Source organism: Canis lupus, chromosome 15 (genome assembly GCF_003254725.2).
Source record: "Canis lupus dingo isolate Sandy chromosome 15, ASM325472v2, whole genome shotgun sequence".
Taxonomy (NCBI): Eukaryota; Metazoa; Chordata; class Mammalia; order Carnivora; family Canidae; genus Canis; species Canis lupus.
The window spans coordinates 6619139-6730574 of NC_064257.1; the positions used below are offsets into that span (position 1 = coordinate 6619139).

The 111436-nt window shown below is 47.4% G+C and overlaps 2 protein-coding genes, 1 long non-coding RNA gene and 1 pseudogene across 7 annotated transcripts; 2 read left to right on the forward strand and 2 right to left on the reverse strand.

The window, feature by feature from the left end:
* Positions 1-5262: 5262 nt before the first annotated feature.
* NCDN (neurochondrin) lies at positions 5263-14498 on the reverse strand. 3 transcript variants are annotated; one of them, XM_025419959.3, is made up of 8 exons: positions 14366-14451; positions 13981-14048; positions 12944-13084; positions 10887-11855; positions 9867-10108; positions 9061-9285; positions 8567-8709; positions 5263-6768 (listed from the first exon to the last, which is right to left on the reverse strand). In XM_025419959.3, the coding sequence occupies exons 2-8, from the start codon at positions 14011-14013 to the stop codon at positions 6332-6334; spliced, it is 2190 nt and encodes a 729-aa protein (XP_025275744.1). In that variant the 5' UTR covers positions 14014-14048; positions 14366-14451; the 3' UTR covers positions 5263-6331. The 3 variants fall into 3 exon arrangements, with proteins under 3 accessions (XP_025275744.1, XP_025275746.1, XP_025275747.1); XM_025419961.3 differs by lacking the exon at positions 13981-14048 and having other exon boundaries at positions 14366-14498; XM_025419962.3 differs by lacking the exon at positions 13981-14048 and having other exon boundaries at positions 12944-13114; positions 14366-14480.
* Positions 14499-14837: 339 nt separating this feature from the next.
* Positions 14838-108805, forward strand: KIAA0319L (KIAA0319 like). 3 transcript variants are annotated; one of them, XM_025419958.3, is made up of 21 exons: positions 14838-15062; positions 18095-18264; positions 45082-45611; positions 70245-70491; positions 72498-72599; positions 76196-76293; positions 79657-79744; positions 80938-81030; positions 83768-83900; positions 86913-87141; positions 88681-88804; positions 89382-89514; positions 91505-91653; positions 93026-93177; positions 93519-93657; positions 95336-95495; positions 99199-99341; positions 100076-100198; positions 100637-100727; positions 102537-102628; positions 105554-108805. In XM_025419958.3, the coding sequence occupies exons 2-21, from the start codon at positions 18123-18125 to the stop codon at positions 105739-105741; spliced, it is 3156 nt and encodes a 1051-aa protein (XP_025275743.3). In that variant the 5' UTR covers positions 14838-15062; positions 18095-18122; the 3' UTR covers positions 105742-108805. The 3 variants fall into 3 exon arrangements, with proteins under 3 accessions (XP_025275743.3, XP_048950069.1, XP_048950068.1); XM_049094112.1 differs by lacking the exon at positions 105554-108805 and adding an exon at positions 102877-103083; XM_049094111.1 differs by lacking the exon at positions 14838-15062 and adding an exon at positions 16274-16408.
* On the forward strand, positions 78407-79607 carry LOC118350685 (ubiquitin-40S ribosomal protein S27a-like; annotated as a pseudogene).
* LOC125752526 (uncharacterized) lies at positions 99229-100082 on the reverse strand. The gene is made up of 2 exons (XR_007402268.1): positions 99542-100082; positions 99229-99423 (listed from the first exon to the last, which is right to left on the reverse strand). It is a non-coding gene; the product is annotated as an uncharacterized LOC125752526 (long non-coding RNA).
* Positions 108806-111436: the final 2631 nt, after the last annotated feature.

Here is a 111436-nt window from a genome sequence, read left to right on the forward strand (position 1 = left end):
CCCAGGCTCCCTGAGCCGCCTCCAGAGGGGCCCCTGTCCTCAGCCTCCTGACGGCTGGTAAGTCCCAATGCCAAGCCAGGCTCCGAGGAAGCAGGTTGCACAGAGAGACAGCAGGCCAGATGGAGGCTGGGCAACAGGGAGTGTAGGCCTCTCACACCAAGACACTGTTGAGTGACTATGTGTGCAACTGCCCCACTTGGACGGAGTGCAGTCGTCACACTGACATGCGCAGGCTGTGTGCTCGTGTGTCACTGTGGCAGGCGCTGGCCGGCGCTCAAGCACAATCCAGGCCCCAAAAGGTCCTGCACCTTTCCTTCTCCCCACACCCAGCCCTCTCCTCCCGAGAAGCAGGGGCAAGGATGAAAGAAAGGGAAATGAGAGGAATACTAGAGGAGCAGGAATTTCAAAAGCAGGAGGGGGGGGGCGTCTGGGTGGCTCATTTGTTAAGCATCTGCCTTGGCCTCTGGTCATGGTCCCAGGGTCCTGGGACTGAGCTCCTGTCCTTCGGGCTCCCTGCTCAGCGGGGAGTCGGCCTCTCCCTCAGCCTGTGTACTCTTGCTCTCTCTCTCTCTCAAATAAACACAATCTTTTTTTTTCTCTCTTTAAGATTGCATTTATTTACTCATGAGAGACACACAGAGAGAGGCAGAGACACAGGCAGAGGGAGAAGCAGGCTCCCTGCAGGGACCCCGACTCAGTACTTGATCCCAGAACTCCAAGATCACACTTTTTGAGCCAACGGCAGGCACTAAGCCGCTGAGCCACCCAGGGATCCCACACTTTTTCTTTTCTTTTTTTCCACACTTTTTCTTTAAGATTTTATTTATTTATTCATTAGAGACAGAGAGGAAGAGACACAGGCAGAGGGAGACACAGGCTCCATGCAGGGAGCCCGATGAGGGACTTGATCCCGGGCCCCTGGGGTCACGCCCTGAGCCGAAGGCAGACAGACGCTGAACCACTGAGCCACCTGAGGATCCCAATAAATACAATCTTTAAAACAACTTGAAAAAATAAAAAGCAGGGGCAATCCTGGTGGCTCAGTGGTTTAGCACCGCCTTCAGTCCAGAGCATGATCCTGGAGACCCAGGATCGAGTCCCAGATCGGGCTCCCTGCATGGAGCCTGCTTCTCCCTCTGCCTGTGTCTCTGCCCCCTCCGCCCTCCCGCCCGTGTCTCTCATGAATAAATAAAATCTTAAAAAGAAAAAATAAAAAGCAGAAGGAAGCGAGGAAGCTTCCTTGTTTATTTTTTTTTTTTTTTTTTTTTTTTTATTTATTTATGATAGTTACAGAGAGAGAGAGAGAGGCAGAGACACAGGCAGAGGGAGAAGCAGGCTCCATGCACCGGGAGCCCGATGTGGGATTCGATCCTGGGTCTCCAGGATCGCGCCCTGGGCCAAAGGCAGGCGCCAAACCGCTGCGCCACCCAGGGATCCCAGCTTCCTTGTTTAAAGGAAGAAGATGCTGAGACCAAGGCCTAGAAGAAATCCTCGCAGAAGTACTTAGTACAGGGTGTGCCGTGCTCTGTGCTAAGTACCTGGTGGGACTGGGTCATTTCAGCCGTGTCTCTAGAGGGGAGGACGAGGCACAGAGGACTGAACCCGTTTGCCCAAGGTCGGGTGGCTGGCTGAGGGTTGGTGCTGGGAACTCCTACCCGAGACTGCCTGCCACTCGGGCACTGGGAACGGAGTTCTGACCCCCTCGGCCTGTGCTCCCCCACATCCCTCTTCCTCTCTGACACCAGTTCCTGCAACTCCAAGCAGTGGGACAGCAAAGTAGGGGGGTCACAGAGGCCTGTATGTTTCCGAGGCCCCTTTCCAGGGAAGCGGATGATGCCAAAGGAGAGGTGACAATGTGGCGGTGGATGACAGAAGGGGGGGTTAGCCCCAGAAGGTAAGTGGAGGAGAGGATCCCAGTGAGGTAAGTGAGGGGGGATCCCAGAGACATTTGGCAGGTGCGGAGCTCAGGCCTGGGTCATCCCAGCCTGGGGGGCCGTGGGGCAGGAAGAGGCTAGAAGCAGCATCACTGAGAAGTTTCTGGAGGCTGGAGCCACCAGCTAGGTGGACGAGCCAGTCGGACAGGGCGGACCCGAGGTCTGGTGTATGTCACGCAGGTCTGTGCGTGCGGGGGTGAATCTGTGACGAGACCCCCCCTCCTCGCCTCTTGGATTCAGCGGCGGGACATCAGAAGCGAGGCTGCAGGACAGGAGGGTGCGGGTGGGTGTGTGGCACCCTTTGGGGGAGGCCCAAGGCTGGCGATGCCCATGCCCAGCCCTGGGGACCCCCGGCTGTGTCCGGCAGGCTGCAGGAAGGGCGTAAGGAGTGGACAGGCTGTCCGTCCAGGGGCCTCCAAGGGCTTCCTCTGGCTACTTCCTTGCGGCCTGAGACACCCCTGTGGCCTCCTTGTCCCCCCGCCCCGCGACCACTCCTCAGCCACGTTGCTACTCACTGTCAGGGGCGCAGCCTCGGCCCTTCCTTCCCATCTACGCTTGACGAGGGCGAGTCATTCATCCTCAAAGCCCTGGTGGCTGCGGGCGGGCTGTCACCCGTGGTCTGGTCCGTACCTCTCGCGAGGTGCGCACACCCAACGGGGGCGGCCGCCTGAAGCCCCCCCAGCCCCCGGTAGTCCCCAAAGTGTGTTTCCGGGACCGGCATCCCCTGCCGCCCCTGTCCTGCCAAGGTGCCACCTCCCGGACGTCACCCGGCCTCCTGAAGCGGGGCCTCTGAGCCTGGGGCCTGGAATCTGCGTGTTGTAGACTCGGAAGGGGACGCAGCAGCTCGCTGGGGTTTGCCTACTAGGGACGTGGTGACAGCTCCCTGATGGCTCTCGCGCTCGGCGTCACCCTTCCCACCTGCAGCTGCACGAAGCGGTCGGGGGCCTGGAGTGTGTCACCTTCTTGCCCGGAAGGCTCGGGAGGCTCCCCGCGGCGTCTTCGGGGCACACACAGTGTAGGCACCCTGGGCGCCCCCACCCCCTGGGCTGCGCTGATCGTCCCTTCAGGCTCATGAGCTGCTTCACAAGAGGATGATGGGGGGGTGGGGACCGGGAGGCCCCTCCAATGCACGATGGATGCCGGAGCTGGGGGGGGGGGGGGCGCAGCCGGCTGTCAGGGAGCCTGCATGCCAGCAGGCCCTGGTGGGGGACACACACACAGGGACGCAGGAGACACAGCGGCGCTCGTGCGCAGGTAGCAGGGCACCGTCTCCCCGGCTCATCGCGACCCCCCTCTTCAAAAAGTGAGTTTGTGTCTGGATCGGTTGTTAAGACCGCGGCCGGCTTGCCCTGGTGACACAACCAGGCCGGGCCACGGGACCAGGTGGCACAGGAGATGCTGAGGCGCCACCTGGCGGTGTCACGACGGCAGCTCAGGTCGCCTGTGGCCCTGGCCGCAGAAGCCCCAGGAGTGAGCGGGCCTGGTAACGTGGCCGCGCCCTCGCCGACCGGGGCCCAGGACTTTCCAGACCCCGCACCTGCAACTCCCAACTCCCCGAGCTCCGGGCCACAGAAAGCAGGCGACCCCTGGGTACCCCACAAGCAGCATGAACTCGCCATTTCCCGAAATGAGCTTGTATTTTGCATTAACCTGTTTCCCAGCGTTCCCGGTGATGGTGAATGGCCCCATTATCCACTTAGTGGCCCAGATCGGGTATCCAGGAGGGCTCTGGATCCCTCCTCACTCCCAATCACCAGGCCCTGATAACTAACTCCTTCCTGCATCTTCTCCACCTGCCCTGCCACGGGCTTAGTTCAGACTCGGTACTTCCTCTCTGAGCTCCCTGCCTCAGTTCCCCCTCGCAGCCAGTCATCTTTCAAAAATGCAAACTGGATCACGTTCGGTCTGGCGAAAACAAATCTCAGCGTGGTCCCACAGGTCTGCTTGTGAGCACGGCACACCAGGGCTTGCAAGGTCCGGTCCGTAGCCACTGGCCCAGCCTCCTCTTCACGTGCTACGTGGCAACAACGAGCTACTTGCAGTTCCCAAGCCCGCATGCCTTTACACCGCGGTTCCTCTGCTCGTCTGCCTGGCAAGCCTCTCCTCAGCCCCAGGTCTCAGGGCAAAAACTTCCTGAGCTTTCTCAGACTATTGAGTGTAAGAGCAGAGGGGCTCCTATGCTCCGGCCATACTTTGCTCAGACGCCCATAGAAGCAGCTGATTACACCTGAAGGGGCTGGTGCCTCGACTGTCCCCTCCCTAGATTTTAAGCTGCTTGACGGCAAGGCCCGTCTTTCGTATTTCCTCCAGGGCACCCAATGTAGGAACGGGACTGTCAGGACCTCTAGTAAGTAATGTTCCTCCGCCCATGCACAGCCAACAGCAGAGGCACATGGGAAATGCTCAGTGAGCGCTTGTTGGCTGGAGGGCCTAGGTAGGGAGGTCCGCCAGGTGGGGGCTGGGGCTGGTCTGGCTCCAGTCTGACCACTTCGGCTCAGGCCCGGGGAAGCAGCAGGTGCTTGGCTCCAGTCTCCTGCTGGAGCTCTCAGGACCCTTCTCCTTCCCCCTTGGCATAGAACAGAGCTGAACAGTTGGCTAAGTGTCTGCCTTCAGCTTGGGCCACGATGCTGGGGCCCTGGGATGGAGCCCCACTGCAAGCCCCCCATCCTGGCTCCCTGCTCAGTGGGGAGCCTGCTTCCCCTTCCCCCTCTGCTGCTCTCCCTGCCTGTGCTGTCAAATAAATAAAATCTGCAAAAAAAAAAAAAAAAAAAAAACCATGAAAAACAAGAGGTGAACCGCTGGTTGCCTAAAAGCCACGTTTGGCCTGGAGATGTAGTTGGGGGCAGTAATGATTTCATTTTAAAAAATGGATCAACATTCAAAAATCAGATTTTGCATAAAATTGAGGGTTTCTGACTTGTCTTTGTTTAAAAATTGGAGGGCGTGGCAGTAGTACTGGGTGGCCCTCCTCGTCAGCACTTCACTTGTACAAAAGCCCCGAAGCCCCGCCGGGCCTGGCCGCCTCAGCACGTTTGCCACCCTGCCCTGGGAGGTCCAGGCTACGGGCTGGGCACTCAGCGGCCTGCTGGCTCTTGGCTCCGGCACTCACTAGCACATCATCACCTCGAGCCAACCGCCTCCCCGCGCTGAAGTGCCTTCACCTGCAAAATTGGGATAATGCCTGTGTCGCAGGATTCTTGGGCGGGCTAAAGGCCAGGACACCTGTGAAGTGTGCTTGGCCGGGTGTGTGTCCAGCAAATGGTGGATGTGAGCTGCGGGAGGCGGGAAGGAAGAGAGAAGGTGCAGGACAGACCACGCGTGGGCCACCTTGTCACCAATGAACATTTATTGTGTCTGCATGTGCACAGCTTTGAACGTGGCGATCACAGAACGCACTGGGGGAGGGAAGGGGAATGGAAGCAAGGGGTCAGAGGGGGAGGGTCCCCCGGGTTCCTAAGGAAGGTGGTTCCTGCTGGAGCCGCCAGTCGCGTCTCTCTGCAGAGAGGAAGCCTAAGCAGGGGTGGGAACTGAAGCCAGGCACCATGATGGTAATGGGGTGCAATCACTAGGGAAACATGCGGATTCTGGGGACAGGTCCCTCCTGTTCCTGGCTCCAGCCAAGCCAGATGGCACGAGGGGGACAGGGATTAGATGCTCAGGTGCCCAAGCAGGGATAAGGACAGGCAAAATAAATAACCCCCCAGCCCCCATCGTCACTCTGCTGCAACACGACACAGAAGCTTAGACACCAGGCCCTAAGGAATCCTGGGTCCCCTCAAGGAGGCTCAGGTGGAAGGAGGTGTCCCCACCCCCACACCAGGCCTGCCCACCCCAGAATTCCCTGGGAGGACGGGGCAGCCCAGACCTTGGGTCAGCAAATTTGATGGGAAGAACTGCCATGTCAGCGGTCTGAGCCTGCTCTCTACCCAAGGGGCCAGGGGCGAGAGCCAAGGGGCCAATTTGAAGGACGCGGACCTGGGAGGCCAGAGGGGACACCACAGCCTGGGGGAGCCCACACCCTGGCCGGCAGGGCACATGGGCCGAGGCAGCCAGCTCCTGCCAGCCCCGTCCCACCCTGGGGCCTCCCTCCTGCGGGGGGCCTGCCGTGGGGACCATGACACCCAGGGCCCCCTCCTGGGGGGGCTGCTCCAACCTGCCCCAGCCTGGCAGGGGCGGCCGCGTGGATTTCCAAGCCAGTCCCTGCCCCCGGGGGGCGGACGCAGTTCCTTACACTTGAGGGCTGGGCCCTGCGCCCTCGCCCTCGGGAAAGAAAGCCAGAAAGCTGGGGTGTTGGGGGGAGCTTGGGGAGGGGGTCCAGTCTGGGGGCTTCAGGGCAGATGCCTCCTCCCACCTTCCCTCGCCGCCCACCCCCGGGTCCGTCCCCAGCGGACACCCGCTCAGGGCTCCGACAGGCACTGCTCTAGGGCGGCCATGCGATAGTGGCTGGCCGTCTCCTCACCCGCCTGCAGCCTCATGGCCTCTCGGCACAGCCGGTTGGCCCGGGCCAGCTCCACCAGCACGCCCTGATAGGCTGCGACCATCTCGGGCTTGACGGAGTTGGGGCTGACGCTGGCGAGCAGCTGGAGCAGCTCCTGGGGCCAGCGGGAGCGTAGGGCGGCGGGCGCCAGCCAGGGCAGCAGCGGCACGCAGCCCGTGAAGGCCTGCATGCCCAGGAACCACAGCTCCTGCAGGTCGGCCCACACGCCCTCGTAGTCGGGGGACAGTGCCAGCACGGCCTGCTCCGAGCCGGGGGTGGCCCGTGCCACGTGGGACTGTGACAGGAAGAGGATGGCGGCCGCGAAGAAACCTCGGGAGGCCGGCGTGCCCTGAAGAGCTGGAAGGCAAGGGGGCGAGGGGCCGTGAGGTGGGCGGGCGGGCGCCTCCCCAGGCCCTCTCCTCCACCTCCTCCGCCCTCTCCAGGACTCTCCTCTCTGGCCCTTGGCCTGGGTGCAAGCCCTACCTCGCTTCACTGAGTGACCCTGGGGAATGCACTTTCCTGGCTCCCGTTTCCTTACTTGTTATAACGGAGCCAACAGTGCTAACCTTAGTGATCCATTGTGAGCATTAAATATAATAATCTCGGGACACTCCCCCTCTGGGTGCCCTTCCCACTGCCGGGGTAATGACAGGATTGTGACAGGAGAGCCACGGGCTGGAGAGCCATGGGCCGGAGAGCCATGGGCCCGGGGACCCACGGGCTGGAGAGCTATGGGGCTGGGGAGCCACGGGCCTGGGAAGCCATGGGCCTGGAGAGCCACGGGGCTGGGGAGCCATGGGCCTGGAGAGCCACGGGGCTGGGGAGCCATGGGCCTGGGGAGCCACGGGGCTGGGGAGCCATGGGCCTGGAGAGCCACGGGCCTGGGGACCCATGGGCTGGAGAGCCACAGGGTTGGGGACCCACGGGCCTGGGGACCCACGGGCTGGAGAGCCAGGGGGCTGGGGACCCACGGGCTGGAGAGCCACGGGCTGCGGACCCATGGGCTGGAGAGCGGGTTGGGGAGCCACGGGCCTGGGGACCCACGGGCCAGAGAGCTACGGGCCAGAGAGCCACGGGCTGGGGATCCATGGGCTGGAGAGCCATGGGCTGGGGAGCCACGGGCCGGGGAGCCATGGGCCGGAGAGCCACGGGCTGGGGATCCATGGGCTGGAGAGCGGGCTGGGGAGCCACGGGCCTGGGGAGCCACGGACCTGGAGAGCCACAGGCTGGAGAGCCACGGGCTGGGGAGCCACAGGCTGGGCACTGATTTGACTCTTAGGCCAGAAGAGGGTGCCAGAGGGGGCCCAGGGGGTGGTGATGGGGCTTCCCTCACCCCCATGCAGGGGCCCACCTCGCTCCCGCAGACCCTGTGTGGAAGGGGGTCAGGCCAACCAGTGGCATCTGTGGGGGAGCAGCCCTGGGGCTCCACTCAGGGGCAGAGGGGCCACAAGCTGGAGCATGGGGCTGACCCTGGCCCACTGCCTCACTCCCTTCCCGCTGCCAGGAGACTCTGCTGGGATCCCTGCGCGGGGAACAGAGAGGCAGCTGAGGGGACAGGCTCGTTACGCCCTGTTCCCAGGCATCTGCTCAGCTCCTCCAACCTGACAGATGGGGCACAGGGAACAGGCGGGGACAGAGGGACCCAAGCAGACACCCACGGCCGAAGTGGGAGACAGGGAGGGCTGGCAGGGGCTGGAGGGCCTGGCCCTCCCCCCGCACACAGTCGGGGTGAGGCAGGCTTGCGGAGAAGGTGCGTGCAGAGGAGCAGCAAAGTGCTGAAGCCTGTCACCAGGGAGGTGAGGTGCTGAGCAGAGAAAAACCTCAATGGGAGGAATAAGGTTTCTGACTCAAGGCCTGGGTGGGGGCGGCTCCACCTTGGGCTGCTGGGATTCCAGGTGCCTATGCCTGTGCCTCTGAGCAGGCCTGTACTTACACCCACCAGACCTTGCCTTAAAAGTCTTCAAGAAGGAAGAGAATGTCATCATTTGAGGAAGAAGGGTGGGGTAGAGTGGGGGACGGAGACACAGAGAGATTTCCTCTCCTTTGGAAAATTCTGTAAAAACATCCCCTGAAAACAGGGACTTCTGCCTGGAGGCCCACAGGTGCAGCCAGGTCTTTGGCCCCTACTCCTTAGGGCCGGGGCCCCAGGCCTTACCTGGAGAGGTGCTGAGGAGCCGGGCCATGAGCAGGCCCAGAGTGGCCACGTTGGCAGCCAGCAGGAGCCTGCCACTCTGCTGCACTAGTGCGGGCAGTGACGTCATCAGGGTGTTCATTAGAGACGTGAAGCAGGCATCTCGCCTGGGGAGACAGGGAGGGAAGGGGGACTGTTTGAGGGTTGTTCCTTACACCGAGGCCTGGGGGAACCTGGGGTCCTGGGCTCCCAGTTTCACCAGGCAGGATTAGAGACGAGGCAGCAGGGTTAGGAGCTAGCGGTGGGCCCTGGTGCCATCTGGGAGCGGAGCCTGGGTTACGGTGGGAGCTGCGGGGCTCCGGCCAGGCCCGGTCCTCGTGCGGGGCGCCTCTGCTCTGAGAGCCATCCATTCTAACACTAACGGGAACGCACGGGCGCAGGGAAGCAGCGTTGAGATGCAGATGTGAGACAGTCTGAGCAGCCCCCCTTGCTTCCTCCAACCTCCTCCCCGGCCTCACTTGATTAGCCCTGGTGCGGTGACCACAAGGTTGAGGAAGATGTGGCAGCAAGTCTGCAGGCCGATCTCCACGCTGTCGGGCAGCACTGAGGTATCATGGCCCGGGGATGTGAGTTCCCACTGCTGCAAGAAATACTTGCAGAGAAGTGAGGGGGCTCCCTCTTTGATCAGGATCTCCCGGGGCCCATCTTCGACAGTCAGGTGGCACCAGCCGGGCAGGAGGAGCCTGGGGGTGTGGAAGGAACACATGCGTAAGGGGTGCGGAGACAAAGGCACGAGGATTCCCTTTCTTGGGGGGCATCCCACCTGTGAGAAATGACAGCGGGGGTGAAGGACCCGGCCTCGTGGGCCCCACAGAGACAGCACACGCGGTGGTGCTTCAAGGGCCTGGGCTTGAACCTGGGCTCCGCCACGTGGCGTGCGCGTGGCCCACTTACTTTAACCCTGAGTCTTGGTTTGCTCATCCTGAAGGCGCGGATGAGCCTTAGGCCATAGATCTGCCGTGTGGACCAAATGGGATTTTTTTTTTTTTTTGTCAACGGTAGAGCAGAATGCCTAGTGTGTAGTAAATGCTCGGAAAGCACGAGTTCTCTCTCTACGGACAACTCGGAGGTGGGCAGGGGAGACTCGGCTGACCAGGAGTCCTGCGTGAACAAGCCCCACCCAAGAAACCAGAAATAATCCTAGAGGAAATCTCGTGCCCCAGTTGGGAAGCCTGGCACGGACAATCTAGGGGTGAGGCGGTGTCCCCTTGTTGCACTTTTCTTTAGGACAGTCTGGCTGGACAGACTCTAACTACCAACTCACCGGAGAGCATCCCCTGGCCAGGTGGGCCCTGGGGCGGTGGGGGAGATGGCCAGGGTGGCCACCTGCTGGGAGAGGTCATTCGCCTCCTCGGCCTCCTCGTAGAGGGTCTTGGCATAGCGCACAAGGAAGGGCAGCAGCTGGCAGACCTCCTTGCGCAGGGATGAGGTCTCCTCGGCCAGCCAGGCCCCCAGGATCCGCACCGAAGCAAACACAAAGGGCTCCTTCTGCTTCTCTGGCCCCACCTGTTGCCATGGGACCCCCGTGAGATGGAGCAGGACCAGACCCCCTCCCCGGCCGGGACAGCATGCCAGCCAGCCTAGGAACACCACACCTAGAGGGGAATTCCAGCCCCTGAGCCCTTCGAAGGCCGGCCCTGCACACCCAGCACCTGGCACACAGTGAGCACACACCCGACAGGCGCCTGGCACGGAGCAGGCCCTCGGGGCACGCCGCTGAGCTAAGGGGGCTTCAGACAACATGTCCCCACACTTGCTGCGACTCCACTCGCATCCCCGTCCCCCCTGAAGTAGCTCAAGGCTGGAAGGTCCCTCATGGGTCCCCTGGCGGCCCTGACCTGGAGGAGTTAGCGGGACCTCCCCGGAGGCCAGGAAGCTGCAGGCCTGGCCCTGCAGCCCTGGCCCTGCTCCGGTGCCGGGGTGCGTGTGTTGCATGTGCAGGTGCCGCACTCGGGGCGGGAGGCGGAGCCAAGCAGGCTGCTTCCATCTCGTGTGCGTGTGTACCGGGGGGAGGGCTGTGAGTGGGAGCCACCGTGTTGTGTGTGTGCGTGTGTGTGTACTGTGATGCGAGTGCACATATGGTGTGTGGTATGGTGCTTGTGTGGAGGCTCAGGGAGGGAGGGAGAGAGAGGCTCGGCCACACTACTCCCGGGAGCGCTGCAGGATCGGCCCGAGTGGGCATCTGGGCCTGTCCCTGTCACACCGCATCCCTCTGCCTGGCCCTCTGCCCACCCCACCTCCGGCCCCCACCCCCAGGCTCCCTGTGTGGCCACTATGCCCTCACCTGCTGCAGGTGGTGGATGACAGCCCCGATGGCCTCCTTCATGATGCTCACGAGCTGTACCTTCTGGGGCTCCTTGAGCAGCGACTGCTCGCAGCGGGTGCACTCCTGAATCCCCAGCTCCATGAGGGCATAGCAGGCGGTCACCACATCCTCTTTCACTTCGGTGCCCGTCTCCTCCAGGGCCAGCCGTACCTCCACACACGCCAGATTCACCAGCAGGGCCAGGAACTTGCTCCCGGAGCTGCCCGCTGGGATCCAGTCGGAGCCGCAGGCGTGCGCCAGGCGGGCTGCCAGCTTCAGCGCGGGGTTGCGCTGCCAGGAGCTCAGCTTGCTGCCCAGGATGCGTGCCAGCCCGGCCTGCAGATCCCGGAGGCATTCGGAGGGCACGGTTGTCGGGGGCAGAAAGAGGGGCAGCAGCTGGCACAGCTCAAACTTGCTGGCGTCCTCGGCTTTCTGGAAATCTTCACTGAGGCCCCGCAACACGGCCAGGAGGTCAGGCTCCGCCTCCTTCCAGCACTGGGTCTCAGCGGCAGCCAGCAGCCCCACGAGGAGCGCCAGGGCCTGGTCGAAGCCGTAGCCGTGCCCCAGGTATGCTTGACACAGGGCGGACACGGTGCCGCCAGCAATAAGGTGCCGGGGCCCCCGGGGGGTGCCTGCCACAGCTGTCAGGCACTGGTAGGTATCGTCGATCATGGAACGGCGAGCAGCGTCATCTGGGTCCCCCCGGGCAGTGAGGAAGGTGCTGAGGATGGGGATCTTGTTCAGGACCTGGGGGTGGCCGGCCAGTTCAGGGTCACTGCAGAAGCAGGCCAGGAGGGCCACACCCAGGGCTCGGAGAACGTGGTCGGGGCAGCCATCAGGGGCCTCCTTGGTGGTCAGGAGACGATTGGGGAAGGTGAAGCCTACAGCATCAAAGATCCGCCGCCGAGTTTTGGCATCGATGTCCCCTGCTTTGACTGCCTTGGTCACCTGGGGGGGGGGCGGGGATGTGCTATCAGCAGGACGAAAGGAAGACTGGCCCCTGCCCCCTGGGGAGCTGACCATCAGCAAGATGAGGTTATGGAAGGGGACTCGCTCTGGGGTCAGAAGGCCCCCCAGAGGTCATTTCATCCTGCTCCTTCCTCCCATGGGAGACGGACTGTTGTGACCTCCGGGATCCCTCAGCTGTGATTATTTCCACAGAGGGGAGGTCCAATCCCCAGCTCCTGCCATTCCATCACCTGGTCATTTGGGAAGTTCTTGCCGACGTCTAATCTGGATGCCGACACCCGATTTGGGCTTACAGCTCAGTTTAAAATCCCCCGGGGATTTAGGGTCTCTTCCTTAGCTGCTCCCCCCAAAGCAGCCTCCGATCCATTCCTGCCACCTTCTCAGGGGAAATGGCTCCTGTGTCTCGCCACTCTGCCTGTCAAAACATTTCCCCTTACATTTCACCTCAACACCTCCTCTGCTGCAGTGTGAGCCCTTGACTCTGGAGCCTTCTCCCTGTTGCCATGGCAAACAAGCAGCGACTGTACTCCCTCCTTCCTTCACCCCCCACACACCAACCCCCCCTTCCCAGCACTGCAGCTCCTGCTCTGCTGGCCCCAGCGCGGCTCCTGCAACAGGGCTGAGCCCCACACAGCTCCCTCACCCCCAGCCTAGCTACTGCCATCCCGGCTATCCCTTGGGACCCCTTCCCAGCTACTTCTAGTTCTGCTACTCTCTCCACCCCCAGAGCAATCATCCCCAGCCCTCAAGTACTCTGCACTAGTTACTACCTGCTGCTGTCACCCTATGAGTCAGCTCCCATCTGCTCCGGGACGCCCCAGAGAGCAGACCCAGGCAGCCTCCTCCGAGGCTCCTAGAGCCCCAAGCCTTATTCACTCCCATTCTCCCCTTTGCCCCCATACTCAGGGGGAGCAAAGAAGATGCCAAATGTAGGCATCTGGGGTCTTCTTGGGTGCTTCCAGGAATGCCAGCACAAGCTATGCATCCTTGGGGACTTTCTGACCCCATTCCTAGGGGGCCCAACCACCCAGCCCTTCCCACCTCCCAATCTTTGGTCAGTTCCTTACTAGCAGCAGGGCTGCAAACTGCTCGCTGTCATTCTTGGCCTCACGGAGGGCTCCCAGGTAGCGCTCCAGGGTGGGGTTTCGGCTCTCTGCCTGGTTCAGAGCTGGCTCGCAATCCGAGGCCATGATGCCCGCCTTGCCCAACTGTGAACACAAGAGGGACTGAGCATCCCTCTGCAGAGGAGGGGTGGGGGTGGGAGTGGAGGATGGAGGGAGGGATTAGCACAGAGGGAGGGATCAGAAGGGATGGGTTCCTCAAGACTGACCTCCCTTGTGGCAGCCCCTTAAAGGTACTGGACCCTCAAGTCCTTAGGGACGAAGAAGGGACCCTGGTCCAAGGTCACCTCCAGAAAGCGGGAAGGAAGGACCACACATCCCGCTGCTCAGCTGCACAGCAGTGGGAGGGAGCTGCTGGCCTCCCTGCTCTGCTGCCCCTGGGCACCAGAGGCCGGCTTTCATCTCCCTCCACCCAGGCACACCCGGAGGGAGTGGTGAGGACACACAGAGGAAGGAATGGAGACACACACGGGTGAAGTTCGATTATCCGGACTCAGGCTGACACGAGGGAAAAAGGGCATCCTAGGTTTCCCTTCCTCTCCCTTCTCTAAAACAGGCAGGAGGCAGGCTTCTGCAGGAGTGAGGGTGCAGGGGGCCGACCAGGGACGCCTCGCAGGCCCGCTTGGGGACCCCACCCCTCCAGCCAGGGCTCCGAGTCGCCCCCGCAGGCTCCTTGCCTCCTCTCCTTTCCCTCCCTCGGGCAGAAGCTGCAGCAGCAGCAGCAGCAACAGCAGCAACAACAGCAGCACCAGGGGCAGCAGCAGGAGCAGCAGCAGCAGCAGCAGCAGCAGAATTAACCCTTAGCGCTCCCTCTCCTCGCCCTCCCCGCCCCGCCCCCAGCCCGTGGATGCCGGCCGGGGCTGGAGAAGCAAGCGGGGGTCCCGGGTGGCTCCCAGGACGACGGAGCATCCACAAGCCGGATAATCGGAGCGGGGCGGCTGAGATGGGGAGATGAGAAGGGGAGGGTCCCTGGCGGTCACCACCTGTCCCGCCGCAGCCAGGTCACAACACGACATTGATGAGGTCACGACAGGGCGGCGATGAGATCACACTTCACGATGGCGCGGTGATGTCACGCAGAGATCACGGCAAAATCACGACATGGACAGCCCCCAGAGATGACAGGGAGGATTAAAAAAAATTAAAAATAATAATATATATATAGAGAGAGAGAGAGAAAGAGAGAGAGAGAAAGGTAGATGTTGAAAAGGGCCGTGACAAGATGGAGTCTCGACAGGGCACGATGATGTCGCGATATGGCGCGATGGAGTGGCGATAGGGTCCCCGAGCTGCGGCGGCATCGGTCGGCGCCGGTCGGCGAGGCCCCGGCCGGGGTGCAGGGGAGGGCCTGAGGGGGGCTGAGCTCACCAGGCTGCGGCCCCGAGCGCCCAAACCGCCTCCGAGCGCGCTGCTCCGGGAGCCTGGGGCCGCTGCTCACGCCGCTTTGCCCACTCCCGGCTCCAGGCGGCGGCGGCTCCACCCCCACCCCCGCTGCGCTCCCGACCAATCCGCGGCCGCCTCACTCGCGGCGCCGGCCAATCGCAGGCCTCGGCGCTGAGCCGTCGGGCGTGCCGCCGCCGCCGCCATCTTGCTTGTGGGTATTGCCCGAGCCTGGGGCGCGGGGCCGGCGCGGGGTCGGCGCGGGGCGGGCAGCGCGGCGAGGACTGCCCGTGGAGAGCGGGAGGCGACAGCCTGGGGGCCCAGGTTCCTTCGCTCGTGCGTAGTTGTGTCCCCCAGCGCGGCCCCTCCTCCCCCGCGGGCGCGCGGCTGGCGCTGACTTCCGGGCGGGGGGGTGGGGGCGGGGCGCGTGGAGAGTGTGTTTCCGGGTCGAGCCCGGGGAGGCGGGAGGAGGAGGCGGCGCTTCCGGCCGCGGTCGGCGTCCTGGGAGGCAGAGCGACGGGGAGCTGTCCGGGTGGGGAGCGCGCGCTGCCTTCTTCCTCCTCCTCCTCCTCCTCTCCCTCCTCCTCGGGGTGAGGGGAGCGCAGGCTGGGGCCCCGACCCCATGGACCGGGAGGAGGCGGAGGCCGCCGAGAGCCGGGGCCGCGCTGTGCGGCCCTGAGCCCCGGTAGGTGGCCGGGGGCGGCTGGCGGCCGGGCCGGGGACCCCTGAGCGCGGGGGGCGGGGGGCGGGGGCGGGCGGGACGGGCTGCTCCGGAGGGTGCGCTGGCCGGGTGCTCTGGGGGCCCGGAGGTGGCGCTCCCGGCGCGGCGCGGGGCAGCCCGCCGCTCCTGGCTCCTTGCAGGTGCGGAGCTCGGGTCCCGGCCGGAGGGCCCGGGGCCTGGTCGTGCAGCATCTTCATCCCTAGACACGGCCCGGGCTCGGGGAATGCTGCCCACCCCGCACCCCGACCTCTGCAGCCGCGCCCCGAGCTGCAGGCCCTTGCGTTCCGTCTCCCCTCCAGGATACAAAGTTGCTGCGGAATCAGGGGGGCGGGGCCGCGCACGCCCCGGGCTGCGGTGCTGCACCTGCGGGCTGCGGGCCTCGGGGGAGGAGGCCCCGCGGACGCCAGCACGAAGGGGGCGTGCGGGGTGTGCGGGGCCGGAGACCTCGGGCGACCTCGGGGGAGACCTCGGGCGACCTCGGGCAGGCGCTTGGTCCCGTCGCCTCCTGCTGCTGGCGCCCCAGTCCACCTCCCCGGTGCAGCCAGTGAGCAGCATGAGCTGAGTGTCTTTGCGCTTCGCCTCCGTGATGAACAGGCCGGGGAGCTAGGAGCAAATCGGAAAGACGACCTCCCAGAACAGTCTGTTCACTTTCCCAGCTATTTGGAAAACAGTGTCTGCAAATATAAGCAAAGTTATTCATGGCAGTCTGCTCTGTAACTTTCCCAACTATCTTGAGACTTTGTGTTTTTTTTTTTTTTTTTAAAGAGCTTTATGCTCGATTACTCATACCAGCTGAATAGGCTGTTTCAGACTTTGTCGTTGCTCAAACATATCTTATCGCTGTGTACATAAGTGGAGTTCCACGTATGTAGCTGACAGACTGAACTATGATACATCCCCCCTCTCCCCTCCATCAACTTGAAGCATTAAGTAAACATTACCCCCCTGCTCTGCCGGAACAGCTGTTGCAACCAGAGAGTGCTTTTATTTCGGGTGTGCTTGTAACGCCCTAAATGCCAGAACCATTGCAAGCTTTTCTAGATTTTTCCATTGTCAAGTATCGTGGGGGTGGGGAGGGGGTGTGTGTTCTCCCCCCCCCCCCCCCCCCGTGTTTCTATCCTTTGATTCTATAACAAACCATTTGGATCTTGTCGACTCTTGTTGTTCCAGCCTCCGGTCAGCAAGGCTTTGACGACCCTAGCAGTGATTTGTGCATTTAGGCAATTGTGGATTTATTTAAGAGGCGCGGCTGGTTGGGAGTTCACATGAAAAGAGCTCTCTCCGCCTCTCTCTGAAGCATGGCTCGGCTCGTAAGACCTTGCACTTCTAATCAGCTTGCTAATTCAGTGGTGTTTATTAACTCCCATCTTCAAAAACCTATTCATTTCTTTTATGCTTCTGTCGCCCACCTGTCAGGCTATTGATGACAGGTGTTGAGTCACTTTGAGTTTAAAATCCTTTTGTGGTAGGCAGAAATGTGTTGGGTAAGATCCGTACACACACACATGCACATGCACACTCACTGTTCCATCTTGGGAGGCTAGAGAAGTTGCTGGATATACTTTCTAACTTAGGCTCCATTTCATAATCCCTTGAGCATGTCCCTGGCGCACACATCTTTCAGCTTCCTGCTCCCTAACATACAACTTCAAAACTACTAGAAATCAGAATGGATGGAAATGAATGACAAAGAAGTCCTTCAACGCTTGAGGCTCGGTCAAAGCCTTTTCTTGGGTGGGCTGTACCTCAGTTTTGCAGCTATGTGTGTGTGCGCGTGTCTATTTCCTGGTATTAGTCAATATTGATATCCGGCCCATGTGATGCCAATCTCCCCGTATGTTGGCTTTGGTTGGGGGTTGGGGTCATTTGCCACATGTGGGTGACAGGTACGCAGGACAGAAGAATTTGAATAGCTTCTTCAGAACTCAACCAACTCTCATGATATTGCCAAGATTTATATAATAATTTGTACCATGTAGGGAAGTTGAATAAGACAGACGAAACAGGGCAGCCCAGGTGGCTCAGCAGTTTAGCGCCGCCTTTGGCCCAGGGCATGATCCTGAAGTCCTGGGATCGAGTCCCATGTCAAGGCTCCCTGCGTGGAGCCTGCTTCTCCCTCTGCCTCTGTCTGCCTCCTTCTGCCCTCTGGCTGTGTCTCTGCCCCTCTCTCTCTCTCTCTCTCTCTCTCTCTCTCTCTCTGTGTCTCATGAATAAATACGTTAAAAAAAAAAAAAGAGAGAGAGAGATGAAACAGATGAGAATAATTTTTTCCCTGGAAGGGACCTAATTATCCACCTCCTAGATTCTGGAGTAGCCAGCACAATGTCGAGCATGTGATAAGGGCCGTGCAAATATTTGTTGAGCGTACCTATGAATTCAAGTCAGGAGTTGCAAATGATTCTAGGGATCAGGTAGGTGATAGAATTGTAACTAGGATAGATTTTTAAGATCATAGCAGTGGGGCGGCAGTAAACTGGAGAGTGCGTGTGTTCCCTAAAGACAGTCATGAAAATATTTATTTTTATTTTTTAATTTTTTTTGCCTTGAAAATATTTTTAAAGCACAGCTAGATAAAACTCCTGGGTCACCCATACGTCTGATAGTCCACACTCTTCACAGGTAAAAAAAGGTGTGTTTGGTCAAAGTCACAAAGCTGTTAGGAGCAGCCTTGGGGCTGAAACTCAGACCTTATCTTCAGGCTGGTGCTCCTAACATGCATCCACACAGGTGTCTTACTGTTACCTTAGAAAATAATACGATGTAAAATGTTTCAGTTTCACGATGGATTTATTTCATATCCCTTACTCTGTTTTTATCCTGATAATTATAGGCTTCGTCAAGGCTCAGGTTTAAAATTTACGGGCAGGTATGAGCAGTGAGAGACAAACTTGAAATTTCTCTTCCCCCTAATCTGTCACATTCTCCAGCTCTCTGCATTTCGAGGAATCAATTGTTAATTACTTGGCATATCATTTCTTCTCTTTCTGTCTTTGTAGTGAACTGGTTCCGCCTTTCTGGAAGGCCATGGAGAAGAGGCTGGGAGTCAAGCCAAGCCCTGCTTCCTGGATTTTATTGGGATTTTGTTGGCAGATATCCGTGAAATGGTTGAGAAGCCTGTACCTATTTTATACTTGCTTCTGCTTCAGCGCTCTATGGTTGTCAACAGGTACCGTTTTCTTTATAGATTTAAGACATAAAGGACACTCTGAGTCTTTCAGTTCATAGTAAAGACTAGTAGGAGGCAGAAAAGTAACCTGCTACTTGCCAGAAAGGGTCATCCTTTTGGTGGAATCTTAGTTTGTTGTGTTTATTTGTTTTGGAAACACAATTAAAATAAAGGGGAATCGGCATGATCATGTTAAGATTTGGTGAAGATGTAATGAAAAGAAAGACATTTGAAAGTTGGAAAGACCTGGGTCCTGGCCCTAGATTTTTCTACACAACAACTATGAAACCTTGAGCAAGTTACCTATTGTCTGTAAAGAAGGCTAAGACTTACCTTGTAGCTCCATATGAGAAACACTGTAATTAAAGCATGTAATACAGCGCTGTGAACATGGATGCTTAGTAAATGATACTTCTTTTCCTTTCCTTTTTTTTTCCCCTTTCCTTTCCTAAAGGAACCTTCACTTATAGGAAGAATGTGTTCCTTGCTTTTTCTATAGAAAGAGGTTATGCTGATAGATTTCATAAAGTATGCTTTCCTCCTAGAGGTTATTACTTCACCAGGCTAGAACCTCTTGCCAGGAAAGAGTGTGAAGAAGGTTGAATTTCCAAGAATCTTATTTGTTCCCGTCATTTTTTTTTCTTGCAGTTCTTTGGTTGACATTGTTCTTTTTGGAATATGGAATGTGAGAGAACTGCAGTTTCAGAAAGACTTCTCAGTGTGCTGCCAGTTTGGGCAGTGACAAAAGCCTTGTGTCGTAGAGTCCACTGCCTGTGACAACTCATCAGCTTTTTGCTCCTATAATTCCAAAGATTTCTGCTGCTTTCCTAAAGGGATCAATGGTCATGATCTAGAGAATCAAGTAATTACTGTATTTAGCAATTGCAGTTGTGTCAGCTTTGGGGTTTTCGTTGTCTTGCCATAGTGGCTGATGATTGCATAATTATAGCAGTGGAAATTGGAGTTGACAGAAAGCTGACCTAAATGTTTTTGTACCCAGATGATGCTTTGCTGGGACAGCTAACTATTTCCGGCCAACATTTTATGTAAGATCATTTGAGTTAAATAAGTAACTGATTTAGCATCATCAGAGTAGGAAAACTGCATTTTTTTGAAGAGTGCCTACCAAATACCAGGCCCTTGGTTACAAACATTACATATCTTATCTTGCTTAATTCCCATGATAATCCTAAAACAGATAGTTTTAGTTTCATTTTATACATAAAGAAATTGAGGCCCGGAAAGGCAAGGTCGACTTGATGAGGATCACACAGCAAGAAGACGACAGGGTCAGGAGTCTAAACCCAGGTCTGTTCACTCAAGAGTTCACACTTTTTCTTCTGATGCTCTGCCTTCTGGCCACAGGTAATCTTTTGGAGGATCAAAGACAGTTTTTTTGTTTGTTTGTTTTTATTGAAGTTCGATTTGCCAACATATAGTAAGATGGTTTTGTATGCCGAATCACAATGAGCAGCTTGTTATTTGAGGAATTCTGCGTATGGAGGAGGGAGAAGGGTTTCTGAGTGTTTCTGTATTTGGAGTCTAGCACTTGGTTAAGCAGAGTACTGTGGGCTTACGGGGCTAGTCTTGAGTATCACCTCAGCTGGGTGCTTCAAAACAACAGTGAGCAGATTGGGTATAGAGGTACAAAAGTATTGTTAGGAGTGGTTCAGGTGGGGATTAGATTGTACCAGTCTCTTTTTTAGGGAACTTTGGAGCATTTACCATGTGTTCAGACTCAGAGAACATGAAGGTAGCGCATGACAGATATGTTACATATTTCAATTTATCAGAGCTTCTCCACATCAACTTCTTAAAAGACATTTATCTTAATAGAAAAAAATGAATAAATGACATAGGAAGAAAATAAGATCTTTTTTTTTTTTTTAGAAAATAAGATCTATACAGAGAGTACCGTAAATAAGAAATTAAGATGATTTATAAGCATTTAAAAACGTACATTGTCATTACTCACCAAAGAACTGCAGATTAAATTTTTTTTTTTAATTGAGGAACCTCTGTGTCCAATGTGGGGCTCAAACCCCAAGATCTAAGAGTTACATGCTCCACTGACTGAGCCAGCCAGGTGCCCCAGATAACCACAGATTAAAATGATGTATCCTTTTTTAGCTTATCATATTGACGAAGATCAAAATAAATATATTTAGTGCTGCCTAGGGGTGGTATGGTTGCCCTCATACTGTGCTGGGAAGTTTGAACAGAGAACTTTGGGCATAAATATCAAGATCCTTTAGAGGTTAGTATCTTTTTTTTTTTTTTTTTTAAGAGGTTAGTATCTTTTGACCTGGTAATTCCCCCTTTAGGAATTTATCTCAAGGATATATTTAGATGGTTGTAAATGAGAACATTCATCAACATTCATTTATTCCACATTCCAAAACATTGCTACAACCTGCCCAACAATAGGAGCAAGGTGAGATTATGGCATGTCCACATGTGGAATATTATCCAACGTCAAAATTCAGTTTAGAAAAATAAGCACATGGGAAATACTCCTAATGTCCAGTGATAAAAGCAAGATATACAACTGTGTATTCACGATGATGCTAATTTTGTCAAAAGAGAAAAATCCTTTTATGATAGAAAGTCTGAAACAGGGCAGCCCTGGTGGCTCGGCGGTTTAGCGCCGCCTTCAGTCCAGGATGTGAATTTGGAGACCTGGGATCGAGTTCCGCGTCGGGCTCCTTGCGTGGAGCCTGCTTCTCCCTCTGCCTCTCTCTCTCTCTGTGTCTCTCATGAATAAATAAATAAAATATTAAAAAAAACAAAGTCTGAAACAAGATACATAATTAAATGTTTACTCAGTTTTTTGAGTAGTCTCTGTACAGTTTTTGTGTTTTCCAGATCTTTTTTTCAATGTACATGTATAACTTTTTTTTTTTTTTTTTGATAAGGGAGGAAAAAAACCACCTGAAAAAGCAACAACAAAATAATAGCAGGAAAAATCTGGTGTTGGCAGCCTGAGTCGGTATTTACCTACTTATGAGTTTGTTCAGTTTTTATCGGCGCTCTTACTTTTTCTCTGATAAAACACATCCTTAATTGTTTGCTGTTGTCATTAGCTTACAGATTAGATGGATTATTCCTGAAAAACCAAAATAAGGCAGCTCTCCTTTTCTCCTCATTCCTGTTTACCAGTTGGCAGTTTCCTCCCATCTCTTACAGACCCCTAGACACCCACTGATTTATGTATAGTGGGCTTCTTTTTGATTTCAACTTTGGAGTTCAGCATTGAAGCCCACTGCTGGAAAGCAGTGATTATAGTGTGTCTGACAAAAGATGCTCTGTGTTTTCCTTATGGGCTGTTGAATCACTATTTTTCTGTTTAATGTTTTGTTAAATGGCTTAAAAATAGCATTTCGGACTTAGGGATTATCAGTATCTGCAGACAAAAGTGAGGTGACCCCGAAAGTTTGAAAGTTCCTGCAATAGAGATCAGCTTCAGCTTCTCAAGGGGAGAAGTTTTGCCTGTTTTACTTACACTAGGTATTCTCAGCAAGTACTGAGTGCTTGGCATATAGCAGGTGCATCATAAAAATATTTGTTGACTGAATAAATCAATACATTAGAAACAAGGGAATTGTCCTTTGAGAATTAAACTTTAAAATTAACAATCTATCAGTTGAGAGTTAAAGCTTAAAACACACACACTCAGTGCCTTAAGGAGACCAATGCCTTTGAGAGACAAGATGTGATTAAAATATTCACAAAAGGCAGTCCAGGTGGCTCAGCAGTTTAGCACCTGCCTTCGGCCCAGGGCATGATCCTGGAGACCTGGGATCGAGTCCCACATTGGGCTCCCTGCGTGGAGCCTCCTTCTCCCTCTGCCTGTGTCTCTGCCTCTTTCTCTCTCTCTCATGAATAAATAAATAATATCTTAAAAAAATTTCACAAAAATGTTAACATAGCTAAAAAAAGAATATGTATATCTGAAGAGTTACGCTGTATGTGTGTGGGAGGTGAGGAGGCCTGAGCCAGCACTGGAGACCTAAACCATGGAGAGTCACAGAAGCTCCTGTAGGTCTAAAGCTAACAATTGACTCTGAAAACTTTTACTGACATTCCCTTGCGTCTGGGAAGTAGATCACACAATTAGTTAACAAGGAAGTTCAGAGAAAAAGTACTTAGTTCAGAAGGAATTTTTGAGGACTTACTGGTCCTGGGCTAGGAAGGAGGATAGTAAAGATCAGAACAGGGGTACCTGGGTGGCTCATCAGTGGAGCGTCTGCCTTTGGCTCAGGGCGTGACCCCGGGGTCCTAGGATCAAGTCCCACCTCGGGCTCCTGCTTCTCCCTCTGCCTGTGTTTATGTCTCTCCTTGTGTGTCTCTCATGAATAAATAAATAAAGTCTTAAAAAAAAAAAAAAGATCGGAACAGCGCAGTATGACACTGCCCACCCTGGAAGAACGCCCAGTTTCCTGAGGGAGACGGACCTATGAGACCTGTGCCATGGTCGGTGAAGAGACAGGGATGTGGAGCTCTTCTTTGTCCCCCTTCCAGTGCTTTCTAATTATTCTTCCCTCACTCCCTCGTCAGCTTGATCCTTCAGTGTTTTGTTCTTCAGGGTTCTGTTTCTCCCCTTTCTTGCCTCACCCTTGCGTGCTCCCCCTGGGCAACTGCATTTTTCTCCATAACTGTAACCCGTGTGCTCCCTACTCCCAAATCCATAGCTGGTCATGTACTCCTTTCCAGAGCACACAGCCACCTGTGTGTCCCGCATCTCCAACCGGATGTCCCACAGCTACCTCTCACTTAATGCATCACGACCGAACCCATGGTCCTTGCCCCCTCTTCCTCCTGTACTCCCTAGAGTGCGGAAAAGACCACCTCCACTTGCATTCCGAGGTAGAAATCCCTGAGTCATTCCACACTCCTCTCCTCCACATGCGAGTCACAGTTTGTAGAATCCGGTCTCATGCTTCCATGTGGAGTCTCTGTTCCTCTGCATATGCCCTTACTGTGCTCGCTGAGGGATTCTGATGCAGATAAACAAGCTCTTTTTTTTTTTAAGATTTTATTTATTTATTCATGAGAGACACAGAGAGAGGCAGAGACACGGGCAGAGGGAGAAGTAGGCTCCATGCAGGGAGCCCGATGCGGGACTCGATCCCAGGACCCCGGGATCACGACCAGAGCCAAAGGCAGATGCCCAACCACTGAGCCACCCAGGGGCCCCCCTAAGCTCCCCTCTGATACGGTCCCTGAGGCCCCTGGTTTGAACTTACTCTTCAGTGTTGTCATAGTGTCTGTACACTCCTGTATCACACCATGCTGTCCTGTGTGGTTTGGGGCTGTGCGAAGAGAGGTTCAGAGTAGCTCTTGCTCTAAAGTGTGGTCCTTGGTCCTAAGATGAGGCCTTGCTGGTGTCCGCGGGTCTGTGGTGTTGATGTGATTTCTTCGCCCTGGCCGAGTCAGATCCCAGAGTGCTCTGGTCCTGCCCTCCAGCCCTGCTCCACCTCTAGTGATGCTGTTTCCCGCTCAGCCACGTTGTGTCTGCTACCTAATAAACCTCAGGTCTTGCCCTGTGCCTCTACATCCCAGTCCTCAGCCTGGCCAGGGACCCTCCCAAAGGACTTCTGGGGCTCCCTCTTCTCACAGCTCCTCCCTACTCCCGTCGTAGCCAAATGTAGATCTCGACCTGCTGGGCTCAGGGAGACCCTGGCGTCCTGTTTGGGCTCCAGGTGCTGTGGTTGGGAAGTTGTCTCTTGCAGAGAACTGGGCGATTGTAGGGCTCACTTCAAGGTTCCCCTCTCTGGGGGATTGCAGCCTCGTACTGCCTGTTTGTTGTCTCCTGCCTGAAAAACAGTTGTCTCGTATATTATTTTGTCCAGTTTTATAGTTATTTGCGGTAGGTGGTGAGTCTGGTACCAGGTATGCCAAGCAGTAACCTCGGTTCTAAGTCAGTAATGTCAGTAATCCTAGCCGACGTGGCTGCGAGCAGATGGCTACTGTGATTACTCACTTGCGTGTCTGCTCCACGACACTGTCTTAATCATAGTTACACACATGGCATTTAGCACATAGTAGGTGGTAATAAAGGTTTGTTGGGTGAACCTAAAGATAATGCTAGAAATAGCACCATGCGGGAATATATGTGTTGAGGAGAAACTGTTCTTCCCTACTCTGTTGTTCGGTCTTGGCTCATTTAATGGGCACTTGACTTCCCTCTTCTCACAGCTCCTCCCTCTCCAGTGTCTCCCTAATCCCAAATACTGGAGGGAACAATATTTGGAAGGTAATCTTTGCTCTTTTTTTTCCTGCCTTTTCTCTGGGTCTCCCTGAATGAAAGAGTGGTGTTTTGTTTTGTTTTTTTTTAAAGATTGATTGATTGATTGATGATAGAGAGAGAGAGGCAGAGACACAGGAGGAGGGAGAAGCAGGCTCCATGCCAGGAGCCCGACGCGGGACTCGATCCCGGGACTCCAGGATCGTGCCCCAGGCCAAAGGCAGGCGCTAAACCGCTGAGCCACCCAGGGATCCCCAAAATAGTGTCTTTTTGTTTTGTTTTGTTTTTCTGACTGGTGAGGTTGGAAAAGAATCCTGTTGTATGGAATGGCTGTTGTATGGATCGTCAGTGTCCCCTCCCTGCCATGCTCTAACTGGTCTGCCCATGCCAGCACAGCCTGCATGTGTCCAGCTGCCTTGGCTTGATTAAGTACTAGAAAGCCCATTTGCGACTGTACATCTAAGCTATGTTCTCCAGTCACCTTATCACTTATTATAAAGATGATACATTTTTTTTTCTTAGCACGCATGCGAGCAAGAGTGTCAGGGGGAGGAGCAAAGGGAGAAGAGACTTTTAAGCAGAATGTGTGCTGGGGATGGAGCCCGATGCCGGGCTCAATCCTACCACCCTGAGATCATGACCTGAGCCAAACCGAGTCACTTAACTGACTGTGGCACCTGGGAGCCCTATAAAGATGGTATCTTGATTCCCATTTACCTCTGCCATATTTTTTTATTTTTTATTTTTTAAGTAATCTCTACACCCAACATGGGACTTGAACTCACAACTTTGAGATCAAGAGTCGCATGCTCAACTGAGGCAGCCAGGCACCCCTGCCATATTTTATTTTTTAATTAGTCCCATACTCTGGGTTCCCAACTCCCCATAGAGACTGCAGATGGAACAAAGACAGCTCCTGCCTTAGCAAGAAGCCTTTCCCCACTAGTTACCATTCCCTCTTTGTCCTCATAACTGCCTACATTTGTCCCTGGCAGACAGAAGGCACCTGAGCTCACTTTCCTCCTTTGCCTCTACCCTTTGATTGTACTTTGAGGGCTATCATACTGGACAGACCAAGTTGCATCTTTTACTTTTAAGAGAGTAATATATTTTGACCATGCATTGGTCTTATCTTTAGGAGAAAAGAATTTCCAGAAGACTTTTTAGGTGGCATTATATCTCTGCTCTTTTTGTATCTGCTGGGCACTTAATTTAAGGTGGATGACTAATGGAACATATCTCATAGCGATGAGCCTTCAGCAGGAACTTCTCCTGCCAGACTGTCCTATATTCTTAACTACATTGCAGTACAGGAAGGTGATACATTATTAATCCTAAATCTGTCTCTTCAGATTGTAGGATGATGACTTGAGTACGTGGCAGCTGGGGGAAGGTAGAGTTTTCTGGTTGTTAACACAAACCATGTAAGCTTTTTGATTCTAAAATTCAGCTAGCATTGAGCAACTCTTTGGGATCTTGTTATATCACAATTTAATTGACCTAAGACCAGTGAAAATCCTCTAAAATTAGCCTCTCTCCCAATGAAATGAAGCAATTGTGTCTTGCTTAAACATTCTTCAGTAAAAGATAATCATCTTAAGTCTTGCTCTGTATCTTGGAGTATAATTCTAGTGGGTTCTTTTTGTCCTTCAGAAACATAATGCAGGGGCCCCTGCATGGCTCAGCGTTTGAGCATCTGCCTTCGGCTCAAGGCGTGATCCCGGGCTCCAGGGATCGAGTTCCACATCGGGTTCCCCGCAGGGAGTCTGCTTCTCCCTCTGCCTGTGTCTCTGCCTCTCTCTCTGTCTCTCATGAATAAATAAAGTATTTTTTTTAGAAAAAGAAACATAACGCAAACACAAATATATTTCCTAACCTGTGTGACGAAGTGAAGAGGAATAAGAAAATGGCATAATTGGGCAGTAAATCCAATGTGATTTAAAAGCTGTCTGAAATGGACTTGCCTCAGGAATTCCTCAAGGGAGAGAATGATAAAAGTGGAGGAATTTATAAAAAACAAAATAACAATTGCAGTGCCAAAGCAAACCTTTTTGCTTATTTTGGAGATTGCAGAAAAATCTTACTAATTGGAACAGCTTCCAGTTCATGGTATTGTGTGGAATTGGTAGGAACATGATCAAGAACTGTGTGTGATTAGCGTTTGGACATCTCAGATAAGTAGTATTGAAAAGTTTGGGTCAGGGCAGCCCTGGTGGCACAGCGGTTTGGCGCCGCCTGCAACCTGGGTTGTGATCCTGGTGACCCGGGATCAAGTCCCGCATTGGGCTCCCTGCATAGAGCCTGCTTCTCCCTCTGCCTGTGTCTCTGCCTCTCTCTCTGGTTGTCTGTGAATAAATAAATAAAATCTTTAAAAAAAAAAAAAAGAAAAGAAAAGTTTGGGTCAAATGCATAGCTCTTGGTTTGAGAGCCTGCCTTTTCAACTCTTGTTTCTTATCCTTCATCCAAGACCTTCCTTTTTTTTTTTTAATTGGAGTTCCATTTGCCAACATATCATATATCACCCAGTGCTCATCCCGTCAAGTGCCCCCATCAGTGCCTATCACCCAGTCACCCCAAGAGCTTCCTTAAGAAAAGTCAGCCTCTGTAGTTAATTAGGATCCTTGAACCACTTTTGATTTCAGACAGTAATGGGTAAGTTTTAGGAAGAAGTTGCAAGAATGGGTCTTTTTTTTTTTTTTTTTTAAAGATTTTATTTATTCATGAGAGACAGAGAGAGGCAGAGACACAGGCAGAGGGAGAAGCAGGCTCCATGCAGGGAGCCTGATGCGGGACTCGATCCCGGCACCCCGGGATCACACCCTGGGCTGAAGGCAGATGCTCAACCACTGAGCCACCTAGGGATCCCAGTAATGGGACATCAGTTCATCTGTTCATCAGTTGAGTCCTGGTTCTCTTATATTCTAAGTGGTGTTACTGAAACCCACCTTTCATCAGATTTTTCATCTGTAAAGTGAGAATGACAGCACCTCTCAAGGGATTATTGTAAGGATTAAGTAAAATGTTCATGCAAATACTTAGCTTACTCCCAGTTGCATAAATAACAGTTCAGCAAATGTTAACTCTAGTGCTTATAAAATGATAATGTAAAATCTTATTCGGTTAAACTCTTGTCTAAGGTGACTCTGGGCAGCAGGTTTCAGGTCTCTGCTAGCTTCTTAAGTCTCCACCCAGTGGATCTCAGTTCCCATATTTTTTAGAAGTAGAAGGCAGGCAGGCATTTGGCCTTTCTGTATTTTCAGGACAAGGAAGCCTCCATTGATATGGCTTTATAGGCTTGAGGTTGGTTGAAGCTGTGCCGTGACAGGATGAGCTATATTGTGTGTTTTCTCTACTAACAACCTGCCACTAAGGAGCATAGCTGATTGCATGTTTCCTCTTTTAGCTGGGGATACTTTTCCTTTGGAAGAGGACTCTGTTCTGCTGACTGATACCACCCGGCCTTCAATCTTGATTCACTTTCCCCAAAACTCACTTGGCAAAGCCTCATGCTAGGGCTTGGTTATTGTTTTGATTGACTGGGGTTGAATCAATAGCACTTTTGGATTTTGTGTCAGAAGTAGCTTGCCCAAGTTGTTAGTCCCTTCCTTCAAAACATATTTATTGGGTACTTAAAATCATAGGCATTAGAAATGCAATGAGGAGTAAGACAGACATGGTCTCTGCGCTCCTGGAGCTTGCAGTGTGTTGATTCCTTTGCCGTTCCTAGGGCACAGAAAATCTCTGAAAGGGATGATGTTACTAATATCAAGATTCCCTTCAAAGAGGCTGATGCCTCCCTAGGGTCGCAGGGTAATTCTACAACAGTAAAGACCCAGTCTTCCTTGCAAAATCCTAGAAATATAGGTGACTAGGCAATTTGATGTCTGGCCTCAGTGGAGGAACCTTTTGCTAAGAATTGTGTAGGTGAAGCCCCTGTCTACGATACAGTAGGTTTCCAACTTCCCTTTCAATCCAGCTTACTCTCTCGACTATTTAATAACCCATGCCCCCAAGTAAGCCATGAGGGTGGTTATCTGGAGATTTGGGAAAGTGTGATGGCTGCAGCCTTTGCCCCTGCCTTGGAGATGTTTGTCCTTTGGTGACTTCGTCAGTATTATATATGCCCCGCCAGTCCAACCCTCTTCTGCATCAGTGTTCTCCTGCCTTTTTGGCATCAGGTTGGTTACTCAGGGCCTCTGGTGGATGGTTCCAGCGCTCAGCATCAGGCAAGCGCTGAGTTCTCTAAATTCTGACCTTCTCTGGCTGATCACAAAACGAAACTGTAAAATATCCTAAGATAAGCAGGAGTTAAGGATGTCCCTGAATGGTGCATTAACCATCCTACAGGCACTGTTCTAGGAGAAATGGGAGCATAGAGGAATGCTGGCCAGGGCCTAACTGAAACGCCACCGACTGCAGGCTGCCGCTGCCTAACTGTGAGTGCCCAGTGTAGCTCATTCCGGTTCTCCTTCCCAAACACTCCCAATGAATGATAGGATTTTTAGGAATGCTGTCTTTCTTCCAACTGGCTTAACATTATGCTTTGATTCTAATCCAGCAGCACATTTACGTTTTAAGTAAATGTGTGCTCACGGATTCTCTCACTTTTAGGTAATAAGGAGAATGACTAGTATGATCGGACCTGGAAGATGGGGAGTTTATGTTGATTTGGTTTTACTTCACTACTCTAATTTCAGATTCAGGCTTAAAAAGAAATGGCTCCCGTGTGTGTGTGCACGTGCAAATACAGGTCCGTGTTTATTGTCCTTAACTGGGGGCAACCTGAGTCAGCTGGAGGCTTATGGAAGTGGGCCAGGTAAAACGAGTGAGCCTTAATCAGAATAAATGAAGAGAGAAACTGAAGAGCCTGATTCCATTTCAGAAAGTTGAGTAATCTGCATCCTGCTGGGGCAGTCTGTGGCTTTTAGCCCGCAGCAAAACAGCCCCAAGTGCAGAAGCAGTTGCAGAGCTCTCTTCTACCTGTGTGCTCTACTTCATCAGTCTCTAACTGCTTATTTTCAAAAAATGTTCTCAGCTGTGCTCTCCAGTGTATGCTTATTAGAAGCCGCACCCTGACATTTCTCACCATGCTCTTTTCAGATAACGGGGTGAATTTTCATGTTACCTCTTTGTGAAAGGTTAAAAGGAGGGCTTGGCGTCTAAGCTCAGGTAAGCAGACCCTGAGCAGGGTTATTTGCCCAGGATGGTCAAGGCAGAAGCTGAAGTTGTCTGGCCTTTCCACGGAGACTTTCACTGACAAACATACCCTCCTTTCCTTTCCACGCTGTTTTGATTGAGCTGTTTCGCCTCCACTCCTTCATATTTCACGTGGGGGTTGCTGCCTTGGCAGCATGGCTGCCTCTGTTAGTGGGGAGGAAGAGGTAAAGAGTGAAGGCCCTGTTGATGATGTGTTTTCAAGGGTTTTCCTTTGTGCCTATGAGGAGTGTGTGTGTGTGTGTGTGTGTGTGTGTGTCTGCACGTGTGAAAGAGAGACACAGACACACACATTTGGAGATCCTTATTGCCCTGCCCAGGACTAATGTCACTTTTGAAGCAGCAGAGTAACATTGCTATTTTACAGATGATGATAAGGAAAGGCCAGTCTCTCTGTGGCTAGAGGGAGTCTATACTGGATAATTTGGTAGTGAGATGTATTGACCATTTTGCCCCAACTTTTATTTGTCAGTAGAATGTATATTATTACAATGAATTGAAAATGGAGATATAAGAGAAAGATACTTATAAGTACATGTTCTCAAAATGAAATCTATTAAAAGCCACATAACTACAGTAAATAAACCGAATAGGACAAATTATCTGAATGCTGGTGCTGCATTATGTCAATGACTTTAACTAGATTACGCTTTCCTAATATTTGTGATCCCTAGTTCTTTGTATGCCTTGTTTTATATTCAGTGGCTCAAATGCAGTGTTTACTGTGCTCTTAATACCTTCTCTAAGATGCTTAATTCAAATCACTTACTGATAATTAATATCTAGGTGTTATGTACATACTGTAGGTACCTACAATTCAGGTCAACAGACACTGTCTCCAGCTAAATAAAACCCAGTTCCTGCCATCAGAGAGTTCACACTATGGAGGCAGAGATAGATATAGAAACATAAAGAAGCATGATAAATTCCAAGATGCGCCATGGGAGCACAAAGAATCGGGCAGGGAAGAACTGAACCCTGTTCTATAACAGGCTGGTGAGACAAAGTGATATTCTAATCCCTTTGAACTTCCTTCTCCTAGATTTATTTGAAGTGGTTTTTAACCTGCAGAGCTCTTTTCACTTCTTTATCTCAGAGGGAGAGGTAGAAAGAGGAGTATGTACAGCTCTGTAAAGTCTAGAGAATAAGAGCCCTGAGAAAATTATTTCTGTACAGATACAGATTGGCTTGGATTTAATTTAAATAAACTGGCTCTCAGAAATTCTAAGAATACTAACTACTCACACAGTTTTGCTTTCATTTACACACAGATGAGAAAGCATCTGTAGCTCTGCATTTTATTTGCTATAAGCAAAAAGTGGTTTAAGATATTTAAGTATTTGAAGCTTGGTTGTATTGAGTCCTCACATGTCCCAGTTCAGCCCACTGCAGGGTGTTTTTTTTTTTTTTTTTTTTTTTTTTGACACTTACATAATTCTCCAAAAAGAGATTTTTAATGGATAAATTGACATAAACTTTTCCTCTGTTGGCCATCTCTGCTGAAATAGCACTTCATGGTTTGCTGTTATTTCCTTATTTCCTCCCAAGCTCACTGCCATTTTATTTAATTTACATATCTCTGCCACAGTCCTCCAAATGACCTTCTCTTTAGAAAAAAACCAAATCAGCCAGCAAAAAAAAAATTTTTTTAAACCTTCCCAAAAAACAAAGCAGTGCTCTGATTCAAGGTTCACTGTGTGGGTTTCCAGAGAAGGTTGATATGATTGTGATGAATGCAGATAATTTATCAGCCCTTCAGTCAGAGACAGAGTCAACTGCAGGTTCTTAACAATAACATGTACAAGTGGGCCGTATAGGGAATAGCTGGATTTATGACATCATACCTGGGGGCTTTCTCTATAGAAAAACAATTTCTTTTTAGAACTGCTTTTATGTACAGGCTGAAGTTTATCTATTATCGTTTGATACCTGTGCTTTTTGAAGTACAAAGCCAGAGTTACTTAGAGAGGTGTGGGTTCCTTCATGCTGTGGCTTGGAGGCGTGCTCTTCTTGCTGACAGCATTCTCCAGAGTCTTTTAGTCATAAGGTGGTGGGAGAAAAACCGAAACAGGAGATTCTGAGTATATTATATGAAGCCATATAACCCCCTAGTTACAGGTTTTTGGGGTTTTTGTGTGTTTTAGTACATGGTTTAATCATTTGTCTCCAGTCCGCCTTTAAATATTATAAACTCCTTGATGACTGGATCATTTTTGAGCAGATGACTATATGGCAGGAGAGCTATTTGCAGCTCTACCAGTGTTTTTGATTACTCTCACAGCTTGGTTGTGAAAATGGCTTTGGACTAAACCTTAACAGATAGGTCTTTGGAATTTAATAGCTATGTCCAAGTAATGCAAACTTGATTTTTTTTTTTTTTTTAATAAATGTCAGGTAGAAGTTAGAGGCATTAGAATTGTGATAGACTGGTTTCCATCTTTCCCACCTGGGTGTCCAAAACTTTGAGGAGTTTTTTTCTTTTCCTTCTCATCGTTTCTCGGAAGAAGAAAAATTGAATGGATCTAGTGTCATCCACGATGGATGGCCGTTTGTCTAGGTGGACTGGAAACTATTCTTCATTGGCACAGTGTTCAGAAAGTTCTATGGTGAAAGCCTATCCTTCCTTTGAGTGAAATGGATTGGCCTAAAATAGAGAGCTCAGGGAACTGAAATTTGGTTGGTCCTTTCATGAGGAAAGATTGCTTTGTGATTTGAAAGGACTTTTCAGGTTTAGGTAGGAAAGGCTCTTCTCCATTTGTTCACGTTAGACTCAACAACCTCTTCTTAACCCATTTGGCTTTTCTTCAGTTTCTCTTTCTGCACATCTCGAACCTCCCATTCAGGGCTCTTTCCAATTTAATTCGGAAAGCTATTTCTCATTTCTTAGTGAACTGGGAACTTTGCTTTTCCTCTCTTATCCCTGCCACCTTTTAGCCAAGGAAATTAATTAACGGTAAGGAGCTGATTCAAATGATGACCACTCAAGTAATTCCATAGTGGAGCTGACATCATTTGCTGGTTTTGCTAGTTTAAAAAGTTGCATAGATTTATTTAAATGTTGGTTAAATGTTCAAAATTAAACAATTCTTTGAATGCCAAGCATTTTATGGGGCCTGCAGATAAATACAAAGATAGAAGATATGACGCCAGCACTTAAACGGGGCAGAGTGTGTGAGGAGGGCAAACAGAGAGAAATTCAGTGAAAGAGCATATGCAGAGAGGAGTCTTGGGGTAAAGGTTTCCTCAAGGAAGACTTTTTGAAAGAAGTGGTGCCTGCACTTAAATGAAGTGTAGTTACACTGAAAGTAATGGCAGCTGATATACTCTGAGCGTTAACTGCATGCCAGGCAGAGTGTTAAGTACTTTGCATAGCTTATCTTTTCTTATATCTATAATAATCCTCTGAGTTTAGGCACAGTTACCATCATTCCTCTTTCTATTAATGAAGAAACCAAGAAAAATGACCCAAGATGGCACAGCTAGTAAGTTGACTGCATAGAGATTCAAACCCAGGCAGTCTTATTTCATGGGCCACAGCCTCAACTTGTGGGGTGGGGGACAGAAGATAGGGTAAGATGGAATAAGGGTATTGATTTTGATATGGGATTTTTCTTTTGGAAACGATGGTTTTTTAGACTCAGTTTTCCAGAAGGTTCTATACCACCCTTACCTTGGAGACTGGATGTATTTTTTCATTAAACCAAACTTAAATGAGAGTGGCTTTTCATAGTTGGTTTAACCTGCAAAGTATCAGTTATTCTACCTTAAGCAGGTAGATTAAAAGAACGTCCTCCTCCTCTTTTGCCTTGTAAATATTGCCGCCTTCTGCAGAGACGTTATGGTTTTTCTCTTCACCAATGCGCCACAACCCAGTACCTTTAAGACTTCTTTAGTGACGATGTTTATGGGAAGGGACTTCTTACTCTTTCAAAGTACTCTCAACCAGAGAAGTGCTACAAGGCTCGGGTTTTGTGCTCGAGTGGTTGAAGCTTGTTTTCCATCTCGCAGACCATCAAGAGTTAACGTGAATCTTTTGGGCAGCTGGTTCCATGGGGAGTCCGTCTTTGATCGAAATGGTCTTTGGGAAGAATGGAAACGTTACATACAGTCAAGGGAAGGGAGTCAGAATATGGACACAAAGCCTATTGATTCTTATTTAGCAGTTCCGGTTCAGCAAGTCACCTCCACCACCACATTTAACAAACTGTGCTCTTAACAAAGCTGGGCACACAGCAAAGGCAATGAATGGTAATTATTTTCTTTTCAAAAGGGCCGCTTTGTGAGGCTGCTGCCACCTCTCAATCTAACCTGTGTGCAGTGGAGGAGAAAAGTGTTGGCCCTTTTGAAGAGGAGAGAGGGCACCAGTTATTATCCTGGCATTTTCCAAACTTCATAATACCTGACTGCGCCCTTCGGAGGATTTAGGTACCTCCTCTGCTTTGCTTTCTGAATGTGCTAACCCCCGTGGGAGAGAACTGGTGTGGCGAGTCACTGGAACCATTTTTGTATTTGTTTGTTAGTGGGTGTGCAGGTGACAGACATGCTGACAGTCAAAAGGAAGGTGGAGGGTGCCCCCTGGGGTGGTTTGTACCTGAACAGTTCCTGCGAGTCTTTTGGGGTTGATGACATGCCTGCTTGTCTCCTTTCCACGTGGCAGCCATCTTGGCCGAGACTCTTGCTTCTGAGAGAAGGCAAGCCTCGGCTAGGCTGCAGGCAGCCGGCTGGGGAGGGGCCAGTTTAGTCACTGACTTCATCAGATTGAAGGCTGCTCCTTACTGCTTGATAACAGTTACAGATAGAATCATCAAAGGAAAGCTTCGAATGGATTCTTGACCGTATAATGAAATTGTGAGATTTCTAGAAAAGGAACACCTTTTCTAGAATTTTAGAATTCCATGGATGTTAACAAGTAAGTGCAAGGGGCCTCTGGGTGGCTCAGTCGGTTAAGCATCTGCCTTCAGCTCAGGTCATGATCCCAGGGTCCTGGGATGGAGCCCCACGTCAGGCTCCCTGTTCACCCTAGAGCCTGCTTCTCTCCCTCTCCCTCTGCCCCCTGCCCCCGTGTTCTCTCTCTCTATCTGAAATAGAGTCTTAAAAAAATTTCTGCAAATTTTACCTATATAATGTTCTCCACCATGCATTATTGTCCACAGAAACTTGGCCCCCCAACAGAAGAATGTACCAACTGTTCTTTCTTTTTCTTTTTCTTTTTTTTTTCTTTTTTTTTTAAAATAATACTGTCAGGGCATTCTCTCTACTCTCATCCCCTCCATGTCAGGGAGGGAATTGCTCATTGGGATACAATTTGATGAATTTGGTGCACTCTGAATTCCCAACGACCTTAACAGCATGTTTCCTAACAGAGCGGGCATTCTGTTCTACTTCCTTCTTGGTTGCTAGCCAGAGAAGTTTCCAAATTAGCTGGAAAAGTCAGGCTTGTTACCTGAGATTTACAAATGCCAGAGGCAACAGCACTGCCTCTCAGTATTTCTAGAGTTGTTCACAGCTTCCTAAAGTATGATGAATTTCCTCTGGCAATAATTTATATATTCTATAGACCTTAACACCCTACTACTTGGAATTATGAAACCTGGTCTAGACTTTGTGCTAGATTTATTAGAATTCATATTTTGAGAGGTGGTAATTATAAGTAAGCATTGCTAGCTCCAGAGCTTCCTGTTTTGGGGATCCTCCAGGTAGTACATATGGGAGCCCTGTATGGTCTGCTTTAGCATGGCTTTAGAAGGAAAGGGATTGGCTCTGCCCTTCTGTACTCCACCTGCGCGAGCCTTCCACGTGTTCCTACCAACAGTGAGTTCCAGACTTTCCAAAAGGGTTTTCAGTCTAAGGTTCTATGTAAGCCCTCTTTTGTAAGGATTTAATATTGCTTTTGCTTAGGCCCTGGGAGCAGAGCCAGGCTATGGCGGCGTGGGCAGGAAAGGAACTGATCTAAAATTGGAGCTTATTTTCATCTTACCTTTTATCCAAGTTACTTCTAGAATCCAATATTGACTCTACCAGTGCTCCCCTGCTTCCTCCTCTGATGAACTCTTTTTCTCAAGAGTAACAACAATGAAAACAATGATAATTGAATCTTAGGTTAAATTACTTTTCAAAGGTTAACTTATAGTAAATGATGGACCTAGAACTGAATCTGGAACCCATGTCTTCTAGCCATCTAAGAGGAAGAATTATGATCCACTGAGTGGATAGAAAAGAACTGTTTTCCTCTCATATTTTTATTATTGAACACATAATGGAGCAACATTAAATAACATTTAATTAAAAAAAAACCCTCCATAAAAATCCCACTAAATAAACATGTGAACTGAGAGATCAGAGTACCTCCTGTCCTTACTGGGAACTCTTGGATTGATTTTCTTAGCAAGCCATAGGGAGTTAACCTGCTCCATGCTTCACATTTCTTTTACTTTTGGTCACTGTCAAAGATATAAGTGCTTCAGACCATGTTTCCTGTCTCAGGCTGTATTCCCTTGAGCTAAGACAAAGGATCAGATTGTCAGATAAGAGTCACATAATCTTACCCATCGCTTTAATAATAATTTTAAGAATTCAGCAATCAAGAGGTGCAGGTGAAATAGGGAGAGTCTGAAACATCCTGTGTGGACACCCAGATTGTTCCTTCCATCACTGAACATACTCTGTCTTGCCCAGAGTGATGGATGAGATCTCTAACTGAGGCTTCCAGGTCACCTTATAAAGCAGGGGGAGTGTTTGGGTTCTGAAATGTTTCTCTTTTATACCACCATATAGTTGTGTAGCTTATATGACCTACGTCAGAGAGCCACGGAAGCAAAAGAAGACCTTTGCAAGGCAAACCAGTCTTATAGCTACCCCCCTCCTCGACTCCCACTTTTATCTTCTCTCCTTTCAAAGATCTGAATTTGAACAGAGCTGCTAGGAACAACAAGGAAATTAGAATTTTTTGCTACTTTCCCTTCGACCTCTTAATTCCCATAAATTTCCTTGGCCATTTTCCCTGACTCTAAACGTGTTCCCCCGGATTCCACAGACATTCTCTGTGAATTACCTCAAACCTTTCACTGCATTATATCGAGAATGGATAGGCAGCAACCCTGTCATCAGTTTATCATCATAATTTTCCATCCTCTTCTTTTTTTCTTGCTAGAAAGTGCCTTAACCATTGTGATTTGCGTGAGTCTGATTTGACATTCCTGTATAACTTTGTGCTTTTCAACTCACATTTCCCACCCCTCCCTTCCCAACTTTTTAACTATGACAAGAATCCATTGAGTTATTAAACCTTCTCTATACTCCAGCTTGTGAGTTAAGACATTAGATGGAATATTCTGAGACCTGGGTTTCTCTGGAGAAAGACATGGTTTTACCTCTAGCCTGCAGGCGATGGTTGCTCATTCTTCCATCTCTCATGTATCTCTGAGTTTGGAGGTGGAACTGATGTCCTCATCACTCCTCACTGTCACTTCTGGAACAGTCCTCCTCCAGTGTCATGGAAAAAGTTCTGCTCTTCGAGGTTTATGCCACTTCCTACCCTGAGTCATTACTCATCTACCAACCATCATTCACTCCCCTCATTTAGGTGGCATATGGGCCTCATCTCTTTTTGAAGTCTTGTCATGAGCCTGGATGTCTTCCGTATGACCCACCTGATACAAGGCCACCTGATTTCCTGGCAGTTTGTTCATTGATTCTTTCAGTACTTCATGCATGCATATACATGCATGCCTTTATTTGTACATTCATTCAAAAAGATATTTTGGGGCACCTGCAGTGTAATGTGCCAAGTGCCATGCCAGAATTGGAGGTACGGTGGTGGGGAAAAACATTGAGCAGATGATCACACTGGAAAGGGCAACAAGGCCCAAAGAGTGTATAAGTGAAGAGACCTGACGTGGCATGGAGGCTTCTCTGAGGAAATGATGGTTGAATGGAGATCTCATAAGCGGGGTTAGCTGGGTAAAGATGGGAGATAAGAGAGTTCCCAGTAGAGGGAGCATCGTGCACAGAGCCCCATTAGGAGAGGGGGCATGGTCCATTTGAGGAATGCAAGAAGGCTGGTGGACTGGAACATAATGACAGAGGAAGAGCGTGCTATGAGGTGGGGCCAGAAACTTAGGCATCATCTAGATCATATAGGATCCTCTCAGTTATGTTAAGGATTTTGGTTATCATTCTAAGAGCCCTGGGAAGCCATTGAAATTTCTATTTTTTAAAATTTATTTTTCAAAAGATAATACATGTACATTGTGCAAATTCAAAAGGTAAAAAGGGTATTTAGTGAACAAAGTCTCTCACTTAAGTCTGTTGAGCTACCTCGTTTCCCCTGCAAAAGGCAACCATGCCAACTTCTTGAATATTCTTCCAAAAATAGTCTATGCATATATATGCATAAACATTATATTCTTTTTCTCCCCACACAAATTGTAGCATACTAGACAAACTGCTTTGAACTTTTCTTTTTCTACATGGTGTATCCCAAATATCATTGCATACTAGTACTATATAGAGTAGCCTTATTCATCCCCATAACTGCATGGTTCTCTGTTGAGAAGTTTATGTTATTTCGAATATATTTTTTCATTTCAAACAACATACAGTGAATATCTTTTTTAAAAAAGTATTTTGTTTATTTACTATTTGAGAGAAAGGGAGCTTGTGAGCTTCACGGGGGAGGGCCAGAGGAAGAGGAGAGAGGGAATCTCAAGCTGACTTTGTGCTGAGTGTGGGCTTGATCTCACGACCCTGAGAACATGACCTGAGCATAAATCAAGAGTTGGACACTTAGCCAACTGAGCTACTCAGGCGCCCCTACAGTGAATATCTTTGATAGCATGTCACGTATGCGATAATGTAGCTGTTCAGTAAATTCCAAATTTAGCTACCTTTATTCTGTAAAAGCTGAATTTCTTTCCTTCAGAACACTTACATTAGTTTGCAGTTCTACTTCATTATTGTGTCTGTTTAATCTGTCTCCCCCATCTAAATTATAAGCTCTATCAAAGCAATGCTTAGCGTGAAACAGATGTACCGTTAATATTTGTTGAATGGATGAATGAATAAAGAAATAAAGATAATAGCTAGGTGGGAAGAAAAGGAGCCTTATTAATTAAACTTTTGAGGTTATCTTTTACTAGACAGAAATAATTTGCATCTCTGTAAAAATCAAAATCACTTGTAACTTGTCAATCTTCTATAAGTTAACATCTAAATTTATGCTCTACTCATTAGTGAATAGTCAGTCAAGCAAAAGTGCATTCTCTTAGACCAGGGGTTGGCAAACTTTCTTAAATGGCCAGGTAATAAACATTTTATGCTTTGTGAGTATTAAGACGAAAATCTGTTGCAGCTGCTTAACTCTGCCACTGTGGAGCAAAAACAGCCATAGACAATACATAAGTAAATGAGTATGACCATGTTCCAATAAAAGTTTATTTTCAATAATAGACAGTAGCCGGAATTGGCCATTGAGCCATAGTTTGCTGCCCCTGACTGATTGAATCAGCTGTGCTGTCCCTTCTTTCATTCCTGATATTGTTAATTGGTGACTACTGTCTTTTTTTCTGTCATCGGTCTGACTAGAGCTTTATCAGTTTTGTTGATCTTTCAACCAACCAGATTTTGGTCTCATTGATTTTCTCCTTCTCTCTCTCTTTTTTTTTTTTTTTTAAGAGAGAACAAGCAGTGAGGAAGAGCAAAGAGAGAGAGAGAGAACAAGCAGTGAGGAAGGGCAAAGGAAGAAAGAGGAGCAGACTCCCTGCTGAGCAGGAAGCTGATGTAGGGCTTGATCCCAGGACCTGAGGATCATGACCCTAGCCTAAGGCAGACACTTAACCCACAGAGCCATCCAAGCACCCCAATTGTCTCTGTTTTTTGTTTTCTGTTTCATTGGTTACTCTTTTTTCCTTTCTCAACTTATTTTGGTTATAATTTATTCTTCTTTTACTAGCTTTTATGATGAAGGTATAGATCATTGATTAAAAAATTTTTTTTGGCTGTTAATGTTTGGCCTTCATTTTTCCAGATCCTTCGGGATGTATATAATGTATATGTAGAAACAAAAAAAAAGCTTCATTTGAAAAAATACAAATAAAATCATCATACATAAGTTTTTTGTAACTTGCTTTTTAAAATTCTTTTTATTTTTTAAAAGATATTAGTATTTGAGAGAGAGTAGCATGAGTGGGGGGAGGGGCAAAAGGAGAGGGACAAGTGGGCTTCCTGCTGAATGAGGAGCCCAAGGCTGGGCTGGATCCCAGGACACAGAAATCATGACCAGAGCCGAAGTCTGACGCTTAACCAACTGAGGTGCTCAGGTGCTCCCTGCAATTTGCTTTTTTAATTTAACGTATTGTGGAGATATTTCATTTCTTCTCAGGTTTATTTATTTAATTTTAGAGAGAGTGTGAGTGTGTGTGAGTTGGGGGAGGGGCAGAAGGAGAGAGAGAAAGAATCCTCAAGCAGGCTACCTGCTGAGTGTGGAGCCCAATGTGGGGCTAAATCCCAGGACCCTGAGATCATGACCTGAGCTAAAATCAAGAGCTGGCCACTTAACTAACTCAGTCCCCAGGTACCCCTCATGGGGCTATTTTTGTTGCTATGTATAGATTTCTACTTCATTGTTTTCAGTTGCTGCGTAGTATTCTATAGTAAATATTTCTCAACTAATAGACGTTTAAGTTTTTAAAATATTTGACCAGCACAAACCATACTATAATGAAATCCTCCCAAGTGAGAAGTTCTTCGGCATAGAGATACACAGAATATTTTTGCTAAATGTATAATTTATTGAATGTCTCCTCTTTGATTCTCAGAAGGAATAAATTCTTTCTGTGTGATTTATCACACTAACTACATTTGATGGCTCTTTGTTATGAATTTTCTTGTGTTGTTTAAGGGTTGAACTTTGGGAATAGTCTTCCCACATTCGTTACTTTCTGAGGTTTTCTTCCATATGGGTTCTCTGATGTTCAGCAAGGCCAGAGGTGTGTCTGAAGACTCCCATATTTCTTGCAGCGATAGGATTTTTGTCTAGTATGAATTCTCTCAAATCCAGTAAGCTCTTCATAAAGGCTTTCCCATAGTCATTTACACCAATAGAGTTTATTTTCACTGTGAGTTTTCTGATGTCCAGTAAATAATATATACCCAAAAGATTTCCCACATATACTTCAGTGATACAGGGTTTCTCTCCTATATGGTGGTTTTGTTTTGTTTTTTGTTTTTTGTTTTTGTTTTTGTTTTTGGTAAAGGAGGGGCAGAGGGAGAGAGAATCTTATGTTGAGCCTAATGTAGGGCTCGATACCGCAACCCTAATAAAATCATGACCTCAGCTGAAATCAAAGAGTCGGTCACTTAACCAACTGGGCCATGCTGGCACCCCTCCTGTATGTATTCTTTGATGACTAATAAGGATTGAGCTCTCCCTAAAGGCTTTTACACATTCATAATACCAGTATGGGTTCTCACTAGTATGGATTTTCTGATGTTGGTCCACCACAGTTGAGTATCCCTGCAAGCTTTCCCACATTCATTACATTTAAAAGGCTCTCCTCTACTATGTATTCTCATGATGAGTAAGGGCTGGGTTCTGAGCAAAGGTTTTTCCCACAGTTTTTGCAGTATGTAGGGTTTCTGACTGGTATGAATTCTCTGATGACTTAAAACGATAGAGTTCTTTTTTGGAAGCTTTTCCACATTCGTTGCATTTATGAGGTTTCTCTCTACATTGAATTATCTGATAGTTGATAATTATTGAGTCCTTATGAAATTTTCACATTGAGTATATCTATAAGGTTGTTTGCTTATGTGAATTTTATGATGATTTACTGGAAATTTGCTGTTTATGAAGGCTATCCTGCATTCTTTACATTAATGGGTTATCTGTCCTGTAAGACTTTTCTGATGGCTGATAAAGGAGGAATTATATGTAAAGACTTTCCCACATTGCAGAGCTGCTTCTCTGTAGAACTTCTGTCCTCCCATTCCAGGCCTGTATCAATAATGACACCTTTTGGTTGCTCTTCCAGAGGTGATCCTTCAGAAATATTTTGCTTTAGGACTGATGCCTTTGCTTCAAACCAGTACTCCTGAACTGTATAGGCACCTGACAAACTTTTCACACCTCTACCCAGGGCTCTACTCCTTGCTGCAGTCAGGTGATTAATTTTGGTTTGAAAAAGAGAAGCAAAAAGAAAAAAAGAAAGAAAGAAAAAGAGAAGCCCCTTAGATTCTCATGGTTTTCCAACGTCACATCCTTGTGCATGTCCACTGAGTGGCTTCCAGGTGTCCCCATTCAGTCTAGGTAAAGGTCACAGCCACATGCCTAAATGTCAGTGATCCCTGGATGTGGACTCTTGGTAGTCCTGGAGCCCTCTGTCTCCTTCACTGTTCTCTTAGGTAAGAGCAGAAAATCCTGATAAGCTAACGGTTCCAGAGTCTAGTCCACAAAAAAGGGTTGGTACCTTCTGAAACTCTGGGTCAAACCCTTCCGTGACCCTTCTTAGCTTCTGGTGGTCACTGTCAGTCGTTGGTGTTCCTTGGCTTATAGCTGTCGCGCTCCAGTCTTGGCCTCTGTCCTCACGTGGCCTTCACCCAGTGTGTCTCTCTAGATCATCGATTTTAGACTTCTCTTATTTTCTAAAATAAGCATTTAAAACTGTGAATGTCCCCTCTAAACCCTGCTTTTACTGCATCTCATGAATTTTTATGTTATGTGTTCATTTTCATTCAGTTCAAAATATTTTCTAATTTCCCTCATGTCGTCTCAAACCTCTACTTGGGGTAAACTAGTATTCAGTCAAAGATTGGAAGGAACCGTTATTTAGATATTGGGAGCTCTTTCTCTGTGTCACTTCCTCTTTTCTGGTTGTTCGTTCCAAAATTCTAGCTATCACAGTCACCTTAAACTCTGTTTCCTCAACTCAGCAAGTCTGCTCTAGTCTGCTTGGGCTCTCCTTCCCTGTGCCACTCTCCAGAGCACACTTTCATACAGCAAGCCAGGGTGATCAGAGGGCTCACCTTCCTTTGTTTCTTCCTCTCTGGGATCACAGTCCTGGACCACCTGTTGTTCATTGTCTAAGAACAATTGTTTCATTTATCTTCTCATTTTTTTAGTTGCTCACAGTGGGAGGGCAGGACCTCTGGCACTCCCTCCTGCGGGGGCAAAAGTGGGTGTCACAGTACATTTTCAAAATTAAATAAAATAGTGGCTTACAGAAAAGTGCAGGTTATTTCCATCTGTGTGGACCTTTTCACTATGTTAAATATGAGAGACTTATTCTGAGAAGAATGATGGAAAGTTGATATAAAGGTCACTGACAGTAGTTACTGATGTAGCCCTCTATTGATTTTTTTTTAAAGATTTTATTTATTTATTCGTGAGAGAGAGAGGCAGAGACACAGGCTGAGGAGGAAGCAGGCTCCCCCAGAGAGCCCGACATGGGACTCGATCCCAGGACCCTGGGATCACGCCCTGAGCTGAAGGCAGATGCTCAGCCGCTGAGCCACCCCGGCGTCCCGCATTTATTGATTTCAACACAGTCTGTATACTCAGATAGCTGTTACCCAGATTCATCCCATTGGTTACTGTGTGGGAAGGTGGATGAGGATATGAGGGGTATTTCTGTAGCTCTTGGTAGCTTCATTTTTTTTTTCATAGTTGCTATTTCTTCATTTTTCTTGAGGAAGTTCTATTTTTTTCTAGGTTTCTAAATTGCCTCGTCTGATGTTAGGTCTGTGCCAATGTCTCTCTCTTTTCTTTTAATGAACAATGGCAGATTGGCTTCCATAGCGCCTGCTCAGTAATCCAGAAGCCTGCCTTTATTTTCCTCCTAGCTCTCATTTGACTAGTGTGCACATTGAGTTTGCTGGACATTTTGTCAGTATTTCCTGGGAGTCAAGTTGGCTGTGGCTGATTAGCACGTTGTTGTTTTGGGTTAGTCAGAGCCCCCTTTCGGTTTTGTGTACACGCATCCATGATTATCCACCTCTTCAGTGTTTTGATTCTACTGCACATTTTCTGTGTGTCATTTTAAAATATATTTTACGTTCTAACCCCAGGGCCAGGGCTAGGGTGAAGAAAGAGACACCTAGGGCGCAAACTTCAAGGAGGCCCTCACTCTCAAGATGGGGTGAGCCAACTCTACTTACGTGACTCTGAAAGTGTGTACCTTCGTAGGTTCTGTGTGCGAGGCAGCTATCTTGCCTCCCCCTGGTTCTGGCCCCGTATAACCCCGACCATAGTTGGTGCAGATACCCATGTAACTAGGACCTTACATGAACTCTGTATAACAGCTTTCATTTAGAACATGCTTTGACTTCTCTTCATCTACGAACACAGAGGTGAGGTAATACCTCAGGAAAATTAATGCCACGCCTGACATAATTCAGTAGCCCAGAAGTTTATCCAGAAGCAACATTAGCCCGAATTTTGGACCATGCTATTTATGTTCACCACAGTAGGTAGGTCACTGTTGTACTCCTGTTCCTTTATTTCTTATCATGACACGGCTTGTCAGTAGGAAGTTCATTCTAGCAAATTCTGCTCATTAAACTTCTTGGTAATCTGACCTCTGCCCTGGCTGCTACCGTGATGTGCAAAACCACCTGGCTCTGGCAAACGATTGGTTAGAAAGTGGGTACACCTATAACCTGTAGGAGGCCACGAGGCCTGTGTGTGTTGCTGCAGGTCAGCGTGGGGCAGAGGGGGAGCTGTTCTTGTTTCGCTCCCTGTCCTGGTCTTGTGGGGCTCACACCATCCCTGAGAAATGCCAGGACGTGAGTGAAGGGCCAAGTGGCGGGCCTCTGCCCATCCCTCCCTATACTTCCTCCAGAAGAACTGTTCTTTTTTTTTTTTTTAATTTTTATTTATTTATGATAGTCACACAGAGAGAGAGAGAGAGAGAGAGAGAGAGAGAGGCAGAGACACAGGCAGAGGGAGAGGCAGGCTCCATGCACCGGGAGCCCGACATGGGACTCGATCCCGGGTCTCCAGGATTGCGCCCTGGGCCAAAGGCAGGCGCCAAACCGCTGCGCCACCCAGGGATCCCCTAGAACTGTTCTGTTTGGTTTTTTTTCTGTTTCACGAACTGGAGTTCTGTATAAAAGGTCTTTGTGGAAGGGACTCATTGAGAAGGGGAACCAGTGATGGGTGCGGAACAGTACTTCTACAAGCTAAAGCATCCTGAGCCAAAAAACCCTCTATTTTGCTTCTTCTGTTCCACTTACTAGACAGCTTTCCCACCCTCTTAAAAACCAGTCTTCAAAATAGCCTTAAATGTTGGTGTTCAGGGCTCTTTAGAGAGCAGTAGTCTGTTTTTATTACATCTTAAAATGTTTTCATTCCTTGTTTTTAGATGCCAGTGAGAGCAGGTGCCAGCAAGCGAAGACAGAATTTGGAGTTGGCCTGAGATCTGGGGGAGAAAATCACCTCCGGCTTCTTGAAGGAACCTCCTCTCTCCAGTTGTGTTGGGCTGCCTGCTGCCAGGACTCTTCTTGCCATGCCTTTTGGTGGTTAGAAGGGATGTGCATTCAGGCAGACTGCAGCAGTCCCCAGAGCTGCCGGGCTTTTAGGACAGACTCTTCCAATTCCATGCTGGTGTTTTTTAAAAAGTTCCAAACTGCAGATGACTTGGGCTTTCCACCTGAAGATGATGTACCACATATTTTGGGGCTAGGTTGGAGCAGAACATCTTGGAGGAGACAGAGACTACCCAGAGCTCTGCTCAGACCCACTGTATCTTCCAGTGACCATCAGAGCTTAACCAGGAAGCTTTGGAAGAGAGAGAGTCCCAGCGAAGAAGTAACCACACATATAGTGACACAGCATTCTGAAATGAATGACTCCAAGGAAGTAGGTTATCTGAATACCAGTGGTTCTGCAGAGGTAAGCACATTATGAATAAGGAACAGAGAAACTGTTAAATCTGCTTTTACATTTGGCACACATGAGCAGCGAAGCTGGTGCTTGTGGGCAGCACTCTGTGCTGAGGAGTGTATGTTTAAAGCTGCCTGGTGTCATCTTTGTGGGTGCTGCCCAGATGTACAAGCATAATTGGACCCTAGAGATGTTCACCGCATGCAAGTCTGACCATTGTAAAAGCAGAAATGTGCTTGTTATCTAGTCTAAGCTGGTTCTTGGCTACAGGTAAGTACAGTTCTGTGCTGTCTGTCTTCACCAACAAGTCTGTGGTATTTTCTGCCAGACTGCAAAACACTTGATAGATGTGGTTACATTCAAGCTCTCCTCCCTCTTCCCCATCTCCCACGTGTAAACACCTTCCTTATGGGGTGGCTTCTTTTCCAGTCTAAAGTAGCCATTCCTAGCACCTTAGACTAAGACCTGACCTACTGGGGTAAGGAGCCAGATGTGGCTATTAGCCAAGAGTCTGGGGTGAGTTCTTACCAAGCTTTATATGCCAAGGGGGATACCACCAGTAGGGTTTATTCTGCATATTATGTTTCTTCGTTGTTGATCTTCCTGAGCAAATGATTAAAAGCAGTGACTCATTCTGCACTCAGCCTCCCTTGATTGCTGTGGCTTATTTTTGTATTTGTTTTGTCCTAGTTGTCTCTATCAAGCTGAAGCCAGAGTGGGGAGGCTACTACATGCCAGGCACTGTGTGTGCTAATTGTTGTACAGTGTCATTTTGTTTAATTTCCATAGCAGTATTTCCAAGTTGGTACTGTTAGCCCCATTTTCCTAGTGAGGAAACCGAGGCCCAAAGAGGTTAAACAGTTTGACTGTGCAGCTAATGAATAACAAACCTAGAATTGGAATCCAGATTTAATCTTAGGAAAAAAACATCTCAGTGCAATATTAGAGGTACAGTCTTAGGTTTAACACACCCATAAACATTTAGACATGTGTTGTCAACGTGAGGAGGTACTTTTTTTTTTTTAAGATTTTATTTATTTATTCATGAGAATACACAGAGAGGAGAGAGAGAAGCAGAGACACAGGCAGAGGGAGAAGCAGGCTCCACGCAGGGAGCTTGATGTGGGACTCGATCCCGGGACTCCAGGATCACATCCTGGGCTGTAGGCAGTGCTGAACCGTTGAGCCACCGGGGCTGCCCAGGAGGTACTTTTCTAAGCACGAGGTGCAGAGGTGAGCAAGAGATGGTCCATGCCCTCAGGGAGTTGACAGTCCAGTGGAGACCCAGACACAAAGACAGGTATTTACAATGGTGTATAGTTATTGCATTAGTAGAGTTATGTACACAATTTAATAGGAATAGGAAAGAGGAAGTGACTCACTTGAGCAGGTAGGTGGTGTGTATGTGCAGGGAAGGCTTCACAGAAACATTTGTTTTTTTTTTTTTTTCAGAAACATTTGTATTATTTCTTTTTTCTCTTTAGGTGTTTATTACCTACACTAGATTATAAAATCTTTTAAAATTCTTTTTTTTTTTCTTTTAAAATTCTAAGCCCAGTGTGGAAAAGGTACAGTGTTAGGTTAGTGTCAGGTGTGCAGGATAGTGACTCCCCGGTTCCATGCATCACCTGGTGCTCATCAAGGTAAGTGTACCCTTCATCTCCTTCACCAATTTCACCCATCCCTCCTGCCCACCTCCTGTCTGGTAGCCATCTTTAATTTATTTCTTGAAAGATGTGTCAGATTTCGCTGGGAGATTAAAGGTAGTGAAAAACATTCTGGACAGAGGCACAGTGTATGCAAAGGCTCAGTCAGTTGGCAGATATTTATTGCACATTTACTGTGTGCAAGGTGTTATACTAAGCTAGGCACTAGGAATATTTTTTTTAAGATTTTTTATTTACTTACTCATGAGAGACACAGGCAGAGGGAGAAGCAGGCTCCCCACAGGGAACCTGCTGCGGGACTCAGTCCCAGGACCCCGGAATCATGACCCAAGCTGAAGGCAGACGCTCAATCACTGAGCCATCTAGGCATCCCCACTAGGGATATTATAGTAAATAAGGTAGACATGATTTGTACCCCAACAGAGCTTATGCTCTGGTATGGAAAACAAACATTACACTTATAATAGTTAAATAATTTTAAGTTTGATGTGGGTTTGAGAGGGTAAGTGCAGAATGCTACGTGAGAGCATCTAATAGGGACTGAATCGAGAGTTAGGGGTAAACTTAAATACCCTAAGTAAAGAAAGTAGAAGGTGGTAGAAGGAGTGTGGAAGAGAAGCAGGCAGAATATTTTGGGCAGAAAGAGAACAATTTTAAAGTTTGTTGGGTGCCCTAGAGCATGGCAAGATCAAGAAATTGAGACGAGCTGGGCTTGTTCAATAGAGAGAGCCAAAGGTGGAAGAAGAGACTTGTGAGCTGTGGGGAGCATTGGGGCCTTCTTAAGATACTGGGCTTTATCTTCAGATCAGTGAGAAGTCAGTAGAGAATTTTAAGCAGGGGATGACTTGGTCAGATATGTTGCTGTGCAGTGAATAGATGGGAGAGGGGCAAGCAGGTATGTGGAGCAATCAGATGGGAGGCTCTTCAGGCGGGGAACTGTTGCCCTGAAGAAAGAGGTTAAAAATACAGGAAAGGGGATAAGTAGCAAATACTTCCTTAAAGCAGTGATTCTCAAACTTTAGCATCCTTCAGAGTCACCTGGAGGCCTTGTTACAAACAGACTGCTGGGCCCCAATTCCAGAGTTTCTGATTTAGTAGGTCTAGAGTGGGGCCTGACAATTTGCATTTGCACCAAGTTCCTGGAGAGTGCTGCTGCTGCTGGTCTGAGAAACACACACTGAGAACCGCGCCTTAGAGGCCAGGTGGGTTAGAATCCAGAGCGCAGAAGACCGAGATTATGATAGGAAGGAAGAAATGGGTGAATAGAGGTGTAGCTAAAGTGGGTTTATGGGTCTAGTAGGAGGAAATCGTGGTCATTCTAGTCACATTCCTGTTATTCTGTTGTGGGATAGGTCATTTCCTGGGGGTAAAAGCAGAGATAGGTGAAGTGGGCACAGGTCAGTGGTAGTGGGCAGTAAAATCAGAGGTTTGGAGAGAGTGATCAGGATCTGAAACAGCACTTTGAACAAGGAGACAGCCAAGCAGGTAAGGAAATAGATGGCTGGTGGCACTGACAATGGAGACTACAAATTTATAACAGTGGTACTGATTGCCGAGGTTGTGTGAGTCTCCTCAGGAGCTCTCAGGAGCCCTGTCAAGAAAAGGCTGATAGTCTGATTTCCCCAAGGTTGGAACTTCACCAGTCTGGTGCAGAAGGAAATTGAGGTTGTTGTCAAGAGAGTGGGTTAAGGAGAGACTATAAGAAGAGGCAGATAAAGGAGGGACTATGATAGAGGAGTTTGGCATTAGGGGTTTCAATCAGAGGCAGATATGGGGGGCACAGTAAATGGGTTCTGGAAGACTGGAAGTAGTCCTCAGAGGATGAAATATTTGAATTTAAGATTTTGGAGGGGGAGAGGTTCTGGTGATTGTAGGATCCAGGTGTAGCTATGGAAGAGGGTTGCTGAGGCAGCGTAGAGTAGAAGTTGGAGACAAGGAGCTCAAAGAACTCAGGAAGCAGGGTTATCCATGGAGACTGAGATAGACTTTAGTGATGATGATGATGATGATGATGATGATGATGATAGCAGTAGCTAATGTTTACTGAGTGAGCACTTACTATGTGCCAGGTACTGTTCTGAACCCTTGATATGTTTAAACTCTTAATCTATACAACAAATCCTATGAAGTACTACTGACCATCTCTATTTTATAAATGAGGAAACTCAGGGAAAGAGAGGTTAAGGAGCATGGCCAAGGCAACAACAGCTGGTATATAGTTAGTACCACGACTTGAACCTAGGTAGTCTGATTCTATCCAGTCTGTCCTCTTAACCCTATTACTCTTGAAGCAGGGACTTGGGGTAAAGAGGAGTTTTGAGAGCCAGATGTCAAAGCCCTTAGCAAAGTAGGAGGGGGAGAGGACAGCTGTGGTGAGAGTTGATGTGCAACAAGATGGCAGAGGGGAGAGGTTTTACAGAAAAACCAGAAGAGGAATGGTCTGCAAAGGGCATTGGGGAGGGGGGAGCAAGTAAAATATGAACCCACCTTCGATCCTGAAATGTGGGGAGAGTAAGGGGCCCTCATACTGCAGAGATAATGTGGGAAATAGTATCCTTAGGGAAGCGCACACTCACAGTTAAGAATAGGTGGTCAGGGACCACTTTATGGGCACAGGACCTGTGCAGCTGTACAAGTCCCCACATTTAGAAAGACCCTGTTCTCGGTTTACTGCTCTGCTGTCATTGTCTTGAAATTCTGAATACTTTTTGAACAGGGACCCCACATTTTCATTTTGTACTGTATCCTGCAAGTTCTGTAGCCTGTCCTGCAGGAGGCATAGGGAATAAAGCATGAAATGACTGAGCATCTAGGTGATTTTTGATCATAGAAGAGAAATTCTAAGTGATTCAATGCAATTTGGGGGGAGAAAGAAAAGGAAGTTAAGTCTCACAGGAGAGGAAGTATAGGTCATTTAGGGAAAACATTATGATGTAGTAAATGTTTAACAACTGGATTCCCCCCCATACTTACCACCCCCCCAAAAAAAAAACAACAAGCCCTGAGTTGTAGACATTGGCAGTTTCCATCGTGTAAATACAACCATCGTGACTAGTTTGGAGATGCCGACATGAATCACAGAATAAAGAGTTGGGAGACATGGGCACAGCCAGCTCAGATGAGTTGGCTGCAGCACAATCCCAGATGATCATGATCAGTAAAATGAGAAATAGACCAGTAAAATGAGAAATATGGTAATGTGACAGTGTCCTGGAAGATGGTGAAAATTCAAATTTGGGCCTTAGGGAATTCACGTGTACCCTGGAAGGAAGATCCTGGGACTGTGTTGTCTGGGCGAGTAGGGGGGTTGTTTCTCTTCTTGTTCACCTGCAGTGGACAGGGGCAAGAAATTGATACTAGTGAAAAGAATCTGGAGTTTTATGGTCTAACATGGAGAGGGGGTGGACATGGGGGGAGGAATATTGAACTTGAACTGTGAGCCCCAAGAGTGGGAGGGGGGCGTTGGTGCAGTGTTGCACAGAGGCATTATGTAGATTGGCATTGCTTGCTGAGAACTGCAGGCACTGTTAAAAAAAATAGGGCAGAGTGAAGGCTTCAGCTCCATACAGATTACATTTGACCTTACATGCCACGCTTAGGAGCTTATCCTGAAGGCCGTAGGTGCTAGAACCACCTTGTGCATTCAGGATGATGAACTGGTAGACATTTCTTTTAGGAGAGGCCTTGCAATTGAAACCTCTGCTTAATGCACTAGGGAAAGGGAAAGAAGTATAAACGCTGCAGATCTTCTCCTTCTAATTAGGGATGGCTGGCTAACGGTACTAGTTTCTAGTTTGTACTGTTCGCACTAAGGTAGGTCAAGCAACTCTGCCTCCAAAGTGGTAAGAAATCGTATCCTACATTGCTCATCTTGCCTGCGATGCCTGCAATCCTGCAAAGGCATTGGGTCAGTAGCATTCTTCATTCCTTTTGGAAACATCCATATATTGTATCTAAGAGCAGGTATTATGGACCTTTTGCAATTCCAGAAATGGAAAGGAATGTCACCAATTTATTCCCGTTTATCAGCTTAAAGAAGGAGAGGCTTGTACTGCTTGGTTTAAGTATTTTATCCTTTCTGTGCTGGGAACCTTTGAGTTATTGGCAGGAGGAGCTTGTTGCAGTTCAGCCACTGGCAATTAACTGCTGCCAGCCCAGCTTTGTGAAGGAGGAGGAGTGTTCTCGGAGCTCAGGAACTGAAGGTGCAGTTAGGTATCCCCACATACAAGGTTTGGCTTCAGGAGGTGCTCCTTTCTCTGCCACCACCATCCCCCCGTTTCCAGACAACAGCCACAGCATTTCAACCCATAGAAGCCAGCGCGTTCCTGTGGGACAGAGGACTGCGAGGAGAAAGAAGTCAAGCCTTTGGGCACCTCTCTGTTGCCTTTTTCACTGCGGAAGATTCTTGTGCTGACTCTACATAAAGCCGGAGCTTACAGCTTACCAGCAGTTAGAGGTGTAGGGTGTAGGCAGTGACAGAGAAGAGCCTTGCATAACCTAAGACAGAAACCCAAGCAGTTCTGTTTCTCTTCTTCCAGGTTTTTCGTTTGGTTTGGTTTTCAGGGTTTTTTGCTTGATCACTTTGTTTTTGTTTTTAAAAAATCTTTCTTGTAATCCTTTAGCTTGTGAAACTTTTGCCAAGGGCTCATTTATTCTTCTGTTATTTCCTGACATCTTTGGAATTTCTCAGGGCCTAGTTCTCCCCAGATCCTCATTCTCAGTTACTTGAGCAGCAGACAGGCTAATAACTTTCACCAAAAATTGTTTAGCCCCACACGCCCTTCCAGCCCTCTGGCCTGGATAATTTGCGTGGCTCTCCTGCGCCTTGGTGATCAGCGCCCTTCTGTGTGCGTGCATATAGGCGAAGCGCCCCCGCCACCCCAGCCCTCCACTCCCCGTTTCTAACCTCACGTGACTGGCTTATTGCATCAAGAGAAAAATTGGGCAGCCCACGTCCTTGTTGTGTGTGGGTGTGCAGAGATCCTGCGATTGTACTGTTCCTTTCTCACAAGTATTAGTGCCTGGACTATAATACCTTTTCCTTATTTTTCCCCCATAACTGCTCACTTTCTGCTCTCATCTCCTAAGTGTTCTGGTTCTTTTTATCTGCTTATTTGGCTTTTGCTATGTCAAATGAATTTGAAAATGTGTTTGTTGGCCACTTTGTTAACTTAGGAGGCAAGAGGTAATGAATGCTTTAGTGTGGATGGGTTAGCAGAGCCTTACTAACTGGCACAACTTGAGCCATGGGAACAAAGTCTCAAAACCAGCTTTTAGCTAACACTCCTGCAGGAGATTATGAGGAGGCCTAACTTTGTAACTGCTACAGAGATAAACCCCACTCTTTTCTCCAGCCGCAGCTTCAGTTGCTGAGAACTGGTTGGGATATGTCTTTAAACCCCATTGGCTTTGCTGTTGCAGGAGGACACTGTCTTTACTGTAGTAGGATTTTTGTTAATGACAGTGGTAGTTTTTATTTTATGTGAATACAGTTGTGACACCAATCAAAATGTGTTGAAAATTCAATGTGAACCATTCTTTAGTATTTTTTTAATAATTAACATCATCTTTTTTTTTTAATATTTTATTTATTTATTCATGAGAGACACAGAGAGAGAGAGAGAGGCAGAGACACAGGCAGAGGGAGAAGCAGGCTCCACGCAGGGAGCCGGACGTGGGACTCGATCCCGGGTTTCCAGGATCACGCCCTGGGCTGAAGGGGGCGCTAAACCGCTGAGCCACCTGGGCTGCCCCCATTCTTTAGTATTAAGTAGTCACCTGGGTAGCATGTGTATTACCAAGGAGGGCCCCCTACCTGGACTGTGATGACATGACCCTGGTAAGTGTGAACATCCTGTGCGGGCCCTGCAGACTTCTGATACTCAAAATGGTAGCTCATGATGGAGGTTTTTCGAGTCATCTCGAATTATGGTATTAATCACTGGGTTGGCTTGCTTGATTAGGAGAGGGCAGCTCCAAGTGGGGCCTTGGAGGAAGGGAGAAGGAAGAAGCAGGAGAAGGAGGGAGGGAGAAATAGCAATATGGAGAAAGAGAATGTGTATAGAAGCCTTGCATCATTCTGAACAAAGCTGCTTTAATTTTTCTTTCTTTCTTTCTTTCTTTCTTTCTTTCTTTCTTTCTTTCTTTCTTTCTTTCTTTCTTTCTTTCTTCTTTCTTTCTTTTCTCTTTTTTCTTTCTTTTTTTTTTTTTTTTTTGACAAAGCTGCTTTGAAGATGAAACAGGTCTACACCTGGGGGCATGATTATATGACTTATGGTTAGTTTGGAATTAGGTTGGTTTTTATGATTTCTGTCAAGTGCCAGAAAAAAAAATGGCCCAAGGAAATTTCGCCCAAGTTTCAACGCTGTATCATTCTCTACAAATTTTTAGTATTACTCTGTAGTTTCTGAAGTAAAATCATTTGCTCCCTATCTCCTCTTCCTGCTTCTTTATTTTTATTTTTTACAAAAGATTTTATTTATTCATGAGAGACACACAGAGACAGAGACACAGGCAAAGGGAGAAGCAGGCTCCTCACAGGGAGCCCGATGCGGGACTCGATCCTGGACCCTGGGATCACACCCTGAGCCCAAGGCAGATGCTCAACTGCTGAGCCACCCAGGCATCCCTTCCTTTCTTTAAAAATTAATAATAATAAATAATAAACAAGTTCTTTCTTTAAAAATAAAAATCTGCCTGCCTTGCTTAAAAATATATATATTTTTAAAGATTTTATTTATTTATTCATGAGAATACACAGAGAGGAGAGAGAGAGAGGCAGAGACACATGCAGAGGGAGAAGCAGGCTCCATGCAGGGAGCCTGACATGGGATTTGATCCCAGGTCTCCAGGATCAGGCCCTGGGCTGTAGGTGGTGCTAAACCGCTGAGTCACAAGGGCTGCCCGCTTAAAAATATTTATACTCTTTTTCTATTTCTGGGAATCTAGTCTAAAGCAACGTTTCCTAAATAAAGAGCTTTACACACAATGATGAGATGCTATTTATTTAATTAAAAAATTGAAGCGGTTTGTCTAATAAGGGAAAGTAGAAATTGTGCAGCCATTAAAAATACATTTTTGGTTATATGAACTGCTCTTTTGTTACTCCATCTGCTTTCCACTCCAGCCATGCCGAATGCTTGCTCTTCTGTGGGTACCATACTTCTAAAATAATGACTTTATTGAAGTGTAATTGATATATCATAAACTGTATGTACCAGGTTTAAAGTGTACAATTTGATTTGTTTTAACATATATGTACCCATAAAACCATTACCACAAGAAAGGTAATGAACATACCCATTACCCCTAGTTTCCTCCTGTCCCTTTATAATCTGTCCTTCCTACTCCCTCCCTTATCCCTAGGCAACCACTAATCTGCTTTAGCTTATTATAGATTTTCTAGAATTTTTAAATAAATGGAATCATACATTATGTACTCTTATTTTTAACAACTCCATTGAGGTATAATCTATATACCATAAAACTCACTCCTTTTAAGCATACAATTCAGTAATTTTAGTAAGTATAGACTTGTATCTTATCACCACAATCCAATTTATTAACATTTCTGTTACCCCAGAAACTTCCCTTGTGCCATCCCCACTTCCTTTCCCAGCCCCATTAACATCCACTAATCTGCTCTATAAATTTGCCTTATCTAGACTTTACATATAAAGGGAACCATGCAATATGTAGTCTTTTGAGTCTGGATTCTTTGACTAAGCATAACATTTGGATGTTCATCACAGTATGTGGTTGGTTCCCATTAATTGCTAAATAGTATTTCACTGCATCGATATATCATTTATCTATTTACCTGTTGATGGATGTTTGGATTGTTTCTAGATTTTTGGCTACAGGTAAAGCTGTTAGGAACATTTGTGTAAAAGTCTTTGGGAATATGCTTCAATTTCTCTTGGATACCTGGGAGTGGAGTGGCTGGGTCAGTGTAGGTATACATTTAATGTTATAAGAAACCGCCAAACTGCTTCTTCCAAACAGTTGTACCATCTTACATTCCCATTAGTAACATGAAAAGTTCTAGGTGTTCCACATTCTCACCAAAACATTGTATGGTGAGTCTAATTTTGGACATTGTAATAGGTGTGTAATAGTAGCTCATTGTAGTTTTTCTTTGCATTGTCTTCATAACTCATGATGTGGAACATCATTTCATGTGATTATTTGCCTTTTTTTTTTTTTTTTAAGATTTTGTTTATTTATTAGAGACACAGAGAGAGAGAGAGGCAGAGACACAGGCAGAGGGAGAAGCATGCTCCATGCAGGGGGAGCCCAACGTGGGACTCGATCCCGGTTCTCCAGGATCACACCCCGGACTGCAGGCGGCTCCAAACCGCTGCGCTACCAGGGCTGCCCTGATTATTTGCCTTTCATATATTTTTTGGTAAAGTGTTTTTTTCCCCCATTTAAAAAAACTGGGTTGTCCTCCTACATATGTCCTCTACATATAAGTCATTTATAAGCTATTTGATTTGTAAATATTCTCTCAATCTGTAGCTTGTCTTTCATTTTCTTAGTGTCTTTTGAAGAGCAGATAATTTTGATGTCTAGTTTATCAATTTTTTCTTTATGGATCATGCCTTTGGTATTGTATTTTAGATTTTCTCCTAATTCTAGAGGTGTTATAGCTTTAAGTTCTTAAATTTAGGTCCAGAATGTTTTTGTACATGATGGGAGTTATGGATGGAAGGGTTTTATTTGTTTTTTGGCATATGAATTTCTAGTTGTGCTAGCATCATATTTTTTCTATCCTTTCTCCACTGAATTGCTTTTCACTTTCATTGAAAATCAGTTAACCATATGTATATGAATCTATTTCTGGATTCTACTTGTTTCTATCATTTTATATGTTTATATTGGATACATTGTCTATATCAACACTACACTCTTTTTTTTTTTTTTTTTTTAATGCTCTAAGCCCAGTGTGGGGCTTAACTTAAACTCATGACCTATGGGGATCCCTGGGTGGCTCAGCGGTTTAGCGCCTGCCTTTGGCCCAGGGCGCGATCCTGGAGTCTTGGGATCAAGTCCCACGTCGGGCTCCCGGCATGGAGCCTGCTTCTCCCTCTGCCTGTGTCTCTACCTCTCTCTCTATGTCTATCATAAATAAATAAATAAATCTTAAAAAAAAACCAAAAAACTCATGACCTATTATCTATCAAGAGCTATATATTCTACTGACTGAGCCGGCCAGGTGCCCCAGTAGTACACTGTCTTGATATTCATAGCTTTCTTTCTTTCTTTCTTTCTTTCTTTCTTTCTTTCTTTCTTTCTTTCTTTCTTTCTTTCTTTCTTTTTATTTATTTTTCTGTTTTTTTAAGAAAAGATTTTATTCATTTATTCGAGAGAGCTAGAGAGAGCAGGCACAGGTAGGGCGAGGCGCAGAGGGAGAGGAAGAAGCAGTCTCCCAGCTGAGCAGGGAGCCCAATATGGGGCTCCATCCAAGGGGCCTGGGATTATGACCTGAGTTGAAGGCAGATGCTTAACTGACTGAGCCACCCAGGCGTCCTGATAATGATAGCTTTGTAATAAGTCTTTTATTCAGATGATGTGTAAATCTTACAACTTTGTTCTTACCAGAAATTTTTTGGCTATTCGAGGTCCTTTGTATTCCCATATAAATTTTAGTATCACCTTATCAATTTATTTTTTAAAAGCCTTCTAGGATTTTTTTTTTTTCCTTCTAGGATTTTGATTGGGATTTTCTTGAGGCTGTAGCTCATTTGGAGGGAATTGATAGCCTAATAATAGTCTACAGATCCATGAATATAGTATATCTTTCTTTTCATTTACATCATCTTTAATTTCTCTCAGCAATGTGTTGTACTTTTCAGGGTACTGATCTGGACATGTTTTGTCACATTTATTTCTCAGTATTTCAGATTTTTGGTGCTATTATAATTGGCATTTAAAAAATTCAGTTTCTAAGATGCCCCCCAAAAGAAACTGTTTAAAAAAAAAATCAGTTTGTTCCTAGTGTATAGAGATACAATTACTTTTTGTATATTGATCTTCTATCCTGAGACCTTGGAAACTCACTGATTCATTGCGGTAGTTTTTTTGTAGGTTCCCTTACATTTTCTCTTTATAATGATGTCTGTGAAAAAAGACCATTTGGCTTCTTTTCCAATGTGGATGTCTTTTATTTCTTTTACTTGCTTATTGCACTGGCTAGAATCCCTATTACAATGTTGAATAAAAGTGGTGAAAGTATACTTTCCTATTCCTAGTAAATGTGAATTTGTATCAGGAATAAATGCTGGGTTTTGTCAAATTCTTTCTTTTATATTTATTGACATGATCATATGGATTTTTGTTTTTAGTGTGTTAACATGGTAAATAACTTGATTGATTTTGAGTGTTAAATTACCTTGTATTCCTGAGATAAACCCCAGTTAGTCATGGCATATTATCCTTTCTATATATTGTTATATTTGATTTACTGAAATTTTGTTATGAATTTTGAGTCTGTGTTCATGAGGGATATTAGCCTGTGATTTTAACATCAAAGTCATGCTAGTCTTATAGAATGAGCTGAGAAGTTTTTACTCTTTTTTCATTTCCTGGGAAAGTTTATGCAGAATTGGTACTATTTATTCCTTAAAATATTCAATATAGTTCCCCAGTGAAGCTATCTGGAGCTCTTTGCAGGAAAATTTTATTTTATTTTATTTTACTTTATGTTACCTTACTTTTATTTTTTTTTATATATATAGAGAGAGCATGAGTGAGGGAGGGGCAGAGAGAAAGGGAGAGAGAAAATCTTAGGCATGGAGCCAGACATGGGACTTGATCTCATGACCCTGAGATCATGACCTGAGCTGAAATCAAGAGTTGGGTGCTTTCCCAACTGAGTCCCCCAGGTACCCCTGCAGGAAAATTTTAACCTATAAATTCAAACTATGTAGTTTGGCAGCTTGTGTTTTTTAGGGAATTTGTGCATTTTATCCCAGTAGTCAAATGTATTGGCATAAAGTGCTCACAGCATTCCCTTATTGCCCTTGTAATACCTGTAGAACCTGTAGTGATGTTACCTCTTTAATTTCTGATATTGATAATTTGTGTTTTTTCCCTTCCCACCTCTCTCCCTGCATCAGCCTTGCTAGATTTTCTTTCTTTTTTTTTAAATTTTATTTATTTATTCATAGAGACTCACAGAAGAGAGGGGCAGAAGGAGAAGTAGGCTCCATGCAGGGAGCCCGATGCGGGACTGGATCGCAGGTCTCTGAGATCACGCCTTTGGACTGAAGGCTGGACTGAAGGTTGCACTAAACCTCAGCCATCTGGGCTGCCCCTTGCTAGATTTTCTTAATCTTTGGCTTCATTCATTTTTCTCTAGTGCTTTTCTGTTATTGATTTCTGCTTTAATCTTATTTCTTTTTCATAATTTAGATTTCATTTGCTCTTTTTCTAGGTTCTTTTTTTTTTTTTTTTTTAAGATTTTATTTATTTATTCATGAGAGACACTGAGAGGGAGAGAGGCAGAGACACAGGCAGAGGGAGAAAGAGGCTCCACGCAGGGAGCCTGACATGGGACTCGATCCCAGGTCTCAAGGATCATACCCCGGGCCGAAGACAGCGCTAGACCGCTGAGCCACCTGCCCTCTTTTTTTAGGTTCTTTTTTTTTTTTTTTTTTAACTTTTATTTATTTATGATAGGCACACAGTGAGAGAGAGAGAGGCAGAGACACAGGCAGAGGGAGAAGCAGGCTCCATGCACCGGGAGCCTGATGTGGGATTGGATCCCCGATATCCAGGACCACGCCCTGGGCCAAAGGCAGCCGCCAAACCGCTGCGCCACCCAGGGATCCCTTTTTTTAGGTTCTTAAGATACAATCTCAATCATTAATTTGAGACTTCTTTTCTAACATAGGCATTTTAAAGCTATAAATTTCCTTCTAAGTATTGCTTTAGCTGCATCATACAAATTTTGTATTTTGTGTTTACAGTTTCATTCAGTTCAGAATACTTTTAAATTTCTCTTTTGACTACTTCTTTGACCTTTGGGTTATTTAGAAGTATGTTATATAGTTTCCAGATATTTTGGGAGACAGGTTCCAGATATTGTGGTATTATTGATTAGTAACTTAATGTATTATAGGCAGTGAATGTTGTATAACTTGAATTGCCCCCTCTTTTTTTTTTACAATTTTGAATTAATTTCAGAGGTGGAACTTAGTGATTCATATGTTACATATAACACCCAGTGCTCATTGCATCAGGTGCCCTCCTTAATACCCATCAGCCAGTTACCCCATACCCCATCCACCTCCCCTCTGTTTCATAGAGTTCAGTGTCTCTTATTATTTGCCTTACTTGAATCCTTTTAAATGCATTGAGACCAATTTTCTGGCTCAGAAAATGGTCCATCCTGGTAAATGTTCCTTGTGTGTTTGAAAAGAATATGTATTCTGCTATTATGCTATTATGGTTGGGTGAGTGTTCTATAAATGTCAAAGAGGCCGAATTGGTTACTGTTGTTCAGATCTTCTGTATCCTTACTCAGTTTCTATTAGTCACTTAGAGAGGCAATGAAAGAGCACATTGGATTTGTGGATATATGTTTCTCCGGTTAGATCAGCTTCTGCTTCATGTCCTTTCAAAGTTTTATTAGTTGTGTAAATGCTTAGAATTGTTATGTCCTCTGGGTGAATTGACCCTTTTATCATCATAAAATTATCTTCTTTATCTCTTTTAATATTCTTTGCTCTGAAATCTGTTTTGTCTGATATTAGTATAGCCAATCAGGCTTTCTTTTGGTTAGTATTAGCATAATGTATCTTTTTCCATGTTTTTACCTTTAACCTATATGTGTTTTTATATTTTAAGTAGATTTCTTATAGGCTGCATAAGCTGGATGTTGCTTTGTATCCAATCTGACAATGTCTGCTGATTAATTGGCGTGTATTGACTATTTAATGTGACTACTGATGTGATTGGATTCAAATCTACCTACTTAGTATTTATTTCTGTTCCATGTGTTCATTCATTTTATTCCTTTTTTTATGCTCTCCCTTGAATAAACTGAGTATTTTTTTTATTCCATTTTATCTCCTTTTGTTGATTTATTAGTGGGAATAGACAGAGTAATGGTCCCCTTAAGGAGGTCAATGTCCTACTCTCAGGAACCTATGAATTTGTTATGTTATGTAGCAAAGAGGAGGAGGGGTTGCAGATGGAATTAAGGTTGTTAAAAGTTCACCTTAAAATAGATTACCCTGCAGTTTCTGGTAGGCCCAATTTAAACATAAGGGTGCTTAAAAGTGGAAGAGGATGATGTAACTATGGAAGAAGGACATAGAGACATGTAACATTGCTTGCTTTGAAGAAAGAGGAAGGGGGCCATAAACCAAGGAAAGTGGATGGCCTCTAGAAAATGGAAAAAGCAAGGAAAAAGGATTCTCTCCTACAGCCTCCACAGAGGACTATACCCCTGTTAACCCCTTGATTTTAGTCCAGTGAGATCTGTGCTGGATTAGTATTCTGCAGAACTTAAGAGAATACATTTTTTATGGCCTGGGCTGCTAAGTGTGTGGCAATTTTTTACAGCAGCATTAAAAAAATTTCTAGTTATAATTCTTTGTTACGTGGTTTTACTGGTTGGTATATAAAGTTTTTATAGCTGACATCATTAGTTTATCAAGAACTACCTTCAAATGAAACAGTTTTCTTCTAGGGATGCCTGGGTGGCTCAGTGGTTGGACATCTGCCTTTGGCTCAGGGTGTGTTCCTGGAGTTCTGGGATCGAGTCCCACATCAGGCTCCCTGCGAGGAGCCTGCTTCTCCCTCTGCCTGTGTCTCTGCCTCTCTCTGTGTGTGTCTCATGAATAAATAAATAAAATCTCTTAAAAAAACAACAACAACAGTTTTCTTCCATTTTCTCTGTTCAGTCTTTGTTCTATTGTCATACATTTTACTTCTGCATATGTTATAAACCATAGCATACATTACCATTATTTTTGCTTTAAATAGCCAGTTATCTTTTTCTTTTACAGATTTTATTTATTTATTAATGAGACACACACACACACACACACACACACACACACACACACACACACACACACACACAGAGGCATAGAGACACAGGCAGAGGGAGAAACAGGCTCCATGCAGGGAGCCCGACCTGGGCCTCGATCCCAGGTCTCCAGGATCATGCCCTGGGCTGAAGGGGGCGCTAAACCGCTGAGCCACCCGGGGCTGCCCTAAATAGCCAAGTATCTTTTAAAGAGATTTAAATTAAAAGAAGAAATATATAACCAATTAGTTACTATTTTCAGTGCTCTTTATTACTTTATGTAGAGCCAGGTTTCTGTCTGGTATCATTTTTCCTTGTCTTGAAGAACTGCCTTTATCATTTCTTGCAGTGTAGGTTTGTGGTGGTGAATTCTTTCAACTTTCATATGTCTGCAAAGTCTTCATTTCAGTTTCCTCTTTGAAAAATTATTTCGCTATTTAAGTAAATCTAAGTTGGCAGAGGTTTTCTTTTTGTTTTTTGTTTCGCTTTCAATACTTTAAAGATACTGTGACAGTGTCTTCTAGCTTGTGTTGTTTCATTGAAAAATCTGTAATTTTTATATTTTTTTTCCTCTATACATAATGTGTCTTTTTTCTCTGGCTGCTTTTAAGATTTTTTCTTTATAACTGTTTTAAGTAACTTTATTACGTTATTCTTTGGTGTGGTTTTCTTTATGTTTCTTATGCTTGGAGCATAAGCTCAAATTCATATTCAAATGTGGGTTTATAGTTTTCATCAAATTTGGAAATTATTGACCATTATTTTTTCAAATATTTTTCTGTCTCTCCTTTGAGAATTCCAATTAGAAGTATATTTGAAATTTTTTGAAGTATATTCATATTTTGAAGTATATTTGAAATTTTTTGTAAGTTGCTGCTGCTTTGTTCATTTCTTTTTTTTCTCTGTATGTTTCATTTTGAATCATTTCTGTTGATATGTCTTTAAGTTTACTGATATTTTCTTCTGCATTGTCTACCTTGCCATTAAATCTTTACAGTGTATTTTTATGTGTGTGTTTATACATAAGCCAGGATAAATGTACTTTCATCAGAGCAGTGATTCAAAAAAATTTCTACAGTGCATTTTTCATCTCAGACATTATATTATTCATCTCTAGAAGCTTGATTTAGGTCTTTTTTTTTTTAAGGTTTTACTTACTTATTTTAGAGCCAAGAGTGTGAGGAAGGAGGACCAGAGGGGGAGGGAGAAGAAGGGGGAAAGAATCTCACACAGACTCCTCACTGGGTGCAGAGCCTGACATAGGGCTTGAACTCACAACCTCAAGATCGTGACCTGAGCTGAAACAAAGAGATGGACGCTTACCCAGCTGAGCCACCCAGGTGCCCCTAATTTGGGTCTTTAAAAAAAAAATCTGTGTCTAGGGGCACTTGGGTGGCTCAGTCAGTTGAGCATCTGCCTTTGGCTCAGGTCATGATACCAGGGTCCTGGATGAAGCCCCAAGTTGGGCTCCCTTCTCAGGGGACAGGCTGCTTCTCCCTACCCCACTTGTGCTTTCTCTCTCTCTCTCACTTTCTCTCTGAAATAAATAAAAAATAAAATCTTAAAAAAATAAAAATAACTTGTGTCTCTATTTAGTATATGCAGTCATGCAGTCTTTTCTATAGCTTCTTGAATATATGGAATGCAATCATAGTAATTATTTTAATACCTTTGTCTACCAGTTCTGTTATCTCTGTTATTTCTGGGTCAGTTTTAATTAATTGACATTTTTCCTCATTACAGGAGCATTGTTATTCCCAAGTATTCTGTTTTTAAGCCTTGTTTCCTTTCCTTACTTGCTCTTCTTGGGCAAGCTTATTTATTCCCTTGGCTTCAGCTGATATCTTTGGGAACTTGATTCCAACCCTGGGTCTCTATTTGAATTTCCTAGCTGTACCTCAGGTTCAGTATGTTTGAAACATAACTTGCCTGTTATTTTCTAAAGTCGCTCCTTTGTAGTCTGTCTTAGTTTTTGACACCACTGTAGTTAGTCCCTCAAGTCAAGCTAGAAACATGGGAGTCATCTTAGTTTCTTTTCTCCAAGACCCAGATGCATTTTAGCTTCACAAGTATTAGATCCTTAATATTTTAAAATCCACCCCTCAGGAGAAATTTCCAGTAATGGTGGCAGAGTAAAGTGGTCTCCTGAATCCTCCCACAGATAATAGTTTTAAAATATGTAAAAATATATATATTTAAAAAAACTGGAAAGGATCCAAAAGCAGACAAAAGCTAGAGGAGAGCTTACTCTTGAAAAACAGCAATTGGAAGTGATAAGAATTGTGAGTTTGCAGCTTTTTATTTTTTTATTTTATTTATTTTTAATTTTTTTTTAGTTTGCAGCTTTTTCAAATTTTTGCCTGAGGGCATTCACTGACCTCCATAGCAGAGGAAAGTGGCAGTGGAAAATCTCAGTCTTATTTTCTTATACTGGCAAAGAACAGAGTTCAGGATAGAAAAATTACCTGAAAATTTAAGGGGAAAGTAAGAAAACCACAGAAGAAAAAAAAAAGGAAAAAGAAAAAAGAAAACCACAGAAGATAGTGAAACCCACAACCTATCTAGAAACTGTACTAAAACCCCTGACTGAACCTCTAAACTACACATACCACACATGAAGGTTCCAGAGAGCATGGTAAAAAAAACAGAGGTCAGAGAGGCAGGGCTTCCATCTTTGAAAGAGGTGATCTCTGAATTCCTCAACCTTGTGTTGCACCGGTGGCAGAAATCTGAATTTTTCCTGACTTAGGGAGTCAGAGTACAGAGCCTAAGGCTGAAAAATTAGGGAGTAAGCTCATGAAGCAAAGACAGTACAGAGACAGCAGGCCCCAATTCTGAGTGTAATCTATGGCAAAATTCTTGGCTAATCATCAGATTAAACAAGAACATTTCTAGGGGACCAGGCTAAAAATGCAGCTACAAGAATTACACAGAAATATCAGTTGCTACACATTCCAGGGGAAGCAGACTATACAGTTTAAGTCCAGATAAGTTACTTGCCTACTTGGAAAAAAAAAAAATACAATCTGAAAGAAAACACAGTAAAATCCAAAGTCACTCCATATGTTAGATAGATGTCCCATATTCAAACAAAAACTTGTTAGACATGCAAAGGAACAAGAGAGAGTGACCCATACTCAAGAGGAAGAAACAGTCAATGGAAACTGACTCTAGTTTGACTCAGATATCAGAGTTAGTAGTCAAAGATTTCAACATATAATCAGAAAACTAAAGGAAGTTAAAGGAAAATGGCTTTAGTGAACAATTACAGAATTTCAAAAGAAATGTAAACAACTTTAAAAATGGGAAAATAGAATGAGAGAATAACTTCCACTTATGGCATCATGAGAGGGCCCCTAATTTTCTCATTGAAAAAAGAAGTATAAAACTGGACAGAATTGCCGAAAAGCAAGTATTTCCAGTTGTTCTAAAAATATAATAGAGGCAAAAGCAAGTTGAGCAAATTGATCTTGAAAAACTGGTAATACTTTGAACAAGTACAGCAGGTGTCTGCAGTCTTCTCTCTGGGGCATTGCCCCATCAATGTCTACCTGCACTCCAGCTCAAGTGACAAGAAATGTAGTTTACCAGGGTGTGGTTAGGCATGAAAACCAGCAACTTTTCTAGAAGGTTGGCGTGATTTGGGGTAGAGGATGAAAACTCACAGCTTTGCCAACTAAAACTGGCAAACGTGGTTGGGAATGAACGGATAGAATCAACAGCTTTGCTAACTTGAGATGGTTGTGCCTGTTAGGGTGAGTGATGGATCTGCTGGAAACTTAATGGTAAGATCTTGAAAATAAGAGCTAAAGAAGGGCTAAAATAAGCTCCCAATGTATCCCTGGCTGGAGAATGAGAAACTACCTGCATGCGCAAAAGATAACCTAAGAGAGCCTGGTAAAAGCTAAAAATCAAAGGAGAGCTGAGAAGTGGCTACAACTTTGAATGCATTCCCCGAGGAACACACAGATGGGTTGACAGAGGATGAAGCTTTATAGACGTAATGTGTTTGAGTGACCTCTGCTTAAATCATTGGCTGATTGCTAAACTATGCAGATATAGGAATGACACCTAGGAAGCCAGGCTAAAATAAAAACAAGAATTAAAAACAAAAACTGAGCAGAGGTGTCAGTGGCAACATACCGTGGAGGGATTCTAATTCTTCAGTTGAAGTACAGAGGAGTTACTAAAAATAACAGCCCATCAGAAAAATAAAATAGAATCCCCAACTGTTACAATAGATGACCTAAAATTTCTAGTTTCCAACCAGATGTTAGGAAACATGTGAAGAATCAGTAAAGTGTGACCCATACTCAGGGGAAAAAATTATTCAATAAAAATGATTCTGAGAAGATTCAGCTGTCAGATTTAGCAAGACCAATGCTGCTGTTAAAAATACACTTAAAAATGTAACGGAATGTATGTTCAAAGATACGAAGGAAAATGAGGTGACAATTACCCAACAAATAGTGTCTTTAACCACTTTTAACTCAACATTGTACTGTGTGTCCTAGCCAATGTAATAATGCAAGAAAAAGAAATTAAAGGGATACATATTGGAGATGAACAAGCAAAACTGCCTTTACTCACAGATGATAGAATCATGTACCCAGAAAATTCCAAGGAATCTATTCATTAAGTGAATTTAGAAAGGCTACAGGATATAAGACCAATATACAAAAATAAATTGCGTATATATTAGCAATGAATAATTGGGAATTAAAGTTTTAAAAAATGTATAGCATCCAAAAACATGAAGTTCTTAGGAATGAATTTAACAAAATATGTGCAAGAGCTATATACCAAAAACTACAAAACATTGCTGAGAGAAATTAAGTAAATGAGAGATAATACCATTGTAATAGTGTTCCCTCCAAAATCATGTCTTCCTGGAACCTCAGGCTTTGCCCTTATTTGGTAATAGTATCTTTGTAGATGAAGTTAGTTAGAGACCTTGAGATGAATATCATTCTTTATTTAGGGTAGACCCTAAATCCAATGACTGATAGCTTTACATGAGGAAGGAAAGGGAGATTTGGACCCACAGAGACACAAGGAAGACAGCCATGTGAAGATGAAGATACAGATTGGAGTTGGGTCGCCACAAATCAAGAAATGCTAAGAGCCTCTGGGATTTGGAAGAGGTAAAGAAGGTTGTCCCCAAAAGCCTTCAGAGGGATTGTGGTCCTGCCTTGATTTCATACATTCAGCTTCTAGAACCATGAGTGAGGGAGTTTCTGTTGTTTTAAGCCATAATGTTTGTGGGCAAACATTTTGGTAGCCCTAGGAAACTGTTACAGTCATATTCAGGGATTGGGACTTAGAATGGCAAACTAATCTTGAAAATGAACAACAAAGTTGAAGAACTTAAGCTCTCTAACTTTAAGACTTACTGTAGAGCTGCAGTAATCAAAGCAGTGGTACTGGTGTAAAGATAGATGAAATCAGTGAAACAGAATAGAGTCCAGAAATAGACCCATACAAGTATGGTTAATTAATGTGCCAAGGCAAATTGATGGGGAAAGGATAATCTTTTCAATAAATGAATACTGAAACAATTGGATAGTGATATGAAAAAACAGGAACATTGACCCTTATACTATACAGAAAAATTAGCTTAAAATGGATCATAGACCTAAATTTAAGAGCTAAAATTATAAAACTTGTAAAAGAAAACACAGAAGAGCCTTTTTGTGATCTTGTCACTAAATATGCAAACTAAATAATATCACTAAAAGCATGAATTATAAAAGAAAAAAATGATAAAATTTATAAACTTTTGTTATTTAAAAGATATCACTAAGGAAAATGAAAAGGCAAACTACATACATATTTGCAAATTAAATACCTAACAAATATTTGTGTCTAGAATATGTAGAGAGAGCTCTTGTAACTTAATTAAAAAACTAATAAAGCAGAGGATTTGAACAGATAGTTCACTGAAGAATTTATACAGTAGATATCCAATAGGTGCATGAAAAGATACCATCCCTAATCATTAGGAAAAATGCAAATTAAAGCCACAATAAGATGCCATTACATACTTGGATAATGACTGAACTTAAAAAGACTTTCCAAACCAATTTCTGGCAAGACTGTAGAACAACTGGAATTCTCATACTGGTGGTGGGACTATATAATCGCACAACAGCTTTGGAAAGTAATTTGGCAGTTTTTTTAAAAAGTTAGAGGCATATCTTCCATATGACCAGGTGTTCTACCCATAGGTAGTTACACAAGAGAAATGAAAGGATATGTTTGTATAAAGACTTGTAGAGGAATATTTATATCAGCTCAATTTGTAATAGGCAAAAACTGGAATCAACCCAAATGTCCAGCTGTTGGTGAATGAATAAACAAATTGTGATATACTCATATAACAGAATGGTACTCAGCAATCATGAGGGAACAATTATTGATACAGACAGCAACATGAACAAACAAGATAATATTGCTGAGTGGAAGAAGCCCACAAAAAGAGTACATACAATGTGATTCTGTTTATATAAAACTCTAGAAGATGCAAACTAACCTATAGTGCCTGGAAGCAGAGCAGTGATTGTTTGGGGCTGGGACTTTGGAGAAGGGATTACCAAGGAGGATGAAGAATCTTTGGAAATGATGGATATGTTCATTATCTTGATTGTGGCGATGGTTTCATAGCTATATACGTGTGGTAAAATTTGTCAAATTGCACACTTTAAATATGTTCAGTTTATTGTATGCCAGCTATGCCTTTAATAAAATTGTAAAAAAAGTGGACAAAGATTTGAATAAACTTCATCAAAGAAAATATATGACTGGCTAATATGCACATGAAAAGATACTCAATCTCATTAGTCATCCAAAAAATGCAAATTAAATCACAGGAGATACCATTAGATGATTAAAAAAAAAAAATACGAAGAATGACAAAAAATAAAAAGACCCAAGAATACCAAGTACTGGTGAAGTTATGGAGCAGCTGGAACTCTCATGCATTGCTGGTAGAAAGGCAGGATGGCATTTAGGTAACAGTTCAGTTTCTTATAAAGTTAAACATATACTTACATGTAACCAGCAATAAATACTTTTGAATATTTACCCCAAATAAGTTAATAACGTTTACAAAAGCTTTAGATTTCAGGGATCCCTGGGTGGCGCAGCGGTTTGGCGCCTGCCTTTGGCCCAGGGCGCGATCCTGGGGACCCGGGATCGAGTCCCACGTCGGGCTCCCGGTGCATGGAGCCTGCTTCTCTCTCTGCCTGTGTCTCTGCCTCTCTCTCTCTGTCTGACTATCATGAATAAATAAATAAAAATTTAAAAAACAAAAAACAAAAGCTTTAGATTTCAAACATTTATAGCAGATTTATTTATAGGAGCTGAGAACTGAAAACAACTTCAATATCAATAGATGAATAAACTGTGATCTATCTCTAGCATGGTATACTGCTCAGTAATAACAAGGAATGAACTCAGACACAATAACATGGATGAATCTTAAAACATTAGGTAGAGTGAAAGCAGCCAGAAAAAAAAATAGCATGTATATGATTAATTTTATATGAGATATGAGAAAATTCAAACTAATGGGGACAGAAAACAAATGTGATTGCATGAGCCCGAGGGTGGAGGCAGAAACTTACTGCAAAGGGGAATGAGCCAACTTCTGGGGCCAATCCGAATGGCTTCTCTCTTGATTGTGGTTACTTGGGCATATGCCCTTGTCAAAACTGAAAGACCTATACACTTCAAGTATGTGTGGTTTATTTTGTTTAAATTACACTTCAATTAAGTTGATTAAAAAAAATCTGTACCACCAGCTTTGTAGCCACCCACCGTTTCTCATTTGGGGTGGATGCAGTACCCTCCTAAGTGATGGTCCTGCTATATTGTCTTAGTTCTTTAGACTCCTACATCATGCAGCAACCTGAACGGTCCCCTTAGAACAGTATCCTGAGTTTGTCACTTTCCTGTAATACACGTTCCCATAATTGCTCACCATTACCTAGCACCTTAGAGTAGCATAGGTCTTCTTTAGGCTGGCCCTTGACTGTCCAACTCATCCATTACTTCCAGCCTCCCACTTTGCTTTTGACTCTCAGTTCTCAGCACAGGCCATGTTAATCTCATTTCCTGTACTGTAAATACTTACTTTTTTTTTTTAATTTTTATTTATTTATGATAGTCACAGAGAGAGAGAGAGAGAGGCAGAGACACAGGCAGAGGGAGAAGCAGGCTCCATGCACCGGGAGCCCGATGTGGGATTCGATCCCGGGTCTCTGGGATCGTGCCCTGGGCCAAAGGCAGGCGCCAGACCGCTGCGCCACCCAGGGATCCCCTCATTTCCTATACTGTATACTCATCTCTCCCCCCTCAGCCTTTTGTTTAGTAAACAGTGGTTTACCTTTTTAAACTCAGCTTAGAATTCTAGGAAATGCCTTTATTTATTTATTTATTGAAAGCATCCTTCTTCACACTGTCTCCAAGATTGGAATTAAGTACCCTTCAGATGGTGCTTTTTTGGTTCATTGTAACTTTTATAGGTGTTTTTATCCTTGTGGCTTATGTTTTTTGTTCTTTCTCTAACTAGATTGGGCACTCATTGAGTGCAGCTATTATATTTTATTTACATTTTGGATCCACAAGGTCTGATCCATAATAAGTGCTTAATAAGTATTTGTAGGAAGATTGAATATGAATGTTGAGAAAAGTATACATAGAATGATTACTACTACTTTGTTTCAAACAAACCTCTTTGCATAGAGAAAAAGACTGGGAAGATTTATAACAACATTTTAACACCAGTTTGAGTGGTGAGATTAGTTCCTTTAATATTTTTGACAGTTTTGCATTTTTCATAAAAACACAGTGTGTAATTATTTTATGAGAAATAACCTAAAAAATTGGCAGTATAACTTTTGCCTATTCAAATGAATTTTTGCATTTCTTTAGGTTCACAAGGCAGTTATAATTTCCAGTCCCTTAACCACAGTCCTGACTGCGGAGATTCCTGGTTGGTCAAAGAATGAATCAGCCCAACCTGAGACATCAGAGTATCCTGGTACTACACCTAGCACTCAGCAAGTAAAAAGTCTTGAGAAAATCCAGAATGCTACCCTTCTGCCCGTGGCTCCCTCCTACAGTTACACCACCCCTGACCCCCAGGCCTCTTTCCAGACCACCTCAACACCATACCCAGGTGAGGCCCTTTGCTTCTGCCCTTGGAGATAGGATAGAAAAGGAGAGCATTTTATCACAGTGTTCTCCTTAGTGCAAGGAACAGAGAGAGGCATGACTTTTGAGTACTGTAGGTTAGAGAAAAAATAATCCTATCTTTTTTCCTGTAACCACGGGACTTGGGGCTCTCCATTCTTTTCTCAACAGGCCCCAGAATATGGGAATTTATGAGGTTCATTTTCCCAGAGCCAGATTCCACTGTGCCTGGGACTTAAAGGCAGGAGATTCAATTAAGTAAAGTTCGAGGAATGAAACAAACAGAAGCCACAGGGAAAAAAGTTGGATTTTTGTACGTATTTGCCTTCTGAATGGCTGATTGTAGGTCAGATATTTGTCTCTCTGATTTTTGGCATCATCTTTATTTTTAAAGCAGCCCATCCATAGGAAGGAGATTTATAAAGAGTATTGCCTTAACAACAAATCTGTGCTTCATGAGTGCTAGTCTAAGGTATTAGGAGGAAATGGTTAATCAAGGAAACTAACTTGATCTCTATCCCCTGAAAAAGGCAACAGGGTGAAGCAAAGCAAGTGAAAAGGAATTTTTCTGATTTTTGATTTCCTAGGGTTTTCTTTCATGGTAGTATAACATGAAATTTTGGGGTTTCAATCCTGAGGCACTAAAGTAATTTTTGTGTTCAGGCTGAATGCCTATAATTTTTGGTGTAATTGTGAAGGGTTTGAGTAACACTCTATTTTTGTCCATTATACTCTTTCTGAGTATAGTGATTTATCTTTCCTTTCTTTTTTTTTTTTTTTTAATTGAAAGTCACTTCAGAAAATTCGTATTCAACCTCAGGGTGTCTAAGTGCTGAAGTTTCTTTCCATAAGGAAGATTTCATTTCTTCCTAAGTGTAGTACCAATAGATCTTAAATTTCATGTTTGTCAAGAGGGGCTTATTACCCCCCACTCTTGAAATATGGGCTGACTAGTCATTTGTTTGCTTTAAGCTCCTTAATTCCTGGGTCTCATACCAAATAACGATTTATTGTCAGAGGAATAAGATTTATATAACAGTGGTTCTCAACAACTTGCAAGCATTTTTGGTAGTTACAGTTATGGAGGAGGGATGCTACTGACACCTTGTGGATGGAGGCCTGGGATACGGCCAGCTGTCTTATGTGGTGCACAGGACAGTTTCCCCCACCCCCTACAACAAAGAATTATCTGATCCAAAATGTCAGTAGTGCCAAGGTTGAGAAACCCAGACATGTATGAAATAGCTATTGAATAGTGTGAAGACCATATATAGCTATTAGCTGATGTGGGTATTCCAAAAAAGCTAAAGTCATTCAGGAAGTAGATAAGTTTGAACTGAAATGGTCTGGGAAGATTTCTTGGAGAGGACTGGCTGTGCCAAAACAAAGTACTGATTTAGAATAAAGAAAGCCTACACTCCAGTTGAAGGAAATAGCATTATCAGAGTCCCCAAGAGTAGACCATGTCTTCTGTGGAACACAAGAGGGAAAATGAATATAACTAGAGGCAGAATTGGACAGGAAGGATAAGGTGGTGTGATCAGATGATAATGGTTCTCTAATACCAGCTTAGGGGTTGGCCTTGAACATGGGTGGGAGTGGGGAGTCTTAAGTAGGAGAATAACATGGTGGGGGAAGTATTTTAGAAAAACTAATGGTGGTGAGTGTTAGAATAATACAGTGTCATGATAAACTGAAAATTTAAATAACAAAGAAGTCAGCAGTATTAGATGCTATGGGAGTAATGGATGTGGGTTGAGAAACAGTTACTGGATTTGCTAAGGAGCAATTTGTGGATGACCTCACAAGATCTTTTTCAGTGGCAAAGTGAAAGCCAAATCAAATTTCAGAGGATTAGAGAATAGATAAATAAGGAGGAAATAAAGGCAGTAGCTGAATATTGTTTGTAAAAGAAATTTTTCCCCAAAAGGAAGAGGAATGAGGTAGTCTGGATCTAATTTCTTATCTCTTGTATATTTTCTTTGTTTCTAGTTATAAAGGAATTGGTGGTATCTGCTGGAAAGAGTGTCCAGATCACCTTGCCTAAGAATGAAGTTCAGTTAAATGCATACGTTCTCCAAGAACCACTTGAAGGTAAAACATCCCCTTACATTTGGATATTGTTTTAATTTATGATATTTACATACCTTAATTCATTTACTAATTGCAACAGCCCCGTGAGAACAGGTTATAGCGTGCACATACAGAAATATTTCCCTGATGGAAGAGCAGTATAATGTTTGAGATCATGGGCTTTGACACCAAAGCCTGGGTTCAAATCCTGGCATAGCTAATCATTAGCTGAATGATTTTAAGCAAATTGTTTTTACATTTCCATTTCTTTTTCAGTAAAATGAGGGTAATAATTTCTACTTCATAAGGTTACTTTAAGGGCAAAATGAAATGATATATAAGAGACCTACTTCAGTGCCTAGGAAATAACTGATACTGGAGGTTGTATTCTACCCCTTTAAGAGAGGAAGAAACCGATACTGAGGCCAGCCTATTTATTTTGTCCAAACAACTAGTATTAGCAGCTATAGAACTCACAGAGGAGTTATTTAAGACTATAGTTAATGTAGATTCGGCATTTAAAAAATAAATAAAAAGGAAGACAGGGCACCTGGGTTACTCAGTTGGTTAAGTGTCTGACTCTTGATATCTGCTGAAGTCGTGATCTCAGGGTTGTGAAATTGAGCCCCTGCATCAAGCTCTGTGCTCAGTGCAGTCTGCTTGTCCCTCTCCCTTCCCCAGCTTGCCCTCTTGTGTGTTGTCTCTCTCTGTCTCTCTTTCAAATAAATAAATAAAATCTCTCTAAAAAAAAAAAAAAGAGGACAAGCCCAATATGATAATAAAATTCAGATTTATGAACTATATAAATTAGGGGACAATACATTCATTATTTAAGCAAACTTTTATGAGTATCCCTTTCACCTTTTTTTTTTTAAGATTTTATTTATTTATTCACAAGAGACACACACACAGAGAGAGAGAGAGAGAGAGAGAGAGAGAGAGAGAGAGGCAGAGACACAGGCAGAGGGAGAAGCAGGCTCCACGCAGGGAGTCCGATGTGGGACTTGATCCCAGGTCTCCATGATCATGACCTAGGCTAAAGGCAGGTGCTCAACTGCTGAGCCACCCAGGCGTCCCTCCCTTTCACCTTTGAAGTACATATTAATATACCAAAATTTAGCATAGAAACACATAAGCACTTAAGATTTTCTATGACAATAATGAAGCATACTTTGATGGAAAATTGTTGCCTTGGGTTTCTGCTACTCTTATTACAGGGTTAGTCAAGTAGAATGCTGTACTCTAGGATTCAGGATGGAGTCCTTCATTTTAGGTACACACCTGTCCTATACATTAGTCCAGCTTTCTAATAGGCCTCATACCAAATAGTGTATTTATGCAAAAGTACTTTTCCAGAACCTAAGCGCCCTCCCTGTTCTATATTTCTGCCCTCAAAAATAAGGTTTCCGGGATCCCTGGGTGGTGCAGCGGTTTAGCGCCTGCCTTTGGCCCAGGGCGCGATCCTGGAGACCCGGGATCGAATCCCACATCGGGCTCCCAGTGCATGGAGCCTGCTTCTCCCTCTGCCTGTGTCTCTCTGCCTCTCGCTCTCTCTGTGACTATCATACATAAATAATAATAAAAAAAATTTAAAAAAAAATAAGGTTTCCTTATCAGTTCATTCTACCTTCCTCCAGACAAACTTTTATTTTTTTAAAGATTTTATTTATTTATTTATTTATTTATTTATTTATTTATTTATTTATTTATTTATGAGAGGTAAGTGCAAGTGAGAGAAAGCACAAGCAGGGGAAAAGGCAGAGGGAGAGGGAGAAGCAGGCTCCCTTCTTGATCCCAGGACCTTGGGATCATGACCTGAGCCAAAGGCAGGTGCTTAACCTGCTGAGCTACCTGAGTGCCCCTACCTTCCTCCAGAGAAGCTTTAGCCTTCTACTCCCCTGGTGGTAAGTTACAGTGAATGAACTTGGTGGCCTCTGAAGATGGAGGTGAGAACTGCTTTGAGCTGCACTTGCCTCCACTGTTTTGTGAAAGGAGCTGGGCTCTGCGTTAGGTTCTTATCTAACCCCTATTTGCATATACAGTCTGTGAGTTGCTGTCACCTTGTAGATCAGTATTCTAAAACACCTGGGTTGATTGTTTTCAACTTTCCTTTCCACGGGTTCAGCATTTATCAGATACATGAGATGGATGGTTTCAAACTTTCAAAGGTTGGGGACAAGTGAACAGGACCAGCTCTGCATACTCTTCCTCCCCGTCATCTCCTGTGGCAGCCCCTGAAGCACTTCTTAGGATCCCTCTAGGGTTCAGAGGCATGGTTTGAAAACCACTGCCGTAAATCATTTAAACCAACATTCTGTCTAGCAGAACCTATCCTCAGTTGTTCCTACCCTTGGGCGAGTTCCTGGCTGTGAGGCATAATTCATCCCCCAAGCTTTTCTGTCCTAGGAATATTGTCCTTCTTGAAATTGCATTGGCAGCCTTAGATATTATAAAATTGTCAGTTCCCAAATTAGTGTGAGTCTGTTTTATGTGTGGAAAAATAATTTCCAACTCTAGCTGGAAGAAAGGTCGTCTCAGCACCAGTCCCACTGCTGCTGCTGCCTTCCTGCTTCTCACCTAACCTGACGTCTACATAATACATTTGTGAGAGCTGCCTGGGGCTGACAGCTGCCCAACACAAAACTAGTATTTGGGGAGGAAGGAAGAGTGATAGATCTTGTATCTCAGGCTTATAAAATGAAATCTGGTCTTCAGATGAAGGCCGTCGTGGAATTTGGGTCTATATGCTAACTTACTTTTGAACTCACGAACTAAGAAAAAGATGACCATTCTGTTACGCTTTTGAGGTTTCTTCTTTTTTCCTTTTATTTTTACTTTTGGATAGTGACATAAACTAAGCCTTCCTACCAAATCTCATCTGTCCCTAGTCAGAAGTGAATTTCATTCCCCCCACCAAATTTAAGACCGCTGTCCCGGGGGTGGGATTCCGTTTAGATAACAGGATCCTGACCTTGCCCTACCCAGTCATAGCATCCGAGCTACAAATGAGGACCATTTAATACTTCATTTGATCTTAATTAATTTCAGTGGGGCCCGTTTTAAATGGGCCATCCCCTGCCATCTTCTGCAGCGTGTTATTTAGCTCAGCAGGAATGAAGTAGCTCTTTTAACTCACCAGGGTGTGATGACCTCAGTGAGACAAGCATTGTTAGCACTCTAAAAAAGCTATTTTTGAACCATGTTATTTAGAAGTCATTGCTGTTCTTTGTTGCAAAAGAACTTTCGCAGGAAAATGGCCCTTGTTCCCAGTGAATTCATCCATAGTGGTTGGTAGGGCATGTATTTTCACTGTGATGCCACACCATGAGCAACGTGGTATTTTGAGGGAGGATTGGTCTCTCTCAAGGGGAGGGCGGGTATGGGAAGGGAGAGAGCACTGCTGGGAGAGAGTGGAGGAAGCCTGACTGTAGCTGAGTCAGCAGATTCCTCCCTTTCTTTCAACAAAACATTCAGTCTCCCTGTAGGCTTTGGGGTGGGATCTTAAAAACTAAGGCCTTGTCAAGATTTAGGAGAGATTTGTTATTGGCAGGATGTGTGGCTGCCCTCTTTGTGTGTAGGTGTGTGTTTTCATGATTTTTGTAACTGCCCTTCTATAGGAGAAACCTACACCTACGACTGGCAGCTGATTACTCATCCTAAAGACTACAGTGGAGAGATGGAAGGGAAACATTTCCAGATCCTCAAACTATCCAAGGTGAATTTGCCTCCTCTTACTTGCAGGGCTGGGTGCTGACCATTTTCTAAAATGTAGAATGTAGAATTTTCTGTTCATACTTAAATCAGGAACAATCTTTCAGAAGTGATTCCTCCAAAAGTCTGGCTGACATCCAGTATTTGTTAGTGTATGATTCTCAAATGTTCATTTATGGTGAGAAGACTGTATAAGCATGGTGGTGATAGCTGAAAATACACACTAAACAGCTTTTAAGGGTAACATAAGGATTTTAGAATTTGGGAGATAAGCTAAGTTTTTTGTGGCCACAAGACTGTAAATTGGCTCAGTCTTTTTTGGGATACAGTGTAGTTATTAAGAACCATAAAAATGTTCAAATTCTTTGGCCAGGCAATCTCATTCATTTGTTCATTCTTTTTTTTCTTTAACAACTATTCATTGTACACTAGTTATGTGTCAGGCAGTGGGGATTTACCAGTGAATTGATCAAAATCTTCACATTCAAGGACAATAGAGTCTCATTGGTGGCAGTTATAACAGGGGATGCACTAGGTCAGTGCAGGGGGTATTGAAGCCCTGGGGAGTTTGATTTCTTTGAGTTTACTTGGGTGGGTCATGACAGGTGACTCACTTTCTGGGTAAAGGGTAGGGTGCTGGTAACCTACACAGGGGAAGCAGTATGTTCACTGGGCCAAATATTAGAGAGAAAATGTGACTAAAAGGGAATTCTGTATGGTTCAGTGTGACTGGACCCTCTGGCATGAGAAGAGCAGTGGTACAAAGTTGGAGAGATGCATGGGTCATATTACAAAGAGCCTTTTGCTAGAGCAAGGACTTTGAATCTTATCCATAGGAATTATGGAACCTTTGAAAGTTTGTTTTTTTTTTGTTTTGTTTTTGTTTTGGAACCTTTGAAAGGTTTTAGACAACAGAAAGACTTATTCAGATTTTCAATTTAGAAAGATCACTCTGACTGCAAATTGAGTGAGGTAAGACTCAAACTAGAGAAATCATTGGAGAATCTGTCAAAAAATGTAAGCGTGAGATAGTAATAACCTGATTTAAAAAACAAAGTAAAACTTAAAAAGACTGCTGTTGAGCTCATAATATGTGCCAGACACAGTGCTAATTGTTTTATGCACTTACTTCATTTTATCTTTGTAATGACCCCAAGATGTGGATACTAATATCTATTTTATAAATGGCAAAACTAAAAATGTGAAAAATAAAGTGGTTTAGCCAAGTTTCACAAAGCTATTAAATGAGAGATTTAATCTGGAACTTTCCATCCCTAAAGCTCTGGCTTTTAACAACTGTGCTGTGATGGTTGAAATCTAAGGTGATAGCATTGTGAATGGAGAGAAGTGAGTGGATGTGAGAAATATTTATGAAGGTCGACTCTAGAAGACCTGGTGATGGATCAGTTGGGTGGCGATGTTGAGGAAGGGAAGTCCAGGATAACTCTGGCCTTTTGGCTTAGGCATCTGGGTAGATATTGGTGCAACAGTGGTGATATTCACTGAAATGAGGAACACAGAAAGAGGAGTAAGTTAGATGAGGTTTGCAAATGATTAAATCATTTTTGGGCAGAGTGAGTTTAAGGTACCTGTGAAACATTTGCGTGGAGGTGTCCAGGAAGTAGCTGGGAGTCAGAGACTAGAGATCAAGACACAAGTTGAGGCTAGAGAGAGAAATTTGCACACTAACCTCAAACAGATGACAGTTGGAGCCATGGCAATTGATGAGATCATCCAGAGTGTGTAGAGTGAAGGAAAAAAAAAACAGGTCACAGTTGGAATCCTGGGGAACACCGTCCTTATAAGTGTGGAAGGAAGAAGAAACTGAAGGAGATGAGGAGTAGGCAGAGAAGTGAAAGCCAAGGAACGAGAGCTTTACAAGAAAACCGTCAGAAACACTAGTCAATTAGCATTTGCTCAAAGAAGAGAATTCAGAAGAAAGGAAAAATCTCATTCATCTGAAAGATATTCATCACAGCATTGGTTATAATAGTAAAAGTCTGGAAACGACCCAAATACCCAACAATGTGGAAAGCTTATGTGATACGATGCATTTACTCATGTACTCTCCTGCAGCCGTGAAAATGACCATCAGAAAGACTATTGTAATGGGGAAGGTGTTCATGGTAAAAGAATAGAAGAAAGAATAATAAAAAGCTTGATGCAGGTTTTTCTTTCCAATCTGCCATCTGTAGTGGAACCACCGCCAAGGATGCAGATTTTCGTGAAAACCCTTACAGGAACGAGCATCACTCTCGAGGTTGAATCCTCGGATACAATAGAAAACCTAAAGGCCAAGATCCGGGATAAGGAAGCAAATCCTCCGATCAACAGAGACAGATCTTCACCAGCAAGCAACTGAAGATGGAATTCAAAAGGAATCCACCCTTCATCTTGTGGTGGTGCTAAGAAGAGGGAAGGAATCTTCCAGCACTCCCAAGAAGCATAAGCACAGAAGAAAAATAAGCTGGTTGTCCTGAAATAAAGGACACTCATAATGTGGATGAGAAAATGGCAAAATCAGTCACTGTCGTTGGGAGTGCCCTTCACATGAATGTGATGCTGGAGTTTTTATGGCTACCCACTTTGACAAGCATTAGTATGGTAAATGTTGTCTGACCTGTTACTTCAACAGACCAGAAGACCAGTAATTGTATATGAGTTGATAAAAGACATGAACTAACAACAACAACAGAAAGCTTGATGCACACCTTGGTTTTAACTGGACCTTGGAAGTCCAGGTCCTTGAGGTGGTGATCTCATCTTACTCCTTTCCCAACCCCAAGCCTAGGATGATGTCCAGTACATAATTGGTTCTCAGTGTTTGCTGAACGAATGAACTATTTAAAAACTACTTTTTGTATGTGGTCAAGGATTGGAAGGAAGTAAGAGAAATATGATTAACTGATGTGCTAGGGTAGTCGGATTGTGGGTGATTTTCTTTCCTTTATATTATGTTTATACAGTTGGTGGAAATCAGAAGGGAAAAATATCTAGATATTTGGGAGCTCTTTGGTATTTTTACAAAATGGTTTTCTTTGTAGAGATGTTTATTTTAATTTCATATCTCTATGAAATAGGATGTTTGGGCCCTTAATGTTCTTTTGAAAAGAAAATGAGAGTACAGAGATATTGAATTCCCTTTTGTTGTTCTAGAGTCAGCTAGTAATAAAATTCACATTAAAAGCTATAGATTTTTAGTTTATAATTCATTGTTTCATTTCCTCAGCTAGTTTACTCTCTCCCTTTTGGAAGCTGTGCAAGAAGAGAATGCAGTCTCAGCATGGAAAGTTCAGATATATGTGTTGTTTTACATAGAATTGCTGCTCTTTGTGGTTGTCTAAAAGATCTTCTCTCGCTTCTGCAGCTTACCCCTGGCTTATATGAATTCAAAGTGATTGTAGATGGTCAAAATTCCCATGGGGAAGGCTATGTGAACGTGACGGTGAAACCAGGTATGAATTTCCCAGCCCCGGCTGAGTCTCCATTGCTTCCTCTGCAGGATTCCTAAAGAGGGGCAGATTTGACTTGAATGGTTTTTGAGTCCTATTTTTTCTTTTTCTTTTTTTTAAATATATTCACTGAGCAATTCCTAGCTCAATGTAGTGAAAGGTTATGGTGGCAGAGTATATACTTTGGTTCCAGTTGGGACATTTGGCTGGGGGGAGAAACATTAGTCACATGGCCCCCACTGCAGTATGGCCTGAGCTGTAGCCTGTCTGTCTGAGAACTACTTCTCCAAGTAGGTCATGCCGAGAGAGGACCATGTGTTGTGATTAAGGGACACAAGAAAGCCAGGAGCCTGGGAAAAGCATGTAGAAGGAGAACCAGCCAAATGGCTGACTCCTTCTGATCTCTTTCCAGATATGGGTTTTGCACACAGAATTCCTCATTTAATCCCTGCCAGTCTTCTTTCACCTTGGAAATCAAATCCTGTCATTCTTTTTAAGTGATCCACCACTGATAAAATACAGTGCAATAGCAAAGTTCCTTGTTTTGCATTTTCAGGGAAATTTGGGGAAAGTTGGAAAGTGGCAACTACATCAGCACAAAATCTTAATGTTTTCTGTTTTTGTTGGTAATAGATTTTCTATATGTTCCTTGAACTCTCACCAAGGTAATCCTTTTCCTTCTTAAAAATGTGTTATATAAAGACTGTTTGATTATTTCTCAAAGAAAAGGCCACTGGGTTTGTAGCTCACAGTCATTCGAGTGGACAGAGTGGTCTGTGACCCTGCCATCACTCAGGCCGAGTCCCCTCAGACATAAGCTCAGGGATGGTTGAGAAATCACCCATTATGCTTTCACCACAGTCTGTGCCAAGGGATAGTTTGCTTGCCAAGGTCCTTATTGCACAAGGCTCATGTGTTGTCCACCTCTACTCAACGTGTGCCACCTTTTCTTGAACAAGGTAGCACATGAGTGTTGAAAGTATGCAAAGGCATGGTCTTAGGAGTTATCAGGTTTGGAAGAGGCTTTAATGCTTCCATGTGTCTTATGATAGAATGGTAACCTGGTGTGACTTTCCCATTTGGTGATGCACCCATCAGTTATGTTGTGGACTAATTCATAATTCACCCACACAGGCCTGCTCCTCCTATAATATATAAAGCCTATCTTCCAATTTCTTCGGGTCTTTTTCTTACAGAGCCCCGGAAGAATCAGCCTCCTGTTGCCATTGTGTCACCACAGTTCCAGGAGATCTCTCTGCCAACCACTTCCACAGTCATTGATGGCAGCCGTGAGTACTTGTCTAGGCATGATGTTTTAGAAGAACATTCACTGTGAACTGTGCTAGAAAACTCTGGCAGAAGATTTGGGGCCAAGGGCTCCTGGGTGGCTCAGTTGGTTAAGTGACCTTAGCTCAGGTCTTGATCTTGGGGTCATAAATTCAAGCCAGGTGTTGGAGCCTACTTAAAAAAAGAAAGATTTGGAGCCAATTATGTCTGCATTCTGTTTAGGCCCATCTTGACTATGTTCTGGGAAGACTACCCATTTCAAGCAACTAATTAGGACACAAAAACCAGACAGCCCAGATAGCCCCTATTTATTTATTTATTTATTTATTTTTTAAGAAGATAGGGTTTTTTTTTTTAATTTTTATTTATTTATGATAGTCACACAGAGAGAGAGAGAGGCAGAAACATAGGCAGAGGGAGAAGCAGGCTCCATGCACCAGGAGCCCGATGTGGGATTCGATCCCGGGTCTCCAGGATCACACCCTGAGCCAAAGGCAGGCGCCAAACCGCTGCACCACCCAGATAGCCCCTATTTAAAATCCCTGTGTGGCTTGTTGGAAGTAATACTTCTGCTCTTTTGAGATATAAGAAAGTAAGATTATGCAGATATTTAGCATCTTTTTGTATGAAACTTACTAGTTCTCTCTTTTTTTTTTAAGATTGATTGATTGATTGATTCATTCATTCATTCATTCATGAGACACAGAGAAAGAGAGGCTGAGACACAGGCAGAAGGAGAAGCAGCAGGCTCCCTGCAGGGAGCCCGATTCAGGACTTGTTCCCAGGACCCCAGGGTCATGCCCTGAGCCGAAGGCAGACGCTCAACCACTAAGCCACCTAGGTGCCCCAAAACTTGCTGGTTTTCAAATTTCCTTAGAGTTACCATTCTCAGTTATGGAAACAAAGCTCCTTCCTCTCATAGCAAGATAAGTAACTGAGGGTCTTGGCTGAAGAGCTGTCCCCCAGCGCTCACTGCCTGACAAGCTTCCTGTCAGCCTCCCGGAGAGACTCACAAAACATGCTCCATGCCCTGGGCTGGGCTCCTGAACATTCACCCATCAGAGTAGTGTCCCCTGTGGGTAACTTCTGGGTCTTTGCCACTGATCCTGGCTGTGCGTGCAGGGGGTCTCAGGCCTGTTATCTCATCAGTGTCCCCTTGGTCCCCTTTGGAGGCATATGAAGGCCCTGCTGCCCTGATTGTCTTGCCCCCGACAGTTGTTCTACGGCCGAGGCAGTCACTGCTCTAGCAGAGGAATCTCTAGCAAGGTTAAACATTTCATGTAGATGCGACTGGCAAGAGGAGGAGGGTAGAAGAATCGCAGGCCAAGAGGGAAGAGAGAACAGGAAGAGGCACTTGTGAGAGAGGGTCCCACAGTGCCGTTTTACTTCATAGTTTTGAATGGGTCAGAGTTAAGTCGTGGGTAAAGGTATACAGAGGAGAGCCTCCCTACCATCCCCCTCTCCCAACTGTCCAGTTTTCCTCCAGTCAGTGCTACTATTTCACATTTCTTTCTACAGACATTCTATGCACGTGTGAGAAAATACATACAGTCTTTACGATAACACATAGTCGACCCTGTTGTGTGCAGTGCTTGTTTCTTTATATGGAAGAATTTTTCTTTTTTTTTTTTTTTTTAAGATTTTATTTATTTATTCATGAGAGACACAGAGAGAGAGGCAGAGACACAGGCAGAGGGAGAAGCAGGCTCCCTGCAGGGACCCCGATGTGGGACTCGATCCCGGGTCTCCAGGACCACAACCCGAGCTGAAGGCAGAGGCTCAACCACTGGGAGCCACCCAGGTGTTCTGAAGAATTTTTCTGAATCAGTACATGAAAGAGTTCTTTTTTTTCCTCTTGGTGATCACATAGCCTTCCATTAAACGGCTGTATAATTCCCTGTATGGCTGTATACCTGCTTTCAGTCAGTCCCTATTGATGACCACTTAGATTATTTTTGGTCTTTTGCTGCTATGGAGAATGTTGCCATGAATAAATGTGTACGTGTGACATTTAACACACATGCACATCTATCTGTGGGATAAACTCAGAGGAGCTACAGGGCGAAGACACATTTTGCTAACTTGCCCTTTGGGAAGGTGTGTGACTGTGCTGCCACCGTGGCTTATGGAAGGGCTCGCTCCACACCTTTACCCATAGAGTGTGTTATGAAACTTGGGTCTTACCAATCAGGTAGGTTAAGAAAATAGTATCTGAAGTGTTGTTTAAACTTACGTTTCTTTTCTTTCTAAGTGAGGTGGAGTGTCTTTTCACATGTTTAAGAATTTTTGATTTTCCATTTCTCATACAGTAGCATTTTTTTTTTTTTTTTAAGATTTATTTATTCATGGGAGACACAGAGAGAGAGAGGCAGAGACATAGGCAGAGGGAGAAGCAGGCTCCATGCAGGGAGCCCGACGCGGGACTCGATCCCAGGTCTCCAGGATCACGCACTGGGCTGAAGGTGGCGCTAAACCTCTGAGCCACCCAGGGATCCCCATACAGTAGCATTTTAACCAGAGGTTGCCCGTGTTGGAGTCCTGGGACAACTACGCAGTGGAATATCCATAGAGAAACAGAGTGACCCAATATTCCTAGGGAAGAAAACCTCTGGAGGGGTAGTCATGTCATGAAGTTTTCCTCGCTTCATGTCTCTGGGTGGTTGCCCCGGTTTCTGTAAGCTGGGGTGGTGCTGAGACCCAGCGCTCTCGTGTTGTAACTGATGTTTCTTTATGGTCAAGAAAGCACTGATGATGATAAAATCGTCCAGTACCATTGGGAGGAACTTAAGGGACCTCTGAGAGAAGAGAAGATTTCTGAAGACACGGCCATATTAAAACTAAGTAAGCTCGTCCCTGGGAACTACACTTTCAGGTAAATTAAGACCCTTCATCTTTCCTTTAGGCCACGCTTTTCCCTTGGGAGTTTTACATTCTTCTAGGAGTAACTCTGACAGATGTCACGGTCGTTGGAGATTTGGTTGATGATAGGGCCTTGGATTCCATTAGTTCTCTGAGCCCTATTGGTGGTTGTGGTCACAACAGTGATCAGTTTTTAGGGCAACGGCCGTGGCATAGTGGGTCAGGACCCACCACAGTTAACCCTTCTCAAAGCTGCGCCTGCAAAGCTGCACTTGGCAGATCTCCAAAGTTTTTTAGGATTCTGTCATTAAGTGAAAGGGCCCATCTTCCTGTGCCTTCTCTCAGGAAAAATCTAGAAGGAATCTGTTTCCATTTTGCCTCTTTGGTAAATGCTTCCTCAACTTACAAGGTTTCAAAATCTTTACTTTGGACTAGTGGTTTATTCCAGTATGACTTGGGGGATCTTTCTCGGTTGGGTATTTTAGAGAATTTGACTCAAAGATAGTCCTGGGAACTGGCGTCGGCACTCTGGGATGTGATTAGTGAGAGTGTGAGGCCAGCTCTAGAGTAATCGTGTTAGGGCTTGCAGCGTTCCTGGTATGTCACAGAGCATTTGTATGTGAGTGTCAATCTCACAAACACCAGGTGTTCATGATACTAAACTTCTTTTATATCTGAGGAAAATGAGGCTGAGTTGTATTTACTAACTTCTCTGAGGTCACAGATTTCAGCTAGAATGGAAGTGCAGCTTCTTTAACCCTCAAGCCGGGCTCGTTCTGTTCCACCCCTTGATCCAAGCTGTACGTACTTTGTTAATGCTTTCTTGAGTGCTCTTCTCAGTCCACTGGCGTTCTGCGCATCCTTAAGGGCTGCCTCGGTTTCCTGTGAGGCTCAGTAGAGGCTCCTGAGGTTCCTCCGGGAAGAAGGACTCTGTCTCTCCCAGGACCATCGCACCCAGGGCCCCTGCGCGGCACCTCCCATGGTGCAGCGGTTTATTCGTGGGTGCCTGTCTTCCCCATTAGATCCATAGTTAATCAAGTTTTGACACTACCAGAGACACAGTGACAAATGTCCTAGCACAGCACCTGCCGTGTAAATAAATACGACTTAGTAGCACTCTGACTAACTCACGACTTCAGATGAATGAAAGGCAGCTGCCGTTCCCGAGGATAGAGCCTTCTCATTGGCTTAAAATGGAAATGTGAGTGGGTTTTTACCTTAGCTTTCTAACATAGGAATTGTGATATTTATGAAATCTACCTTGGGCCAGGTGGATCCTTTTTTAAAAAGCAACACTGATAGCTCCTATTTCTTGAACACTTATTATGTGTGTAGTACTATTCTGAGCTCTGTGCGTCCAGTAGCTCATTTAATCCTTATAGTAGGTATTATAATTACTCTTATTTTGTGGATTAGGAAATCCAGGCACAGAGAGGTTAAGTGACTTGCCCAAGGTCACACAGGTAGTGTGACTTGAGTCTTCACTTTAAACCCCAGTGTTGGGGTGGGTGCGGTACTGGCGGGTGATTCTTTTTTCCTGTCCATTTCAATCTATGAAATGATGGGATTGGGTTTGATTAGCGATAAGATCCAGTCTGTTTGGTTCCACTTACCTTTCCTCATTTCCTCCTTTGACATGGCAGTGGCCTCTTTCCCCGGCCACGTGGTCAGTTGCTATCGCATCCAGGGTCCTTGCAGGCAAGCCCAGGACTGTTGGAGGAGAAAGAGTAAATGGGCAGCTGCCATCTTGCCATTTGTCTGTAACTTGCTTTTGCTCTGAAATAGGAGACAAATAGGATATGTTAAAAAACAACAGAAAACAACAGGGGAACTGGAAAAAAGAGAACTTCTGTGGATTTTTTCTTCTTCAGATGTTTGCCGATTTGCACACGTCCGTGTGCCTGCCGTGTTTGTGCTCTTTTCCTAAAGGCTAAAATACCAAAAATCCCCGTCAGGCCCTAGGTAAAAGGTGAGACTGTGGGATACAACCACACAGATGTCTGGCTCTGTCTGTGGCTGGTGGTGAGATTTACACAAACGACATGTCTTTTCTATGCTTTTCCTCTTTCTGTCAGCAAAATGGAAGGAACCCAAACCTCCTTGCTTGCTTATGCTCACATTTTGAGGTGGCAAGAGAAGCTTTAGGCTGTTCAGCTGGAAGGCATCATTTAGGTAAAAGCCTGCTCTTATAAATGAACATTTTTTTTTCCTCTTGCAAATCCTGTTTCACACTGGCACCAACTGTGGGGCTGTTGCGTAGGAGAATTCATTTGCATCTTGGGCTCCTGTCTTACCGGAGCCAGCCGTACTGGTCCAGCCCAGAGGCTGTCTGCCCAGGCCGCCCTTCTTGCAGTGTGTGCATGGCTGAAGCAGGATGGCAGGAGGAGAGTGAGCCGCAGTCAGAGCTTGCTGTTTAGGGTGGCGCCTTTGAGCCCCACAGCTTTAGGGTCCAGGGATTACCTATGCTCAAACCTTGGTTTCTGGGCTGTGGAGCTGGAGAACTGGGGCTGCATCTTGGCTCACCATGTAGCCCCGGGCAGGTTACGCAGCCTCTCAGCTTCCTGTACGGTGAGATGGAGGATGCCTACTTTATACGATTGTTGTGAGGGCCAGATCACACGGTGCTTGTGAAGGTCCCAGCGCACAGACGTGGCAGGTGGTAGAGCAAAACGGCACTGGTGACAAATGGCCTGGATTCAGATTCTGACCCCACTACTTTCAAACTTGGGCAAGTTACCTCCCCGTACCTCGGTCTCCTCAGACATGTATGGCATAAAATCAGGATCGTACTTTCTAGAGCTGTTGTGAGGATGTAATGAGATAAAAAGCACCTGGAACAGTGCCTGGCACTCAGTCAGGGTGCGATGTAGTAGTGTTCGGCCTTCCCAGGAAGAATGGGTAAAGAGTTGGTTACCATTTGGTCCCCTGCTGCCTTGGTATTTCTTAGCCTTGATTTCAGTCCTCTCAGATTGGTTTCTCCTCCTGGAGCACATCCCTGATTGCACTCCTCTCTCTGCCCTGCTAGCTTGACTGTAGTTGACTCTGATGGAGCAACCAGCTCTACCACTGCAAGCCTGACAGTGAACAAAGCCGTGGATTATCCCCCTGTGGCCAATGCGGGCCCCAACCAAGTGATCACCTTGCCCCAGAACTCCATCACCCTGTTCGGGAACCAGAGCACTGATGATCATGGTATCACCAGCTATGAGTGGTCACTCAGCCCAAGCAGCAAGGGGAAGGTGGTGGAGATGCAGGTAGGAGGGAATGGCTTCTGTCTTTTCTTGCCCAGGGGAGTTCAAGCGGCTGGATTAGTTACCCTTCCAAGGCTGACTTTTTACTCCATTTTAATCACCCAAGTTGCATTTATATAGAACATTGAACATTGGAATTTTTAAAAAAATCTAGAACATTTAAGGGGCCTTTAATGAACACATTACCAAAACCTTTGTCTTTAATGTTTGATATTAGAGGAAAAGACTAGATGAGAAACGGGGACTATTCTAGAATGGTTCCAGAGAGTCAGACTACACTGAAGCCAGACTACACTGAAGTCTTTTGGGTGCAGGTCTCCCCCCGACCCTGAGAAAGAGCATGTGTGTGAGTAGGGTGTGAGGAGAGTGGGAAGGAAGGGCAGAGGGAGAGAGAGAGCGAGCGAGCATCTCAAGCAGGCTCCACGCTCAGCACGGAGCCTGACACAGGCTCGATCTCCTGATCCTGAGATCATAATGCAAAGGTGCAGATCTTAATGAGCTCTCCGACAAATGGGGAGTTGTAGCCCACCTGGCTAGATGGTGAGCATCTTCTGTCTGGAGATACTTAGGAAGAGACTAGATGTGTCACCAGGCAGGTAAGTAAATGAAACTGCCTATGACAAACCAGACAACAGCCCCTGACTGAAGGGTCAGCTGCGCCTCGGGTCAGCTAGTCATTGCCACATGGAAATATGGTCCCAGGATTCCTAGCTAGGCCAACTTCTCAAGAAAAAAACAGAAATCTAGACCTGTGTATGAAAATATTCCATTTGGGAGGGCACCTGGCTGGCTCAGTCAGTGGAGCATGTGAGTTTGAGCCTCATGTTGGGTGTAGAGATAACTTAAAAATAAAATTTTCAAAAAAAAGAAAATTTCTAACTTTTAAGACACTGCAGGTCAAACAAAATACCTACAAGGTAGATTCAGCCCAGAGGCTGCCAGGTTTTGCCTACGGTTCTAGAGGAAGCTCCTGCCTTGGAAGCTCGCCCTGAATTGTGTATAATGTTCCTCTGACACTCTTTGTTTCCAAATTGGAGGCATGACTTAGAGCTCACATTTCACCTGGCTTTTTGTTTAGATATTATGGTCGGTTTCTCTGCTGCTACAGAATCTGCAGAAACTTGCAAGGGGACAGCATGGCGTCACCTAGCATTTTGAGTTGCTGCCTTGTGTTACCCGGGCAGCTTTGTTAAGATTGCTGAATGGTCTCAGCAGGAAGAACATGGTTTTAAAAGGGTTATTTTATTAAACACTCATGGCGCTCTTGCTGGCTGGGATCATAAAGACCGATCTTGGTTATCTCCGCACACTTTCCTGTACTCCTCTCCCTTGTGAGAGCTCTGACTTTATTGAAACTGCTGCTGTCAGGGCAGGTTGTTCCCTTGAAGGGGGAACCTTTTACTTTTTACAGGATGTCCCACAGTGCCGGATTCCACACTTACTAGGTTTAGAAAATGAGGTGCATCGTTTAGACCAGAGTAGGACTTGTGTGACGTGATTCTGGGAGTCTCCTTTTCTACTTGTCTGTGTTTATGCATCCAGGGTGTTCGAACACCAACCCTGCAGCTGTCTGCCATGCAAGAAGGAGACTACACGTACCAGCTCACAGTGACCGACACAATTGGACAGCAGGCCACCGCCCAAGTGACTGTTATTGTGCAGCCCGGTGAGTTCAGCCTTTCGTGCACGTTCTTCTGCTGGCTGGCCCCTTGAACCATGGGGGAGAAGAGGGTTTTGGTTCTGATCTATACGACGGCAGGGTAGGAGGCAGCAGGCCACAGGGCCCCTGGCACCTTTGGTTGTCCACTCTGAGCGCTTTCCTCAGAGCTAGAGAGAGGGAGAGGACTTGACGGCCTCAGCTTGTGGCCTTGCCTGGGGCTGGTTATTGCAGCTTTGAGGGGACCTAGCAGATAGAGTTTGTTATCCCAAATCCTACCCTAGCCTTTAAGGTGAAAGCCCTCATCTGCAAGAAAACCCTTATCACTCAGACCCTCTCTTTTGAACACCTGTAGCATCACATCTCAAACTGACGTGGCATCTCACCTCCATCGTATTCTGCAGTGGTCTAATGAGAGGCTTTCACTCTGAAGTTCTTCATCGTGAGCTCCCTGATCCACAGTATCTGATAGTTCTGTGGGCAGAGAGGCAGTGTTCTCATGTCTTCCAGAACATATGTCCCGGTTAGTTCCTCTCCTTTCCCAGCTCAACTGCCTGCTTTTGATCTCTGTGTCTCTGTCTTCTAGAAAACAACAAGCCTCCACAGGCAGATGCAGGCCCTGATAAAGAGCTGACCCTTCCTGTGGACAGCACCACGCTGGATGGCAGCAAAAGCTCTGATGATCAGAAAATTATCTCCTATCTCTGGGAGAAAACACAGTGAGTGTTGACGCAAAAGCCTTATTAATACAACCCCAGACCTTTGAAAGCAAGGTGGCACTGGCTCTTACGGGCTTATCCCAGGAGGGGTGACAGAGAAAGAAACGGTAACAATCCTAAACTTCAATTCTAAGGAACTGACATAAAATAATTGTAAGAAAAAAGGAATGCTTGTCATCAGCTAGTCTCCAGTTAGTACTCTGTGGTCCCGGTGCTCTCACAGGTATGATCCATCTGCCGAAACGCATAGTTTAATTACACTTGAGACGCAGAATGGAAGGGGTAATGGAGCAGAAAAATACTGGTGCTCCAGATTACCTGGGTGAGGCTGGGAGTGGGAAGGGCATAGCACTGGTACCGGGAATCGAAGGGTCATCTGCACAATGAGAGCATTTTTCTGTCATTGTTTCCTTAAAGACACCGTTTACCAGTTACGGTAGTGAGAAGCCGAAGGCACTCACCAAAATAATACTAATTAAACTGGAATTATCTAATCGAACCATTTCTGGTTCTCACAGTTTGTTTCAGCTCCTCTAAACCGTAACAAATAGAGCTCAGGTTGTGTGCAGGATCCCACAGGAAGCAAAAGAATTCCAAGGGAGAGTTAAAAGCATTCTTGGTTTCCAAAGGGACCAACCATAGGACAGCCTGAGCTTTTTGTTTTGTTTTCATTTTTGACTAGGGCATTAGAAATGGGTGGGAAGGGGCTATAATTCCACTATAGGAACCACGTGATTCATGATTGGTGAGTTGGATTCTAGAAATTATTTTCCTTGGCTCTTGTCTCTGGTGGAGAACTGAGTCTTCCTCAGCCCGGTGTTTGAATCATGACTCTTTGCTGAAGACACAGGAGATAAGCCGTCAGCTGAGTTTTACCAGTGCCTACAGCAGAAAGAGTTTTACCAGTGCCTCTTTGCTTGGTGTAACTTCTTGGGGGAGAATTTGTTTCAGGAGGGATGACTAGGGCCAGAGGTTACATGTTTAAACAGCAAAACAGAGCAAAACTGGGAAGATTGCAGATTTCTCTGGTTATCCTGTAATTTTTTTAAAGGTTTTATTTATTTATTTGAGAGAGAGAGACAGACAGACAGCGTGCAAGCAAGGGGAGGAGCACAGAGGGAGAGGGAGAAGCAGACTGCGCCCTGAGCAGGGAGCCCGATGAGGGACTCGATCCCAGAGAACCTGGGATCATGACCTGAGCCAAAGGCAGACGCTCAACTGACTGAGCCACCCAGGCACCTCTGGTCATCCTGTAATTTCAGGAAAGCTCTGGGGTGTTCACCCTGAACAGAAGGGCTCTGTGGTATGTGCAGAGCTGTGCCTGGATGTTGGCACAGAGCTCACTCCCCGGCCGCAGGCCCCTGCGTGAGGCCACAGAGGAGGAGGAGGGTTGCCAGGTGTGCGGGGTCCTGTGTGACCCCTGTCCAGGAGCTGCAGGGAGCTTGGCTTTAGAGCTGCTAAGAAGAGGATGGTTTTGCTGACAGTTCCTCTGCAGCCTTGGCCCATTTCCTTTCCTTGACTTTTCAGTAGGAGGGAGTTTGGCATGTGATTAAGAAACGCATCTTGCTTCTTTGCTGGCAAGAGCTGAACCAACTACTGGGCCAGAAATGCTTTTCAGAAACATCACTCTGAAACCCTTCTTTTGATCGGAGACCTACTCAGAGCACTTTCTTCCTTTTACGAACTGGAACAGCAAAGAGTTTGAACGTTCTAGAAAGTCATAGGATAAAGCTAGACATGTTTGAAAGCTCGTGAATGGAATTTTCTGATCAGCGGGGTAGCCTATATTTTGGGGCCAAACGACACTTTCCAAATGGAATATTTTTTTTTTTTTTTTTTCAAATGGAATATTTTTAAATGTGCCCTCTCAAGGTCTGGGAAACAGTAGTTCGTGTCTCAGCTGAGGCCGTAAATGTCTGCTCCTGCTGAGTCAGGGACGGAGAGCCGCAGACAGGTAGCGCTCCATCCTCTGGCTTCTGTCTTTGTCCAGGGGACCTGATGGCGTGCAGCTCGAGAATGCGAACAGCAGTGTCGCCACGGTGACAGGGCTCCAAGTAGGAACCTACGTGTTCACCTTGACGGTCAAAGATGAGAGGAACCTGCAAAGCCAGAGTTCTGTGAATGTCATTGTCAAAGAAGGTACCTCCCTGCTTTGGGTTGGCACAGGCTCTGGGGCATATACCTGAGGAATCGGGCAGCTCTTTTTGGCTGCAGCGATTGATCAGAGACTGGGGGGGGGGGGGGGGGGGGGGCAGCTGCTACGTGCTTTTCTGAAACAACCTTTAATCGGGATGACTGCAAGGTGAATTTTAACTTCTTGTCTGTCTGTCCCCCTCCCACCTTCCTTCTCAGTTGAATAGGGAAAGAATTTGGTTTTTTCCTTTGCATCTTTATGTTGTCTCTGCTGCTAAGCCTTGGGGTTTCTGTGGCTCTCCCGCTGGTGCAGTGACACCTGCCGTCAGGCCTTAGAATGACTGTCCTGTGCCATAGCTTCCTGTGCTCTTTGGGGAGCCTGCTGCTGCCAGCGTGAGGCTGGAGTTGATGGGCTTGCTACGGTGTGCAGGCTGCAGGCTTGGGCAGGCCGTGGCCTGCGGAGAGGCTGTGAGCTGATGGGAGGTGCGCAGGTGACCTCCGGCTAAGGTATCCCGTGCTCAGTGGATGGAGGTTGCACACCTGAGTAAACAAAGCTGCAGGTGGAGCCCAGAAGAGATCTCCTATTTCCTTTTTCTCTATTAAAGTATTAAGGAAGGAATAAAAGATGTTGAGAAAATAACATTCTGGGCCCTATTTTGGCTTTTGTTTTGTTTTGTTTTTTAAAGGTTTTATTTATTTATTCATGAAAGACAGAGAGAGAGAGGGGCAGAGACACAGGCAGAGGGAGAAGCAGGCTCCATGCAGGGAGCCCCATGTGGGACTCGATCCTGGGTCTCCAGGATCACGCCCTGGGCCAAAGGCAGATGCTCAGCCACTGAGCCACGCAGGCATCCCTTGGGCCTTATTTTGAATAGAATTTGTGGTATCAGCTGCCTGAAACCTAAAGTCTAATAAGGCTTTAGTCCAGTTGGGGTCTCTGTCTCCAGTCACGTGCTTCCCAGGCAGAGACGTGGAATGCTTCCGGGGAGGCTGCTAGGAGGACCCAGGAGAAGCTGCTGCCGCTGCTGGATGGTGTCGGAGGAGCATTTCTCTGGGTGGGACTGGCACCTGAGGACCTATGGCCCTGGTGGTTTCCCGTCTGCACTGCTAGTGTTGGGCTCCCCAGTCCGGGCCGGGTTGTGTTTAGCATGGACAGGGTGGAACCAAGGCTGGTCTTCACTGGGTCCTAACTCCTAATTAAAAGTTGGCTTATTGTTTTTTTTTAAAAAAAAAAAAAAAGCCACTAGGCTTTTCAGTGCTGGCGTGGCGAGGCGCCTAAACAGTCCTGTGTTTAGGATGCTTTTGATGTTCATCTCCCCATAAGCATCATGAGGAAGCATTCTTTCTTTTCTGTTATTTCACTGATGTCTCTTTTTAGAAATGAACAAACCACCTATAGCCAAGATAACTGGGAACGTGGTGATTACCTTGCCCACGGACACAGCAGAGCTGGACGGCTCCAAGTCCTCAGATGACAAGGGAATAGTCAGCTACCTCTGGACCCGAGACGAGGGCAGCCCAGCAGCAGGGGTAAGTGCAGGACCTGGGGAGCTGCACAGGGTCGGGATGATGAGACGGCGAGAGGAGGCCGAGCCAAACATTCCGGGATCCGTTTTAACCAAAGGGTCTCTTGTGTCAAACCTGGATTGCCCTCTGAACCCCGGGGAACCCGAATCCAGGGACCCTGCCTAGGGTCGCTCTGCAAGCTAGCGTGGCACAGAATGTGCTCTTCTGCCCTAATCTTGGAGCTGTGGGCTGCAGAGCTGTCACAAAGCAGTTCCCCCGAGGGGGCTTAGTTATAGCAGAAGCAGCACCTGAGCCCATAAAAGAAGTGTGGTTTTGCAACGTCGCCATGTCGTTCAACCCCACAGGAGGTGCTAAATCACTCTGACCACCACCCGATCCTCTTTCTTTCCAACCTGGTTGAGGGCACCTACACATTTCACCTGCATGTGACTGATGCGAAGGGGGAGAGTGACATGGATCGGACCACTGTGGAGGTGAAGCCTGGTGAGTTCACCTAGCCCTGGGACTGCGTGGGAGTGCTGGCCCAGCCCAACAGGACCTTAGTCCTGGGGCCCCTCTCCAGTGAGGACAGAGACAGGTGGCAAAGCTAGCTTCTAAACACTCTAGAGACCCCAAGCTGAAAAATCCTCAGACAGTCTGTTCCAGCAGTATCCCTCCTCCCCTCGAGGAGTATGGACCCCCCCACTCATCTCAGATGGAGAAACTGAAACTCAGAGAGGGCAGGGCTTGCTCAGCGTCACACAGCAGTTGTGTCAGAGCCAGGCCTTCAGGCCCCTAGTCCAGCGCTCCCTCCTCTACATGCGATGGATGAGAGAGGGCTCTGGGTGCTTTAGGAATCTGAGCACAGGAATAACTGGAGTCATGATGCCTCATCAGCACCCAGCTGTAGAAAACAATTTATTTTTATAAGTTGAGCCTCAGGCTTTATCTGACAACCCAGGGAAGGTAAAGTAACTGCTGTCCTTTACATTTTTCAGATTTGCAGAAGTAAAATTTCTTTCTTAAATAGAACCGTGTTTTTATTTTGCTTTATTTTATTTGGCTAATTTGGTGTTAGGGAAGCAATGAGCGTGGGGTGGGGCAGAGCTTTATAAGTTCCCAGGCCTCTGATGAGAAGGTATTAACTGTAGAGGGGAAGGGATCTTGGCAGGCCTTCCAGTCCTTGTCCTACCTCTATGAAGGACAACAGCCAAGACACTATACAGCTTCTTCTGTGTTTAAAATCAGATCACAGATAGTCTGCTAATTATGCAAATGATACATCAGAACAGGCAAATGGTGCATCCAATTATGGGAATAAGGTATTCTGAATAATCACGTTTAACTTCCAAGTGCAGAGCGGTCTCTAGGACACATATAGAAATGAAGGACAGTGGTCTCCGAGTCCTAGAGTTGTGAGGACACCGTGCAGCTCGCTGTTGCTCTAAGGAAGCCCTCGTTTCTTGACCACTTGGATTTTTTTTGTGCGTTTACTGTCCTCAAACCTGAAGGGCTGGTGCATTTCCATTATCAGTAAGATTGTTCAGGTGGACATTTTCTTCCCCGTTGTTGTAGACAAAGCACAGCAAGTCGCTGAAAATCCTGCATGGGTCAGGATAGGTTGTAGATACCCCTCTCGTCCTGGAGAGCTCGGTGAGCCACCTGGGCAGAAGCTTTTATTATTATTGTTATTGTTAAAGATTTTATTTGAGAGAGAGAGTGCGCGTGCACGCATGAGTGGGGGGAAGGGCAGAGGGAGAGAACCTTTAAGCAGACTCCCCGATGAGTGGGGAGCCCAATTCAGGACTTGAGATCATGACCCCTGAGATCCTGACCTGAGCTGAAACCAAGAGTCAGATGCTTAACCAGCTGAGCCACGCAGGCGCCCCAGGACAGAAGCTTTAGGAGCAGACCTGGAAGTGTCCTCCTTCCCCACCCCCTTCACCAAACCCCCCGTGTCTCTGCTACGGCCTGATCCACAGGCTGGTAGGGAGCTCCTTGCGCCAGCCCCAGATCGCAGCAGCGGCAGTGCACGTCGGGCAGGCCCTGCTCCTCTGAAGGCGGTCGGTTGCACCCCTGAGTGCAGCCACTGCTTTCTCTCCAGGCCAGAACAGACGCACAGTGGCAGCTCTGTGTTAACTCTCCTACTTCCAAAACCGTGACTGATCCACATGCTTTCCAGATCCCAGGAAAAACAACCTGGTGGAGATCATCTTGGATGTCAACGTCAGTCAGCTAACTGAGAGGCTGAAGGGGATGTTCATCCGCCAGATTGGGGTCCTCCTGGGGGTGCTGGATTCCGACATCATTGTGCAAAAGATTCAGCCGTACACGGAGCAGAGGTAGCTGGGCAATGAACGGGGGGAGTAAAGGAGAGACGAGGGGCCCCCTGGGCTTCTTGATTGAGCTGAGAAATAGTGTGGGTAGATGGAGAGAGGTGCGCTCTCTGACCCAGACCTACTCATGGTTTCCATTTCTTTCATGAACTCTTCTCTTCTAGCACAGGTCGCATACTCCGCGCTAGATATTGCAGCAGGGTACCAGGGTGCAAGGGCAGGAGAGGTCCATTATGTTCGAAGGCCCTCGTCTAGTAGGGAAGACACTCAGGATCAACATAGAACATCAGTACAGGAGGAATTTGACAGACTGTGTGGCATCATGGGGACGCAGGGCCAAGGCCAGTTAGTTCTGTCAGAGTTGGGACAGGATGTGGTCCAGAGATGTCTCGCTGAGCAAGCTTAGAAAGACTAGGACGGAACTCACAACTGGGGAATAGCATGAGCCATGGTCCTGTGATACGGAAGTACACTTTCCTCTGGAAGAAGTTGTTTGGCTCAGAGCACTCACTAGGCCCCAGGACATGGCGGGAGAGAAGACTGGCCGTGTAAATGGACAACAGTCAAAAGCAGGCCAAGGAGTTTAGTCTTAATAGTTTGGGAAGCGGAGGACTCGTTAGGTTGTTTTATATGTATGAAGCTTCTGTTTTGTTTCTGTTTTTCTTTAAAGATTTTATTTGGGGGGGGAGCACAAGCAGGAGTGGGGGCGCAGAGGGAGAGGGGGGAGCAAGCTCCCCACTGAGCAAGGAGCCTGATGCGGGCGGGGCTTGATCCCAGGACCCCAGATCATGAACCGAGCCAAAGGCAGACACTTCGCCGACTGAGCTGCCCAGGCGCCCCTTGTTTTGGTTTTGAAGCAAGGAAATTTTGTTTTGTTTTGTTTTGTTTTATTGGGAGACCAGTAGTGTGGAGGCTAAACCAAAATAGGGAGAGACAGAAGGCTGGGGAGCCTAGAACTGTTCTAGTAAAAAGGTAATAAAACCCAAGTTAAGGGAGTGGCAATGGAACGAACAGAGGTAAATCAGAAAGACTTGGCGATCCTTTGGGAATGAAGGTGAATGAGGCACCAAACACAAGGCTTTAGGTTTGGGTGCCTGGACCAGTGGTGGATGCCAGTAAGTGAGGTTGGGGATACAAAGGGAACGGGTTCCAAGGAAAAGGTGATGAGTTGAGTTTTGACTGTTGGATTTAGGGTGTCTCCTGGCATACCTGGGGAGAGGTTTCATCAGACAGTGGCAAGTGTGGGCTAGAACTTGGGGTGGGAGGAAGGGCCACTGCATACAGGTAGGAATCAAAGCCACGAGGACGGATGAGGCACCAGGGTGAGCGTCCAGCGCTCGGAAGAAGCCCAGTGTGACGGAGGCGACAAGGCCAGGAGAGCCAGGAACAGAAAAGCAGGTGGGAGGGGTCTGCTGGAAGCTAAGGGATGGCTGGCAGGTGGGGCTGCCACCCAGGGAGAGTGTGAGGACATAAAACAGGCTTTGGCTTTGTAGTTAGTGGATCATCAGAACCATAGGACGTTGGGGGTAGAGTGCAGATGCACGTCATGGTTGGGGGACAGAGAGGTGGCCATACAGCAGAGCTTGGTGCCGAAAATAAGGTGGGGGATGGAAAGAACCCCCTTTAAAGACAGGAAATGCTTGAGCACCTTTATAGACCGAGGGAAGGGCAGAGGAGGAGTAGAAGGTGGTGGCGGGGGTGGGCCCTGGGTGCCGGCCTGGGCGCCTTGCTGCAGGCGGAGCGGGAGATGGGAGGAAGGGGCAAGACGTGCTGCTGTGGAGGCATCTTAGAGGGAGACGGGGCGGCGCCCGTTCGGGAGCACTGGCACTGGTTCTGGGTTTTGTCTCTGAAACTGGAGGCAAGACCATCTGCTTTGAGGACGTGAGAGTGAGGCAGGCAGCCGATGAAAGTCCAGGCTGGGCAAGGCAGCTCCAGAAGAGGGTGTCGGCTTTGAGCCATCTGGGGCCTCGGCCAAGGTTAGAGACAGGAGATGACGGGGTGGAGCCCCGGAGCTTTCGGGAGTGTGCTGTTCCCGGAGCCTCGCCCCCAGAGGTTAGGGCTCAGTGGGTCTGTGGTGAGGTCTGGCCACCGGAAGTCCCAAAGCTCTCGGTGGGGTTCATGGGTCCGAGCAGGATGATTAGGACTTTGTATTTAAGCTATGCTGGCGGCCTGGGCGTGGGAATGGGGCGAGTGGCTGCTTGGACCGACGCAGCTGCCGGGTCGGGGCAGAAGCCCCGCGGAGTCGTTACTGGGGGCGCTGTGGGAAGTGGCACGGGACGAACCGCTGGCACACGTGCCCGCGCTGTACCTGCGAGAGAAAAGCGTCACCGTGGCGCTGGGTTCCTGGCTCGGGCTGTGGCCTTGTGGAGGAGTTCGGAGGAGGATGGGCTTAGAGGGAGACTGACGACGGGAAGGTGCACGAAGCTGAGCACGGCGCTGCCGGGGAACTGACCTGGACCTCCAGCCCCTCCCCGCGCCTTAGCTCGCGAGCTGGGCCTGCCTCCTGGGAAAACGCTGGTGCCCTCTTATAGGCCTGTTACCGAGCCCCAGACAGGAGGATGCTGCCTGTCCTGCCACAGGGAGAGGGCTCAGATGTGCTTACTTCAAGTTCTTTGGACCCGCTGGGTTGGAGGAGACCGTGGGAGGTCGGGGGGGGGGGGGGGCGGTGGTGGGCATCGTAGCAAGCGGTTGCAGGACACGTGGTGGTTCAGGAGAGACCAGGGGAAAGGAGGTGGAGATGCGAGGGCCGCTGGCGTGTGGGAATCAAAACTGTCAGCGTGGATTAGGTAACTGGGCGGAATTCATGAGAAATGGGCCACAGACCTTTAATGCAAAGTTTGTTTCTTGATTCTGGGTTTGTGATCCCCCACTGTTGGTCTCACTGTGCAGTGAACTTTTAGTAAGCCTTCTGTGGTGCCACACGGAGGAGGTAACGCTTTGGGATAAACAGGTGAGGCTGCTTATCCTGGAAGCAGCTGATCTAGCGCCTCTAGGTCCCAGCTAGCTCCTCTGCGTGCCAACGGGGCCGTGTCTGGGACACACCTACAGCCCGTGTGACCCACTGACGGCAGAGGTCTGGCAGGGAGGCTGATGTGGAGTCCAGTGGGCTCCCCCAAATGCGGGCCAAGGCATAGAGAACAGACCGTGCCCACGTAAACGTGTGGTCAGACATGGTCTGCCTTGGACAGAAATGGACAGAAAGCAGAGCGAATCTGGACACGGGGCAGCGTAACCTCGCACCAGCCACCCCACTGGGTCAGGTCCTCCTTGTTGCTGTCAGGTGACCTAGACACACACCCGATGGCACCACACCGCTCTTAGCTGTCAGAGGCTGACGGCAGAGATGTGCTTGTAACGAAGTCCCGGTTTCCTGACCTTGGGGTGCTGGTTGGAACGGCCCCTCTCGTGAGCTGGGGCAGCTTAGAGCATTTCTGAGAGCATAGGTTTTGGAGTCGGACCTGTCGGGGCTGGGATTTGGCTCTGCCGTAATTAACTGTGTGACCCTGGGCAAGTTACTTAACCCCCCTGAGCCCGTGCTGTCCTCTGTAGAATGGCGATGACCCTGAGAACACCGTTGTCACTGGCCTGCGGGGAGAGCACGGCCCCGTCCTTAGCACGGGCTCTGGCACAACAGGAGGTGCCTTCAGAGAATGTGGCAACCGCTGCTGGTAGGGCTCCAGCTCATTGTCACTGTCGCATGTCTCTGCAGCACCAAGATGGTATTTTTTGTTCAAAACGAGCCTCCCAACCAGATCTTCAAAGGCCATGAGGTGGCGGCGATGCTCAAGAGTGAGCTGCAGAAGCAAAAAGCCGACTTTCTGATATTCAGAGCCCTGGAAATCAATACCGTCAGTGAGTACCTGGGGGCAGCTGGGATTGGAGCCTCCCCGGCGCGCACAGCTCCCCACGGCCCCGCGTCCTCGGGCTTCACCTCCTGTTCTCGGGAACACAGAGACGAGCACTTGGCTACACTAGCAGGATCACGAGAGAGTCCCGCCCGGTGCAGAGGCCTGGGAGTTGGGGAAGAAAATGACATCTTTATTGTCACTAACCTCTGAGACTGTTCCCTGCCATGAGGAAGGCAGGCAGCCGACTCCACTAGTGGTCACGGAACCTGTGACTTTAAGGCAGTAGAAATCACAGGAAACTTCATAGCACCTACCTGACAAAATGTCATTTTTACTCCTTGTTACTTTAAAATTATGACCCTTGAGCCGCTTCTACATCTGGCTACTTAATGTTTTCATAAAGACGCGTGTATTATTAGCTTAAAACTCTCTATTCTTAAGTCTTTCAAGGACATGTGCAATATAAGTGCTTTCCTTTGGAATGTACCCGGGTATTTTATTTTGGCATTTAGTGGTGGTGCAAAGGAGGGGCCCGGGGGCCTGAAAGACTAAGAATTGGCCACGCAGAGTAGCAGTGAGCCCTCGGTTCAGATGACTCAGATGACGGCGCCCTGCCCAGCCGGCAGGGGGCCTGGGGCCGCGGGGGGCCTGGGGCCTCTGGGGGCCTGGGGTGGGGGACCCGGGGCCGGGGGGGCCTGGGGTGGGGCCGGGGCGCTGACTCCTGCCCGCCGCCTTCAGCGTGCCAGCTGAACTGTTCCGACCACGGCCACTGCGACTCGTTCACCAAGCGCTGTGTCTGCGACCCCTTCTGGATGGAGAATTTCATCAAGGTGCAGCTGAGGGCCGGAGACAGCAACTGTGGTGAGTGCTGCCAGCGGGGCAGAGCGGAGTCGGGCAGGCGGGTGGTGGGGGTCCGCGGCCCGTGAGCGAGGGGGGTGGGGTGGGGGACTCTGTGCCTTCCTCGTGCTTCCCGTCCTCAGCGCTGCGCTGGCTCAGGGCGGGTTTGGCAGCGGCTCGTAGGAACCAGGCTTAGGTCCGAGCTCTGCGCGCGCAGTCCGAGTCAGATCGGCCGCCAGGCGCCCTGTGCTTTCGGAGGCGTCGTGCTGCAGCCTCCACGAGGCCTCTGGGGCTGCCTCTGCAGCCGGCGCCCGCCCGCCCCCCCCCCCCCCCGCAGGGCCTCCCCTGCCCAGGGCAGCTCGTCGGGGCGCGGAGCCAGGCCACCTGCCAAGGCTGGGTCGGCCCACGCCGCGCTCCTGGCCGCTCCGCTCGCCACCCTCACCACTTGGTTTCTTTCGGCAGAGTGGAGCGTGTTGTACGTTATCATTGCTTCCTTTGTCATTGTCGTCGCCCTCGGAACCCTGTCCTGGACGGTGATCTGTTGCTGTAAGAGGTAAGACGGATTCTCCTTGGGAAGCCATTAGAGCTTCGGGTCACGGATTCATCTGTTCGGGAGGTACTGGCACCTTCTGCGCAGAGGGCGTGAAGTCTTGGGGTTCCTGGCTCCCTGGCACTGCCCCACGCAGGCGTCGGGAGGCCTTCATCACCGTGGCCCACTCTTGAGGGCTGGGCCGCACTCCCGCAGCCAAGGGCTGTCAGGGCCTTGGTTCCCGACCTGGGAAGCACGGCCATGGCCAGGGTGGGAGCGGGAGGGCCCAGGGGTGCGCTGGGTCACTTCTCTAGGGGCATGTTACCCTGCACACCTGCCTCTGCACTTGACACGTGAATCCTCAGTCCTGCCCTCCTTCCTAGGTAGGGTTCACGCATCTGCACACTTTCACGTAACTGGAGGCTTTAGTCAGTCATGATTGAGTGTTTTGGGGTTTTGTTGTTGGAGCCTTCCCATCTAGTCTTATTATTATTTTATTTTAAGATTTTATTTATTCATGAGAGACACAGACAGAGGGAGAAGCAGGCTCCACGCAGGGAGCCCGACATAGGACTCGATTCCGGGTCCCCAGGGTCATGCCCTGGGCTGAAGGTGGCGCTAAACCGCTGAGCCCCCCCCCCCCCCTCCCCCCCCCGCCGGGGCTGCCACTAGTCTTAATAATGAAAACTACAAAAAAAAGAAAAAAATACGTAATACATTCCCATTAAACATAAGTTTGATTTCTACATGACTGTGTGCCAAGCACCAGGATAACACTTTTTAGGTAAAATATCTTTTTTTAAATGCACCTGTCAACCTTTTCTCATCTCACAGCTAAGGGGAGGAAGGCGCGGGAAAATGGCCTCGCCTGTCCACCGACACAGCTAATAGGTGGCAGAGCAGAGATTTAACCTCACATAAAATGTAGAAAGTGAATTTTTAAAAATTCCCAGCAGTCCGAGAGAGCCACCACCGAGAGCTCTGTTGGTTAACGCTCCCCCCCTCCAAGCAGCGGTTGGTGGTTCCCTCAGAGAACCGAGCATGTCTGACTCCAGTTGCCTCTTTCCCTTGCTGCTCTACGCACGGCTTAGAGGCTTCCAGCCCTGCACGAGGGCATGCGGACGCTAAGCATCCCCAGAGTTTGGCTTACACCTGAGTTTTACCAAAAAAAGTGCTTTTTTAACCTGAAACCTCCCTCACTTAGGGAGGTCAGGAGATGCATATAGAAATGCCTGTGCTGCATTTAAAAACCACAGGAATGACATGACCGGTTCGTCTGGACACCAGCTGCCGAGGACAGAGAAGTTACAGCGGCCGCTGGGATGTCAGCAGATCCCCGAGCCGATCCCCCAGCAGATCCAGGCCCGCGCCGCCGGGTCCTAGCAGAGCAGCAGCCCAGGCCTCCTGCTAGGGAGATAGTGCCCCAGACGGGTGGCCGTCCGCTCCGCTGGCCGCTGAGTAAAGCGGTTTCCCCGCCCCAGCATCTTCCCTCCACGTACCGCCGCTCATGGGGCATGCTGGATGTGCCCGCACTCCGTTACCTTTACGTTCTAATGGATCTCTGCTTCCTTGTCACCGCGGGCAGCTGAGCCCGGGGTACAGTGGCCACGGGTTCCTGCCTTTCCCAGAATTGCCGAGGGGCCGTTGAACAACAGGCACAGCTGCCACCTTCTCCTGGCTGAGAAGCACGGAAGGAAACCGTCCTTCCGTTAGGCAGTGTCCGTGGGGACAAGGGGACAAGGCCTCTGCAGCCTGCGGCCCCCCTGACGGGCTCCCCGCATCCCGGAGCCCCACTTGAAGCCCCTTGAGCAGCGGCGGGGTTGTGTTTTTCAGGCAGAAAGGAAAACCCAAGAGGAAAAGCAAGTACAAGATCCTGGACGCCACGGACCAGGAGAGCCTGGAGCTGAAGCCCACCTGTCGGGCAGGTATGGCCCTCGGGTGCAGGTGGGGCCCCACACTCCTGAGTGCCCTGGAGACCGCTGTCCCTGGTCCCCCAGCAGTCCTGCACGGTCTGTGCCGAAACCCACCGTTGTCCCTAGTCCCCTTGCAGTCCTGCACGGTCCGTGCCGAGACCCACCGTTGTCCCTAGTCCCCCCGCAGTCCTGCGCTGTCCTTGCAGAGACCCACCGCCGTCCCAGGTACCCGTGTCGCTAACAGCTGTTTGTTCTGGAAGGTCGTTTCGTGCTGGGGGCTGAGCTGCCCGTCTCTGGCAGAAGCCAGCTACTGGGTGAGCTCTGAGCGGCCCCCCTTCTCAGTGCCCCTCCACTTTGCTGAGGGACTCCCCCTCACCCCTCTGGGTCTGCTCGTTGGTTCGCTCGGTTCGTCCTGGCTCCCGGCCTTTCCAGCTGCCCCTGGTGCTCAGGCTGGCACCCTGGTCCTTTGGGCCTGGCCAGTCTGTCCTCTGGGCGGACGATGAGGTGGATGGCAGTGTGGGCTGCTGACATCCCTGGAGGCCCCGCGGCCCCGAGACAGGCAGGGGGGCTGCTGGCCAGTGGGCTCCAGAGTGGCCGGCCGTGTAGGGTGGCCGTGTAGGGTGGTGTCCGGTGCCTCCCTGCTGAGAATCAGGCCTCGAGTGGGCAGGACCAGCAGGGCCCCCTCCCGTGGCCTTTTGACAGGACCCCAGGCGGAGCCGTTGCCCAGCACCCTGCCCACAGGCACCCTGCCCACAGGTGCTCCCCGGCAGCGCCCGAGGCCCTGCTCTGCCCACAGAGGCAACGTGGGCTCTGCACCCAGGGGCCGGGCCGGGAGGGCGTGGGGTGGTACCTGGACGTCCTGCAGCCTGTGCCCGGGAAGCGCGAGGCTCCCACCGACGCTGGGAGTGCAGCCCGCAGCCCTCGGGGAGAGCGTGCACGGCCACCCTCCTCGGAGCAGCCGCGGGGGTTCAAGGACTTGGGGCGACCCTGGGTCTGGCCAGCCTGCCGGCTTCGGGAAACAGTGACCTCGTTGGCTTGAAAGGCACGTGGGTGGGTTTCAGGTCTGCTTCCCTGGGGCCGCCCTCCTCGGCAGATGCGGCAGCTCGAATTGCTGTCCTCCCCTACCTGCTCGGGTCACGCTCCCCCCTCTGTCACCACGCTTCCACATCTCTCCCCGCCGGTCAGTGAAGTGGCCGAGGCCGGGCACGCGTGGGACCAACAGACGCTGCCGCGGGGCCACTGCTCCAACTCAGGGCCGTACAGGTGACGGAGGGGCCCTGGGCCCGGGCGGCCGACGGGACCTAGCGCACCGGCGGGAGGCAGCAGTCAGCCCTCGAGGCAGAGGAGGAGGCCCTGGAGGCGGGGCTGCTGGAAGGCGGGAGGGACCCCAGGACGCAAGGAAGGTGGCCTCTGGGGCGGGGCCGGTGCAGCCGGGGTGGGGGTGGGGGTAGCGGCCCCTGCTGCGGCCCCTCCCGCAGGAAGACAGTGCAGCCACAGGCGCTCCTCAAGGAGGAAGGGGGTGCGTGACCCGCCCTTCACCTCCCTCCCGCCCCCCAGCGCGTGCGAGGGAGTCGGCAGGCAGGAGCAGGTGCCAAGGAGCTTCTGGCAGGAACCTGCGCGGGGAAGACGGCGCCACCCGGCGTGTTGGCCAGGCCCCGGGGGAGGGCCCGGCAGGCTCGGGGGAGACAGCGCTTGGGGGCGAGGCTGGAAGGCTGAGGAGGACCAGGTGACAATCTGAAAGCGGCCGAAGGAGTTCAGGATGCTGGCGGTGACAAGGGCCCCCTCGAAAGTGCTGGCTTCGGGAAACAGTGACCTCGTTCGCTTGAAAGGTGGAGGTGATGCGTGGGGGCCAGTGGGGGCCCGCGGGGAGGATCGCCCTGGTCCTGCCGGTGGCCGGGAGAGGCGCCCGCTGACCTCCGACCCGGGGCACGGAGTGGTCCCCTGGCAGGACCAAGGGAGCTGGCCGGGACGGCCCGGCTACGACGATGCTCTCCGCAGAATGGGGGTTCCCGTCCCTTCCAGGGAGAACGTCGGGGGGCGAGAGACGAGCCCGGGAAGCTCGCGCTGTAGGGGATGCGGGAGGCGGCGGGGCCCCGACCCCACGCCACGGGTCCTCCTGCGAGCAGAGCTGCGGGGGAGAAGCCGCGGGTGCGCCGGGTCACCCAGGGCCCGCTCCGGGCGCCGTGGAGTCCCTCGCGCCTGGTGTTGAGCGTGTGACCCGGCGGAGGCCCCGCTCCGGTTCTGGACTCAGCGGAGGAGGAGGTGCAGCCCGGACACGGGGCGCGGGGAGCCTGGGGGGGGCGGTGTCCGGGGCGTTTGGCCTGCCCGTTGATCGGCTGAGCGTCCTGCTGCGGCACATTCCGGGAACCCCGAGAAATCCTGGGGCGTCTACACCGGCGTCTGCAACGGAACCTCCGCACCCACCCTCCCGACCTTGGTGGCGACCCGCTGCACCCCCCCCGCCCCCCCCTTCTTGCCTTCACACATGACTAGCCGTCGGGAGGACCGCGTCGCGTCCTTCACTTTGCGGTCGTGCTGGGCAGCGCCCCGGGGGTGCAGTGCGGCCTGCGGAGGGGGCGGCTCGAGAGGGGCCCTGGGAAGGGGGGGCAGCTGCGGGGGCGGAGCAGGGGCTGGGGCCTGCACCTCCCCCTGGCCCCCACATGGCGGCGGCTCCGCCTGCGGGGCTCGGGCGGGAATTCCGTGGGGGGGGCAAGGTGGAGGGTGTTGGCCCGGGGGTTCGAGCTCCTCCCCTGTCGGTCGCCTGTGTGGGAGTAGGTGAGCTCCGGGAGTAGGTGAGCTCCGGCCCGGCGGGTCGCTCGGAGGAGGTGCGTCCTCGCCCCGGGGGCCTGGGGCGAGCCTCTGCTGTCCGTCCGAGCTCAGCCGGGACCCCTGGGGCGCGCGGCCCGGCCCTGACCGGCCTCTCCTGTCTCCCCGCAGGCGGCAGGCAGAAGGGCCCGACGCCCGGCAGCAGCCTCATGCGCTCCGAGTCCGAGCTGGACAGCGACGACGCCATCTTCACGTGGCCCGACCGCGACAAGGGCCCGCGGCCGCAGGGGCAGAACGGCTCGGTGCCCAACGGGCAGGCCCCGCTCAAGGCCCGGGCCCCCCGCCAGGAGATCCTGTAGCGCGGCTGCCCGAGCGCCATCCAAGCTGTGAACGAGCGAGCGGCTTCCTCTCCGCCCGAACCTGCTGGGAGCGCCCCGCCCGCCCCTCCGCCAGCCCCGCCGGGGCCGGGGACCCGGGGCCGCATCCCCTCCCGCCCGCGGGCACCGCGCAGCCGCCCCCCCCGGGTCCCCCGCATGCCCGGACGGCGTCCTCAGGGCTCGGGCTTACGGGCGGGCGGCGCCCCCAGGACGCGCTTCACACCGCCGCACTCCCCTGTCGGGACAGGATTAAACGAGCTATTTAATTGTACCTGTGCGTGCGGGGCCGCGCCGCTCACCTGAACCGGCCGCTGCGTCGCCGTGACGTCACGGCCGGGGGGCGGGGCTCGGGGGAAGGTGCGGGCTGCGGACACACAGAGGGTTCGGCCTCCCCCACCTCGCACTCCCTACCCCCAGGCCCGGCGCGGACTTGTACCTCTGGGCCCCTGTGCTTCCCGTTAGGATCCCCGGGGAGGCAGGGGCGGCCCTACGCCCACCATCCCTTGGGGTGGGGGTACTGGCGGCTTCTCCAGGTAGAGAAACTGAGGCCCTGCAGAGCCTGCGTGTGGTCCAGCTCGAAGGCCCCCGGGACCGCACCTGGGAGTCGGAGCACTCAGGGACCCCGACTTCGTGCAGCACCTAGGACTGCCCGGGGCGGGGCACCCGGGGGCGGGGGCCGGGATGTGATCACCCACAGGCTTCGCGGGCTCTCTTCGCTTGGGGGGAACGCAGGCCCCATCCCGGGCCCTCCCGACCGCTCCCTTCACCTCCGAGGACCCTTTTGCAGCCTCTGCTGCTCCCACCAAGGGGGCAAAACTCACACCGTCCTCCCCGGCTTCCACGCCCGGGGCACCAGGTCCCTACTCCGAGGCTGGGCGCGCTGCGGGGCTGACAGTCTCCCGGCTTCTCCAGGGACACGGCAGCTGCACGAGGGAAGAGATGGACACGGCCCGGAGTCCCCGGAGCACGACTCGGGAGTAGGACACGGAAGGACTCGAACTGTGAGCAAACACCAGATGGTTCTGGGGCCGACGGAGGGCGGAGACCAAGGCGAGGGAAGGTCCGCAAAAACCGCTGCTGAGCTTTAGAGCTGAAGCGCCACGTTCACGGAGGGCTTGAGGAAGCCGCTGCGACCTGGAACTGGACTTCCTAACATCTACGCCGGAGCTCGGGAGGAGGAAATCCGCATCAGTCGATGAAACAAAACAGGAGCGAAGAGGGGAAAAAACAGCATTAAAACGTGACCCTTTCAGATCGGATATTAAAACCACCGCCACTACTTCCAAACACAAGTTAACAGGTTGGATGTACTCGTTCAACTATTTACAAGTGAGGGACCTAAGAGGTAACATCCCAAGACTGGGGAAAAAGGGCAGTAAGGATCCATTAGGGGCTTTGGTTCCTATTAAGACAACGAAGTGGCATAGGCTCTGGGTCCCTTCCCCAAAAATGGACTTAGAATTACAATATAGCTTAGGAACCACCACCAAACCTACAAGAAATCCGTCCCGGACCTGTAAGAACCCCGAGGAGCCTGGAGTCCCCACAGGCAGGGAGACCGGGCAGCAGCAAGAAGCCCACCCTTGTGGTACTTGTGATCATCAGTCAAGTGACCGGTGTCCACGGGACACTGGGCAGCCCAGGAGTTCTGCTCTTGGGATTAAAATACCCCCACCCCCTCACCCCCCGCAGAGCCCTGCAGCTGGCAGAGGACAAAGGTGAAGGTGCTTCCCGAGCGAGGGTCTGAAGGTATAAATCTCCGAACATGACCCGGCGCCCGCGCTAGCCGGGCTGGCTGGTTGCTGTTGGCAGGGCCTCGCCTTCCCCTTCACTCACTGGGAGCGACGGCTTAGGCCCCCGCCCTGGCCTTTCCTCAATAAACGTTACCAAATAGGAGCTAGTGTGCTGAAGGGACAGGAGCTCGTGGGCCACAGTAACCGGATGCTGCCTGAGGAGGCCAGCCCTCGGCCCTGAAGACGCAAACTAAACATGCACACCAGCCAAGAAACTAAAAATAAAACAAAATAAATATACAAGGAAATATTAGTAATATGAACCAGGAACAAGGACCACATTGAAAATAGTACAAAAGTCGATGAACGAGACACAGGGACACATACAGGTCAAAACTAATTAGCTGGTAATAGGAAGCAGGAAAAGACAGACACACGGCAGGCAGTCCAGGGACAGAGCAGTAGTGTCCACATCTGAATAACTGGGCGTCCTAGAAGAGAAGAAGAAAAGTAGAAAAGGAAATACCTGAAGAAATGAGAAACTGGCCAGAATTAAAGATGAAAAAACTCATGGATGAAAAACGTACAGAAAACATACAAACAGAAACACTAGACTGAAAGACATTTAAGACCATCTAAGAAAAAGCAAAACTTCTGACAGCTCCTAAACAGAGACGGTAGATCAATTACAGAGAGGGATCAGTCGGGCACCAGGTTTCTTAATAGTATTTAGGTGAGAGACAAAGACGTTCCCAAAATGCTGAAGGAAAAGAACTTTGAACTCAAAATTCCTATCAAGACAAATTCATTTAAGTATAAGGATGCAATAAAAAATAGTCTCTGGGGGATCCCCTGGTAGCTCAGCAGTTTAGCACCTGCCCTCGGCCCAGGGCGTGACTCCGGGGTCCCGGGATCTAGTCCCACATCGGGCTCCCTGCATGGGGTCTGCTTCTCCCTCCGCCTGTGTCTCTCTGTGTCTCTCATGAATAAATAAATCTTGAAACAAAAAAAAAACTCTCGGGGCACTGGGCTGGCTCAGTTGGTGGAGCAGGCAACTCTTGCTCTTGGCGTTGTCAGTTCAAGCCCCACACTGGGGGTAGAATTTACTTAAAAAATATTCTTGGGGCGCTTGGGTGGCTTAGTTAAGCGCCTGCCTTTGGCTCAAGTCATGATCCCAGGGTCCTCGGATTGAGCCCCACGCCCGGCTCCCTGCTCTGCTGGGAAGCCTGTTTCTCTCTCTCTGCCTGCAGCTCCCCCTGCTTGGGCTCTCTGTGTGAAATAAATAAAATCTTTTTTAAAAATTTAAAAAATAATATTTTGGAAGCAGTCAAATATGAAAAATGAATTTAGACGTGAGATATAGGAAGCAAAGGTGAGCAAATACTTTGGCAAAATGTGTAATTCCAAACAGCTAGGGCCAATGGAATACAAAATGAAGTATATCAACAATCCAAAACCAAAATTCCAAAGAATATCAGCATGGTAGAGTCGGGAAGACCAAAGGAACATAAAAGACTCTAATTTGTCTCCTCCCACAGACACAAAACACATCAACATAAGTAACCCAGAAAGTGATCCAAAGCCTAGGAAACAAACTGCACGACTAAAGGCAGGGAAAGGGCCACACGGAGGTGGCGGCAGCCGGTGGGCAACAGTCTCCGGCCAGGGGAAGGTGATCTCTTAACACTTGCCTGTGAAAGTGACAGGGGCCAAATTTTGTTAGGTTCTCACAACCAGAGGATTTAACGCCTAGGGGTTTAGCACTCCGGTGGCTCAGCGCTGGGAGAGCCCAGAGGGCCTTAGGAAGCATCCGGGCCCTAGAGAGACAGCACAGCCAGTGCAAATATGGCAGCAAGTGGCAGTTTGAAGAACCCTAAAGGGTGAGGGATTTGCTCATCTTAGAGCACGGCCTGGAAGGACAGGGATGGGAGGAAGATGCCTCCAGGAACAAAGGAGCTGGGAGGTACCACTGCATCCTACCCGCCCCCGCCCCCCCCCCCCCCCCCACTTCTGCAGGTCTGCCCTCCCCATTCACATTTACCTTAGGCCTGGTGCTGCAGGCCCCACCTCAGAAGACCAGTGCAATCCCTGCCAACACATCTCTTGACTCTTTCCGGGATCCCTGGAGGCAGCAGGGGGGTGGGGAGGGGGGCATCAGCTCTCCCTTTCCAAGCAGACCACCACATACATTGTTAAAATGTGCCCCACCCTGCTGGGCATCAAACGCTGCCCACAATGGTCAGAGAGAACCTCTGCACACAGCTGGACTGAAGGAAAAAGAGGCCAAGACTCCACAGCAGAGCACACACAACACACATAGGAGATCCTCCCTGAAGTGCCAGCCCCTGGGGGACAGAGGAGACGGCACTGCAGGGCACTACAAGACCTCCTCTTCATAAGGCTATTATTGGTAAAAGAGAAGTGGCTCACTTCCCTAACACACAGAAACAGACAAAGTTAGACAATATGAGAAGACAGAAAAAGATGTCCCAAATGAAAGAACAGGACTGAACCACAGCAAGAGACCAAAGCCAAACAGATATAATATGCCTGATAGAGAATTTACAGTGATGATCATTAAGCTACCCACTGAACCTAAGAGTGGATGACAATAATGAGAACCAACCTGAAGCCAAGAACATATTAAATGAAATAAGAATACACTAGAGGGAATACATATCAGGCTAGACTGGAGCAAGGGAACAAGTTATAACCTGGAAGACCGAGTAATGTGAAAATAACCAAGGTGAGCAAAGGAAAAAAAATTATGCACTTGAGAGTAGTCTAAAGGAACTCAGTGATATCAAGTGTAATGATATCTGCATTGTAAGAATCTCAGAAGACAACAGAGAAAAGGGGGTAGGAAATTTATTTGAAGAAACAATGACTAGAAACTTCCCTAATCTGCAGAAGCAAATAGATATCTAAATCCAGGAGACACAGCGATCCCCCCAAAACTTAAACCCAAGGAGGTCTACACAAGAAACATAGTAATTAAAATGGGAGGAAATAGTGCTAAAGAAAAAAAATTTAAAGCAGCAAGAGAAAAGATAGTTACATACAAGGGAAACTTCAGAAGGCTATCAGATTTTTCAGCAGAAACTTTGTGGGACACAAGGGAGTGGTATGATATATTCAAAGTGCTGAAAGTTGGGAAAAATCTGCAGCCAACAGTACTCTTATCCAGTAGGGTTATCATTCAAAATGGAGAGAGTTTCTCTGACAAACACTAAAGGAGTTCATGAACACTAAATGAGCCCTTCGAAAAACATTAAAGGGGACTGAGTGGAAAGACCCTAAGTGAGAGTATAAAAAGCAAAAAACAAACAAAAACCCACAAAAAGCAGTAAAAAATAAGTATTTCTGTAAAAATACTTTTATCAAGGGATTCATAAAATAAAAGGATTTAAATGACAACACATACCTAAAACAGGGAAGAGTGGAGTAAAGAATAGGTTCAAATCTAAGCAACCATGAACTTAACATAGACGCTGTATGTAGAAGATGTTACATACAAACCTAATGGTAACCAGAAGTGAAAAATAGATATGCAAAGAATCAAGGGAAAGAAATCAAGTATATCACTAAAGAAAGCCAACAAACCATGACAAGAGAAGAAAGGATCAGAGAAAACCTATAGAAACAACTACAAAACACGTAACAAGATGGTGATAAATAGTACCTATCAATAATTACTGTGACTACATGGACTAAATGCTTCAATCAAAAGACAGTAACAAGAGTGGATCAAAAAAACAAGACCCACATATATGCTGCCTACAAGAGACTCATTTCAGACCTAAAGACATCTACAGGTTGAAAATAAGGAGATAGGAGAAACATTTATTATGTAAATGGACATCAAAAGAAAGCTGGAACAGCAATACTTGTATTAGACAAAACAGACTTTAAAACAAAGGTGGTAACAAGAGACTTAGGACACT

What these genes read in the sequence shown, in the direction of transcription:
- NCDN (XM_025419959.3), bottom strand. Translation starts at nt 14,013, where the DNA reads ATGTCGTGTTGTGACCTGGCTGCGGCGGGACAG. An exon ending in AGTTTGCAGCCCTGCTGCTA is followed by an intron (nt 11,856 to 12,943) that starts GTAAGGAACTGA and finishes CCCCCCCCCCAG; the next exon opens with GTGACCAAGGCAGTCAAAGC. An exon ending in ACCGCACCAGGGCTAATCAA is followed by an intron (nt 8,710 to 9,060) that starts GTGAGGCCGGGG and finishes CTGTCTCCCCAG; the next exon opens with GCGAGATGCCTGCTTCACGT.
- KIAA0319L (XM_025419958.3), top strand. Translation starts at nt 18,123, where the DNA reads ATGGAGAAGAGGCTGGGAGTCAAGCCAAGCCCTGCTTCCTGGATTTTA. An exon ending in GAACGTGACGGTGAAACCAG is followed by an intron (nt 79,745 to 80,937) that starts GTATGAATTTCC and finishes TTTTTCTTACAG; the next exon opens with AGCCCCGGAAGAATCAGCCT. An exon ending in GAAGCCCACCTGTCGGGCAG is followed by an intron (nt 102,629 to 105,553) that starts GTATGGCCCTCG and finishes GTCTCCCCGCAG; the next exon opens with GCGGCAGGCAGAAGGGCCCG.